Source organism: Rattus rattus, chromosome 8 (assembly GCF_011064425.1).
Source record: "Rattus rattus isolate New Zealand chromosome 8, Rrattus_CSIRO_v1, whole genome shotgun sequence".
NCBI lineage: Eukaryota > Metazoa > Chordata > Mammalia > Rodentia > Muridae > Rattus > Rattus rattus.
The window spans coordinates 56,208,280-56,351,514 of NC_046161.1; the positions used below are offsets into that span (position 1 = coordinate 56,208,280).

The 143,235-nt window shown below is 47.7% G+C and overlaps 3 protein-coding genes across 6 annotated transcripts; all 3 read right to left on the minus strand.

Moving 5' to 3' along the window:
- Positions 1–10,022: 10,022 nt before the first annotated feature.
- Rplp1 (ribosomal protein lateral stalk subunit P1) lies at positions 10,023–11,377 on the minus strand. Its single transcript, XM_032910222.1, has 3 exons — positions 11,181–11,377; positions 10,702–10,776; positions 10,023–10,262 (listed from the first exon to the last, which is right to left on the minus strand). Exons 1-3 carry the CDS (start codon positions 11,250–11,252, stop codon positions 10,065–10,067), a joined length of 345 nt encoding a protein of 114 aa, XP_032766113.1. The 5' UTR covers positions 11,253–11,377; the 3' UTR covers positions 10,023–10,064.
- Positions 11,378–13,933: 2,556 nt separating this feature from the next.
- On the minus strand, positions 13,934–40,615 carry Kif23 (kinesin family member 23). 4 transcript variants are annotated; one of them, XM_032910151.1, is made up of 24 exons: positions 40,353–40,478; positions 39,066–39,135; positions 37,884–38,012; positions 33,799–33,904; positions 33,459–33,595; positions 33,055–33,164; positions 31,907–32,077; positions 29,988–30,029; positions 28,836–28,948; positions 28,559–28,680; positions 26,586–26,688; positions 24,350–24,429; positions 24,144–24,263; positions 23,841–23,967; positions 23,349–23,504; positions 22,278–22,435; positions 21,717–21,890; positions 21,377–21,556; positions 20,662–20,973; positions 17,684–17,911; positions 16,517–16,599; positions 16,250–16,331; positions 15,500–15,570; positions 13,934–14,365 (listed from the first exon to the last, which is right to left on the minus strand). In XM_032910151.1, exons 1-24 carry the CDS (start codon positions 40,361–40,363, stop codon positions 14,350–14,352), a joined length of 2,901 nt encoding a protein of 966 aa, XP_032766042.1. In that variant the 5' UTR covers positions 40,364–40,478; the 3' UTR covers positions 13,934–14,349. The 4 variants fall into 4 exon arrangements, with proteins under 4 accessions (XP_032766042.1, XP_032766041.1, XP_032766040.1 ...); XM_032910150.1 differs by having other exon boundaries at positions 29,988–30,032; XM_032910149.1 differs by lacking the exon at positions 29,988–30,029 and having other exon boundaries at positions 39,066–39,131; positions 40,353–40,615.
- An 8,583-nt stretch (positions 40,616–49,198) lies between these two features.
- Positions 49,199–121,116, minus strand: Paqr5 (progestin and adipoQ receptor family member 5). Its single transcript, XM_032910440.1, has 8 exons — positions 120,962–121,116; positions 80,923–81,070; positions 67,726–67,853; positions 64,487–64,692; positions 60,681–60,807; positions 56,162–56,258; positions 54,058–54,199; positions 49,199–49,445 (listed from the first exon to the last, which is right to left on the minus strand). The coding sequence occupies exons 2-8, from the start codon at positions 80,971–80,973 to the stop codon at positions 49,204–49,206; spliced, it is 993 nt and encodes a 330-aa protein (XP_032766331.1). The 5' UTR covers positions 80,974–81,070; positions 120,962–121,116; the 3' UTR covers positions 49,199–49,203.
- Between the last annotated feature and the right edge of the window lie 22,119 nt (positions 121,117–143,235).

The following is a 143,235-nucleotide window of genomic DNA, read 5'->3' on the forward strand; positions in this document are numbered from 1 at the left end:
GAAGAAGGGGGCCGGGGGGACACAACATCAGAGGAAGAAAGGGACTGTCCCAAGATCCCAGGGCCACTGAGAGTACAGCTGGAACTGAGCCCCACAGCCCAAGGGACTATGGGAATATGCCATGGTCCCCAAATGTTGCAGGATGTGGTCTTGGAAAGAAAAACCCAGGATACTCTCAGAGGTCTTCAGAAAAGTGCTCAGCTACCGAAACCCAAAATCTGAAGGAGACCATTGTGCTACCAGGGTTGTTAGGACCAGACAGAGCCTGGGCCCTGGCAGTGCTAGAGAGCTATGCTTGGCCCCTCCCCTTCAATAGGCCAGTCAAACGGGCACATCTCAGTGAAGAGAAGAAAGGGGGGATTTATTTAACGTGGCTACGTGGGGGCGGGGGTGGATGATGAAGCCCGAAGAACGCCCAAGTCCATCTTCTGGGTCTTGACACAAGATTTAGGCTTAATGAGACGGCAAAAAGCACACACGGCCAAGCGGCCCTGGACAAGCTGCCTCCCTGCCCGTCACTGTCGGGGCTCTGCTCTGGCTGGCACCAGGTCTCAGACTTTTCCTTCTCCCTTCACAGAGCTCTGGGGGAAATTCCAACTTCTTGGGGTGTCCACTGTTCCAATCATGTAGAAACCCAAGCGGGGCCACAAGTGTCTCTTTAGGATGTCCTCATTCCTGCCAGGAGAGTTACAAGTTGGAATCTCTTCCGTGTACAGTATTATTTTTTACCTCAGGGGGGTGATTCTAACAAAAACAGAAAGCATGGCCCTTTCCAGGCAAGTTCCTAGTGCTGTGTCAGGCCTGTGCTCCCAGGCTGCCTCCTGTGTTTGTGTTACCCAGTGAATGTCAACGAAGGCTCAAGAATAAGTCAACACGAGTCTCCCTGTATATGCCAAGGCTTGTTAGCAGAGTAAACGGTGTGCTTAGCCTGTCTTAGAAGAATCTTTGCTGAGTAAACAGAAGGAAGGGTTTGCTTGAGAATAAACAGAGCAAGGAGCTGAGGTGGCTCTGGGGCAGGAAGGTGACTTCACTGCCCAAGCCAGGGAGTGGGAAGCCAAAACTGGAGTCCTTGAAAGTCCTTGGTGCAAAGGCCAGGAGGTTGAGGTCCAGGGTAGTACTGAGCCTGGCCAATGTCACCCCACAGCTCCCTGAAGCAAAAGAAGGCCTCTCTCTTCCACACAATCTCCGCCCTCACCGTTTCCCACTCCAGGAGCCAGCTCTTCTGGTGGGTAGGCAAAAGCCCAGACCTTGACAGGACCCCACAGGAAGGAAGACCAGAACCAAGTTCATTGACTCTGAAGTCTCAGAACACTGATGTCTTGACCTACCAGGAAAATGGATTTCAAGAGGACTACAAGGAAACCAGGCTTGTAATTCAGGTACCTGGCAGGAGTAGGCAAAGAGGAGTGGGCATTTAAGGCAAGCCTTGACTATATACCAAGTTTAAGGCCAGCCTGGGCTTCATGAAGCTCTGTCTCAAGAAGAAAACAAAAAGCTGTAATGGCGGTGGCAGCTGCGGCACAACAGAGGTGGGATGTGGGTGTGGCTTAGTTGGGAGAGAGACTGGGATACAGGACACTTTGGGTTCCATCCCAGATACCGCATAAATTGGGTGTGGGGGTGCAGGCCTGTAGTCCCAGCACTCAGAGGGAGGCCACAGGATGGAAGGTTCAAGGTTACCTCAGCTACAGAGGGAATTTAAGACCTCGGGCTGTGTGAGACTCTGTCTCCAAAAAATAGGGTGGAGGAAGAATGAGGCAGAAGTAGGAGCAGATTTTTAAAGATGTTTATTTATTTGTTTTGTGCTTATGCACACATGTGTGCATGCCGTGGCACACATGTGAAGGCCAGAGGGCAACGTATAACATACTGGAGTCAGTCCTCTCCTAACCATGTGGGTTCTGGGGATGCGACTCAAGTAGGCGGACTTGGCAGCAAGTGCCTTAACCACTGAGCCACCTTGCCTGCCTGGAAAATATTTCTGATCCCAATAAACCACCAACGTTTTGTCTTTGAGTGTTTACACTGATGCAATATTACCGGGGATGGTGTTGTTGGAGGGACTCTGAATAAGGAAACAAGCCTTAACAGCACCGGATCTCATAACACACCTTCCCACTTCCTTCTTGGCCTCATTCACATAAGGTTCTCATTTCCAAGTAAAGAGACACCACCGCCTAAAACCTTTGGCCCTTATAAACCCGTCAGTCTTAAAACCAACTTGGATCCAACCACCGGCTAAGACCGGCTCAAAGAACTTATTGTCACAGCTACACACAGTACCTTCCAGTGTTTTGATTCCTATTTAATTTACGGAGTCCTCCATCCTCTTTCACAAAGGGACTTAAAGGCTTAGATCAAAGTGCAGATACGCAGCCAAGTCAGTGGAAGAGCCAAGTAAATTAACCAAGAAAACCAGCACCGAGGAGAGGAGGAGCAAACAGAGGTGTTGTCTGTGTGGATCGCGTCTGCCAAGAGATAGAGCCATCAATCCTCTGGATGAATTTTCCAGCGCCTGAGAGGCTAAGTCACAAAATGCCTGACATTCTACAAGGGGACAGGGCTGACAAGATGGCTCATTCCTGAACAAGAATACGGACTGAACTTAGATAGCCAGCAGCCACAGAAAGGTAAAAGGAGAAGACAGACTCCTCCGAGCTATTGTGCTCTGACCTCCATATGCATGTCCTTGGACATGCACACGCCCACACCAAGTGATGGTAATTTGAAAATAAAAACAAATCAGACAACTGAAGGGGCTCTGGAGAAATGGCTCAGAAGTTACCAGTGCTTCCTGGTCTTCAAAGGACTATAATTTGGTTTGAGGCCAGCCTGGTCTACAAAGTGAGTTCTAGAACAGCCAGGTCAAAAAACAAACAAGCAAAAAAATATAAACAAACAAACAAACAAATAAATAAATGTCAGACATGGAGGCACAGGCCTTTAATCCCAGCACTTGAGAGGCAGAGGATCTCACTGAGTTCAAGGCCAGCCTGATCTACATAGTGAGCTCCAGGACAGCCAGATCTACATAATAAGACCCTCTCTCAAAAAACCAAAAATACAAAAAGACAAAAAAAAAGTTAAATATAATAATAACATAACAATTAAAGGAAGATGACAATTATAACAATTAATTTTCCAGATGACGCAAACTTTAACACAGGTCTCCATTTCACAAGAGCTTTTCTTATTTACAGAACACAGCAACATTTCTGAAAGGTCATGGCAAAAGCAGAACTGGTCCTCACGTGGCTGTTTCTTCAAGGAGCAGGGAGGGGCACAGGGCATGCCACATCCTTGGCTCAGACAAGAGATGAATTCGAGAGTACGAAGAGGAAAAGCCAAGTGTGCGAGAGTAAATTACAAAGGAGCTTAGACCAAATGCAAGTGCACTTGGCTTCCCCTGGACAAGATCACAGGCTGACACACAATCTTGTCTTTTCTTACCAAGGTGTGGGCTCCCCCACCCCTCACTCCTTGGTCAAATAGCAACACCACCACCATCCTAAGCGTAGGAGCGCTGAGCTGTGAAGTCATTCCCATGACTGGCCACTGTGAGGCAGCACTGAGCCAGCGTCCTTACAAATTCATTTGTAAGCAACCCAATCCAGCATGCACACAATTCTACTTTCGTTAATCCTGAAATCTCTGTATTTGACCTTCCTCATCATTAAATCATACAAACTAAAAAAGCTCCAGCAAATTACTTCTCTAATTTCATCTTTAATAATTTAAAGATCATTTTTACCATTAATTTGGAGGGGGCTGTATGCAGTGTGACATTCAAATGTAGGTCAGAGCAAAAACCGTGGGGTCATTTCTCTCCTTCCTTATGTGGATCCCGGGGATCAAACTCATACCATCCGGTTGGCAGCACCCATTTTTAAAACCTTATTTAGTCAGGTTACATCCCAATATCAGTCTCCTGCTCTTCCCAGTATCCCCTCATGCAGAACCTTTCTCCCATCCCTCCCTCCCCTTCTTTGAGAAGGGGGAGCCTCCCTCTAGGTATCACCTCCCCACTTCTCCCCTCCCCCATCCCTCCACCCCAGCACATCAAGTCACTGCGGGATTAGGCGCATCTTCTCCCACAGACAAGGCAGCCTGTTTACGGGAAAGGGATCCATAGGCAGGCAGGCAACAGAGTCAGGGACAGCCCCCATTCCTGTTTGGGGGGTCCCCACATGAAGACCAAGTTGCTCATCGCTACAAATGTGCAGGGACCTAGGTCCAACAGCCCTCAAGGGTCCAGGTTAGTCTTCCTGTGGAATCCCCGTCCTCTTCTGGTCCCTCAATTCTTCCCCCAACTCTCCCTGAGTTCCATCTAGTGTTTGACTGTGGGTCTCTTCATCCCTTTCCATTGGCTGCTGGGTGGATCCCCTCACAGGACAGTTATGCTAGGCTCCTGTCTGCAAGCATAACTGAGTATATTAATAGTCATGGATTGGTTCTTGCCTATGGGATGGGTCTCAATTTGGAGCAGTCAAATTTGCACATCTTGCAGGCAGGACACATTTTGGTTGGAAGGTTTTGTGGATTGATATCCTTACCCCTCCACTGGGAGTCCTGCTGGGCCACAGAAAGTAGCCACTTCAGGATCCATTTTCCCCACTGCTAGCAGTCTCAGCTAGAATTGTACCCATAGACCCCATCCCAAGGTCTCTGCTGAGTCCTAGAGATTACCTGTCCCCCACCACGACCCCCATGGCCAATTTCCCTTCTCTCCCCTGTTCTCTCCACATCTGATCTCCCCTCCACCTTACTCCCCAACCCATCCCTCTCTCACCCTGCTCCCTCCCTCCATCCACCTCCAGTATCTATTTTATTTACCTTTCTGAGGAAGATTCGAGCATCCTCTCTTGGTCCCTCCATGTTATTTGGCTACTTTGGGTCTGTTGATTATAGCATGGTTATGCTGTAGTTGGGTTAATACCCACTTGTGAGTCCACACCATGGCTCTGGGTTACCTACTCATGACGATATTTTCTAGTTCCATCCATTTGCCAACAACAGGCACGTGTACCCACTGAGCCATCTTGCTTACTTATTTGCTTATTATTTATTTTTGAAACAGGGTCTCACTGTGTAGCCCTGGCTCACCTGGCACTCTCTATGTAGACCAGGCTGGCCTCACACCCACAGCAACCCTCTTGCCTGTTTCCAGACTGCTGGAGTTTAAAGTGTGCCCCAAAACATCCTGCTCAGACTTATTTGTAATTGTATGTGGATGGCGGGTGTGTGCAGTGAATGCAGGCGCCCTTGGAGTCCCGAGGCTTCAGATACCTCCTAGAGCTGGAGTTACAGGTGGTTGTGAGCTACATGGATGACAGGAAGCAAACCTGGGTCCACCAAAATGGCAGTATGGACTCTTAACCACTGAACCATCCCTGCACACACACACACCCCTGTTTTCCACCATGTGGGTCTAGGATTGAATTCAAGGCGTCAGGCTTGGCAGCGAGTGCCTTTACCTGATGGGCCAGCTCAACAGCCCAATGAGACCACAAATTCCTTCATGCACTCTCTCAATGGACACCTGCTCTGCTTGGTCCACTCAGTAGGCACAAGGAAAGCAGGAGCCCCACCGACTCTTTACTCGGGCCTGCAGAACAGCGTAGTGAGTGGAGAAAAGCAGGGTAAAGGGTGGCCTGCAGCTTTCACCATGCGTCCGCCTCCTTCACTTTGGGACAGATGCCTGCTCCGTTCAGCCTTTCACCTAGTGCCTGCTACCTTTCCCCTGTAAGCAGAAGTCACTGAGATAAGAGAAAATGAGGCATAATCAACAGATCATCCACAGCCAGACTTACAACGCCCTGTCCCGGACCCGTAGAGCACCTAAGTCATCTAAACCTTCCAGAAAGAGCAGGAGCCTGCAGGCAGATCATCCACAAGACTGTCCCTTCACTCAGGAGCGCTCACCTGGGATGGAAAACAAATTGCCCCTTCAAGGGACAACTGCAATGACTTCCCAGGAGCTGCTCAGAACCAGTCTTGTGGTAATTATCAGTTATACTGAAGGCTGGTGACAGGCAAGGTCTCTCGCCCACACACACCCTTCCCTGTGTAATCTTGTAGTGCTTGTTAGTCCCAAAACACAGGGCTGAGAGCCTAGATCACCCCATTGCTCCCAATGAGTACCTTGATTAAATTCCTTTCCTGCCTCCCCGGTTTGATTTAGAGGCACTAAGTGGCCAGACAGAGCCTATTTGCTTGGACCCTCCAAATCAGGCCTGACACGGGGTACGTGGGGAACTGGGTTTGCTGTTAGAAACGCTGGTCAAGTGGGAACCCCGCATGAGTGGCCTATGGAGAGGCCTAGGAAGCTGCAGAAGTTTCTTCTTTTTTGCCACTTTGCTTTTAACAGCTTCCCAGAGACCTTAGTGGGATATGAGAACCCAAAGTTCAGCAAAGCACAGTCATGTGGAGCATAGGTGCCACCCCGCCAGGAAGTCTGAGGCAGGAGGGTTTCCGGCAGCTTGGAGTCCACACTAGGCTATGTAGTGAGTTCCAGGCCAGCCTGGGATAGAGAAGAATGCCCTGATTCAAAACTTTAGAAATAAAAAATTTAAAAGCATCTTCTGTTTTCTCTGGGCAAAACAGTCTTCTGCAAAGGAAGGTGTTAAGAGTACAACGGGTGGTTGGGGATTTAGCTCAGCGGTAGGCGCTTGCCTAAGCGCGCAAGGCCCTGTTGGTCCCCAGCTCCGAAAAAAAAAAAAAAAAAAAAAAAAAAAAAAAAAAAAAAAAAGTACAATGGAGAGTACGGACACCGTCCATAAACCCCACCAGTACTGTTACCCACCACCACAGAGCACAAACGGGACCCTCATTTCCAGTTCAGATGTGTGTCCTGTCCCAGTGCTAACGCTTAATGAAAATTGGCACATCTCACTTTACAAAACAGTTCCCTCAATACAAGACAAAACCCTTCAAAATCAAGGCCACACTCATTACTAGCAATGGCCCTACGAGCACCCCCTAGTGGTTCACAGGCCTCAGCGCTTGAGAAGCAGCCATGCTCCGCCTCCTTCTCAAGTGCCATACCCACCACAGCCAGCCAACCTGGCGAGGTCCAGGCTTCAGGATTCGACCTTCTGTGCATCTTCTTCCAAATCCTAGGGATGTGCACAGGTCACCTTAGCCTCTAGTGCCTGTGTCCCTAAGAAGGTGTGCGGGTGCCCAAGTGCCATGCCTCTGTACCCTCATCATCCCCTACAGCCGAGCTCCAGCATCTACTTGAGAATCTACCTAGATGTCTGCTGGGCAGTAGGTAGGTAAGTGCCGCTGAGCTAAGCGTGCCAGGGCCGGGTGCTGCGGCCAGACTTTGTACCAGTCTCTCAAGGCTTACTTTACTGACAGTCCTGTCCCTGGCATGCTTGACTGTGAGCTAGGTGAATGGATGAGGTAGACGGGCTTTGCCCACCTACCTGCTGCTTGTTGCCATAAAATGTATTTGATGCCCTTGGAGCCCCAGTAATAGCTGGTGGATCCCGTTGTGTTCTCTCCAGACTGCAATTTGTAAAGGTAGAACTGAACTCTGATAACTACATATTCAAGACCAACAATGAGTTGCATACTAATGCAATGGTCAGTACAGAGCTTACTAGAGTCAGACAAGCAATGCCTCGTAGGAGCACTTAATGCTATCTCCCTTTGGCAGTGGTGGGACTGGGGATGGAACTTGGTTGGCACAGCACTTACTTAGTATGTCCATCTGCTAACCCAGATCATAATGGCCATTCTCTACTACCTAGTGAGTTCAAGGCTTGCAGCCCATAAAACGGGATTTTAGGGCAGTAATGTTAATCCAGCCTGGAGTGGGCCTCTTGAACTTTTTTAACTGTCAAATTCAACAGTAGGTTCTCATCTGCACTAGTTCACCATGGTAACAGCAACGTTTACCTATATGTAAAGCCTGTCATGAACCCTCAGCTTTGAGCCTGATAACATCACAAATCTTTGAGCTCCCATCTCTGTGGTACCTTATCCCCAGGCCTTTGCAGGAGCCTCTAAGTGTGAGTGGGAAAAAGCTAAGCCATGAGTAATAAGCTGACCATGGAGTCCCACCCAGTTTTCTAGAGGTAAGATGGCCATTTGCATCTATTAGATTTTCCAGATTCAGGCCCTGCTTCCCTAATGCCTAGCCACTTGGACCCCAGAGCCTCAGTGCTGGACAGGCAGCACCTCCCATCAGGAGGTCCTGCCAATAGCAGCACGCTCCTGGGGAAACGCACATCACAGGTGCCCATGTGTGTAGCCGGGCAGGGCACAGGACATTTTGTGGTCAGGAGGCTGCTGTGAAGTCAGCACTCTACCCACCTTAACACGGTTAGGGAATGAACCAGGTCTGCCTAACAAGTACCCTTACTCGGATTCATCTCACCAGCTGTCACAGAACCCAGGTTAGTTAGCCTTGAATTCCTGATCCAGTCCCCACTCACAAATACTGAAATTTCAGTGCAACAATTAACCCAAGTGCATGCTCACCCAGAGTGTGATAAAGAAGGGAATGCTAGCACCAAACCATTGAACTGAGAACGGGGTCCCTGTTGGAGGAGTTAAAGGATTGAAGGAGCTCAAGGGGCTTGCAACCCCATAGTACCAACCAACCAGAACTCCTAGGGACTAAACCACTACCCAAAGACTACACATGGACAGACCCAGGGCTCCAGCTGCCATGTGGGGCACCTATGGGAGAAGCCCTTGGTCCTGCCAAGGCTGGACCCCCAATGTAGAATGTCAGGGCAGGGAGGGAAGATTATGGGCAGGAAACTGGGAAAGGGAATATTTAAAATGTAAATAATATCCAATAAAAATTAACCATAGGCTGGAGAGGTGGCTCAGAGGTTAAGAGCACCGACTGCTCTTCCAGAGGTCTTGAGTTCAATTCCCAGCAACCACATGGTGGCTCACAACCATCTGTAATGAGGTCCGATGCCCTCTTCTGGTGCATCTGAAGACAGCTACAGTGTACTCATATATAGTAAATAAATAAATCCTTAAAAAAAAAAAAAAAAAAAGAATTAAGGGTCCCAGTGCACCTATTCCAAAGGCAGGTGACTCTTTGAGTTCAGCCAGGTCTACCTAAAGTTCCAGGCTAACCAAGGCTATAGTAAAGACCCTTTCTCAAACTCTACACCCCCTAACTCCACAAAAGGTATGTCCCGTATGAGAAATGTCCCGTAAAGAGGGAGGTTAACAAGTCCCAAGAATCAAAGACATTCATTTTAACTGGACAATATAACCCCCTTAGCATTACAAGTCAGAAGTGTAGCTGCAGTGCATCCAAAAGAGCTGACCAGAGGCCCAGAACTATTTGAGTCAAACTAAAATAACAGCCCATGTCCTGCCATGCTGTACAAGATCTTAAGCCCAGGGTCACAATTCTATCATTGGGCCACATCCGTTCTTGATACAACTAAAACCATACATATGAAACTTACCCATTTTGTATTTCAGTCTGACCTTGAACCCACTCCCTGCCTCTTAAATAAGGAAGAAGCAATAGGGTAGCTGGCACCTCACCTGGGAACCGTTAGCCAGCCAGCCTCAGGCTCTGGTCCTAAGGACTGAGCTATCCTTATGAAGTTGTAGCCACACACCAACTCTGGCTGCATGCCTGACCCCTTTAGGCTTCTGCTTTATAAAAGGTGCAACAGTGGAGGGGTAGGTTCTCAGGCCCTTCTAGATGCTGCTGTTCCATCCTACTTATCACAGCTTCCATTGAGAGCCTCAAGAGCCGTGACATTGGGAGACCCTGCGTTATTTAAGCACTTCCAGGGCTTTCATCAAATAGCTGGCACAAAACAGGTTATCTGAACCCAATAGTCACTTGACGGTACCTTTCTGGAGACAGATCCACCCATTCCTCTACCCAAAATGGTCTAGTTCTTAGGTAACTGACCCAGGCCTTATTTCTCAACTAACTGGTGCTGGCTTTGATCTCAAGAACCTCCTTCCCAAACATTCCTGGGGCCTGCTCTATCTCAGCTTTTTGTGGCACACAAGTGAGACAGGCCTACTCACAGGTTCAGCTCTTTATTGGACATGTTAACAAAAGCAGTTTAGTCAAAAAGACCAAAGCCCATGTCATCCTCGGATTCTTCAGATTCTTCCTTCTTTGCTTCTACTTTCTTCTCCTCAGCTGGGGCAGCAGCGGCAGATGGAGCAGGACCACCAGCAGGCGCAGCTCCAGCTGCTGGAGCTGGCCCACCAGCCCCTACATTGCAGATGAGGCTTCCAATGTTGACATTGGCCAGAGCCTACAACATAAAGATATAGAAAAGGCTTTTGGTCTTGTTCTTCAGGATTCAATGATTCAGTTCAGTTTTTTTCACCCTCAGAGACCAGACCAACGTCAAGGACTACAGTAAATCCACGTATGATCAAGATATTTCGTGTGAAGGCTGGCCCTGTATCAGGTACAAAAAAGGAATTTCTTCCCATAGATGGAAAAACTGTTCTAAATAACCCAAAGAATTTATAAAGTTATTTGTAAAAATAGAATGTAACTTTCCCTTTTGCAAGAATCTCACTTTTTCAAATGCCCAAACTTCGGGGGCAACCAAACTTATCTTCACACCATGGAGTGTTAGAAACCAGGGCCCGAAATAAATAACCAGGGCCACACTAAGTACAAACTAAGAAAACTCAAAAATGGCGGTGGAAATCGTACATTAGCAAGTCTAACCCAAAACCTACCTTTGCAAACAAGCCAGGCCAGAAAGGTTCAACATTGACACCAGCTGCTTTAATGAGAGCATTGATCTTATCCTCCTGGAACACAAACGCCATTCCGTCAGAACGATCAAAATGTAGTTAAAACTAAGTCACAGAAGTACCTTACACAGAGTTATGTTCCCTGAGCTAAGAGCAACCGTATAAAAACAACGGCCAGGTTTAGTGGCTCAGAGGCTTGTAGGATTGTCCCGTACGCCTGACAACCTGAGTTCGATGCCTAAAACTCAAAGGTAAAACAACCCACTCTATAAACACTTGGCCTAACAAGTGCGCTGGGGGCCGCCATTCACGTGTCTCAAGTTGGATCCCGTGGGGAGGAGAGAGCGCATGCGCCCCGTAGGCCTCCAAGTCACGAATATCCAAGAATGTGACCAGTCCGAGCGGAGCCCGGTGGCCGCCGCAGAAACACGTGGCCGCCCCGCGGTTATCCACGCACTTACCGTGACCGTCACCTCGTCGTCGTGCAGGATGAGGGCGGAGTAGATGCAGGCGAGCTCGGAGACAGAAGCCATGTTGTGGACTGCCGGCACGGTGCTAGTCGCCGGATGAAGTGAGGGCCTCACCCCAACGCGGCCTTAGCTTCCTCGGAAGGACCGAGCACCTTGGCGGCAGCTGAGGAAAGGATCATATACGCCTGCGCGCAGCTTCTTATGGGGCCGCGCCGACCAATCGGTGCCGGACTCGGGGCGGAAAGGGCAAGGCCAAAACCGACAGGAGGCGGGGTCTGCATAACGTAGTTCCGGATTTGTGCGTTCGATTTCCGGCGCTGCCGGCCTTTGGGGCTTGCTAAGATTATAAGTGTCCAATTTAGGGTTTAGCAGGCTAAAGGGAGAGTTATCCAGGGAAAACGTACCGGTCTGGTCCCTGCTTAAACTGGTAGGAATGGTCCCGCGACTTAGGTACACTGAAAAGTCACTATTCGGCTTTAGTTCTGCCGGTCACGTGGTGGATTCACTCCTTCCTAAACGTCCCCCATCCCCCGCCCCGCTCTTGCGTGCGCGCAGGAATAACACAGTGTCTGTGATGACGTGATAAATACCACCGGGGGTCCGGAGTTGCATATCAAATGCAGTGAATGGAGGTTCATTCATTACACTGAGAAAGCACAGAGGGATGTAAGTTAAGCCATCTTGTAGCACCTAAGTTTGGTTGTGGCACCCCGAAAAATACCTCGAACTTAAGTTCCAGGTGAACTGATCTTGGCAAACATGAGCAGACACATAAAGTAAACACTTTTTTAAAAGTGTCACGCGAGGTATGGTGGGGAAAAAAAGAACCCGAAGAAAGTAGTAGACCACGTGATAAAATTGGGCAACTAATTATATAGACACCCTAGAAAATTAGGATTTTGATGAGCAGACATCTAAAGCAAGTATCAATAGAACAAATGTTTTCCTTTGCCTCTGTTTTAGTGCATGGTGCTTTATCACAGCAATAAAAACCACAAGTGCTCACATACACAATTAAAAAATAAAAAACAGCCCTCAGGTTGGGGTACAGCTCGTGAACAGCTTGTGTAGAGGCAGCCTTGGGTTCCAGTGCTAGAAACTTGCAACTAAAGTGTCATGCATACTAGGTTAAGCGGGTTCTTTAAAATTAATAAAATTCTAATCTCACCACCACAAAGAAGCTATGAAACAATTATCAAGAGGAACCTAAGTAGAACAATATAGTTTTCACAGATAAGACTAAAATGGATAGTTTTCTCCAAATAACATAGTTCCAATCAAAATTCGATTCATGATCTCAGTGGAATTTGATAAGATGGCCTCCAATCTTCACACACACACACCCCTCTGATGGTGTCACATACCCCAGCTGGCCCTGAACTTGCTATGTAGCTGAGGATAACCTGGAATGTAGGATCTTCCCCCTGCTGCCTGGGATTGATTTTAAGTGTGCACCACTACCCAGTTCATGCAGTCTAGGGAGAAACTCCAAGGCCTGGTATACTCTATGTACTCCACCCATTTAGCTACATCACAGGTCCCCCTGTACTGGCTGGTTTTGTGTGTCAACTTGACCTAAGTTGGAGTTATCAGAGAAAGGAGCCTGCCTTGAGAAAATGCCTCCATGAGACCCAGCTATAAGGCATTTTCTCAATTAGTGATGGGGGTTGAGGGGAGGCTTGTGGGTGGTACCACCCCTGGGCTGGTAGTCTTGTGTTCTATAAGAGAGCAAGCTGAGCTAGCCAGAGGAAGCGGAGGTGGGCTCTGTTCTACAGAGAGCCCACAGGCACACCCTCATGCTACTGAGAACTTGACAGTGTCAGAGGTCCAGGGAGAGAATGGGTGCTTTGAAACAAGCTCTACCAAAGAATGGACATAGCTCTGGTGTAGAAGTACTCTGCAGACTGAAGCTCTGGAATCACCCTACCATCACAGATGAAGGTGCCAAAAATAGAAAAGCCATGGGCAAGGAGATCCAAAGTTTCAAGTTGCAAAGAATATGAAAGTCCCACACACCCACAAACTTAGTTTTATTGCAAGGACTCTTGTATTCTGGTAAAACAAATCCATGGTTTACAATCTGGAAATACTCATTAAATCAGTGAGATCCGATACCCTATCAGTTTATACAAGGTGACTGACACCAAGAGAGGATGATGGGGATTGAAGAGCTGCTAGTGAGAACAGTAAGCTGGTCAAAGAACAAATTTGTAAAAACCCACTTAAAGCTGGGTGTACACACAACCTACAAGCAGTACTGTTAGTCATGTCTCCATCCTCAACACTCCGGAGTGTATGCAAAAGAGGTAAAGTACAAGGATATTCTATGCCATTTAAAGAGAACTATATTCTTGAGGGGACAGGAAAAACATAGAACATCCTGCAGTCCCCTTGAAATGTGTCAGTCAATGTGTGCCATCTCAGAACTGAGTGACAGAGCACACTGAAAAAGAAATCCTGCTAACTCCCCAGAGCTCCTTCTAAAGCTTTCATTCTCAGAATGTTGCCAACTAAAACGAGCTATTAGGAGCTAAGAAGTGTCCAGCAAAGACAATGTATAGATAAACACATGGTACTTCTGATATCAGACGTGGCTCTTATAAGCCAACTTTAGGGTCCATGAACAGTATCTTAGCCTGTTTCATAACCCATAAAGACAATAATCATTCACAGTCATATTTCTTTCTCTTCTTCAGTGATCTGTAGCCCACAAATACCAAGTACCAGATAAACAGAACACTGTAAATGCTTGGGAGCACGCCGAGTGAATGGCCACCACACAACTTTGCCTCTGAGTGCTTTTTTATTTAGCTGTTTTGGCATATATAAAGGTCAGAGAGTGAATATATACATACAAAATTCTAAATACCTTCCCTAAAATGGTTTAACCATTGGCCAGTCACCATTTTTACTTTGAAAAATCTTAATTGTTAAATATGTCTAAAGTGCATTTTTTTGCAGCTAATCAATAGCAGCATTTGTTTGTTTTTTATAAAATCTTAGAAAATATTCAGAACAGTTGGAAAAGTCACAATAAAAAAGGCAATGTGATCTAGACACATTCTTCTGCAAGACGACTCAAGACACTGCATCTAGTGCGGCTTTGGGTAAATCACCAACACGAGCAAAAAAACTTCCTTCTGTCACCAGGGTTGTCAGTTCAAGGTTTCTTGCGCCTAAAACACAAAACCAACATTTAGTATTGAATTCCGCACTTCTCAACATAGTCTGGCAAATGACTTTAAAAAAAAAAAAACAAATGTGTTTATTTTATGTATATGAGTATACTGTCACTGTCTTCAGACACACCAGAAGAGGGCATCAGATGCCATTACAGATGGTTGTGAGCCACCATGTGGTTGCTGAGAATTGAACTCAGGACCTCTGGAAGAGCAGTCAGTGCTCTTGACCTCTAAAGCCCCCTAGCAAATGACTCTTTTTTAGAAACATTGTGTGAATTCCTTTTATCAGAAGAAAATGTCTTTGGAGCAATGAGTAGCTTATAGAATATAGCAGGAGGTACCTCTCCTGTTCTGACCCTATTAAGCCATCTTCCAATATCCAAAGGATTAACCTAAGGTTAAAATCTAGAAAAAGAAGTGTAAAGATAGGTTTTATGTAACATGGAAAAAGAACAGAGTAGCTTCCTGGTGTGGGTTTAACAGACGAGCAAATGGTGTGCTTCCGTCAACACGAATTCTGGCATTCAGCTTCACCCATCTTTAGAACACACCCCAGCCAGGCAGCAGTGGCACACACCTTTAATTCCAGCACTCGGGAGGTAGAGGCAGACAAATCTGTAAGATTGAGTCCAGCCTGCTCTACAGAGTGAGTTCCAGAACAGTCAAGGCTACCCAGAAAAACCTTATCTCAAAAACACCAAAACAAAAAGAACATATACCCCTATACAAACTCATGAGCTCCATTAGGTAAGGGTGACACACAGAATGCTGTCATCCCTAGAGTCTAGGGCATTTTACAGAGAGCCAGCCTTGTCTATGATTCCAAAGACAGCTAGCATGCAGCATGTTGTGTATTATATGCCTTGTCATATTAAGGCAGTCCCACCTCACCTCTTTCCAGGTCCTCTCAGCTCAGCCTCAAAAAGATTTAGAAATGCCCCAGTGTGAGCTGCTGACACCTCCTCCAGCAACTCTTAGAGCACTCTGGAGAGCTTGGCATGGCAGAGGCTGGCCACAGACAGTCGGTAGGACCCAGGAAAAACCAGAGAATAAGGAAAAGCCAGTGCCAGAGTGGTGGTCGAAAGCCTGGGAGAGGGAGGACACAGCTGGGCTGGCCATAATGCTCACTTGGGTTGTGCGTGGTGCTGATATCCGGGTCCCAGCTGAGATCCTGCTCTCATTTCAACAGCAACAGAACACTAGAGGAGATTGACAGGAGAGGGAAAGTCAGCTCCCATGATCCAGAAGCATACTTCCATTTAGATGGGCTCTACTGTGATGCATGAAATCCAAAACTGCTCTAGTTCCGCGAGGACACCCAGTTTAAACCACTAGTTACACACTTACGATCCATTTCTGCACTGGCAACAGGAGCAAGAAAGGCCTGGAAGATTGTCCAGGTGTATTATCACTTTACATGAGGAAGGAGAAAGGGTGGACCTGAAGAAGCTGGTGGCCAGGGCCTTGCCCAATTCTCCCCCTAGGAGCCTTTCCTCAGAAGCAGTAGTCACAGGGAGCACTGGCGTTGCTGTGGGTTAGTCCATCTGCTATGATGCTCATTAGTCTGGAGCGATCGATATCCCATTCTTGAACCTTGTCCCCCACCAACCTCCCGACACACACACACACACACACACACACACACACACACACACACACACACACACACACACACACACACACACACACACAGAGCGAGAGAAGACCTTTAGAAAGGGGCAGACGAAAAGATATGCAAGTGCCCTACCAGCATGTTAGCTACAGGCCTCCAGGCTGCGTGGGTACTATATGGTTTTGCCTCAGCATTTTCAAAGAGCATTAAGTGCCACAGCACCACGCAGCTAATTTTAGCAAGCAAGTATTTAATTTTACCCCTACCCTTGTTTCTACATCGGTCCATTCAGACTCTGTACCATCGGGTTGGGCAGGTGCTAGTGTGGACGATCTTCGTTTTCGACTACTGAAAAAGGGGAAACATGATGCAACAATCACTTTTGCATCTAAGAAGAATGAAAAACATTAGAAGGGGGAAAGCCACCTATACCCCTGCAGAGAATTAATGATAAACCGCACAGGATATTCAGTTCCTAAGAACAAAAGGGAAAGAAATAGCCCTTTAGAGATATATTTGTGACCAACACTCACCCAGTTGGCGATTCTTGTTTTAAAGTCTCAATATCAGTAAACTGAACCGACTGTCCACCTCCTCTCGTCTTATAAACATCACCCTAAATCCAAGGGAGGAAAAAAGTCAGTTACACTTTATACATCCAAATGATAGGCAAACCTATCTGAAACTGATCCAAGATTCTTACCCATATACCCAAAAGGCCCTTGAGCTGCTGAATTTACTATCATATTCTTCAGAAACTTTGGTCCATCTCTCACTAACGAGATGGTCACCACAGATAATCAGTAACAATCCTAGCTGTGGGACATATTTTATTGCACCTATAAACTTAAAAACTGAATTGCACAAGAGTCAGTTAACCAAGCCCATGTTTCCAGGCTATTGTCCTTGCACGACTGCAATGGGAGTCCTGCAATGAGTCCCACGTGTCATTGTCTTTTTATCTTATAATCCTGATTTTTTTCCACTGGCTAAATGATCAAAAAAAAAAAAAATCTTCTTCTAAAGAAAGGCTCCTCTTTCTAAGAAGGATTTTTGGGTAGCTTGGTACTAAGTAAGATCCTCATTTGTTTATTTATGAGACTGTTAAACTGAGATCCTCCAAGTTTTGATGCAAACATTTTCTCTTGAAATGACAGCTAAGTAGGAGACAGTTATTCAGGTTTCCTTCCAGCATGACCTCAAAGTGGTGACCCACTTGCCTCCCTTAGCCTCCCAAGTGCAAGGGTTCAAGCAGATTGTCAATATAGTTCTGGGTTTATTTTTGAAAGTTTTAGCTAAAACTTTAGTACTATATTAACTAAAGTATATCACAAGAACCCCAAGATTCAGATGCTGGAAAGATAGCTTAGTGGTTTAGAGTACTGACTGCTCTTCCAGAGGACTCTGGTTTGATTATCAGAATCCTAATTGCAGCTTACAACTGTCTACAACTCACACATGTAACACACAGATATATATACAGGAAAGAACATAAAATAATAAATAAGCTTTAAAAAAAAAAAAAAAAGAAGAAAAACCCAAGAGCCTAAGCCTATTAAAGGATCTGTAACCTAAGCAATTACATTAATTTTCTGCTAAAACAAAAGCTCCACCCAATACCCATCTACGTTCTAGATCTGGTCAAGGAGAGCAGGACAAATGTTTCTCACTGGCATTCTTTTGTGAAGACTGGTCTTTACCTTAATTACTTTAGTCTGAATCTCCCCATCAGAGGCCAGTTCCTGGTGGGTCAGCATGTACTTCTCACACTTAGCTAGTGCCTTTTCATTTGCAACAGACACTGTGATGGCGTGAGGGACATGTGGCTGCATGACTGTCTCAGTTTGCACATTAGAGGCAGGCTTATGATCTACCCATCTGCTCCCTGCAGAGCGGGACCTTCTGTGTCGTACAGGAATTGGTGTGTTCTGATCAGGTTGAAAGAGGAATTGGGAAACAAGCACAACCCAGGATTACTTTGAGGTTCCGTTAGAAGTGCAGCAGTTTACAATGCAAGTTCACAGAAATCAAACCTATCCACACTAAACATGAGAATCATTCAATGTTCTCTTCTTAGCCAAACAACCAACAGGTATCTTTGGAGACAGTCTGTTTGGGAGCATCCATTGCAACAAAGGGCAAAAGGTACAATTATAGTGATTCTAGGTCTTCCTGTTTATGGCTAGAGTTCAGGACAAATAATCCATTTCGCATTCTTGATCAAAACCAATTAGCATGCCTGCTTTGCAAAGTCATTAAATTAACAGCAGGTCTGTTAAAGGTATCAGCAGGATCAATATAACAGGTAATTATGTCCGAGGCATCTAAACAGAAAACATTCCTCATATATAGCCAGACCAAAAAGTGCAAGCTGTTGAAGCTCTGGGGTAGGAAAATCCTGAGAACACAGGTGTACAGGTACTTCTCGTGAGCCATGCCTCAACAGTGTAAGTACTTCTGAGCTCTTGCTGTAAAGATTTTATATTTCAGAACACTTCCACAAAAGCTTCAAGTATACTCAGCAATTTTTCTCTCCAAACATTTCTTAAAAGCTCCAAGAATCAAAGACTATAGTATGAAATCAGCTTGTATCACATAATAAAAGAACTTGTTTTCCAGTCAGATGCCATGTGTGCCAACTTGAACAATACATTCAACTTTAAAAACCGTAAAAGCCGTATTTCATGTGCATGATATAGTAGTATGAGCAAGTACGAGCATCTCCTATTTATAAAACAAAGTAAATGAGAGTGTGCAGGCAGTCCTTGCAGCCTAGCCAAGTGAGGATTCTGGTCCCTTACTCAGCTACAGGAAACCAGCTCAGGACAGCTCTAATGGCACCCTGCAACAGTCACAACTGTCACTAACATTCAGCTCCTGTGCAGGCAGGAAACTTACATTCTGAAAGCAGTCTGATTGACACTGAATAAGAAAACCGAGCTCTTAAGATCTAGCACTTGATGGAAGAGCTTCCTCAAACACATTTACAGCATAATACATTCAAACCAAACTTGAAAAGGGGACAGACTACAAAGAATCTATTAGCAGTCATGACTCAAGTATTTCCTCACCAAAATGTTAAACTTCGTTCCCTGATAACTTCTGACCAATGAAAATGGACACAGAGATACAAATCTTGTGGACACTTTCTGCTGCACTTCTAAAGAGATTTTGAATTTTGAGAAAGAAGTCAAAGTCTATGCCTCTAGTACATCCTCCTGTCTCACAGCCCAAGCCAGGCATTTCTCTACTGCTGGCCAGGTGAATCTGACATTCTCAAAAGAGGAGGATTTACTAGAGTTAATCACAGAGACCATTCACCATGATCTGCTCCCTAAAGGCTCAAAGTAAAATCTGCTAAGAAAGAAGTTGAGACTTTAGTCTGTTGCCTCTAAGAACTCTGGGACTGGCTGGTCACCATCATAAGTAATCCGACTGCAGGTCATTTATTGACATTCTAAATCACCTAAGTCCTTAAGCAAGAATTTACTTGCAAGACTATTTTACTTAGAACAATAATTTTAAAAGATAAGCTAAGATTTTAGTAAACCTAATTCACAGTATTCGTGCAATTCATTCAAGTTCAAAGGAAAAATTATCTACTATTGTAAAAATATAAACTGGCTTCACTTCTTCACCCTTGAATGCGGATGAGCCTTTGTAAGGCTTTAAGACAAAAATTTTCGGATGTGAAAGCTGTCGGGAGTTTCAAGCCAATCCAAGTCACAAAAATGAACAAGGTGGAGGCAGATTTTATAGTAAAGACTTGTGGTTGCCACATGCAGCGCATGCATCTGGATAGCAGTAAGCTAAGGCCACCTTACTGGGCAGGCAGGACAGTGAGAGGCCATCTACTCGGGAGATGCTGACTTCTATCAGGTGGTAAAGCCTGTGGTTACATAGAAAAATGTTTTATTTTGGGTTTTTGGGTTTTTTTTGGTTTTTTTTGAGGAGTGTCACGGCATCTATGACTTACTTTAGAATGCATCAGAAGAGGGAAGACCTGCATAAAATAACAGCGAATCTGCCAATGCTGTAGGCAGGAGAAAATCTAACCCATTAAGGAAAATTTTTAAATGAATTTTTTTTTTTCAAAAACAGCAAGGAAAAAAAATCAATTTGGGAAGGGGAACCAAAATGAATGGATGGATGGATGGATGGATGGATGGAAGGAAGGAAGGAAGGAAGGAAGGAAGGAAGGAAGGAAGGAAGGAAGGAAGGAAGAAAGGGAAAAAGAAAGGAATAATACAGTCCATATTTGATTTGGGGGAAATTATGGCTCATTGACAGAACAATTACTTAGTATGCTGAGGCCCTAAGTTCAATCTCCAGTAACAAGAAAAAGAAAAAGAAAAAGGAAAGAGGAGGAATAAAAATGAGAGGGAGGGAGGAAGTAAGACTCTCCTGTTCTTTGATTCTGTGCAAAGCCCCCTGGTCATGAAAGCAGTCTGCTCTGGGGGGGAGGGGGGGTAGAGACCATGCTGGCTGGCAATCAGAGCACTCAGGCACATGCTTCTGCTTTCTCACATCTTAGCCTGATTTCAGGGAGGCTGTCAGAAAAGTCAGAGCTTCTTCATTTTAGAGCCCACCCATTTTTCCATTGAGTATCTGGAATCAAGTTACAAAGAGCAGAGGAGAAGTCTCCCGCTACAACACTTTAAAGAACACTGGCACTGACCCTGCGGCAGTGATCCTCTTGTACGCCTATCTCACTGCTGAGTGCAGGGACCATCTCCCTGCCTTCAGTCCAGCACATCCCTCGCCTTCTGTCTGACACCATACACGCTTTACTTTGTCCTGGCTCCTGCTGCCTGTGCCTTGCAAGAGAGGTGACATTGACAGGGGTGCTGAATGGAGACAGTTTCTGCTCCCATTCCGAAATACAGGAAGCTACAGAAATGCTGCTGCAAGAGTTAGAGCGTCTGTGAAGCTGTGGCTGGCTCATGAGTTGCTGGCCGTTGGAAATCTGAGCAATATTGTTACTAGAAAGCTAGAAAAATTGGAGAAAAATTAATGAATAAGACTGAAAAACTGAGCAACAATATTACTTTTCTACAATTTTACTACGTGATGATTCAACATTGTAAGAAACTGTTTGCACTCATTAATTTTTCTATGATACACTTTGTTTCTGAGACAGGGTCTCTGTATGCAGCCCTGGTTAGTTTGGAACCCTGTGTAAATCAGGCTAGCCTCAAACTCAGAGGTCTGCATGCCTTGGCCTCCCAAATATTGGAATTAAAGGCATGTGACACCATGACTGTCCCATTTGTGCTAAGTTTTAAAAGTAGAAACTTAAAAAATATAACAACAATAATTCTCCCAGAGAAACAACCCTCTAACTGGAACAAATTTTCTCTAGCGCTGATCTAGACACAGCTGCAAACACTCACAGGCACAGGCGAAGGAGAGACAGATCTCTGAATGATTTTCTCCCGGTCCCGGTCCCGGGAGGGTCTCTCTGGCTTCTCAGGTTTAGGTTCAGTCACAATGGCCTTCAGCTGTTTGAGCTTTTCATCTTTGACCCAGAGTTTGTTCTGCATCTCTAGCTGGGTGGCTGCCACCCGACGCTCCTACAGGGAGCCAATGACAAATTAGTCTACTTTAGTCACACTGTATCACCCACTTCCTCCTTGAACATGACAGTTCTCTACTTTCAGAGATTAGCAGATACCACCAGAGCTCCCAACAAGCACAGAAACACAAAATATTTAATCTAAAAACAACACTCACACATTCCTTCTGCCACTTCATCGTCGTTTCTGTCACCATGCCTTGCAACCTGGCTTCTAATCTGCGCTTGTCAGAAAACTCCCGCTGGAGTTTCTGATGCTGGCTTTCAAGCTCCTGCTGCAGATTACGCTTATCTTCTTCATAGATTGTAGTTGTTTTCTCCAAAATCTCAATCTGCAAAGGAGACCACTGTGCTCAGCATCTGGTATGCAAACATTTCACCTAACTGTAGAATAGTCCTTAAGTTGCTCGCAAAAGCAAACTTGTGGAAATATGCATGCATACGCATGCATACGCATGCATACACATGCATACACATGCATACACACACACACACACACACACACTTGCCCTCTATTTCACCTGAATTCTCAGTTCTACTTCAACACAGAAAGGAGAAGCTATTTAACAAGACCCTCTTCAGGCTAAGCTCCACTCCTAAGATTAAAAGACTAAAGTCTTTTCCTCCCTTGCAGGCCCCTTCCAGCAGTGACAGGTACATGAGCTGTAATGAGAGCATTGCTGAACGGCTAGCACACAGGAGGAACTATGACCACAAACCTTGTACTCCAAAGTTTTGTTTTTCTTCTCCAGTCGTTCTATTTCTGATTTCTGTCCCGAGATCACTTTTTCTTTTTCATTTAGCTTTTCCTGAATGTAGTTTTCTTTATTTGATAGAGAATTGTCAAATTCTTTTAATAAGGCTTTGAAAGCTACACCTGAAACAGAGCATACAGACTCTATTGTTACTGAGGGTACGAATAAAACCCACAAAAGCAGCTTTCATTGGCAGACACCTTAGGAAATCCCTCCATAGCATTCGGACACAAGAGAAGGCTGGGAATGCAACTGCCTGCACCTTTCTGCTTTTTATGTGCATGAGGCCCTGGGTTCAATACCAAAAAATGAAAAAGAAACCAAGTTTGGAAAGAAATTAGGAGTTTGATTCTTGAACCTAAAGAGATGTTCATAGAAGTGTTCTGTAACCTCTCCCTAACACAGTAAAGCTTGATTACAAATGCAACAACAGAAATAATCTGTACTTGAGATCAGCTCAATCTGGCTGAAGACCCTAGTACACCATTCAGAGAGATAGACATTTCCATGACCTGACTGTTCAATTGTTCCACACACTTTCCCTACACCATCTTGAGGCACAATTATAAATGGATAATACACAGAGATAAAAAAATACTATCTTATATCCATCACTATTAAAAACTTAAAAAGGCAGGCTGGAGAGATGGCTCAGGGGTTAAGAGCACTAACGGCTCTTCCAGAGGTCCTGAGCCAGCAATCACATGGTGGCTCACGACCATCTGTAATGAGATCCAATGTCCTCTTCTGGTGTGTCAGTGACAGTGTGCTCATAAACATAAAAAATAAATAAATAAAGTTAAAAATATAAAATAAAATAAGGCAGGGAGGCACCCACATTTTCCTCTTATATTCTTTAAAAGTAAAGTGGAGCTGGTGAGGAATACAAAACTTTACCATTCAAATTAAACAACGCCTGGAGACCACGACAAAGCTAGAAACAAGTCTTCCTTGAGAGGCGTCTCAACAGATGAAGTCACTAAGACCTGTTTCTACCTCCAAAGTCACAGCAGCTGGGAGCAGCTCTGCCCTTACATTGTTTGTTAAGCTCCTCAGTCATCAGTTGTCGTAAGCGATGTCGTTTCTCCAAAGCGTCCATCAGTCTCGGAAGGGTCTCCTCATCATTGACATCCAAAAGCTTGCATGGGGGCAGTGGTGGGAAGCTCTGTAGAATCTCTTCAGTCAAAGGTTCTGTAGTAGACATACAATTATGAAAGAAGTCTGATGCTATGAACAGAGCCCGTGAACCAGTAACCACAGAATTTTTTATTCTTATTATCAACATCATCATTATCATTATATTATCATTATTATTATTACAACTACAACTACTTAATGCTAGAGTTACAGATATGCTTCACTATACCCTGCTTTAGGAATGGAACTTTTCAAAAATTAGATAAAATATACAACAAAAGAAACCTTATATTTTAGTTCAAAGTTTTGTGCATTTGGTCCTTGAGAAGTTTTTTTTTTTAAGCTACAGAAAGACAAGCAAATGAACAATGATATAACAGCAAATCCTACCATCTCCAACTGGGCCCGCCCGAGGCAGGTTTCTGTACCGTCTCCCCGGTGTCAGGCCACATATCGCCTTGTCTACTGGTCTTGCTACTTCCACTTCTTGGGTTACTTCAGCAAATCTCATGACTTGCTGAAAATACAAAACAGAGTCTGTAAAAGCTAATCTACCTATTCTTCTCTAAGTTCGTCTGCATAACCATTGACCCTATATAAATCTACAAAATGTGCAGAATGCCATTCTTCAAATCCAAGTAGCTGTTTACCCTAGAGAAACCCAACTGTATAGCACAAATCCACATAAATTACCAAGCTTTCTTCATAGTCTTCAGCCTTAGGATTCACACACACGATCATCCGAACCTTCCCCTCCCCATCAAAGTAGTTCTTGAATAGATGCGTTAGCTTTGAATCTCGATATGGAACCATCTATAAAAACATCCAAAAGCTAAGCATATTAGACAGTTAAAATGAACAAATTAAACCACAAAGAACTGGGGAAGGCTGCTGTGTACCTTGTTGGTTCCATACATCTGGTTCTCTCTCAGGACTTCCATGCATGTTCTTAGTGTCATCAATGACTGATTAATGTTTCCTGAGAGGAAGTAAGAAACAAAAGACATGTGAACCAGCAAGACAGGAGCTAATGAGTCTGTGTGCCTGTAAAACTTCTACTTCATTTAACTGCTAGATTTTCATGCTCAAGTTCAAGGTGTCCATGCATGATCCCACTTTACCTTCAACAGTATTAATTCTGAATAGCTTCAACATCTTTCAGTGACTTCATTAAAAACTCTCCAAATACATTACTCTTTTTTTATTCTATGTGCATTGGTGTGTTTTGCCTACATGTATGGCAAGTCTGTTTGAGGGTGGTGGATCCCCTGGAACTGGAGTTGTAAGCTACCATATGGGTGCTGGGATTTGAACCAGGTTCTCTAGAAAAGCAATCAGTGCTTTTAACTGCTGATCCATCTCTCTAGCCCCACAATATTACTCTTAAAAAAGAGAGAATCTCATTTTTTAAATTTTAATTCTATTCAGTTTTATTCTTTGTGTTTGAGTGTTTTTGCCTGTATGTAAGTAAATGTACTACATATGTTTGGTGCTCACAAAAGTCAGAGAGGACATCAGATCCACTGGAACTAGAGTTATACATAGTTGTGAGCTGTCCTGTGGGTGCCACAAAGTAAACCCAGGTCATCTGGAAGAGCAACAAGTTCCTTCCCTCTACCTCCCACTCCCCTTTCTTTCTTTCTTTTTTGTTTTTCAAGATAGGGTTTCTGTGTTGAACAGCAGAGTCCTGTCTGTCCTGGAACTTGCTTTGTAGACCAGGCTGACCTATCCACCTGCCTCTGCCTCTCAGATGCTGGGAGATTAAAGGTATGTGCCACCATACCCGATGCAACAAGCGCTCTTAACTGCTGAGCCATCTCTCTAGCTTGGGAATAAAATATGACACTTAACTCCATGGTCATTTAATGAACGTGGCACCCATAGTTTCATATGTCTGCCTGCTTGGTCTCCAGTTGAAAGAACTATTTGGGAAGGTTTAAGAGGTACAGCCTGGTTGGTAGATGTGTTTTACTGAAGGTGGGCTTAAAAAGGGTTTCAAAAGCACAGGCATTCCCAGTCTCTCTCTCTCTCCCTCCATCCCTTCCTGCTTCATGGTTGTGAATCATCTGACCCACGGCTACTCCACAGTAACCTCCCAGCTACTGCTTGCTCCAGTACCATGCCTACTTGCTGCCTTTCTTCTTGGCATGATGGTCACCGACTCACCCTGAAATAGTAAGCAAGCCCCCAACTAAGTGTTTCTTTTATAAGTTGCCTTGATCAAGGTGTCTCTTCAAGGCAATAGAAAAGTAACAGTTTCTTCCAAACCCTAAATTCTGTCATAGACAAAGTCATTTAACTTGGCTTTCTTTCCTTTTCTAGGGGTGGTGGTGCTGGAGACTAAACTCAGGCACCTCATACATGGGAGGCCAACCATATTCCAAGGAACCATTTCAGACTATAGTTGGACAGGGACAGAAGTCCCTCCTACACCCAGAAGGGACATGTTTCTAAAAGTCAAGTGTCTTAGGAACCAGCAAAATCTGTCCCTCTACACCTCAACAGGATTTATTAGTCATCATGCTTTCTTTCTTCTAACCAATCTCATTTGGATTCCTGACCAGACAAGGCTAGTATACAATCACAACTCTTTAAGAATTTTGACCTCAGTTGTACTCCCAATGCTAAAGAACTGTTTATCCTGGAAAGATGAGGCCTCCTAACTACATCATGCCTATCACATAGATCCTGTAACTATATATTACGAAGCACCCCTGAAGTCCCAGTACTCAGAAGGGCTGAGGCAGGAAGACCAACAGCCAGTCTTGACTTCCAATAAAACAAAAAACCACGAGAAAAAAAAACAATGAACAAATCAAGAAACAAACAAGTTAACTTAGGTGGGATGGCAAGGTGGCTAAGCCAATAGAAACACTTGCTGCCAAGACCAAAGACCTGAATCTCAGGACCCACAAAGGCGAGAACTCTTTCACGTTACCTTTTGACCTTTATGCACACCCTGAGGCATGTACACACACACAGATAAAATGTTAATTTTTTAAAAGATAGAGTATTTAAAGACTAAGTTTAATAGTTAATGTCATTGCACTGATTAGGCAGACACCACCCACTGATAAATACAAACTGATGTTCCAAGCCCTTGAAAGTTAGCCGTAAGTACAGCACTCCACTTACCAGCTTCACGTAACCTGTTCCCTTCTGCTTTAGTACGGTTAGTTCTTTCACTTCCAGCAAGATCTACCAGAGACAGCTGGCTTATAGTAATTTGCTCTTTTTCCTAAAAGGGAGAAAATTCAACCATCTAAGCTAAATTATACTGCATTACACCCTTAATCCCAACACTTAGGAGGCAGAGGCAGGCATCTCTGGATCTCTTGTGAGATCCACAACTCTACACAGTGAGTTCCAGGCCAGCTAGGGCCACACAGAGAAACCCTGTCTCAAAAACAAACAAACAAACAAACAAAACGACAACAACAAAAAGATCCAGTTAACATAGCATTAAGTCTTAATGGAGAGTGTATGTGCAGAATACAAATGTGCAGAGGAGCAGGGGAGGTATGATACAGGAAGAGTTTGCTAGGAGCTCATGACTGAGTACTGGTCTGCTACCTGGCTGTCCTCAGAACAGATACTAGATAACTTGAGAGCAAACACTGTGCTATTCTGCTCTAACAAGTCTCATTTATATTCTAGCACTGGGAATTCTAAGCTTTGTCTTTAGCAATACACACATAACAAAAGCAAACATATTATAACATAAGACACATAACAAAAATAAAACAAGACACCCCCCCAAAAAAACCCACAAAAAAACAAAAAACACACTAACTTAACAGTTTCACAGTACTCTAACTTATATAAAGAAATCAGGGGGCTGGAGAGATGGCTCAGCAGTTGGGAGCACCGACTGCTCTTCCAGAGGTCTGGAGTTCAATTCCCAACAACCACATGATGGCTCACAACCATCTATAATGGATCCAATGCCCTCTTCTGGTGTGTCTGACTGCTACAGTGTACTCATATACAGAAAATAAAATATATCTTTAAAAGAAAAGAAACCAAAGTCAGGGCAGACGTGCTCTATGGTTAAGAGCACTGGCTGCTCTTGCAGAGCTCTCAGCACGCACTTGGCAGTTTAGAGCCATCTGTGACTCGAGGCCCAGTGGGTTGCCTTCTACTGGCCTCCATAGGCACAGACACACGCGTGCTACACAGACAAAACATTCATACACTTGATATAAAAATAAAGCTTAAAAAAAGAAAGTTAAGAAGCACCTAAATGGTATTATGCTGTTAGCAAGAATTCACATTCCTAGCACCAAAAAAAAAGTCATTCATAGGAAATCAGATGTGGGGAAGACTTGTTTGTGGCCATTTTCTGATTAACATTTATTGACTGACTAAGCCAAGCAGTGAACAAGAAACTTCACACTGCTTCCCTTAATTCTCATGATCTTATAAGAAGGCTCTCTTACAGTCAGGTCAGACATTTGGGAAATAGGCAGGAATCCAAATTCAAATCCTAGTGAGTGGAACTCAAACTTTCCCACCATCTTGGACATGGCCAGACTAAACAGTCAAAATCATGACCAGTGAAGCAAGACTTCAGTCCTAGCAGGGGAGGCTGAGGCAGTGAATCTCTGAGCTCCAAGCTCCATAGTGAGATTCTGTTGTCAAAAACAAAAGCCAGGCATGATGGCACATGCCTTTAATTCTGGCTGTTACAAAGCTGGGGCCAGCTTTACCTGTATAGTAAGAAATAACCAAAAATAGAAACAAAAGAGGCCATGGATTTGAAAAGCAGCAAGAAAAAGTATAGGAGAGGGCTAGGGGAGAGGAAAGGGAAGGGAGAAATTATATAACTACATTATAATCACAGAAGTAAGAGAAAAACAAAAATGTTCCAGATTGTCTCACAAGGCAAGCAACACCAACACAATACACATTGTCCCAGACCTTTAAAGCTTTGCAGACCCTCTTCACAACACTGAAAACGTGTGCCCTGCATGCTCGACCCTAGGATCAGACCCCAGCTCTACTACTGTCATGAAAATTTCTTTAACTGTATAGCTGCTAGCTCTAGAGCAATATTCATCACATGGCAACCCCTAATTTAGGTCATCTTCTAAAGACTAAAACATTACCTGTAAGACATTGTCTCCATCAGCATCCAGGGGAGCCTGGACAAGTTTAATGCTGAACACGCTATGTGAACGACTGGACTCTCTATTCAAATGGGTGTTAGCAATACGTCTCTTTTTCTGACCTATAATGACAGAGAAACCATTGATTATACCTGAACTCAGCCATTGATTATACCTGCTTTCTAATTCATCCAGAAGTACTTCTGTTAAATCATAGCAACAACTCTGAGGGTTAAAACTAGCAGCTCACATTTTTCAAATTCTAGTTGTTTCTAACCTCTCCAGAAAACCTCGAACGCCTCCTCCGTAGACTTCACTTCTACTTCTGTACATCCTGCAACATACATATTGTGGTTCTTATCTTCTCGGAGCATTTTAGACTGTGGGAGTCTATGGAAAAAAAAGAGGGGTTAGTTTCCTAAATGAGATGCAACTGTCTTCCTTTAAGAGTAAGGTTAAGTGCCAAGCAATACAATAACCCCTTGCTCCTCAGCTCGCTAACAGAGCCTCATACCCATGCTAGCCAAGTGCTGGACCACTGAGCATATCTCTAGTTTTTAAGTTTAGCTCATGGTTCTAAAAGCTGGATAGTCCATGAGTGTGGTACTGACACCCAGTGAGGGCCATCCTGGGTATCAGGGCAGAGGCACCGCATGGTCAGACAGAATAAGCAGACTCTTAAGACATCCATTCTTTAATGGATGTAAATTTACATAAGAAAATGTCGCCACATGGGGGCCTGGGACCCACAGAAACTAGAAGAGAGCATCAAGATCCCCTGGAACTGAAGTTAAAGATGGTTGTAAGTCACCACGTGGTGCTGAGGATTGAACAAAGGCCCCCTGGAAGAGCAGCCAGTGCTCTTAATGTTGGAGCCATCTCTCCAGCCCCATGTTTTAATTAATTTTCTTTGTCGGCACTCAAATGTGTGGAGGTCAGAGGACAACTTACAGATCCGTCCTCTCCTTCTACCATGTGGGTTCCAGGGAAGCAGCTCAGGGTGTCAGGCTTAGCAGCAAGCACCTTTACCTGTCATTCAGGAGCCCCACACTCAGTTTTGTGAATGGTAAGGATGGAGACACTTACCAGCCACCATCACTGATAATCAAGAAAGGAGGGTTTACCATTGAACTGATTGTGGGGGGGAGGGCGGGTAATGGGGGAGGATGGGGAGGGGAACACCCATAAAGAAGGGGAGGGGGAAGGGTTAGGGGAATGTTAGCCCGGAAACTGGGAAAGGGAATAACATTCAAAATGTAAATAAGAAATACTCAAGTTAATAATAAAAAAAAAGAAAAGAAAAGAAAGGAGGGTTTAGAGGGTAGCACCCTGCCTACTGCCAAGGAAAAGCAAACTACTTACAAACATGCCACACATGCCCCCACTAGTGTTAACTACACCCTTTGTCTTAAAAGTCAACATCACATACACAGCCTCTGCGTTCCTCATAGGTGTACTGCAGCCGTTCCACCTACTGAAGGAATAAGGCAGACATTACTGCTCTAGAGTAGCCATCCTACAACGGCATTTCAGTCTAGACTAGTGACAGTGATGGTGAAGCCGATTCAAAACCCTCTATGTGAGATTCCTTCACTGCAGTAACTCCTCAGAAAAGGAGAGTCAGCACCATCCTCACATTAAATCCACAATCAGCACACATATAAGACTCCCAGGAAGGCACCTGTTTCCTTTGCATGACTAAATAAATCAAGGTAGCATCACTTAAGACAACATCACTAGGTCAAGCCAAACTGCAAATGTAAGAGACATAAACATATTCAGTAATGCTGGGCACAGTGGGACACACCCTTAATTCTAACACTCAGGACACAGAGACAAGTGGATGTCTGTGAGTTAAAGGCCAACCTCATCTACAGAGAGTCATTTTTTTTTAAAAGGTTAAAATGGTAGCAATAAATCATATCACAAAAGTTTAGATAAAACAGGAACACACAAAACTGGAGTTGAAACAAAGGACAGTTTAAAAAGCATGAAAATATTTGTTAAAACGGGAAAGGAATTTAATATAAAAAGCACTGCCTCTAGGACTGTACTCTCTTCATTTCTCTCTATAACTTAACCCAGGTATCTCTCTTAATTTCAACATTCCAAAAACAAAGACAGGTAACTCCAAAGTGAAGCCCCTTTGTATAGTTTCCATTTGAAGCTGGGCTTGGTGGTGTACACTGCTATCCCAGCTCTGAGAGGCTCAAGGAGGAAGAGCCATGTACTTGCAGGCCAATCTGTGCAACCCAGCAACACTGCCTCAAAAACAAACAGTTCTCATCTGAAGAATGATTGAGTAAAGCAAAAGCAAAAGACCTTCAGATTTAACTCACCTAGCAACTTTATCCTTATTTTACTAACCATTAGTAACTAAGGGATTCTGAATATCCTTTGAAATGCAACTCAGTAGGAGCCACAGAAATTCTTTTATCAATTATAGCCTCGACCAGAGTCCATGTGATTTTTGTAATAGTGGACATGAGTCTGTTTTCAGCTTAAGGGTTTTCTAAATCCAGCGGTTTCCACAGTAATGTCCATTTACACATATACACAAATGCTATATGTAAGACAAAGGGCTTCATATTATTATGTTCTAACTGGCTGCAGTAAGAATAAAACCACCCACGTGTACTAGTCATTTGACACAAGACTTGTGTGTCAGCTCTGGAACAAAGAGAGGCACACTTCTGTAAAGCTACATGGTAACTGGTCTTCTGATTCTGCAAGGCAAGACCCACAGCCCCTAAGGAGTAGCATTTACCTCTGGCAGAATGATAGTGAAGTATGGCTTTACACTGATTCGCAATGGATGAGCGAAGAATTACTTGTTCAGACAAGTATCCATTCCACAGAGATCACCAAGACACAGACAGCCAAAATGGCTGCAAACTTCCAGCACTGTCAGGGTGCTGAAAGGTGCCCAAAAATTACCTATAAAGGCTAAATTTTCAAAAGCAATTTCCAAGATCTTCAAGTTACTCTGCCTTAACCCACTGGTCTCCTAATACAGCTACAATCTAAGTACTGCCAGGCAGTGAAGCACACGCCTTTAATCCTATCACTCAGAGGGCAAGGCAGGCAGATCGCAGGACTGTACTCTCTTCATTTCTCTCTATAACTTAACCCAGATATTTCTTGAGGCAGAGTTCCAGGACAGCCAGAGATACACAGAGAAACTGTCTCAAAACAAGAAAAAGGAAGAAAAGTATTCATTGAACATGACTATATGATTATAATTTCTGTGCACCCTGAAAATAAATGCAAGCATCATCCCCATCTATACAAGAAGCCATGACTTGCTTGGGGTAGCTTTCTAGGTTAACTGAAGACTCTTGTACTTACTTGGGCTTTATGGGATCAAACTGCACTTCTTCCAATAGATCATATAGGTAATTATTATAGATTTCAATGTAAGAGACAAACACTCCATAGACACTGTCTTCATCAACTTCTTCTGCTTTGCAGAATTCTTGTACATTTATCATATCTGCAAACTCTGGATCTGCTTGTCGCCTACAATGAGAAAACAGATCCCCTAACTTCAAAATGTACCCACTATAAGTTAAGATAAAAAGTAGATAACAGCTGTGTGGGATAGTTCTTTGTCAACTTGACACAAGCTGGAGTCTTTGGGAAAAGGGGCTTTCAACTGGAGAAAATACTTACCTCTATAAAACTGGCCACCAGGCAAGTCTGTCTAGCCTTTTCTTGATTAATGACTGATGTGTGTGGTACCAACCCTTGGCTGGTGCTCCTGGGTTGTATAAGAAAGTAAGCTAAGGGGCTGGAGAGATGGCTCAGCGGTTAAGAGCACCAGGGGTCATGAGTTCAATTCCCAGCAACCACATGGTGGCTTACAACCATCTGTAAAGAGATCTGATGCCCTCTTCTGGTGTATCTGAAGACAGCTACAGTGTACTTATATATAATAAATGAATAAATCTTTAAAAAAAAAAAAAAAAAGAAAGTAAGCTAAGCAAGCCATGGAGTAAACCAGAAAAACAGCACCCCCTCCATGGCATCTGCATCAGCTCCTGCCTTGAGTTCCTGCCCTGACTTCTCTCAGTGATGGACTGTTACTTGGAAATGTAACAGGAAGATAAAATAAATCCTTTCCCCCCCAAGCTGCTTTGTTTAAGGTATTTTATCACAGCAATACAATGATATCACATGTATCAGAGCAAAAGCAAACTCTAATGATGTTCTGTCACGTGGGGCTGAACTCATAAGCAACTTTATTTGGATTTAAGGTGAGTCAAGGACACTCTAAGCCCTCAAGATTCACAACACAAGAACTTACCTTCCCCCTACTTGGGCGTATTCTCTTGAAATGAGATAAAATATCTGAGCAGTCAAGAACATGCCTCAACCCTGACCTCACAAAAGTCAGCTGTAAGACCAACTTTTCTAATTCATACTTACCTTCTCCGGACCTATAGAAACTGTAGGACAAAATTCCACCCACCATAGGTCACAATGAAGTCACTCACTTGCTAGAGGGGGTCTTTGGAATGGGCATGGCTTCTCTTTTCTGCCGTTCTAACAAGGCATCGACTTCACACTGTATTTCCATACTGTTCCTATCATTAGACTTAAACACCTAAGAGAGAGGCAAAATAGACTTGAAAATAACTTTAAGGAACAGAACCATTTGAAAATAGGAAGCATTTGGGGAAAGGGCATGAGACTCTGGGGAAAGGTCATGAGACTCGGGGGCCCTGCAGCTCCTGATCCTCTTGTTTATACCACAGGCATGCAGCCACCACGCCTACATCATGTATGTAAGAGTCAAAGTAGCTCTAATGTCTTTGTCTTTCCTCAGCATCACTGCATCCATAGATGCCTCAGCCCTGTGTCTATAGTAACAGTCACAACCCAAAGGAATTGTACTTACGAAACGTTTTGCTTGAAATGACCCTATGCTGTTAAAGATCATATTCAAACAACGAGGAAGCAGGCCTCCGGACCCTGGAGACCCTGTCATTGTGTAGGTTTTTCCACTTCCCGTCACACCATATGTAAATAAAAGACCTAAAGTGTGGCAAGTAACAATGAGTTATAGTCTTAAAGCCCCACATAACATCTCGTTTATTTAAAACACTAAAATTAACAAGCCCAAAAAAGGGCACTCTGATGAGTTAAATCTGAATTCAATGTCAAACCAAATATATGAATATTAAAAAATTTTATCACAAGATCAAACAGGGAATTCAATTAGACTCCAAGAGTCATACCATTCTTGCCATGAATGAGGTCATCTACCAAGGGATTAGCCACAACATCAAAAAGCTCCTTCTGGGTGGTGTGCGTGCCAAATACCCGCTTAAATGAGTACTGAGTCTGTGGAGAAAAGAAAAACATCACCACATGGAATTCCATTAGATTAGAGCTGTATCTGTTCTACACCTGGAATGTTTCTGTTATGAGCATTTCAAACCCAGACATGTTAAAAGAAATCACCAAGAATGGTCTTTAAGCTTGGAGCCTTTTGTAGTCACAATATACATAAATCACAGCTATCATAAGTTCAGTCCTAGCCACTGAGGAAAGTGAAGAAAAGCCATTGAGCCCTCTGATGATGCATAGATTAAGAATGATCAAAAGTGAGCACAGATAGCCAGTGCTACAGAGGCTGAGACAGGATAGGTACTCAGTACAACGGCCCACTCTATCCCACACAGCAGTACTGTGCACTCTGGTCTAAGAGCAACGGTAGCCTCAGTGTCTATTATGGCAATCTATCTAGCATATGCAAGCACATTTGCTCATGTTCACCAAATGGTGAAACTACCCAGTGACCCAGTGACACCTTCATCTTTAAACAATGCACGACTGTCAATAATCAATATAGTAAGTGTTATAAAGGAGCACACTGAAGGACCAGAAAGTGAGGTGCTGTTTATGCTGGGGTCATCTAAAAACCCTGAGAAAACAAAATTTAAGATGAAATTCAAGGAGGCGGCATCCATGTTACATTACAGGGAGAAGTCCAGGTTAAGCCTGAGTGGCTGGTAAGCACGATTCTGGCTTGCACAGAATCTCCAAAGATAGTTGAGGACTGAAAGATAAGGATGGGAAGATAAGCAAGAGGCTGGTTGAACAGATTTTGCCCATTTACAGACTTTATTCTTGGAGAAGTTCTGCTCAGAGAGAAAAGGATAAGATCTTCTACTTGGCAAGATCGTTCTTGCACCTCTGTGGAAACCATTAGACAAGATCATCTGTAAAAGCAAGCAGACCAGACAGGCTTCAGGAAAGGCTGTGAATGCTACTCAAGGCGCGCTCAGCACACCACGGCCTGATGACTGGTTCTCCGGGAAACTTCCACTGCCACCTTCCATTGCTCTACCTTGGACTCCAGTCAGTGGTCATATCTTAATGCACAGATTACGAAGCAGTTAGGCAGGGAACTCATGCTGGTAAGTTATATTTGGCACAAGCTAACGTAGCTGATGCCCAAATGAAGATAAAAAACTTTTCCCCACCACAACAGTTTGATTACTAACCAGGTCAGAAGCAGCTAGTGGCAGAAGGAACCGACAGGAAAGGATAAAGTCACAATCCACTTTGCAGGACTGACAGGCTGTCTGTAACCCTGATATAAGTGGATGCCAGACGGAAGGAGCTCCCAGGTTTCTGGACTGGGCAACTGACAGCAATGGTACCTTCTTTTGAAAAGGCTAAGAAGAAATCATTTAGAGGGAAGCAGGGACTCAAGAGCTCCTTTCAACATATAAAACTTAAGATGAGCAAGGCAATGGTGGCACAGGCTTTTAATTCTAGCAGTTGGGAAGCAAAAGCAGGCAGATCTCTGAGTTCAAGGTCAGCCTGGTCTACAGCGTGAGTTCCAGGATAACTAAAGCGACAGAGAAACCCTGTTTCAAAAAAAGCTTAGAAAGAAAAGAAGAAAAAAAGATGTGGGATTGCCATAAAGACTCCAGAACATTTAAAACCATGGAATGACAGAGAACAGAGCCCCTGGGTCAGGCATGGTGACTCAGACCTACCTGTATTCATTCCTCAGGAGGCTAAGACAAGTTCTAGTCCAATCAGGCTAATATGTGAGGCCCTGCCTCAAAAACAAAACAGAAACAGAAACAGAAAACAGAAGATGAGAAAAAGAAGGAAAAAGAGAGCCTTGGACACAGCCCACCTTAGTATTCAAAGGCTAGACAGGAGAAGGCAGCAGAGGAGGACAGTGACGAAAGAGCCTAGAGCTGGAAAGGGCAACAAGAGTGGCAGGGCGCTTCAGGAAGGGGCAGGCTGCTGAGATGAGACAAGGCTGGCAGCAGAGAGGACATGGGAAGTCTACAGAACAGCCCGGTGGTGGCGCAGGCCTGGAATCTCAGCATACAGGAAACTGAGGTAGACAATGTGTCACAAGTTTAAAGGAAACCCAGATTATACAGCAAGCTGTAAGGCAGACAGATTAGAGGGTAAAACTCTGTCTAAACAAACAAGAGTGAATGGCAGTTTGAAAGCAGAAAGTCTGAATCAACTGTCTATTTTTCTGCATTTCTATAGTCCCATCCCTTCAGCAAATCTGACTTCCTGCCTTATTATATGAACTACTTGTCTACTTACCGTCAGTTTAGGCTATGAAGTCCATCAATGCAGTTTTACTTTTAAGAAAAAAAAAAAAAAAAAAAAAAAAAACAAAAAAAAAAAAAAAACCCACCTTCCCTACCAGAGAGTGACAAGCCTCCTACAACATTTGGAAAACTAATACAATTCTATAGCTTTATTTCCTTTTTTTTTTTTTTTTTTTTTTTTTTTTTCAGAGCTAGGGACCGAACCCAGGGCCTTGCGTTTGCTAGGCAAGCGCTCTACCACTAAGCTAAATCCCCAACTCCAATATATCTATCTTTATACTCATTGTTATTGTCACTGTATTTGAAGCAGGTCTCCCTCTACAGCACAGGCTGGCCTGGAACTCGGACCCTCTTGCCTCAGTCTCCTAAGCTCTAGTATCACAGTTCTAGCTTGGCCTAGTATTTCACATTTACCCATTTTATTCAGTACTTCATTAGATATAAAAACTCTCTCAATACACCTCAGTAGTATAACATTTGCCAAACGTGCAGGAGGCCTTAAATTCATTCCCCAACACTGTAAATAATAAACAAAAACACCTTCCAGGTAAAAATGGTGATACATGCCTCCCTCTTATACCACACTCAAACTGTAAAGGCCGTGGATCACCAACCAGTTCAAAGCCAGACTGAGCTACAGAGAGATGTTGTCTCAAATTATAAGTGCTGAAGATGAACAAGGTCCTGAGTTCAATCCCTAACACCACAAAAATCAAACAGCAAAACCCACCCAAGGCATCAAGGGATACATACTTCTAATTTCAGTACTAGGGAGACCAAAATAGGAGGACCAGAAGTTTTGAGGCCAGCCGAGGTGTGGTGGTCTGACTCAGAATGCCACCCCCATCCCCATGAAGTTCATACATTTGAACATTTGGTTCCCAGTTGGTAGACTGCTTAGGAAGGAGGAGGGGTGGCCTTGTTGAAGAAGTGTGAGATGGGGGTGGGTTTTGGTGTCGAAAGCCCAGTGTCTCTCTTCCTGCCTCATGGTTGTATATTAGAATAAAAACTCTCAGCTACTGCTGCAGTGCCCTGCATGCTGCCATGCATTCGTGCCTCCATGCTTGCTACAATGATGACCACGGACTAACCCTCTGAAACTGTAAGCTGCCTTGGTTACGGTGTCTCTTTAGAGCAATAGAACAACACCAACACACTGGGCTACAAGGTGATACTGTCAGAGAAACAAAACCTTTTATGATTGACCCAAATACTTTTTAAAAGTAAAATTGACAATGATACTACTGAGATGTAGCTCAAATGGCAGAGCACTTGCTTAGCATGCACAGGTTCAAGCCCCAGGGAAAGGAAAAACACAGGAAATGCCTTATTGAATGTTACTCAAATCTCCTCAAGTGAAGTTTTATATATCCAGTTTTAAGATATCCTCTGAAAGTCAGGTGGTGGTGGCACACGCCTTTAATCCCACCACTCAAGAGGTAAGAAACAGAGGCAAACAGATCTCCATGAGCTCCAAGCCAGCCTAGTCTATATAAAGAGTTTCAGGACAGCCAGGGCTACACAGTAAGACCCTGTCTCAAATAGACAGACAGACAGAAAAGAAAAGCCCCTAAAAGCAGCCTGCTAATTCCAACATACCAAGAGTCTATCTGTATGCCCTAGAAATGAAAGATGAGGTGACTAAAGTATTCCTTCCCACAAATGAGATCACACATGAATTTTTAAATTCAAAAACAGAAAACAACTTGGTTCCACTAAGAACCTACCTCCTTGTAGTCTCCATTTCTGTTGAGTCGATAGCCCTCAGGGGTGTGGAGCTGCACGGTTGTACTATTGACCACTTCCACACAGCACTCTTGGTCAGGAAAGCTCAGTGGGCGCACCCTACAGTACACCTGGGAAGAGAGAGTGTTCAAACCAGGTTGACTCTTCGCCTGTTTTTGTTTTTTTTTTGTTGTTGTTGTTTTGTTTTTCTTTTCTGTTTGTTTCTCCTATTGAGACACAGGTCAGCAGTCTGCCTGCTGGTCTCCAGGATGTCGGGGCTGCAGGCATGCTCCTCTGTGAATGTTTAGCACTCACTCACTTTCCATTTATGTTCTGTTCAGTCACCTACAAATATCTGATCTTCAGCACAAACAAATCCCAGAGTCACCAAAACCAAGATCTAGAGTTCAGAATGGTCAAATGCAAAGATTCATTAAATCAAAATAAACTTAGGTTAAAATATTAAACTGCTCATCTCTTCACTGGTGTGCACAAATAAAACTGTAATAACGTAAAAAATCTCTGAAAATAGCTGAAAAGGCCATTAAATTCTTCACAGCTGGATGCCATGTCAAAGAGCCAGCTCAGGTGTGTGCATGGGAGCACGCGTCTGTAATCACAGCACCTGGAGGGTAGAGGCGCTCATGTGAGGAAAACCTGTCCAGCTGTGCTCACAGCAGATGGTGCAACTGGGAACCAGAGCCACTCTGCCCCAGCAGTGGGGTGGTGGTATCCAGAACTCCCCTTTTCAGGAAGAGGGGTTACCTAAATTGAGTTATTCTACACTAGTCTCTCTGAACCTTGAGTATGGGGTTCTCCTTGAGAATGTGTCAGTTACCACATACAGGTGGGAGAGGGCTTAAGACCTGAGAAGAAAGTCCCCATCCCCACCCTATCCCAAAGAGTAGAACCTGGTGGGAGAGATCATTTAACTTTTCAAATCTAATTAGTGATAGCAGATTTGCAGTCAACAACTAAAGAGTTCCTTTTTCCAGGCCAGTTAATCCTGTAGAGAAAGCAAACTTTCTAGCTAAAATCAGCTTTATACAACTTAGTGCTTGATTTAACTGTGCTCCTTAACCCAACTTTCATATCGTTTTCCTCCCCTTTCAAGCACACATGAGGTAGGATGAACTAAAGAAAGAACAAACACACGAACACACACGAACACACACACACCTTACCCCCACTGGATCTTTAAGGTTTGTCTGAGATCCTTTTTTTATTACAGGTTTCCTGGGCATCTTAGCCTTCCTGGTTAAAAAGAAAAAAAAAACAAAAAAAAAAACAAAACATAAATTTCAATTCACTACTAACATAGAAGACATCATGAATTCTAACAATGGTGAACTTCCTAGGGCTTTAAAAAAAACATTTCCCAGCAGTACCAAAATACTGCACATCAAATAACATGAATATAAACAATAATAATCTGTATGGAGAAATGTGGCATATGTAATCTAACTCATTAAAATTGTGATTGGGAAAATATACTTTCGATACCAGAAGTACCCAGGGGAACTTTTGTTTGATTTCATTTTTTTTTTTTATGTTGGAGAGCAAATTCAGAGATTTGCTCATGCTGGGCAGGAAGAGTAGATTATTCACAATGCTGGAATCCCTTGCTATTTTAAGTAAACAATATAAAAAAACATTTTGATTTACTTTAACATTCTCTATCATTTAACTTTTTTCTTTCTCATTTATAGGCTACAAGAATATGTTACACAAATTAAACCAAAAGATTCGTTCAGACAGTAGATTATTCAAGTATTTTTCTCAATAGAGTCACACGTAAAACAGAAGAACACCAGAGTTGGGCGATATACTGGGGTAGATATCCTTAAATAAATATAAAGACTTTGACGTTTCCTCATTTAAAAAGTTCCGGTTTTCTTGTGTGTGTGCGTGTGAAAGTAACGATTTCTAAAGCCAGTCCTCCTTTGCAGTAAAAGTGTAACCAGGATATGGCTCTCTGAAGTGTCTAGGAATTACAGAGGAATGTGGGCGTGGGCGAGATACAGCAGACCAGTGGGATGGCCTGGGGACAAAGATAGCCCAAGGTAACTGAGCTGCAGAAGGACCCTGACCTCCAGGAACTAGGGAAGGGATGCCGACGGAGATATGGAGACTCAACTCCTCCAACGCGCACCCAGGCTGCGCGCTCCCCGGGGTCCCTAGACTTGCCACCTGCACAGCGGGCCGGGAGGAAGGAAGCTGGGGAAGGATGGTCAGCCCAAAGGATGGCAAGCCGAGGAGGTGGTGGCAGACAGCCCCGAATTTGGAGTCAGCCTTCGGGGGCTGAGGACTGTGCGGGCGCGGGCACACCGGGGTCGGCAGCCACCAGAGCTCTGCGCAGAGGAGCTCCGGCCTACAAGTCCGGACTCAGCTCCCAGGCAGCCCCCAGTCTCCGCGTGAGGAGGGCGGCAACCCCCGCCCAGTCCTCCCACTAGTCCCCTCCTGGTACTCACGCCGACTTCATGACCGCAGTCTCCGTGCTGTCCTGACGCGCGCGCGGGACGTCGGGCTCCGACCGGAGCAGGGCTGGCGGGAACTAAGCCGTAAAGGCAGCGGCCGCGGGGACCCGGACTCAATCTGAGGAGAGCCCGGCGGCGACGCTGCAAGCCCAAGTGTGCGCCCGCCCGGCGCATTTCAAACAGGCCAATCAGCGACCGCCTGCGGCGAAGAGGCGGGGCCTCGGGGAGCCTTGGCACCGCCAGCAGGGGCGCTCGTCTCCTTGGCAACCCAGGAAACTAGCAGGAGGCTGAGGAGGGTAGTGCTCGAGAGAAACCGAGAGGGGAAATCCCGGCCCTTCCGTTCTGACGCAGAAACTGAGGTCTCCCTGCCTTTGTCCAGAGAATCTCTAAGGAAGTCGTGGTCGGGAATGTTCTACTATCAGGCTGGCCGGTTGACTTTCAGGCCACCACATCGTCTTATTCATTTTACTGTATTTTATATTTTATTTTTACACTTAGTTCTACGTTTACATTTTATTCTACATTTACATTTTACCTTACTTTTGATGTTTATTTTGAGACGAGGGTCTCTTGTAGTCCAGGCTGGCCTCAAACTTACAGTGTAGTTCCCCAGGATGATCTTGAAGACTATACCAACTTGGCAGTCAACCTTTTGTAAGTTCCCTTCTCTGGGTCCTCTCTCTCTCTCTCTCTCTCTCTCTCTCTCATGGTGCTGGGGATCAAACCTAGAGCCTCACAATGCTAGGTAAAAGTCACTAAGCTACACATCCTTAACCTTCAAATTCTTGATTTTGATGTTTCCTGGATATACAGAGGTGACCCACTGTCCTTGTGCAACCACCAAAATCTACCTCTTGTCTTCCGCAAATTGATTCTGTCTTTCTTAATCCCTGACCCATGCTGAAGCTCCTCGAGGACGTATCCACCACACCTGCGTTCTGTGACTCAGGCTCCACTTAGAACTTCCTTTAGGGCCAGCACTGATAAGGATAGTTTAATATCCACAGTTTAATGTCCTTATTACTGGACATTAGTCTTTCCAATATTTACTGTCGCAAAGTGCTACAATGAATAAACCTGAAAATGCATCCTTTTACATTTCCAGAAGCAGATAAAAAGCTAACAGTCTTTGCCACCACCACCTTTCAAAACCGCTCCATTTGACAGCACTCTCACCTATAAATCACCGGTCTTGAGACCCTCAGTGAGACGCTAAGGCTAGTCTTCCTTCTCCATTGTGTCACCTATCACCTGTCCCAAACCCAAAGCACGCGCGCCTCACTGCGCTGTTGATTTCAGCAGTTAGCACAGCCGGTTTACTGAGTCCTCTCCCAGCGTATTCCCCCTCAGCCTCGCTAGATGGCACTGTTGCGTGCTCAGCGCTTAACAGTATGGCCATGGCCCCTCATCTTTGAAAGGCTGATGGAGGTTCTCACTGAAGCACATGGGAGAGGTTCTCCCATTGCTCCATCTGCAGTTTTTACTCATGCTGGGTCTTCTCTTCTCTTGCTCCTATCCATCCACAGTAAAGCTCTCTAGCTCATTCGTTTTCTTAAAAGTACAATGAGTACAGCCCCGGACTTCTCTCTAGAATGTTGATGCAAACCAGAGCAAGTACAGAAGACAAAGTGTATCTGGGAGACATTTTTTTTAGAAGAAATATTTTATACAATATATCCTGATTACACTTTTCCCCTCCCACAACTCTTCCCAGATCCCCATGAACTCTCCACCTGCCCACCTCCATGCCCTTTCTTTCCTTTTTAGGAAAAGAAAAAAAAAGGGGGGGGGGAGAAACTCACAGGCATAAACTCACAATTCATAAACACACAAAAATGGAGGCCATTATAGACCCACAAACGCCCAATAAAAATGCCTAAACAAAGCAAAATGAGGCAAAAAAGTCTACAAAAATACCCCAGTGTTTGTTTTGTGTTGGCCAGTACTGCTGGGCATCAGGCTTATCCCTATGATTTATATATGCAATGAGACTCCATTGGAAAAAACTAACATTTCCTTTGCAAGCATGTATCAAGTGCAGATAGCCTCTTGGCTGGGGTGAGAACCGTGTGTACTTCCCTCCCTCAGCACTGGTGCCCAGCTGGCTTGTACCCCACAACCCCAGCACATGCTGCCACAGTCCCTGGGAGTCCATATGTAGACACGCCCTGTTGTGCCTAGAAAACTGTTTCCTTAGAGTCGTCGCACCCTCTGGCTCTTTCGAGCTTCCTCATACTTTTCTCCCTGAGCCGGGAGGGGAGGGGTTGAGGAAGACATCCCACTTAAGACTAAATCTCTCGCTCTTTTTATCCAGGTGGGTCTCTGTGTTGGTTCCCATCTATTGCAAGAGGAAGCTTCTCTGATGAAGGCTGGATGTTCCTTTAGCAGAATAATAGAGAATAGTATTTGGTTTTCCCGTAGGCCCCTATCCTATCCATTCTTAGGTTCTTGGCCACACATGCAGTGTCAGACACTGGGTCCATCTAGTAGAGTGAACCTTAACTAGGAGGGGTTTTTTGGTTTAGTTTTTTGGTTTTTTGTTTGTTTGTTGTCTTTAGTTGGTGGTGGTGGTGGGCTTTTTGTTTTTTTGTTTTTTTGTGTTTGTGTTTTGTTTTTCAAGACAGGGTTTCTTTGTTAGCCCTGGCTGTCTTTCTCTGTAAACCAGGCTAGCCTCAAGCTCATAGAGACTCACCTGCTTCTGCCTCTGCTTCCTGATTGCTGGGATGAAAAGTCATCACCACCTGGCTGCGAGGCTGTTTTGAAAGTCAAATTTGATGGCTTGGCGGTTAAAGGTGATCGCTGCTTTTTCAGTTGACCCAAGTTCTGTTCCCAGCACCTACTTTAGGCTGCTTACAACCACCTGTGAATGACACCCTCCCTGTTCTCTAAGAGCATCTCTATTCCCATGAATATATACTCCCACACAGACACATACTTTATACCAACACATTGTTTATATATAATTAAAACATAAAGATAAATCTTTTAAAAGTTTGTTTTAATTTATGAACGTTTGCCTGCTTGTTTGTACACCATGTGTGTGCAGTACCTGAAGAGGCCAGAGAGTGCATCACATCCCCAAGAACTAGAGAGAGAGATGGTTGTGAGCCGCCATGTGGTGCTGGGTACTGAACCCAGGTCCTCTGTAGGAGCAGTAAGTACTTTTAACTGCTGATCCACCTCTCCAGCTGTCTAAAACATAATCTTTTTTTGGAGCTGGCAATGGAACTAGAGTGCTTGCCTGCCTTGCATATACAAAGCCCTGGGTTTGCGTCCCAGAGACGTGATGGTGCTTGTCTGAGTACTTAGGATGTGGAGGTAAACAGAGCAAAGAAGCTCCTGTTGATTCTTAGCTCTAAAGCCTGTTCAGGGCCAGCCTTGGCTACAGGAGACTGTCTAAAAAGAAAAACAACAACAATAACAAACCAAGTCAGGCTGCTGGGTGTGTTTGTGCATACCTTTAAGCCCAGCACTCAGGAGGCAGAGGCTGGTAGATTTCTGTGAGTTTGAGGCCAGCCTGGTCTAAACAGCAAGTTCTAGAACAGCCAGAACTACATAGAAAGACTGTCAAAAAACAAAACAAAACAAAACAAAGAGAGAGAGAGAGAGAGAGAGAGAGAGAGAGAGAGGAAAAATGTCAAGTTTGAGGTATAATTTCTATCTCACAAATGTATCCCACGCTGCCCCTTCCTCATCAGCCCCCCACCCCCACCCCCACCCCCATCCCTTGGCAACTGCTTGTCTGACTCCCTTCCCTGATGTTTGATTTTTCCAGTCTCCTCTTCCGTCCAACAGGAGGTTCTGACGTGTATCCCTGCATTGCATGTGCCAGCAGTCTGTACCCTGTCATTTCCAAATAGCACTGCATTGAAGATTCATCTAGTCACTAGCTAGGAGGAATTTAACTTGTTCCTCTTGTTGGTAATTATGAAAGAGCTGTAACTTGAAAATAAATGTCTGTATATATGCAACACATACACACACACACACACACACACACACACACACACACACACACGCACACCTTTCTCTTGGGTAGGGCTGTGGGTCTGGTAATTATACCTTTAATTTCTGGACAAGAGGGAATGGCACTACAGATGCTTCAAACTGTATTTTGTTCCAGGTACACAGTGCGATGGTTAACTACACGTAGCTAAAACACCCAGATAAGCAAGTCCAGCTGTGGGAAGCCTGCAAACGCCAGTGAAGAGCAGCTGCGGAAGCTCGGGTGTTTGAGAGGAGATAAAATGGAGAAGGGGCCATTCTGTAACTGGGACCCCATTCCACACACTCAGTCACCCTGACTGGCACAGTTCCTCATGTCTCGGTGACCCCCAGCCATAAAATTATTTGCATTTGATACTTCATAACTGGAATTTTCCTGTTATGAATCATAATGTAAATATCTGTTTCCCAATGGTCTTAGGTGACCCTGTGCAAGGGTTGTTCGACCCTCAAAGGGGTCAAAACTCACAGGTGAAGAATCGATGGCTTAGACTATTAGATTATTCCAGACAGAAGGAAACTGAGACACAGCAAAGTTATAATGACACCTTTCCCACCCTGGCATGGCTTATTAAGGGTGAATCATGCCCCACACTCAAGGACTGAGCAAGTCTGAAAATTCATCCTGCTAACTGGCTATTGGGAGCAAATCTCCCACTACTGCAGAAGGGTTAGGAACTGGAAATGTTTCTAGCATTTCGCAACATTTTTCTGAATCCAAAATTATGTTTTTGGGTTTTTTTTCCTTTAAAAAGTAGGATTGGAGCTAGTGCACTGGATGAGCTGGTCAGGACACTTGACTCCAAGCCTGATGACCTTAAATCCACTTGATAAGTTTGATCCCCAGGACATGTTTCTCTCTCTCTTGGTAGGTCTAGTGCTGAGTTTAAGTTTTGCACTGGGTGAATCTTCTGCATAAAGTCCCAGCAGCAGCAGATGAGGGATCGCCTGAGGACCTTTCTAAATAGCCCAGTATCCAGTGCCTCTCCCTGCTTGTATCTTAAAGGGGGTGCTTTAAGCTTCAATGTGTTCATTTACACGGTCAGCCAACATTTAGACAGGATGAACTAAGGTTATCTTTGAGCTCCTTTTCAGCCACTCTTCGAGGCAGCCAGAGCCAGTTCTAGAAAGCTGACCCTTAGACAAGATAGCGGCCGATAACTGCCTTGCCAGAGGTGCTTCATTACCCAACGCCAGTACTCCACACACTCCCAAAGCAGCTCAGGAAAAGAAAGCCCTGGGGCAGTCTCTCGGAGAAGAGTGGTTTCAGAATTCGTCTTTGTCTTCCAGAGTGCCGGTGGACATTTCTAGAAGGAATAACCTGACTCCTTCCAGTAAGACAGCCCTTTCTGGTCCCAAGGCCCGTAATGTCTGCCCACCACTCGCCAGCCAGCCTGGCTCCAGTGGCCTTTTGAAGCCTCCCAGAACTAAGGGCTTATCAGATTGGCCATGCAGTTCTCTGGGCTACCTTTCTCCCAGCTCCCTAGGTCTGTTTCCTTGGCAGCGCTCATCTTTTTCCGGCAAAGGCAGGCCTCAAAAAGGGTTCCCCCACACCTCTTCCAGAGTGTTAGCCCTGTACCTACTGGTTTTGGAGTTGTTTGCTTTTTAAAGATTTATGTATGTGGGGTGATTTGCCTGTATATCTGTTCACTCAGACCAGAGGCCTGTAAACCTCTGGAACTAGACCAGTGGTTCTCAACCTTCCTCAAGTAAGCGACCCCCAACCACAAGTTACCTTCATTGCTACCTCATAACCGGGATCTTGCTACCGCCATGAATCGCACTGTAATATGCTTTTCCAATGGCCTTGGTGAACACCTGTAAAAGGGTCATTTCACCTGCAATGGGGTCGTGACCCACCAGTTGAGGGCCACTAATCACTGTCAATTACCTAATGAATCTCAGACTGGCCTGGGACTCACGAGGAGCTGAATATGGCCTGGCCCTCCTATCCCATACCCCAATGCTGGGATCACAAGCATGCGCACTAGACACCATGCCCAGTTTATGCAGTGCTTAGCATCAAAGCCAAGGGCTTCATGCATGCCAGGCACAAACGTTCTACCAACCAAGCCACATGCCCAGCCTAGCTTTCTACCTCTCTTCTCCCACTATAAAACTGGGGCTGTGGGAGTGTGCAGTAGATGAGGACACCACTGAGAGTGTCAGACGGTTGCTACAGAACAAAATTTGTTATGCAGTTTGCAGTTAATGTACCAGAAATTTACCAGCCTGTATAAATTGTATCACTCACTCCCCCTTCCCCAGGGAGAGAATAAAATAATGAAACCTTATTTCTTGACCACTCATATCCAAAACATATTGGTCCTTGTCATCAGAGAGTGAAGCTGTGAGGTGCTGGCAAGGTCACTGATGTGGCCAGGCTGCTTAACCCTGGAGGGTGTGTGTTATAGGACAGAGGATATTCCAGACCCAGCATTGTAATGGACAGCCCCCCAAAGTCATTACCAAGTGCAGACCAGAGGCTGGTGGGCCTGTTAAAATTTATTTTGTGTCAGCATTTCTGAACTCCCCCAAAACACTATAAAACACTGAACTTTTAATTACAAATGCAACAAACAAGGAATTGCCATGTTTGATATCACGAACCTAAATAACAGTTTCTCCAAAGACAACAAATTAATCCAGAACAGCACAGTGATGTCTGCACGAATGCTGATAAATGACATGCACATTCAGAGTCCAGGCAAGGGGGCGTGTGCCTAGACACACCCGCCCATGCTGATGCACACGGCCAGAGGCTGATGTCAGAATGTCTGTCTCCACTGCTTCCTCACCTTGCCGAGAGAGGACTGCTGTGTGGAGACCTGGCCAGTGAGCTCCCAGCACCTGCCTGTCTTTGTTCCCAGTGCTGCAGGTACTGGTCCATACAGCCACAGCTAGGTTTCCATGATGCACGTGGGCCGAACTCACCCTGATGCTTGCACATCTTGCCATCCCCAGTCCTATAAGATGATATTTTTAAGGCAAAATGAGGAAGAGGATGTGTTGTACAAGAACATAGTAGTATTTGGTTATAAGCATCAGTAACAAGGCAATGTTGGTCCAAGGATGGACAGGCAGCTATGGTTAGATGTGTAAGGCTGAAGGGACTGTTGCACAAGGCTATGGCACGTGGCAGAGGTGGTTTTGTTGTTCTCGTTTTGTGATTTCTTGTTATTGTCTATTTCTTAAGAAAGGGCTTAGTTAGGCTTACTGTTCAGAAAGGATATCGGCATCCATCATGGTAAGGAAGGCACAAATCCTGAGTGTGAGGCTGGCCTAGCGGTCAGGAGGCTGGCCGACCAGGTTCCATCGGCACATAAGATGCTGGCGTTTTAAAGTCAGCATACACGTCCAAGAGCCCCTCCTTCAAGCCTCTGGCTTTGTTTTTTAGTCTAGGGTTTAACCCATAAGACTTCATTTTCACTTAATGGGTTAAAAAAGGTCATCAGTAGTAGAAGACTCTGGAGAGAAAGCAGGGACACATGTAGATGGCAAGTTGCTGGAACTTTGATCAAGTTGTAAATTAAAGACACCACAAATGTCTTCAACATCTGCCCCTGCCCTCCTGTGTTGAAATCCTGGGGACATGCTCCAGTCCACATTTCAGAAACCTGCACTTCATGTATGAAAGCGGAACCCTAGTTTACCCCCAGGAAATGCATGTCACAAGCTTACCTGTGTTTCTATTTCACAGGTTAGGTTGAAGACAGGGCATTTGACTGTCCCACAGAGGCCAACACCCTCTGCATAAATACCAAGTCTGGCAGCATACTGGCGTGCCAACATGGTGCCAGGCACGCTATCTCCAAAGACAGCTCCTCCATTGCTTGAACGAAGGAGACAGGGAACCCTAACAGTTGGGATGACATCACTTAGCTCCAGAGGCCGTCACATCTTCTGTGTACTGCAGTATACTTTGCAGCAGGTCCTGGGGATCGAACTCCTGTCGTCAGGCTTGGCAGCAAGCTTAACTCATTGAACCATCTCACTCATCTGGGGGGAAAGCTTAGCTATACAACATTCATCAAATGTAGCCTCTTCTGCTTTTAAACATCAATACAAACACTGGAGAGGCAGGGCCGTATGCTTAATATGACTGTTTCAACAGAATTGAGAACTTTTTTTTTTTTTAAGAGACAATCTCATGTGTCCAAGGATGGTCTCAAACTCACTAAGTGTCCAAGGCTGGGTTTACACTCCTGATCCTCTGCTTCTGCTTTACTGGTTCTGAAGTTATAGGCATGAGCCACAGGACCAAGTTCTGCTGTGCTAAGGATCAAAACTAAGGCTTCAGTGTAGTGGCACGCACCTTTAATCCCAGCACTCAGGAGTCAGACGCAGGCAGATCTCTGTGAGTTCAAAGCCAGCCTGGCCCACAGAGTAAATTTCAGGACAGCCTGAGATACAGCCTGTCTCAACTAAACAACAGCCAGAAAGAAAGAAAGAAAGAAAGAGAGAGAGAGAGAGAGAGAGAAAAGGAAGGAAGGAAGGAAGGAAGGAAGGAAGGAAGGAAGGAAGGAAGGAAGGAAAGAAAACAGGGCTCTGTATATTCCAGGCAACTATTTACCAACTGAGCTATACCACCATCCCCTTAACACCTCATTTTAAATAAGTTTAAAACTTAATATTTATCCGTATCCAGGACTTACGCCCACATTCTCCCTCTTACAGAATCCATGCATGTGTAGAGAACTCTGCCCAGTTAAATCCTTTTTTTTTTTTCTATATGAACCCATTAAAACATGTCAAGACATCAGTTGCTACGAATGCTTTTGGCCACTGTAAGCCAGCACCACATCAACGACTGAACACTGAAACTTGGCATGTTCTGAAATCATGTTTCCTTTTCATGTAATTCAGGCTCAGGGATCCGATACAGAGCAGCTGAGAAATAAATAATGTTGCTGAGGCTGAAGATGATGCACAGAAGTATGGCCGCTGCTATCTGAGGCAAAGAGGAGGGTCTGGAGGTGGCCAAGAGCCACTCTCTCCTCAGCGTCTTGTCCAGAAGGATGGCTTCCATCTGCAAGTGTGTGGCCAGGATGACGCACACGTGAAACAGCTGGTGACTGTGGCCTATGACAAACAGAAAAGGCCATCAAGATCGCCAGTCAGAACCGGAGAAACGGCTCAGTGGGTGAAGACTCCGCCGCTAAGCCTGATAATCCGAGAGCCACCCCAGGGACCCTCGGGAGAGTATCCATTCCCGCCATTGTCCTCTCACCTCTGCACGTCATGGCTGGTACACACCCCTATGTACACACACATCTATGTAACTTAAGTGCCAAGGAGTCAGCAGTCAAACAGTGTATGCACACAGGCTGGGACATGCATGCTAGCACGGCACAGCAAGGAGCCAGCCAAGAGATCTTGTGTATGGGTTTGTTTGTTTGTTTGGCCTCGCATTCTGGTATTTTGAGACTGGGTCTCCTGTTACCCAGGCTCAACATGAACTCACTGTGTAGCTAAGGAGAACTCTGAAAGTAATGTCTGATGTCTTTGCTCCACCTCCTGAGTACTGGGCGTACAAGTTACACAACTACACCAGTTTTATAATTTCATTTGTGAGAAGTGCTTAGAAAGGAACTGGCAGATGGCTCAGTGTGTCAAACTGCTTGCTGTGCAAACATGGAGACCTGAGTTCAAATCCCTGGCCCTCATATGAAATGTCAGGTATGGTCACGGATGCCTCTAATTCTAGTGCTGTGGAAGGTAGAGACAGGAGGATTGCTGGGGCTTGCTGTTTGCCAGCTGAGCTCTAGGTTTGGTGAGCTATTAAGGCAAGAAGGCAGAGAGTGATAAAGACCTGGCATCCTCTAGCCTCAGAATGCAAATGTACATGCATACATATAAACACACATGCATACATACACACACCCACACACATGTACACACACATAGATGTACACACACACAACACAGGCATGCACCCCACATGCATGCACACATGTACTTATCTCCCCCAACACACACCATTTTCATGGTCCTCTTGTTCCTCCAACCTTTAAAGCCCTGGGACTACAGGTGTGCCTGTCCCTAGATGTTGAAGTCAGCACTGAACTGTAACTTCACAGTGGGGCTGGTGTACTCTGTCCAGCATGGTGTCCCAGAAGGAGAGCCCCCAGTCATGTCTCTCATTAGCCAGACAATAGTCAGATATGCCTGTGGCACCCAATCTTAATTATGAATTTGTTTGGATTTAGAGTCAGCCTAGGTAGCAGCACCCCTCCCGTGTGTGTGTGTGTGTGTGTGTGTGTGTGTGTGTGTGTGTGTGTGTGTGTTCAGAGAGATTGAGTAGCATCTTCCAAAGAAGAGTGAAAAAGAAACAGAAAAGGTGGTGTCCCCTGCCTCCTTCCTCAGCAAGAGCATCTCCTGCACCTGCCACCATCCTCCCCTGCTTTCAGACTCCAGCTTCTTAAGCCTTGCAGCGTGGACCACCAACTCCTCAGGGTTCCATGCAGCCTCTAGTCCCAGTTTTGAACTATTGGTGCGTCCAGCTTTGTGAACCGAACATCTAGCAGCTTCTGTGCCTCTCCAGCATGCTGCGAGCCATTGTTGGACTACCTACGCCCAATCTAGTAAATATTATGTGTGTGTGCATATATATTGAGTTCATATATATTGTGTGTGTCACTTCTGTTCTAGAGAACCCTGCTATATAACACCCTACTGTATTTTTAGAAATCAATATGAGAAAACTATGAAGACTAAATAAGTAAAATCCTCTTCTAGAGCAATTTATGCAGCAAACCCATTTTCCAAAGGAAACTGTTGGGCACCCTGCTCTCCCAGGGCTAACGCTGATGTCAGCAGCATGGGAAGAGTCAGCCAAGTTTGCTGCCCACCTCTTCCCAAGTGTCTTTGTTTCAACCTCTGGCTAAACAGAGACATGACCAGGGCTCTCCTGGGATGCCATGCTGGACTGGGCTCACCAGCCCCACTGTGGCGGATAAGAGCACAAGCAGTAAGGACAGGAGTAGGCAGGGTCATGAGAAAAGGAGTCCAAGGTGAGGGACACAAAAGGCAGGATGAGAAGATGGTACTTTCCCTGACAGAACTGTGCGGCTCTGAGCCATTTACCTCTGAGCCATTTACATGCCAAAGTCCAACCAGTGGCCATCTTTGGAGGGATAGTTAAATTCCAGTGACATCACTGGGGTGGCCCCTGATCCACTGGCCCTGGACATGATCTACACTGAGGAAGAATCTCATGAGGACTGTGGGAAGGTACTCATCCACAGGCCAAGGAAAGAGGGGGAAGACACCATCCCACTGAGACCTTCATGTCAACTGTTAGCCTCCTGAGTGTGCTTCCCTTGTGTGTGGGAACTGCAGGCCTAGCAAACCAATACAACATGACAGTTAATTAAGGCTTCTCCTCCAGATGTCTATATCCAGGTATAGGGGCACCTACTGTAACTTCAGCACTCCGTAGGCAGAGACAGGAAGGTCACGAGTTCAAGCCCAGTCTAGTCTACATATTGAGTTTAAGATCACCCTCCACTACACATTGAGACCCTATCTGAAAAATAAAAAAGTGTGTGTGTGTGTGTGTGTGTGTGTGTGTGAGAGAGAGAGAGAGAGAGAGAGAGAGAGAGAGAGAGAGAGAGAGAGAAGACTCGGTAGTAAAAAGCGCCTTCCACCAAGCCTGACAACTGAGTTGTTCCTGCAAATTGTTCTTTGACCCCTACATGCCCATATCAGCATATACAAACACATTAATCTAACATGCAATAAAAAATTGTGTTAGTCCTGTATGGTAGCACAAAACCTACTTCAGAAGTATTCAACAAGCTTGCTACAGGGGAGGGGCACCTGGCCACAGCGCCTCCTTTTCAGACAGGAGCTGAGTCAGGGCCTTGGCAAGCATGTCTGCTGTTTTCCTTCAGCCCCAGCCTCTGTCCCAGGAAGAAGGTGAGTACGTGGCACCCAGCCTTACTCAAGTTCAAAGCACAGGCAGTGCCCACCTCCAAACGTGTGTGATGCAGGCACGTGACCTCTGCTGCAGCTGTGACGCTGTGTCAAATGCAGAGCCCTGATCCACTGCATTCACTAAGCCTGCTCCCACGAGAGAGATGCGCAACAGATGGGCCACAGCAGGAAGAGTGGCTTCAACCTCCCCACTTACATCTCAGGGCCCTGTAGGCCTGGGGTAGCCAGGCCTGGCAAGCACCCTCCCCTATTACCAGGAAATTTTTCTGAGAGACAGGACTGAAGTGAATTGGGAAAAAAAATGTGGAGAAGCCAGCGTGACCAGTATTTGCCACACCCCTGCCTGCCCCTGGGTCCCCAAGCTCTGATCCACAGCTCTTGTCTTCCTTAAGGTGGGGCTGGAATGGGTAGGCAGAAGCCTGGGGCCTCCAGTTCCTGCTTCTGACTGTGCTCTGTAGAATAAACAGAGTTTTGCTGGCTGAAGTCCTTTCTGATAGGACAAAGAGAAGGAGGAGGAGACTCTAGATCACACAAAGCCTATCTGACTCCATCGCTGGAGCAGGCGGAGAGCAGGCTCCGGGCAGGGACAAAAGTGGCTTGGTGAGAACCTAGGTGCTTGCTGGGGTGGGGAGAGCAACTGGCCTCCTGAGCCTCACGGTCTCTAGTTAAGGAACTCTTGTACTGAAGGCTTGTCACCCTCCACAGAAGCCACCCAAGGGTGCTGCGGTGGCTAATATTGTCAATTTCACAGTCTCTAGAAACACCCAGGAGACAGACCTCTGTGTATGTCTCTGAGAGAGTTTCTAGATTGGTTTAACTGAAAAAGGGAGAGCCGCCATTCCGTGGGCCTGGACTGAAGAAGGTGAGTCGAGTGCCACCCTTCATCTCTGCTTCCTGACTGCGGCCTCAGTGCCACCCACTGCCAACGCTACCCACTCATGCTGTGCCACCACGCCTTCCCTTTCCTGGTGGGTCGTACCGTGAAAGCATAATCCAAAAGTTAGCGCTTAAGTTTATGGTCACAGCAACAGAAAGGTGGTAAACGCAGGTGCCTTCCTTCCAGCCAGAGGCAGAGGCAGGTGGGAAGACCCCTCCCACATCCTGCCCTGGAGAAACAGGGAGGGAACATTGCAGCATGGAGGAGCTCTGGACTCTGACAGGTCTCCCGAGTCAGTGAGCTTGGGCTCTCTACAGTGTCACACGGGTGGCCACTGTGAGTGCTGGCCTTGCCCCAGCTTTGGAGTTCTGGGTCAGGAGGTCTGAGGTTGGGCCTGGAAGTTGCAGTCTCAGACCTTTCTGCTGCTAGTGTTGATGAGAGACAACTGGAACCATGGCTCCACATGACCGTGGGCCCTCTACTGACAATGTTTAAAATAGACCTTCTTCTCTGCACACCTGTCTGCTGCCTGCTACCTTCAGTGTCACCTGCAAACCCATCTTCTTCCTCCCTGTGTCTGTCCCCCCATGGCCATGCTGTGCTAGGAAGTCAGACTCCAGGTACCAATAGGATGGTTGCTCATTGGAACACCTACCTGTTCCCCTCCTCCCTGTCCCCTGCAGTGCGGTAGCCACACAAAGGGTGGCTTCAATCAAGGTGTAAGGTAGGTCACTGTACGTCACTCGCCAAGGCCTATGCCTAATGACTCCCTCAGGGGTCATTCCTCTCCAGGTCCCCTGCCATGTGGCCATATACACTTCATCAGGATGTTTCCACCCCAGTGGACAGTCACCCCCGCCCCTGTCCCGCCATACTTACCGATGTAGTCAAAGCGTCCAGGAGCCAGTCGCTCTGGCAGGTGAGCAGAGTACAAGAAAGAGGCCAGGAGGGTCATGACCATGTGCTTCTGGTGGTACAGCATGGCTTCATTTCTTGAATTCTCCCCTGGGAACAGGAAGAGCTGCGGGTGTTTGAAAGAACAGATGGTCTTGAGAAAAAAAGCCAGGCGCATACCTCTCAGCACACCAGCACGAACTCCAGAGGGGATGAGGGGAAGCAAGAAGGAAGAGGACAGACAGAAGAGGGGGGAGGGAGGAAGGAGGAGGAAGAGGAGGATGAGGAAGAGGAGGAAGAGGAAGAGGAGGAAGAGGAAGAGGAGGAAGAGGGTGGGAAAGAGAAAACCCTACTAGATGTCACTGCACTTTCTGGGGGATAAAATGCAGACATTGAAGAACAGTCCTATTTGCACCTGGCTCCGGATGTCAGATGCTACAAATGTGATAGGAAAAAACTCTTTATAAAGAAAATGTCGGGCTGGAGAGATGGCTCAACAGTTAAGAGCACTGACAGCTCTTCCTGAGGTCCTGAGTTCAATTCCCAGCAACCACATGGTGGCTCACAACCATCTGTAATGGGATCCGATGCCCTCTTCTGGTGTGTCTGAAGACAGCTACAGTGTACTCCTATGAATAAAATAAGTCTTTGAAAAAGAAAAAGTCTCGGGAGCCTGTCTGCATCATCAAAAAGCATCAGTATTTGGCTCAGCTTGGTGACTCAAGCTTGAATTCACTCCCTAAGGCAAAAATGTCGGAAGCTCAAGGCCCATTTCGGCGATGGAGCTAGTCAAAAGTCAGCTTGAGCAACTCAGTGAGATCCTGTCTCAAAAACCAACCAATCAGTAAATGGTTGGTGATACAGCTCTGTGGTAGAGCCTTGCCTAGCACACAGGAGACCTTAGGCTCAACACCCAGCATCAACCGTCCCTCAGTGTCTGACCATTATGTTGCTTTAAGGTTAAGCAGAGTTATTGTGTTATTTTATAAATAACAAAAGTGGCTTCCCCTACTACTAGGAACCAGGCACCAGGCTGGCCATCTGCATGCCCCGCCCCATCTGAGCTTCACTGGGAACCTAAAGGCAGACTCTATCTCTGTGTTTTGCACACAAGGAAAGCGAGCCTGAGACTGACTTGCAAGCCACCAATAAGCATTGAGGCAAGGGTTGGAATGGAGCCAGTGCAATTCTGCCACCTCCTGCCCTTCTGCCCTGCTGTCCCTCACAGCCACTAGACAGCATCACAGGACAAGAAATCCGCATGCAACCGATAAGGCCATCAGCCATGGTTCCCTGTGTGTCTGCACAAACTCCGAGGACAGAGAGCAGTGAGCTCATGCCCATCCCCAAGTCTCCTGTAGACCTGGTCAAGGGAATTAGAGAAAACACCCACTGCTTCCCAAAGGTAGCAGGCAAACTCCTCACTGCCCTGCGCCCCTAGCCCTTGCCATCTGGGCCTCACGCTGCCTCTGGGAGAAGCTCACTCACAAGGTAATGCTGAACCGGTAAGATGCATTATATCCAGGAATCTCAATTACCACCTATGCGGAAGCAGATGCCAGCCTCATAACGGATGAGGAAAGGCTCAGAAAGATTATGTATACTGCCTAAATCCCACAACAAATAACCATGGAGCCTAGGATTTGAACCCAGGCCCACGTGATCTGTAAGTGAAGGTCTTTTCCCTTCTTGTCGAGTTTGTTATCCCACCTCATCTCCCTTCCCTGGTCCTTCGTCTCCTTCTAATGTCGCCTTTAAGACTGCCACCCCCACCTTTTCCTTCACTGACACACTACATTACTGACACTGTACGGTCGTGCTTGCATTATTGGGCATTCCCTGAAGCTGGCCCTGATGTTCACCAACCCCCAGGCTGCAAGCCTCTCCCAGTTCTCTGTGGTTGCTCCTAAGGCCTTACTCAGTTTGTCTCCAAGGGCCTCTGTGTTCATACTATCTCTGACTGAGCATCCAACTTCTATAAGTCCCGCCAGGGCCCAACTCAGTGTCATGACTTCCTCAGAGCTCAGGAAACAATCCCCTCGGCACTACTGACAGGAAGAGAGGAGATGTAGCTGCTCTGTGTCCTTACCCTGTAGAAGATGGGGAGTGAGTCCCAGGCGTAGGGATAGGCGAAGGCCAGGACCCGAAGCAGCTTGCAGAGCCGGGGCTTCTGGAGTTCAAGAAACCTGCAGTCAGGGAGGAAACGGCAGCTTTTCAGGAACTCACATGTGTGCACACGGGTCATCAACAGAGGACAAGCATTTCTGCACAGTCTCCTGTGGAGCACAGCTTCTCCACGAGCCTTTCTTGTTCCTCCTACACTGGTGGAAATGACAAAACTTCAGCCAAGAAGGAGAAGCTTCCTGTAAGAGCATGAAATGCCATGGTATGCAAACCAAGAAGAGGGAAGACGGGCTTCAGGCAGACGCCCTGCAAAGGGCAGAGGGGACTGAACAGCAGAGACACCACAGAGACAGGAAGTGGCCTCAAGCACAGACCCTGGGTCTCACATTCTACAGAAGCAGAGTTGCACCCAAGCAACTGGAACCACCCAGGTGATGGCCACACAAAGACTGGGTTCAAGGAGGTATTGGGTAACCTAGAGAAGTTTCTAGAACATTTATACAATACACAGGAACACTGGCCTGGGGAAAGCGACTATGCAGAGTCTGTCTTTCTCTCTTCCCTGAGCTGTCCCACTACCCTCCAATACAAAGACAGAACCTATTGTGCTGACTGTTTAGAAGCAAGAGGCAGGAACTTTCTAGATTGGTCATCACTGAGGACCTAGAGAGAGGCAACAGCTTTAGACTTTCAGTAGTACAAAACCCCAGGCTGGCTTCCAGGAGGTCAGGGTGGAGCACGGAGACCCCGCCCAAAACTGCAGCTCTGGGGTATGGAGATGTAGCTCAGCTAGTAAATTACTAGGCTAGCATGCGGGAAGCCTGGTTCCATCCCCAGCGCTCAGAAGCCAGACTTGATGACAAGTCAGGGGGGTGGATCAGAAGTTCGAGGTCATTTGTTTAAGATTTATTTAATTTATATGAATGCAGCCTGCTCTATAGGAGACCCTGTGTCCAAAAAATCAAAACAAGTTCAAGTCCCAGCAACCTCATGGTGGCTCACAACCATCTGTAACGGGATCCGATGCCCTCTTCTGGTGTGTCTGAAGACAGCGACTGTGCACTCACATACATTAAATAAAAAGCAAACAACCAAAACCCAGTGGCCTTCTCCACCACACTCCAACACTGGGGACGAGGCGGCGGTGTTATAGCTTCACAGGGACACACCAGATTCCAGCTCGGGCTAGACACATCAGGACCATGCTGCATTGCAGGTTGCCTCTAAAGCCGTATCTGACCTGTCCCTCCCTCACAGTGCTGTTGTAAGGACTTGAAAAAACAAGGCGTCACTGCCCTTAGAGTCACGCTCAGCCCAGCTACTAAACACTGCTCTGAAAACAAACCCCTCCCTCCCTGCTCATCACAGCCATGTGGCACAGAAGGCCAGAGCAAGAGACGACAGGTTCTGGGTGGAAGGTCTAAGGAGGAGCTGAGAAGAGACACACACAGCTAGGATTTGGCCCAAATGCCCTTGCCTGCTGCTGACAGGCCCAGCCTCTGTCTTTCTTTCCCCAGGGGCCCATAACCCCAGCAGAAGCTGCCCAACTGTAATAGGCCAACCGGTATCTACCGTATCTGGAACGGGCTCACTCCTAAAAGAGTGCTCCTTGTGGCTGGCCACTTACACATAAAGAAAATCTGACTCTGACTTGTCGAGGGCTGTGCCCCCAAAGCATAGGTTTCCTGTGAAAAAGTGCTTCCCCAGGAGGCAAATGAATCAGCCTCTCCAGCAGCAAAGCTGGGTCTACAGGGACCAAAAAAAAAAAAAAAAAAAAAAAAAAAAAAAAGGGGGGGGGGGGAGAGACACTCCCAAGGTGCAATTCCATATCTAACCACAGGATGTCGCCACAGCCAGAGGTTCCTGGGACCGAGAGCTCTGTCCACGAAGCAATTGCAAGAAAATGCTGGATTTGGGAAGAAGCCTCCCTTTAGATTAGGTTGAGTCAATAATCTTGGCAACTCGTTCCCTCTTGGTCCTAAGATAACCTGTCAGAGCCCTGTGTGTCTGACATGACCTGCTTCTCTTGCTCTCTGTTCTGCTCCACAGAGCAGTAGCAGTCCCCTCTCTTCGGGGTGTGTGTGTGTGTGTGTGTGTGTGTGTGTGTGTGTGTGTGTGTGCATGCGCGCGCGCGCGCGCGCACGCCCCTGTGTCCTGCCTCTCCTGTTCCTGGAACCCTCTGAAGGCACAATCTGACTTTTCACAGTGGGTCCCCAGAGCCCAGGAAGCCTTTGAGGAATGTTGGTTAGGGGGGTAGAGACAGTAGCCTAGGTGTGCTCTCTGGATCAGCAGAAAACAAACTATGTCATGGTAAAGGAGAGGAAGCCCCAAACAGGGGCTCACAGGACATTCCTGGGCCAGTGCCAAATGTCCTCACCCAAATCCTGCAGGTGTGCTGAGTACACACATGCACTGCTGGACCTGCATGGTGGGGGGTGGGGGTGGGGTGGGGGCTAGAATAAAGCAATGTGTCCTGGTGGTAACAGGTAGTCAGCTTTAAAAACTCAATTTAAAAGGCTGCAGACATCCTTCCCTCTGTGCTTCTGGGAAAGAAATCTTGGTCCACAAATCATAGGGACTGTATCTTTCAGACCCACACACCATCGATATCGCTATTACCCATACCTTTTGCTCCCTCTGGTCCCAGTTCTGAATACCAGAGCCATGAGGAGCTTAGGGACCAACTACACAGGGGCAATAACTGACCCAAAGACAAGACTCAGGGGTCTACCCCAGGAACCCATGCAACCACAGGAAAGGGCCCCCAGGCACACTGCAACTCTGTGCTGTGAGTATGCCTCTGACCTTGTATCACCCAAGATGGGGACCCGATTCCTCTCCCCACCACCTGTAGAGCCCCCAGATTTCCACTATGGTGCAGGGGCATATACCGCATTGTTTAACGCCTCCTGGAATTAGGACGGAGCAATCCAGGAGTAGAGACTTTATTTCCTGGCTCTACAGGTAGATTCAAGCTCTGCCCAGCTTTCCATGGAATTCTGTGATTTCCAAGAAAATAAGAGAGTCTCTCCCCATCTTCCAAGAAGAGAGCAGTTCCCCAGGGATGAAGCCACAGAAAATTCAGTGGGACACACCAAGCAAGACACTTTGATTCCCAGGGAGAGCAAACCATGCCTGCCCCTTGACTTCTCAAACATTCTGGCAACAGAGGACAGACTGGGGTGAACCTATCTGATGCTGCATAAAAATTTATCCCCCCTCACATTAAAAAAAAAAAAAAAAACAACCAAGAACACAGTTCCCCACAACCTGCGTGTCATCCAGAGAAAACCAGAACTAAAACCATCCCAAAGAGGAAGCCCTTACTCTGCCTGTTTCTCTCTGGGGAGGGGATAGTACAGTAAGAGGTACAGAGGACACACACACGACCCAAGTGCTTCTCCTGACCTGCCACTTCCTGGCACGGTGGCACTATGCAGATGGGGCTGTCACCTCGCTACAATCACCTGGAAGGTTTCCTAAGCGACCAAGGAAGCTTGTTTTCAGGAGGTTCACTCCTGCAAAGAGCAGTGTCAACCAGCACCAGATATTCCCATGACAACGCAGCTCATGCCCCACCCCACAGAATCTTGCACGAAAGGAAAAAGAATAACAAGATTAGACACAGGGAGCTGGGCGAGACTCATGGCCACGTTTGAATGCCCTCATCACCCCTCAGTGCACCTAGAGACGCCATTCTCACCCATCCCTGTGAGAGGAGGACTGCCTGGCTACGAGGAACCTTCCCTGTCCAGGCTTGTGCCAGGCATATGACCTAGAATCTTCTATCCAGAAGGGAGCTGTGTTGACCCCACTGCACAGATGAGAGAACTAAGGTCCAAGGAACACACATAGTGACTTGCCTGAGCAGTAAAGCCATCTGTAGAACGTACAGGGACCACAAAAATAACTCTACTGTAGGGACACTGTTGTTTAATTTATAAAGAATTTCAGAGCATCTGGTCACATTTGGGGCTTTTCCAAACAGCTGAGTGGCTGCCTGAGGGATACCCATGATGTCCAATGTGATAATTGATACTGTCAACGGACAGAATCTAGAGTCACCATGGAGACAAATCTTGGGGTAGACCTATTAGGAGTTTCTAGATTAAATTAATCCAAGTGGAAAGACCCACCCTAACTGTGGTGACCTCATACTATAGGGTGGCCTTGAAGTGAGTAAAAGCATAAAGGTAGCTGGCAGCAAGCACCGTCTATCTGCCTCAAGATCCGGCTGCTGTAACTTCTCTGCCTTGATGGACTGTGCTCACCAACTGAGAGCCAGAGAAAACCTGTCTTCCTTTAAGCCACCTCTGTCGGGTGCTTTGTCCTAGCAACGAGTAAAGTAACCAAACATTGCACGACAGGAGCTCTACCTGGAGCCTTTTCTGTCAGGCTCTCCTGCTGATCCCGACCGCCCATCCCATGAAGATGCCTGCTTGGTCCTCCCATGGTCTCCCGCCTGAGATCAGGATGCCCGGTACCTGGAGTAGCAGGAGAGGCCAGTGCTGAGAATGGTGTTCAGCACGGCCAGGGCTACGTAACACTCATGGAAGGTGCTGCAGACCAGTGCATCAGGGAACGTGTATGCGGAGTAGGCGATGGCTGAGCCTGTGGAAGAAACACCATCCTTGAGACGCAAGCCAGGCCACAGCTCTGCAAGGACCCCTGGGAAAGACTATCTTAGCCTTCATCTTCTCCATAGATCTATGAACTAGCCTGCCTCTGTGTCTTCCCAGAATACCCCTCCCCTTGCCTCTCTGTCCACCTAAATTCCTTAAGGCTGTGCTCCTACAGAGATGTAGGCATGTGTGAGTGAGTGTGTGTATGTGTGTGCGTGTGTATATGTATAAGTGTGTGTGTGTGTAAGTGTTTGTGTATGTATGTGTGTGTGAGCGTGCATGTGTGTGAGTGTGCTTGCGTGTGTGTGAGTGTATGTGAGTGAGAGTGCATGTGTGTGTATGTGTGAGTATGTGTGTGTGTGAGCGTGCATGTGTGTGTATGTGTATATGTGAGTGTGCTTGCGTGTGTGTGAATATGTGTGTGTGTGAGCATGTGTGTATGTGTATGTGTGTGAGTGTGCTTGCGTGTGTGTGAATATGTGTGTGAGTGTGTGTGTGTGTGTGAGCATGTGTGTATGTGTGAGAGTGTGTGCACACATTCTGTCTTTACAATCCTGCCCCATATAAAGCTTACACTTATTTATAAATGACCATATGGAGGCATAGGGATATCTAGTAACTCATCTAGAGTCACAAAGCAGAAAAAACAGAAATAAGCTTCAAACCCAGGCAGTCTGGAAACGAATCCCTGCTTCTAACTACAAGCCGCCCCTAAGGATGATACCAGACTCATCTGCCTGTGGCAGGGTTCTCCCTGAGAAGCTCAGCATCAGAGGGAAGGAGGGCCCCCTAAGGACAGAGATGTCCTATCAGTGGGCTGGGGGTGGCCAGTGACCATGTTCGGTTTTGGACTCTGAAAGAGGCAGCTACATCAAGACCTTTTAGAGAGACTAAAGGAGAAGCCTTCGGTTGGAGGGACAGAACAATTACTGCCTATCTTGGTGTGGCTGGGACCTGCACTCTTACCTATGGGAGGGGCTGGATCTGACCCCAGTTCATCTGTTATTCTAATACAGTGGTTCTCAACCCTGCTAATGCTGTGACCCTTTGATTCCTCATGCTATGCTTACCCCAACCATAAAATTATTTTCATTGCTATTCCATAACTGTAGTTTTACTTCTGTTATGAGTCATAATGTAAACATCTGTGTTTTCTGGTTGTCTGAGGTGAACCCTATGAAAGGGACATTCTACCTCTGATGGGGTTGTAACCTACAGGTTGAGAACCAGTGTCCTAATACATCAAGAGCCTTGGATTCACGGCTACAGGTCATTCAACAGGTGGATCTTCCAGCGAAGCTGAACACAGGGACAAGGGACCACAGCTTGGTGGTATTTACTTGTAACCCCAGTGCCGGGGAGGCAGACACAGGTGGTTAGGTAAGGGCTCCCTAGTCTAAGCCTTTCAGTCCGGTGAGTGATTCTGCCTCAAACAAAAGTGCAAGGCACCTAAAGGCCACCCGAGGTCCCCTCACCTCCACACACACACGACAAGCATGGGCAGAGAAAGCTGAGCATCACCTTCTGTGATGTGAATGTGAGTTCACCCAGGAGCTCTGCTCCAGGGGACCAGGGGACCAGGGGACCAGGGGACCAGGGGACCAGGGGACCAGGGGACCAGGGGACCAGGGGACCAGGGGACCAAGGGACCCTGTGACACAATGCTCAGGGAGTTGTCTGGCCCAAGATGTACCACTGATGCTGCCCCTGAGCTAAGCTGTGTCCCCCAATGCAAGAGTAAAGGGGCCTCAGCCCACCAGAAAATACAGCAGGAAGCAGAGCTGACCTGAGCCTCCAGGGGTCCTGTGGGGCATGGGTGTCTGGGGTGGGCCAGGTAAAGGTGGTAGCTGTCAATCACAGGAATGGCTACCCTGCGAGATGATGGCTACTCAGGCTCAAAATGAATTTGTTCATAAGCCACCTACATTCTGCTCTAGAGAACAAGCCCAGGGGAGGTTAAGAAACTTGTCTAAGACTGAACTTGGGACAGGTGTCACAAAGTAGAATCTGGATCTTTGAGTTAAGTGTGTATCAGAGGGGCCAAAGAGATGGAGTTCGGTTTCCGGCACCCATGTCGGTCAGCTCACAGCCGCCTGTAACTTCAGCTCCAGAGGACTGGCCTCCACAGGCACCCATACATGTGGCACACGCACACGAATGAAAATTAATATTTTTTAAAAAGGGGTGTGTGTGTGTGTGTGTGTGTGTGTGTGTGTGTGTGTGTGTGTGTGTGTCAGAGCCTCAGCATACAGCTGGCAAAGGACTCCAAATGCTCACTTTTACTAGAACCCAGGAAGCAGCTCAGTTGGTAGAGGGTGTGCCTGGCACCCACAGCCCTGAGGGAGGGTCAGAGGTCAAGATCATTCTTGGCTACATAGCCAGTTTGGAGCCCCTGTCTCAAAAAAAAGGAAAGTGGAGGGGGAGGAGGGAGAGGAGAGGAGGAAGAAGGGAGGGAAGGAGAGGGGGAAGGGGAGAGAGAGGGGGAGGAAGGGGAGAGAGGAAGAAGAAGAGGAGGAAGAGGGAGAGGGAGGGAGAGAGGGAAGTAGAGAGAGAGATTGAGAGAGGTGGATCCTTCAGGAAGCCAGTGGGTTGAGGCTTTAGCCCTCATCCCAGGTAATATGAAGCCGGAAAGTCTTCCGGTGGGAGGCAGTGAGCTGGCAGGAAATGAATCAAGAGCCTCCCAGGCAACATGGCGGAGCTGCAGGGCTCTAAGAAGCTTCAGGTCTGAGCTAAGCTGACAGTGAAGGTTCGCTCTGTGTGTGTGTGTGTGCATGTGTGCACATGTATGCATGTTTGTGTGTACATGTGTGCACATGTATGCATGTTTGTGTGTACATGTGTGCACATGTATGCATGTTTGTGTGTATATGTGTGTGTGTGTGTGTGTGTGTGTGTGACACACGCAGGTGGGCACTTGTGAAAGAAAAGAGGAAGAAGGATGAGGGTAGCCTCCTCCTGGACAAATTCTTGCAAAAGCAGATACGATGACTAGCTCTCACAGCTAGAGTGGGGCCAGGAGGGAGGAAAAAGCCAGCACCAGCATCCCAAGGGACAGATGAATGGCCCTGTGGAGGAGAAGAGTGGGAGGAGGGGCTTCTTAGTCAGAAAAAAAGAGTCAGAGAGGATGGGGACAGCAACAGCCAGCTATGCTAGCAGTTCACTCCACTCCTGCAGCGCTGGTGCCTCTAAGCCTCTAGGTCAATTTTGTGACCGGACCCTTCTTTCTCTACCAGGTATACCAGATGCCAGCCCTGATATGCTGGGGTCAGCCCCTGGTGGCCAGTGAGGGCGAAACTGGGAACATTTCAAAGTCCTTCCAAACCTGTGGTTAATTCTGGCCACTACTGAAGCGTAATTAAAGTAAGATCACAGTAACTGGAGTCCTAAGTCCTTAGCACATGGATCTGTGTGATGGAGTTACTATTTCGTGAGGTGCTCCTAGGCCTCTCCTTAGACCTGGACACCAGGGAACAGGAAGGGAAGCAAAGAAGGAGCGTTTACACCATAGGAATTGGCAGACGCTCCAGAGCAGGGAATACCACAGACAGCACATGGATGGACGAGCTTTTTACAGAACCCAAGGCAGGGTTCCTACATCCTCACGACTTCCAAAAGCCCATCGATCTCATGGGAGACAGGAGGGGACAGAAGGGCAGAGCCTCACGTACCCAGGCTGAAGAGATTGACCGCACCATAGTCCAGAAAATAGCAGATATGCCGGGCGTTCTTGGACATAGAGCTGAACGTGTGTGCGCAGCTGGATGCGAGGGGGTACACACAGCTGGTGCACATGTACACGAGCATAGGCCATGAGTAGCTGTCATTCTGGATGTCTGTCATATACAGTGCAGTCATGAACCTCCACATAAAGAACCTAGAACAGAACATGCACCCGCTCAATCCCCTCGTGATTGGTTTCTGTCTTCCACCCCACTGGGAGACCGTCCGTCCCATGACTCTTCACTTCAACTGCGATAACATATCCTGGAGAGGCTGCAGTGAGGGTGTGCCTTCTTGGCTTGAAGCAGTGAATTGGGGACAGACAAGTAGGTAAGAAGTCAGTCCTTGGGTATAGAATCCTCCCAACAGCACCCTTCCCAGGCTACTCTCCAGTCTCAGCTTCTATACCTCTAAGAATAAGGGTCTCATCCCCTCTCGTGGTAGCTCTGAGTGTTGGGAAGGTCCTTCTGGGTCCTATTTGCATGGGCTCTAGCCGTGTGCAGGTCCTCTCCACACAACCCCTTCCTTCCACAAACCACTACTGGAGAGCAAGGCCCCTTTACCCACAATGTCTATCAATCAAGGAAGGGGACACCACAAATCCCGTTAACTGAAGAAGGGTCACATAGCATTTCTGGCTACAAGTGTGATCTTCTCCTACTGTTTAGCATAAGCTGTTTGCTGTTCCTCCCAGGTTTTCCTTTTATTAACAACAGATCATTCCTCGTCCTGCTTGCTTGGGGTGTCCCAGATGCAGATTTTCCTAGGCTGTCCCCAGTGCTCTTCGAGTGGGCCATCTGAGAGCCTGGCTGGGTGTTGGGAGCTATGAGCAATGCAGATGGCTCAGCCAAGCATGGACCTCAAGGCACAGCAGCAATGGCAGGCAGTACACAGTAGTGTAAAATTCAAAGCAGCCGAAACTTAGACATAATGGGAGTAAAGGAAGATCATCCTGAGCTATAGAGAGTTCAAGGCCAGCCTGGGCTACATGAGACCCTGTCTCAAAAAACTAAACCAAGCCAACAAGAGAGCCAGCTGTGGCCCATCCTCCACTAGGAACACCTGTTCAGAATCCTTAGAGTTTCAGGCACAGACGATGTGCTATCTGAGGGAGATGAGCAGCAGGAAGATCACAGGAGAAATGCAGGGCCGGGCACACAGGCCACTCCACTCTCAAGGCTTTCTGAGAAAGCTCTGAGGGTACCCAGGTTCCCCAGCAGCTCCAGGGAGGAGAACCAGGGGCCAGAGAGACAGCCTAACTCTGTTCCCTTCTTCAGGCTTCAGTTTGTCCACAGGTACAGGCTGTCATTGATACTGCTTGGAAATAGGGCCCCAGTGTATAGCCCAGGCTGGACCTCAAAGTCATGATCTTTCTGCCTCAACTTCCCAAGTTCTAGGATTACAGGTATAAACCACCACGCTCAGCATAACGTCTTTAAATGTTATTTTGGGGGGTATCTATTCTTATACATATGGAGTGTGATGTGGTGGCAGTGGTGGTATGTGTGTGTGCACGCATGTGCACTCACACATGCATGTTATATCACGTATGTAGAGGCCAGACAACGACGTTGTGGAATCGTTTTTTTCCTTCTGCCTTTACATAGGTTTGGAGATCAGACTCATGTTGCCGGGCTTGCTTGTCAATTGTCTTTACCCCCCGGCCAGGCTTGCCAGTCTCTTTAACACGGCTAGCGGTTTTCTTGAGCCGCTGCACCTTGTTGACACTGTCCAGACCTTAGGCCCCAGGGCAGTCAGGATTCACTACAGATCATACTGTGACTGTTTTCTCTCTCCCGTCCTGTTAGTGGCTGGATCCCCACTCTGACTTCTGACATCTAGTTGGGCTGGCTGGTCCACACGGACTCAGGTCCACTTGCCACACTCAAGGACCCACCAGTTACCTCAGTTTCTCAACAAGACTCAAAGGATTGGTTCAGCAGAGGTCGGAGGAGGACAGTGACCCCCTGCCTCTAAGGTCCTCCTGGGCCTGACAGATACCCACTCTTCAGATGTCCAGACTCTATCTCCTCAGGTTCAACCAATGCATCCCAGCAATTGGGAGAGGCTGCATCTATCCTGAACATATACGGACATTTTTCTTGTCCTTATTGTGTGAACAATGTAACAACCTTTGACAGAACTTTGCCTCAGGTATCTTAAGGAACGTGGGATGATTTAAAGATCAGAAGGTATGTGGAGTTATGTAAATACTGTGCCACTTGACAGAGGGTGAACTTCCAGGCTCCGGCCTCTTTAGGGGACCCTGGAGCCAATCCCCATAGATGCTCAGGGAGAGTTGCACCATGATGTGGGGATGTGACCTGTCCTACCTCTCCATGACCAAGCAAAAGCACAAGGTGTGTAAAGCGGGTCTTCACTCCATCTTTTTCAGCAAGGAGCCTCCTGGCCTTCCTAGAGCCCCCGTCTGTCACCCTTACTTCCCAGAGCTTAGCACCTAGCTGGCTCCATTAAAGGTGACCAACGGTATCTTGTTGCTCTTCCTAGACAAGTACAAGCACTCACAACCATGCCTGTGTCTTCTATTGTTTTCAGAGAAGGTCTCATGTAGCCCAGGCTAGTCTCAAACTCACTAGGTAGCTCAGGCTAGTCTCAAACTCACTATGTAGTTGAAGATGACCTGGAACTTCTGGTCCTCCAAGCCTCTACCTCCAGAGTGCTGGGATTACAGCATAGGGCTTCCATGCAATGCTAGGGAGAGAACCCAGGATTTCTTACACACGCTCTGCCAACTAAGCTAATGTCCAGCTCTTGTATCTTTGCTTTACCGGCGCCTTCTCTCAGTCTTCACAGCAGCCCCAAGAAATGGGAAAAGGATCGTGCCTGCTCTATAGGCAGAAAACACCAGGGTCAGAGAGAGTAAGTGACTTGCTCAAGTCAGGGACACTTTAATAACGACTTCTTGAAGATCTGCAAAGCCTGTAAGACTGAGGGAGATGAAGGTCAATGCTACTCAGTCAATGGCAGTGTTAGGATCCTACAGCAACCCATAGCCTGAGGCTCAGTCTGGGATGGGCCCAGCTTCTTTCCCCTCTGTCATACATACACCTAAACCCACAGGGGAGCCCTGGCCTAGCTCTAAAGTCTCCCTGGAAGCCGCTGTGCTTTTCAAGTCAGTCCCCAGGGATCCAATAAAAGATGGGCTGTCCAGGGGGCTGGAAGGTACCAGAAGGGTAGCAAATGCGTCCAGATGTTGAGGGTCTCATTGGTCATTTGGAAGAGGCTGAGGATGCAGGCAGTGGCGGAACTCTGTGGGTGTCGGTAGCCAAAGAGGATGCCCTGCTCATGGAACACCTGTGGAGGGAAGACAGGGAAGGGGGAAGGAGGTGAGACAACAGGAAGGGTGTCATGGCTAGTTTCCCGGACGGTTTCCAAGGTTTCCTTGTCCTGGTCCTCTCCCTTTCTTTGTCCACTATCCTTCTAGGAGCTCATAAGATCCCCTGTCCTCCAAGCAGTCCCAAGCCAGCAGTCCCAGGCTGGCCTTGGGAGGGCTGGCTGGCTTTGCTCTCCTAGCTGCCACACTTACCCTTGGCATGAATGTTGTCTAGAGTCCGTGTTTGTATTCTGCCTGAGGCCTATGGCCTGGTCTTTAGACGCCTTCGTGGCCGGCTCGCATGTATGCTGTCTGCCTGAGCCAGCCTGCCCTGGATGTCAGAGGCAGGAAGGGCGGTCTCTGCAGGAGACCCTGCCAGTGGGATGATGTATCCACAAGGCGCTTCATAAAGGCCTTTTGATGATGAGGTCTGTGATGCCGAAGACTGGACTGTGGGAAGAGGAGGCTGGCTACAGCAGGATCACAGAGCCACAGTCCCCAGGGTGGCTTCCTGGGAAGCACTGCTCTCTCTTCCCCCAGCACCTCCAGTGAGAAATGTAGACTGGTCAGGTAGGGCTGGTGGGTTTCGACTTATCTGAAGTATTGTATTATATCCATTTAAAGTGGTAACAGGAGGGCTAGGAGATGGCTCAGTGGGTGAGATATCTGTTGTGCAATCATGAGGTCAGATTTCAAGCGCCAGTGTAAGGTTATCAAACATGGAAAGCCGTGAGGACCTGTATTCCAGTGCTGGAGAGGTGGGGAGAGAAGGATCCCTGGGGTTTACTAGCCAACCATTCTACCCAATCGATGAGTCCTGGGTTTAATAAGAGACCCTGCCTCAAAGAACGCAGTGAGGTTGGGTGTGGTGACAGACACCTTTTATCCCACTACTCGGGAAGCAGAGTCAGGCAGATTTCTGTCAGTTCAAAGCTAGGTCTAGGTAGCAAGTTCCAAGCCAGCCAAGGCTACATAGTGAGACATGTCTCGAAAAACCTAATAGATAAGATGGGGAAGCAATGAGGAAGATAATCAGTGCCAACCTCTGGCACATGCACTCATGCGCACAATGGCTGACAAAACACCCGGGTAAGTGCCCCCTCCCCCACCTCAGAATGTAGTATCAAGTGAAGAAAAGTGGAATGTGTTCCTGTCATATCCTAGCACTCCAGACATGTATATACCCACATCAGGGCAGGTTGTCTCCATGCCAAGTCGTGACAACCCAAACTGTCTCCAAATATTGGAATGGTCTCTGGGAGGCAGCATCTAATTCTGGTTAAGAACCACTGATGTTTGTTTTGTGACAAAGGCTTGCTCTGTTGTCCCAGCTGACCTCAAACCCTTGCCAGGGCTCCTGCTTCAGCCAAAATGCTGAGACTACGTGTGTAAGCCGTTATGCTTGGCTGGAACCATTGGATTTCAATGGTTCAAACTGTCATAACCTTTGGAAGGTAAATTATAGCCAGTGAGATGGGCTTGTGGGTAAAGATGCTTACAGCCAAGCCTGATGACCTGAGTTCAATTCCCAAACCCACATGGTAGAAGGAAGAGAACTGACTCCTGCAAGTTGTCCTCTGAGTTACACACACACACACACACACACACACGAACACACAAAATAATTATACAGGAGTGGGCTAACAGACAAATTATTGTAGGGGTGCTCTGTATTTAGTCCCTATGATGGAAGTCAAGTCACAACACTTTCTCAAACTTCCACTTTGCTTTCTCGTGGGAGGAGGGGAAAACTGCAAGAACCCCACTGGCTTAGCATGTATAAAGCTTGGGTTCCACCCACAGCAAAGCCCTGTACACAATACAGCTGCTCCCACCTCTCACTGTTCTGGTCAAGAATTCCTGAAGAACTGTAAAAGAAAGTCAGCGAAAAGGAATGTTCCAAATCTTAGCTCTTAGGAGAATGAGGCAAGAGGATCTCTATAAGTTCAAGGTCAACCTGGCATACAGAGTAAGACTTCATCTCCAAAACAGAAGAAGCACACTGATGCCCCCTGTGGTACACCATGGGACTTATGAGATGGGACAGTGGTGGCCAGCATGGTAGGTGTTACAGCTACAGGTGATAAAATACTCTGACCACAAGCAACTTGGGAAAGGAAAGGTTTGCTCTTTATAGTCCCAGATCACAGTCCACCATGGAGGGAAGTCAAAGCGGGAGCTCAGGGCAGGCCTGAGCTGTTCCACACATCATTATTTCCAATCAAGAAACTCATTTCACAGCCAGGAAATACAGCAGCAACCGTGGAGAATGCTGCTTGCTAGCTAGCTTGCTCAGAGGCTCAAGCTCAGCTAGCTTTCTTACATAGCCCAGGGTCACCTGCCCAGGGAATGGTGCCGCCCACGGTGGGCAGGGTCCTCCTACATCAATTAACAGTCAAGAGAATCTTCCACAGACATGCCCACAAATCTGGTCTTCCTCAGTTGGGATTCACCTCTCAGATGACTCTAGGCTCTGTCAAGTTGACGGTTAAAACTAACTAGGGCAGCAGATATGTTGCTTTCTGATTTTAGCTACAGCTTTTAGGAAACTGTAAGTTCAATTCTGGGTAAACTGGTTAGGCAGTGGGAATGGAGACAGAGAAGTTGATTTATGGTCTCATAAAGAAATACAATATGGGGCCTGGAGAGATCGTTCATCAGTTAAGAGCACTTGCTGCTCTTGGGCAAGACCTGGGTTCATTTTCCAGTACCCGCACGGTGACTCATAATCACTTGTAACTCTAGTTCCAGGGGATTTGACATTGTCTTTTGGCTTCCTTGGGCGCCAGGCCCAAGTGAGAGGGGTAAGTGGTAGGTGGAGGGATCAAGATAATTGTTTATATGTTCTACACTGTCAAAGAATAACTACATGTTGTAAACTCATATATAAGAAATTAGTAAGTTTTATTTATTTGTTTGCTTGCTTGTTTGGTTGGTTTGATTTTTCTGAGACATGTTTCTTTCTGTATCCCTGGCTGTCCTGGAACTCTCTCAGTGAACCACGCTGGTCTCAAACTCAGAGATCCACCTGCCTCTGCCTCCCAAGTGCTGGGATTAACGGTGTGCACCACCCCTGCTAAGCTATAAGACTATATGTCTTAGGGTTTTACTGCTGTGAACAGACACTGACCAAGGTAATTCTTATAAGGACAGCATTTAATTAGGGCTGGCTTACAGGTTCAGAGGTTCAGCCTATTATCATCAAGGTGGGAGCATGGCAGCATCCAGGTAGGCATGGTGCAGGAGGAGCTGAGAGTTCTACATCTTCATCTGAAGACTGCTAGTGGAAGACGCTTTCCAGGCAGCTAGGATGAGGGTCTTAAAGCCCACACCCACAGTGAGACGCCTACTCCAACAAGGTCACACCCATTCCAACAGAGCCACACCTTCTAAGAGTGCCATTCCCTGGGCTGAGCATATACGAACCATAACACTACATTCCAAGTGTTTGTTTTTCCCAGTCAGGGTTGGGGTGGGGATTGGGAAGATGTATCAGAATTAAGAGCTCTTCGCTCTTGCAGAGAGGACCTAGGTTCAGGTCTTAGTATCCACAAGCCAACTCAAAACTGTTAACTCCAGTTCTCGGTGATCTAGCACCCTCTTCTGGGCTTTTTGGGTATTGCATGAATGTGAGATTAGATAGATAGATAGATAGATAGATAGATAGATAGATAGATAGATAGATAGATAGATCTCCCAACATTTAATTGGGGCTGGCTGGCTTACAGATGTGTGTGTGTGTGTGTGTGTGTGTGTGTGTGTGTATGTGTTGTATATGTATATGTATATATGCAAGTAAAGTAAAATGCTCAAACACATAAACACATAAAGTAAATAAACCTTTTAAAAGTTTTCAAGTGAGCTAAAATATTGGTTGCTTATTAAAACGCAGACTCCAGAAATGAGTGTTTATAACCAATGGTTTGCTCCTTTGTGTGAATTAGCTAGGCAGATCCTTGCTTTAAATTACTGGATAACCCACAGCAGTAAAGACTTTACTCAGGACCACTGTGACATAGGCAAGTGGGAGTCTAGAACCAAGGAGCGGACTGAGGACTGGTGGTTGGAAAATCTCTGAGATCCTGGCTGAACCAACCTGACAAGATTCTTGCTGAATACAAGCTAGAGTGATGGCCTTATCTGGTAGAGAGGCAGGTGAAATCAAGGATTAGGCCTTTGGCTGCCCAGAAAAGGTCACTCACAAACTGCCCAGGCGAGGAGCATGCAAGCAACGAGCATACTCCTCTCTGTGGGTCCCGGCCTTCTGGCCAGCACAGGTGCAGACAGACAGAAGCCTAAAGGGAAGAGCAGGGAGGTTGCTTCTGTCAATCACATTTGAGAATCTGGTCCCAGGGCTGGGGGCGTGGCTCAGTGGGTGGAGAGCTTGCTTAGCAAGCACAAAACACTGGGTTTGCTCCTCAGTCTGGCATAAACCAGGCAGAGTGGTGTGTTCCAATAATCCCAGCACTTGAGGTGGCAGCATGGGGGTCAGGCAGCATGGGGGTCGGGAGTTTAAAAGCCATTCTTGGCTACATATGACTTTCAAGGCCAGCCTGGGCTACATGGCTAAAGGGAGGAAGAGGAGGAGGAAGTAGAGGAGGAGAAAAAGGAAGAAAAGGAGGAGGAAGGGGAGGAAGAAGAGAAAGGAAGAGGAAGAGGAAGAAGAGAAGAAAGAAGAAAGGGAGGAAGAGGAGGAGAAGGAGGAGGACGATCTGGTCCCAGATCTGAGGGTAGGAGAAGAGGTCTTTGCCACAGAAACCAGGGTTGGGTCCCGATTCTACATGTCCTGCTATTTTGACCTTTACATGCATGACAAGCCCAACATCATGCATGTGGTAGGGGCAGGATATCAGGTATATATCCTCCTGAGAGGCCGTGGCAGGTGGGTAGAGGATAGAAGAAGACAACAGCTCTCTGTGGCCCAAGACAGAAACGGCTTTCACTTAAGATAACACAACAACAGATCCATCCCTGCCCTCCCCAGATCCATCCCTGCCCTCCCCAGACTGAATCTGTTTATTGAACAGAATTGCTAGCACTCACTCAGGTGAGCTCCTGCTCCAGCAGCTTTGAGCATAAGAAGGCCTCCCCCTCCCCCATGGCATCCCAGCCTCAGCAAAGCACTCCGCGTGGAGTCGATCTTCACAGAACACGAGTTATATACATCAAAACGGCAAAGAGAACATTTGAAAACAATTTTGTATTCCAAGCTCGGTTTGATCCCCAGTGGCAAATTACAACCATCTCCTCACTACTCCGAAGCCTGGCTTCATTTCCAGCGATGCTCCCCCTTCCCTCCACCCCCAACTCCCTCCGAGTTAGCAGGCTCCTGCTTATTTGCACAGCAGACGCATTTCTTAGTGTTCTACTTTGCATCTACTGTAGCAGAATGGGCAATTTAGAGAGAAATGAACCGGAGTTGCGTGCAGCCTATTAGGAGTGAGAACCTCCAGGCACCTGGGGTGGAAGGGCAAAAGCAGCCAGGCAGGCTCAGGGCCACAGAAGGTTCCCCAAGACCCCAGTGTGCTGGCCAGCTGAAGCCTGAAACTCCACCCTTCGGTTTTTCTGGCTATTAAATTGCAAATCACCCAAGGGGAAATAAATGAGGGTCTCTGGCCTGTGGTAAGGAACAGATTTTGATGGTCAGAAAAGGGAAGAAGGAAGAGTGGAGTAGGAAAGCAAGCGGGGGCAGCTGGCTTCTAGCGTGTACTCTTCACTTCCTGTCCAAATGTCAGAATCTTCACAGCCACCTTGTAAAGAGGAGTCCTTGATTGTCCTCATGACGGAGGCAGTGGCGGCGGCAGCATCTTTCCCTGCTCCCAGCGGCCACAGGAGTCAGGTTGAAATCTACAAGCCTCAGTCCTCCACTTCCCGCCATGATGCACCCTCCCGCACACTGCTAAGCAGGACACTATTGAGAGGTACAACTGGCATCCCTTTCCCTGGGGTACAGGACACTCCTGCCCTACCCTGAGCCTCAGTTTCTTCAAGTGTCATGAAGGACAGAATTATGTCTCCCCTCAAATTTATACATTGAAATACTACCACCCCAACACGCTGTATTTGAAGCCGGCCTCGAACTCCCCATGTACCTAAGGATGACCTTGGACTTCGGATCCTTCTGCCCCCACTTCCTACGTACTGAAATTATAGGAGTGTACTACTATTCTCTGATGGCGATCAAACCTAGGGCTTCATACATTCTAGGCACAAGTTCTTGCTGAGCTACACCCCCAGCCCTGGCAACACGGTCTCCCCATGAGGATAACACTTAAAATTAAGCCATTAGAGCGGGCTGTTATCCAATACGGCTGGTAACTCTCAGAAGAGGAAGCCTGGATTGACGGAGTTCCCACATGTGGACCCCAATGGCTACAAGAGGGAGGCCCCAGAGGAACAGCCTGCCCTCATCTTGATCTTGGTCTTGTGGTACTCAGAGCTAAGAAGAAATAGCCAATGGGATTTAGTTCTCGGGGTTTCCTCCATGGTTTGTCAGTTCACTCTCTAACCTGCTCTTTGTCAGATCACTCAAGGGCGTCACTGCACTTGGGTGGCTTGTATGAGAGTCCGTAATTATTTATGTATTATTATCTGGGACACATGTATGAGCCCAGGCTTAACTTGAGCTCATTACATAGTTGATACTGGTCCCTAACTCCTGATCCTCCTGCTTCTGCCTCTAGAGAACTGGAATTACAAGGCTGCCCCAGTGGGCCAGGAGGAGAGGCTGATGGCTAACAAGCTTTCTGGCAGATGCTGATGCCTCTGTCCTTGCAACCCAGCTGCTACCTCTGTGCCCAGAGTCTGGTTTATCTCAGACGAGAATGTTGCCTTTAAGGAAGAGCGACAAGATGGACGAGGGTAGGGTTTATGGTTTGAGTCGAAAATACCCCCACAAGATCATGTACTAGGGGCATGGCTGCCACTGATGGGCCTTTGGGAAATGACTGGATCCTGAGGGTTCTGACCTAGACATATCCTCATGGATGTGTGCTTTGAGCTTTATGAGAGATGCTGAAAAGCAGGTGGTGTGGCCTGGTTAGAGGAAGTTGATCGGTGAAGGTGTGCTATGGGAACTCTACCTTGTCTTGATCCCTTCCTGTGTCCTTTGTCTCTGCTTCTTGGCTGCTGTGCTGTTAGCTGCTGTACCACAATCCTTCCTTCTTTTAAACTGTTCACATCAGGTGCAGTGAAGACTACCTAAGCTTAGCCTCAGTGGTGCATACTTTTAGTCCCAGCACTTGGGAGCAGAGGCAACTGGACCTCTGAGTTTGAGGCCAGCCTGGTTTACAGAGCTAGTTCCAAAATACCAGGGCTACACAGAGAAACCCTGTCTCAAGACAAAACAAACAAACAAGACTGTTACCTAACACAAACACACAGGGACGTGAAAGGCCAGCATAGGGAAAAGACAGAGACCAGGAGGATGTCTAGGGAGAGGTTTGCAGGTGGAAAGGTCAGAGTGATGCAAGGTTGCTGGATTTCAAGATGGAGAGAGTGGGTCAGGAGCCAAGGAGTGGGAAGAGTAAGTAGGAGGTTTTCTCCCCACGTCATTTTTAACTGGGATTCTGGCCATCAACCCATGCCACACGTTTAGTGCATAGGGCTAGAAGATAATAATTACTGATATGCTACCATTTGTTTTGTTTCTTCAGTGCTAGGTATGGAAACTGGGGTCTTCTGTGTGTGAGCCTAGACCCCTGGGCCTCTTTTACTTAAGCCACCAAATTTGTAAGAACTGGTTAAGGAAGTAGAAGGACGCCAATAAAGGCCAGAATTTGACAAAAATCCCAAGCCAGACAGGGTGCACATGTTTTGAGTTGCTTGCTGCAGTTGTTAGCTTTTTTTTTTCTTCCAGATTTATTTTTATTTCATGTGTGGATGTTTTGCTTGCATGTAATGTCAAGTGCACACAGTGCCTGTGGAGGCCAGAAGAGGGCCTCAGGCCCCTTGGAACTGGTGTTACAGACAGCTGCAAGATAGCATGGACTGGGAATCAAACCTGGGTCCTCTGCAAGAGTATCCATGCGTGCATACACACTCAGCCATATCTCCAGCCCCTGAAAGCTTTTTTTGTTGTTGTTGAAGCAGTTCAGAAGTGTGTCGCTTATTCTCTAAATGATTCCAGGATGAGATAACTTCCTGAAACATGTAGCCAATTAGACCTTAAACTGTGTTCATTTCACCCAATGAGAAGCTAAGAAAAGAGAACATGTGGATTTCATTTAGATAAGATACATATGATTAGAAAGAATCAGTGAAACAAGAGATCTCCAATTTGGTCTGTGGTGGGAAATTATATTAATTATGAGTTTGAGTTCTCTACTGATATTTGTTATAGGCTATTGTTAGCCAAAGCTTTTAAAAATATATCTACATGTATCTATGATTGGCTACACAGCAAGAACCTATTTTACACAGCAAGAACCTATCTCAACTCCCTTTCCAAATTAGGTTGAACTACTTCACTTTATAAAGAATTTTAAAAATAGACATTTTTGGCTAAGGGTGTAGCTCAGTTGGTAGACTGCAATAAAGAGAGTTACTGGAAACCAAGGAAGATTAAAGAAAAATCTCAGCTGGGTATAAAAATAATCTCAGCTGGGTGTGGCAATTCACACCTTTAATCCCAGCACTGAGAAGGAAGAGGCAGATAGATCTCTGTGAGTTTGAGGCTAGTTTGGTCTACATAGTGATTTCCTGGACAGCTGGAGCTATGTGGAGAGATGATCCTGTCTCAAAACAAACAACAAAAACCTCCCAAGAATTCAGAATTCAGAGCCTTCTGATTGTCTGTATATGGGTTTTTGTTCAAAATCTATACTGTCTCTGAGAACCAAGATGTCTCAAACACGAAAAGCTCCAGGCTTGGCAGTTCCCAGGGGCGAGCACAAAGCCTTCCTCAGGGACATCCAGCTCAAGTATGCACACTCAGAAACAGAGCATCTTAAGGGAGGGGCAGCAGCAAGAATAGGGTCGGAAATGGAGTCACAAGGGTTTGTAGAGATGGCTCAGTGGTTCAGTTCCCAACACGGTGACTCACAACCTAGTTCTAGGAGGCTTGATGCCCTCTACTGGTCTCTGTGGGCACTGCTTAGAGCTAAACACCCATATCTCCCAATAAAAAAATGCAAAATCTCAAAAAAGTATATTTTTAAGAGGGCAGGGGGGAATGGAGTCACAGTTAGGTGTGGTGGTGCATGATCGAAATCCCAGCACTTAGGAGGCAGCAGGAGGAGGATCACTGCAAGTCTGAGTTTGAGGCTAATCTGGTTTAAGAAGAAAGTTCTTGGCAAGATACATTTGCACAATTGTTCAAAGTGGCTGTCTTCCGGTGGGAGAAGTCAGGCATGGTAAGAATAGTGAGCAGTCACCAACTCCCCGTGTGTTTCCTATGTCTTAGACTTGTGTGGAGTCCGGTCAGAGTCAGGTGACTATTAACAGGATGCTCTTTTTAGGCCAGGACAGTTCAACGCAGTGTGTTGCCTTGAAATTGCAGTGGACTTTTATTCACATTTTAAAAGTCTGTTTATTTACTCTGTGTGTGTGTCTGTGTGAGTGTGTGTCTGTGTGTGTGTCTGTGTGTGTGTCTGTGTGTGTGTGTGTGTGTGTGTGTGTCTGTGTGTGTGTGTCTGTGTGTGTGTCTGTGTGAGTGTGTGTGTCTGTGTGTGTCTGTGTGTGTGTCTGTGTGAGGTGTGTCTGTGTGTGTGTGTGTGTCTGTGTGTGTGTGTGTCTGTGTGTGTGTGTCTGTGTGTGTGTGTGTGTGTGTGTGTGTGTGTCTGTGTGTGTGTGTCTGTGTGTGTGTCTGTGTGTCTGTGTGTGTGTGTGTGTGTGTGTGTGTGTGTGTGTGTGTGTGTGTGTGTGTGTGTGTGTGTGTGTAGTGATCAGAGGACAACTAGCAGGAGCTCGTGTTTGCCTTCTACCATTTGAGTCCTGGGGACTGAGCTTGGGTTGTCAAGTGATATTTCCACAGGACAGAACTCAGCCAGCTCCAGTCTTTTGGGAAATTGTTTTGGGTCAAAGGGCACAATCTTGCCTTCATGATGGTCCCTTCTTGAGGTCAACCCACCCCCATCCACCAAGAATTCAAGGTCCTGGCCTATCTTTTTACATTCGGGACAGTTCTGGAAGGCGGGGTTCACAGCGAGGCCACGGCAAGACCCACAGCACAGCCCTTGTATGATGATCATGTGATGGCTTTGTGTGGTGGGAAAAGCCTTTGATGATGTGCCCCCCCCTCCTGCCACCCCCCCCTCCTGCCACGGCTCCTCCCACATCGTGCCATCCTCACTTTTCACAGTGCTGTTCCTGAGAATGATCCCCAGTTAACGCATGCCGTTTTCTAACTCAGAGTTTGTTTCTGGGAAATCCAACTGAAGATGCTGTCCTTTCTCTTCCCCTCTGTGGTGACCCTGGAGGCCACCTGTTCCAGATGGTGCAGCTAGGAGTGTCTGCTGTCTAACTTGAAGTGAAAGCAGTCTTTGACACTTTGAGTCACTGAGGTATCTGGGTTAACTTGTTTGAGACAGGGTGTGTCACATAGCCCAGTCTGACCTCAAATTCACTCTGTAGCCAAAGACGATCATGGACTTCTGATCCTCCTGCTTCTAGTTCATGAGTGCTGAGATTACCGGCATGCAGTAACTGGGACTTGAACCTGGGACTTTTATTCTAGATAAATACTCTTATCAATTGAGCTACATTCCCAGCCAATCCTGAGTAACTTTAAACGTCTGCTTGGCTACTCTCTTGTGCCTTGTACAGTTAGCTGTTCATAGTAAAACAGTTGGAGTGAGCTAGGTGGTGGCGGCACATGCCTCAAATCCTAACACTCCAGAGGCAGGCAAATTTCCGAGTTCAAAGCCAGTCTGGTCTACAAAGCAAGTTCCAGGATAGCCAGTGAAACCCTGTCTCGAAAACAAAACAAAGTGAAAACAGTTGAAGTGACCTCTGAGCTAGTAGCTGCAGAGCATGTCTAGAAGCAAAAGAGTGAAAAGAAAGAACGTGACCCTTCGCCCCAAATGACTGGACTGGAAGGCAGAGGGGACAGACACATTCACACAGGACAGCTGAAGCAAACACAAATCCCTCTGTAGCACCCCACTAGACTCATGAGCAGAACAAACAGAGTAGGGGAAAGACACGAGCCACCAAGCTAACGCTCCAACTCCAAGCTGTTTACACAAGGCACAGTTTACACACGACAGGAAGGGTTGACAGGCGAAGGAAGAGAAGACTCAAATGCTAACAAACTCGGCGGGCCTGGAGTGCATCACCAGGAAGTGGCTCAAAACTAGCTTCTCTATGAGGCAGTTAACATTTTATTACACGTATTTGTTTTGTGTGTGTGTGTTTGCACGCGTAAGTGTGGACATGTGTGTGGAAGCCAGAGAATCCTCTCCAGTGTGGTTCTTTCTCAGGTGCCATCCATCTTGACTTTTGAGAGTCTCTCATTGACCCGGGTGGGGCTTGCAGGCAAGGTTAGGGTGACTGGCTAGTGATCCCCACGGATCCATTCCTGTCTCTCCCAAGTGCTGGGTTTACAAGCACTTACCAGCTTTTTTTTTTTTTTTTTTTTTTTTTTTTTCTTTTTTTCAGAGCTGGGGACCGAACCCAGGGCCTTGCGGTTGCTAGGCAAGCGCTCTACCACTGAGCCAAATCCCCAACCCCCTTACCAGCTTCTTATTTGGGTTCTGAGATTTGAACTCAGGTCCTCAGGCTTTTACAGCAAACACCTGAGCACCAGTTATTTCCCCAGCCCCAGTCTCTTTCCTGACCCTTTCCTCCCCTGTGACAGAAGTGACGAATCTTTCCTCTGAGCTGCTTTACAAAGTACTTGTGCATGTTCGAGATTCCTGTGAACCTCAGAGGGACCTAGTAAGGACAGAAATGCCCACGTCCTCTCTGATTCCTGTAGAGAAACACCTTGCACACAGGAAGAAGTCAATAAAAAGGTCATGAGTGAATAAATCCAAGACTCACACTATGTTCCCAGTAGTCACACCCACTGATGTGTGGGCAGAGTGGAGAGTGGACATCCCTGTGAGACCAGAGGCAGGGCCCTGCTCAAAGGCCTATGCATGGTGACTTTCTTTAGAACTTTCTGCGTTCCTCATCTTGCCCCACAACAGCTCTGTACTGCCCAGGATTCTGCCCAGCACCATCTCCCTGGCATCACCTAGCTGGAGAGCTTCAGATCAGAGCCTGGCAGGTCTCTACTCAGTGTCCCATTGGTGATACTGAGCTTGGTTAGGGACCTTAAGACATCACTGTGTGACAATCAGCTGAGCAGAAGGGGCTCTCATCTTTATAGGAAAAATCAAACCAGCACAAACCAGCATGGACACTCAGTCCTGTAGGAAGGAAAGCAGGCCTAGAGACAAGGGCACCATCTTGCATTTGCTCTACAAGGCAAGATAGAAGAACACCAGTTTGGCACCGCATACAACCAAAAGGTTGGGCTTATAGAAGCAGGGTGTGTGAGTGCTGGGTGTGTCAGGATGGCTCCATGGAAAGGAGACAGGAGCCACTAAGCCCTTCTCCATTGCCTAACCCTAGGTCTGGCCTGGCCCTCCTGCAAGAGTGATGGTTAGAGCTGGGAATGGTATAGCCTGTAATACCCACATGTGGGAGGATGAGGCAGGAGGACTGTGCGTTTGAGGCTAGATTGTCTCACATAAAATAGAGGCGTAGGGGGTAAGGGGAAGAGAGAACACGTGTGCAGAGCCTGCTAAGGTGACTGCTCTCTGGCCTATTCTGGAGCACCACAGAGGCCCCAGCCAGCCTTTCCCCACCCTGCAGCTGTTACCACTTCCCCCGGCTAGCCCAACTCTCTGCTCTCTAATGGCTTTGTTTCCTGATGCAGCATGATGTTGCACTGAAGGGCTACACTTTGCCAGCCTGGTGCATGGGTGGGGCAAGCGGTGCTGGGTCCTGCAGGAGGTTCGGAAGGGCACCTTGGAGAGAAGGGGCCTGTGAAAGCCTGAAGTCCCACACTGCAGGGACATATCGACTGCAGACCCGGAAGTCGGCCGGAAGGAAAGCACTCACCTGTGGCACCTGGTCTATGCGGAACAGCCTGGGGAGCTTCAGGCTCAGCATCTCGACACCAGGCGGGGGAGGGCAGCTGAGGTCACTTCGGCCTTGCAGCAGGGCTCACTCAGGCTTCTGACATACCAGGGATATCAAGGTAGCCTCCCTGAAAGAGGACAAACAAGAAGAAATCGGGTTAGACTCCACCTAACTTCAACTGGAGACAGTTCTGGTGGCTCAACTGTTGGACATTTTCAGAATGATAGCAAGAATAAACAAAGATTCCCGAGATCCCCATGGGGAACGCAGCTCAGTAGAGTGCTTGTCTGACATGTGAGGCCTTGGATTCAGTCCATAGCACTGCATCAGACAGGCATGCTGGCACATGCCATTAATCCTGAGGTAGAGGCAAGAGTTCAAGGTCATCCTTAACTCCTGGCCATCCTGGGCTACTTGAGCCCCTGTCTTTTTTTTTTTTTTTTTTTTTTTTTGGAGTGGAGGAGGGGTTTGAGATAAGATTTCTATGTAATATCCCTAGCTGTTCTGGAACCAGCTTTTTTTTTTTAAACATATATAACATATATATATATATATATATTGTTGCTGTCTTCAGACACACCAGAAGAGAGCATCGTTCCATTACAGATGGTTGTAAGCCACCATGTGGTTGCTGGGATTTGAACTCAGGACCTCTGGTAGAGCAGTGAGTACTCTTAACCTCTGAGCCATCTCCAGCTCCAGAGTTGGCTTTTGTAAACTAGTCTGGCCTTGAACCCACAGAGATCTGCCTGCCTCTGCCTCTGCCTCCTGAGTGCTGTGATCCAAGGGGTGTGCAAAGATTTCTTAAAAAGCAGTGATTCAGACTATTTCATCCCTCACTCCGAGAGTGCCAGCTGGCAAACAAATAGACCCTCCCATGGCTGATTACTAAGACGTGAAGTTTCCGGCCTCCAAACCCTGTATGCTAGAATTTAATCCCCAGCATGGTTTGAAGTAAGGCCTTCGGAAGGTAATGGGGTCAAGAGGGCCCCACTCTTATGAATGGGATTGGTACCCTTTCCATAAAAGAGGCCTGAAGGAGCTTTCTTGACCCTGGGGGGGTGGGGTGGGGGCGGGGAGGAGAAGGAGCCATCTGTGGATAGTCTCGGCATGCACTGCTTAGTCTCTAGAACTGGAAGCAATACATTTTCACTGTTTATAAACTACCTGATCTAAGGTATTTATTATAGCAGAACGAACGGAGACTGCAATAGAAAACGGAAGGGCTGTGAAGGACCGGAGGACACCTACTCCCCTCTGAGGGACGAGCTGTAAATGACTTTCCCCAGAGTTGCTGAACTAGCAAGAGCTGAGGCGGAGCACTCTACTGGTCTGAGGGAGGCAGAGACTCTCAGACCTGCGCCACCCTAGGAGACATAAGTAGACAGTAGGGGTGGGGGGTGGGGATGAAGGTTCAGTGACTAAGTTTGCCTCAAGTTCCATTCCCAGGACCCTAATGGGAGGAAAAGGGAGGAGGAGGAGGAGGAGGAGGAGGAGGAGGAGGAGGAGGAGGAGGAGGAGAGGAGGAGGAGGAGGAGGAAGGAAGAAGAAGGAGAAGGAGAAGGAGGAGGAGGAAGAGGAGGAAGAAGAAGAAGAAGAGGAAGAAGAAGAAGAAGAAGAAGAAGAAAGAGAGAAGAGAGAGAGAGAGAGAGAGAGAGAGAGAGAGGTTGTCCTCTGTCCCTAGTCTTCTGCTGCGGTGTCTGTGCACTTACACATACGCTTGCACAAGCACACACAGACACACACACACACACACACACAACACACACACACACACACACACACGAACAATAAATAAGCTAAACACATTTTAATAAAAAACTGAAAGGGGGCAAGGACTTATGCTCTAGTTCGAGGAAGAATTGGCTCTTCCAGGGGGCTGACCACACAGCTCTGTCACCCAAAAACCAGGCCAGCAAAGAGCAAGGAGCTTCTTGGAGGCAGAGCAACTTGGAGTAAACAGTGAATCTGATCAAACACGGGGTTAAGACTGTTCAGCAACTGTGAGCAATGCGAACTGCAGACAGCTAAAGCTCTCGGACAGCCCGAGACACAGACACACGCAAAGCTAGGGCCTGGGCACAGCGTGGGCCTTCTCTCTGCAGTCACCCCTGGACCTGAGCTGCCTCAGATCCTTCCTCATGTCCCCAGCAAGAGGGGAAGCCTCCCTGCCTCTGAGGGCCTGGGGACCTTTCCAAAACCTCCCTGAATCACCAGTCACGTTCCTCCTGAGACCTCTGTGGCTGACTGGACACACACACACACACACACACACACACACACACACACACACACACACACACACGAAAGGAGGGCAATTCGATATGTGACAACCTCTGACCTACACATGCACACACATATAAGAGAATTGGCTATAACCAAAGGGAATACATCCTAGCACAAAGCACCAAGACAGAATTTCTCCTGAGCACTGGGAGATGATGGGCATGATGTGTGTGGTCTAGATGGCAAGTATGGAGCCACTCCTGCCAACTCAGCAAGCTGGAGCCAAATCCTAGATAAGACAGAACTTGACCGACCTGTTTCAAAAGTGCTAGGCTTCTGCTGTTATATTCTTACAGCATCCAAGGTAATGAAGCCTCTCCTAAGACAAGGTCGTTAGCCCACATCTAAATCGTCCGTCTTTATGTTTGTCAACAATTGCAAAAGACCAGTGGCTGATGTCAGGAAGTCGCAGCACACGGCCGATCTTCAGCTTTTCAGACATCACTGAGCCTGAAATGAACTCCCTGATCCTTTTAACTCTACCTGCTGGGAAACAGGCTCTTCATTTCACAGACCCTAGAAAAACCAGACTGCAATTTTCAGGATCACCAACATTGCAGCTTGGGTTGCTGTGTCAAGAGACAAGCTTGCTCAAGGGCTTCCCTTCAACTTTTAATTCTGTTGCTGGGATACAAACACTGTGGTAGGAAGGCAACTTAGGGGCAAAGGGATTATTTTAGCTAAAATTCCCAGGCTATGGCCCATCACTGCAAGGAAGACAGTGGCAGGAGTTTGAGAGAGCTGGTCACATTGTATCCACAGTCAAGAACAGAGAAATGAATGCATGCTCAATTGATTGGGTTTGTTATAAGACCCCATAGTGGCCTTACCTCAGGAGCGCAACCCACAGAGCACAGATTGACAAAGTGACCGCTGCAATAGCATGAGGGTATAAGGTCTTTAATCCACGTATGTGGGGTTGCTCATCCACGCAGGGAGAGGCAACCCCGAACCCAAAAAGCACACAACTTTTATTCCTTACAGAGGGCAGACTTCAGCAACAGGGTTAACTGGCCCATTCTCATTGGTGGTACACAGGACAAAGGATCTGGTCAGGTACTGACTGGCCTGCTCAAGGGGCTGTTCAGTTGGTCACTTTCCTCATCCAGCCCTACACCTGGCCTTGGAGAATCCTTGGGAAAGGGCTAAGTTGGCACGTCCCTTAGAAGGGGGTGGGGGAGGAACTGAGTGGTCAGGCAGGGTCAGGATGACATCTTGTGGTCGTTCTTGGAATCTACCTCAGGGAGGGGTAGGGGGAACAGTTGTTTTTGTTTTGGCTGGTTTCCATTAAGCCTGGTCACTCTGATCACCAAGACCTTGCTCCTGTATTCCCAGAACTTCGTTCTTACAGCTTTGTTTCTCGCATCTGTGAAACTTACTTCTTCAGGCTCAGCTCACTTTCTTCACTCTTAGGCAATTCAGGAACGCCTGCCTAGGGAATGGTGTCACCCACAGTGGCTTGATTTTCCTGCATCAATTAATTTAAGATAATTTTACACGAACGTGCTCGAAGGCCAACCCAATGTATACAATCCCTCATTAGGGCTCTCAAGGTTGTGTCAAGTTGACAATTAAAGTTAACCATCATAATTTCTAAGATAAAATCCAAACACATCAGAAAGACAACAGCTTATTAGTGTTTCCTATAAAACTTCATCTTGCTGGAGTTTTCGTGGTTTTTACAACAGAAGGGCTGGCCATGTTTCTCAGTTGGTAGAGTGCTTTGCTTAGCACGCACAAAGCTCTGGGCTTGATCCTGAGCACAACATAAAACATGTCTACTACTTAGTACACACTTGTAACCCTAGCACTCAGGAGGCAGAGTCAGAAAGATAAATTCAAGATCATGCTTGGCTACACAGAGAGTTTCAGGACAGCCTGGGATGTGAGACACTATCTCAAAAAAGTAAGTAATATATCCACAGGACTTGTGGAGTTGTTCTAAAAATAGCCTGAAAAAAAATTCATGAGAATAAAATCATAACCAGGAGGCTTCACGTTAGGACTCAAATTCAAGGGCATCCAAAACTTAGTAAGAAGTAAAACTGAACTTGGGGACTTCATTCACCTCATGACAGATGTTCTGCTCTTGCAGGTCCCAACCCTAGAAGACAAACTTCAGCTGGAATATCCAATACCTGAAAGGTTGTAGCTGAAGACTTTATACTCTACTATGCTGGCTAGGTTTAGGCCAACTTGACAGAAGCTAGGGTTATTTTGGAAGACAGCAACTAAATTGAGAAAAATGCCCCCACCAGATTGGCCTGCAGGCAAACTTGTTGTGCATTTTTTTTCTAACTGATGATAAGAAGGGCCCAGCTCACTGTGGGAAGTGTCATCCTGGGAGCTATAAGAAAACAGGCTGAGCAAGCCACGGAGAAAAACTCAGTAGGCAGCGCCTTTCCGTGGCCTCTGCATCGGCTTCTGCCTCCAGGTTCCTGCCCTGTGTGGATCCTGTTCTGACAGACTTGGATGAGGGACTTTGAGTTGTAAAATGAAATTAATCTTTTCCTCCCCTGATTGCTTTTGGTCACAGTGCTTCATCACAACAACAACAACAAAACCTAAGAGGCCTACTAAATACTGTCACGTAAGTTGGCCCAAAAGAAGCTGGTGGGTTGTTTTCCCAATGACAGGTTCCAAAGATTTAATAAATTTTAGTAATATGAACGAACCACCAATTAGTCACATTATTAGCACAAACTTACTAACTTTGTCAAGCGCACATATAGAATCTCAACTCACGAGGTAATCCAATCACAGAAAAACACACATGGTATGCACTCATTGATAAGTGGCTATTAGCCCAAATGCTTGAATTACCCTAGATGCACAGAACACAGGAAACTCAAGAAGGATGACCAAAATGTGGATGCTTCACTCCTTCTTTAAAAGGGGAACAAGAATACCCTTGGCAGGGAATAGGGAGGCAAAGATTAAAACAGAGGCAGAAGGAACACCCATTCAGAGCCTGCCCCACATGTGGCCCATGCATATACAGCCATCCAATAAGACAAGATGGATGAAGCAAAGAAGTGCAGGCCAACAGGAACTGGATGTAGATCTCTGAGAGACACAGCCAGAATACAGCAAATACATAGGCGAATGCCAGCAGCAAACCACTGAACTGAGAACGGGACCAGATTGAAGGAATCAGAGAAAGGACTGGAAGAGCTTGAAGGGGCTCAGACCCAAAAACGAACAACAATGCCAAGCAACCAGAGCTTCCAGGGACTAAGCCACTACCCAAAGACTATACATGGATTGACCCTATGCTCCAACCTCATAGGTAGCAATGAGTAGCCTAGTAAGAGCACCAGTGGAAGGGGAAGCCCTTGGTCCTGCCAAGACTGAACCCCCAGTGAACGTGATTGTTGGGGGGAGGGCGGCAATGGGGGGAGGATGGGGAGGGGAACACCCATAAGGAAGGGGAGGGGGGATGTTGACCCGGAAACCGGGAAAGGGAATAACATTCAAAATGTAAATAAATACTCAAGTTAATAAAAAAGCAAAAAACAAAAAACAAACAAACAAAAAAAGAATCTTAACTCACTGTGCTATACAGAGGCTCAGAAAACAGCGTCTCAAAACACAGTTCATCGAGTTGAGCACTTTAAACTGAAGGAGGCTACAAGTGCTCAGAAACAGGGCTCTCAAACCTCCTGCCCTGCTCTGTCACCTCTCTCTCCTAAAGCAACTTGTAAGAAAATTCATGGTGTCGTGAGCCTGACTCCAGGGGCTCTGGCCCACATCCAAAAGAGACTATGTTGCAAAGAGAGACGAAAAGATTTTGAGCAGACAGGCCTGCCTGGGGTCCCCGCTGAGGGTCCGTTTGCGTTAGGCCAATTCTGTGTCCATCAACACCAAACGCTGCCCATTCTTCACAGAATTTGAACATGAACTTTGTTCTCCGTGGGTCTTTAGGCCTGTATTTCTGAAGCCTCTTGTGCCATAGAAAGTGTGTGTGTGTGTGTGTGTGTGTGTGTGTGTGTGTGTGTGTGTGTGTGTGTGTGTGTTCACATGTGTGCATGTGAAGGCCAGACTCAACCTCACATGTCATCCCTCATGAGTCATCTGCCCTTTTTTCAGACAGCATCTCTCCCGGAGCCTGGAGCTCTCCTAACAGGCCAGCCCATCTGCCTGTCTCCATCTCCCAAGCTCTGGGATTACAAACATGTAAACACCACAGCTGGCTTTTTAAAATGTGGGTTCTGAGGACAGAAGTTGTTATCGACAGCTACCTCCTCAGCCTTCAGCATCTTTGATTTCTGAAACAAGGGTCTCCTACAGTCTGGCCTTGAATTTGTTGAATAGTCGAGCATCACTCTGGACCTCTGCCTCCGCCTCGCAAGTGCTGGGATGGCAGGTGCACTTAAAAACAATTCTGCCAGTAACTTGGCTGTGTAAAAGCTCCCATCTGCCCAAGTATCTGGACTTACACTCTCCAGTTTCTGTTTAAGTTGTTTGCTTTTGGTTTTATTCTTGGTGGTGCTCAGGATATCACCCAGGACTTTATGCATGCCGGAAAACATCGACCAACTAAGCCACATCCCCGGCCCTAGCAAACTTAGATCAAATAAGACTTTCCCTCTTACCAACTTAGGGTGAGGAGGGATAATGGTGTGACTCTTATGATGTGTGAGAAACAGGCTCTCACCTTTTCATCCCCACAGTTCAAAGCTGACTTTTAAGTTAAAGATGAGCTCAGTGCTGGCTGCTGAAGACTGCATGCCGTTCGCGGGCTGTATCGTACCGTTTACAGTCTGCTTTCAAATACTTCACGTGGAGGGGCTGGAGAGACGGCTCAGCACGTAAGAGCACTCATTGCTGTTGCAGAGGACCTCAGTTTGGATCCCAGAACACACGCAAGGTGACTCACAACTCCATATAACTACAGCTCTGGGGATCTCACACCCTCTTCTGGTTTCAGATAACCACTTAAATAGCTACACACACACACACACACACACACACACACACACAGTAGCAGTAGTAGCCTTTAAATACTTCATATACAGTAGGTGGAAGTAATGTTCTAACCATAGCCTCATGAGTGATAGCATCTGAGAGACCAATCATCACCTCACTCCAGAGGAGAGCTTGGGTTCAGCTGGGGTCACCGGGCACCTACACCTAAGAGTCCACTCAGGAGTAGCAATTCTTTTTCCCTTCAGAAACGAGTGAGGACTAGAGGCGTGTAAGTTAGTGAGATTCAAGGTCCATGTGCCCTCTGGTGTGCACACACAGGGACAGCTAGAGGATAGCGAGGGAGGCTGCTCCTTCCACAGAGCCCACATGAGCCCACGTGAGAGGAATGGGTAACATGAACTGAACCAGATGTCTTAACTATGCTACTGTTCGAGAATTAACATGGAGGGGGAAATCAATCCACAGTCTTAGAGATGAACAAAGGAAAAAGTTCTTTAACACTAGCGCACGACTGGTTCTGGCTAATGCACAAAGGGAACGGGTGTTACACAGAAAATTTTAACAGCTTACACAAGTCCTGGGCTTACACTTTTTTTTTTTTTTTTTTAAGGTTTATTCAGGGGTTGGGGATTTAGCTCAGTGGTAGAGCGCTTGCCTAGGAAGCACAAGGCCCTGGGTCCGGTCCCCAGCTCCGAAAAAAAGAACCAAAAAAAAAAAAAAGGTTTATTCATTTATTATTTATATGAATACACTGTAACTGTCTTCCGACACACCAGAAGAGGGCATCGGATCTCATTACAGATGGTTGTGAGCCACCATGTGGTTGCTGGGAATTGAACTCAGGACCTCTGGAAGAGCAGTCAGTGCTCTTAACTGCTGAGCCATCTCTCAGCCCAGGCTTACACTTTCATACACAGTGTCATTCTCTAATGTCCTTCAGGTCCTGGCCCCAGGTTACACTTTAAACATTTTTTTTTAAAAACATTTATTTATTTATTTATTTATTATTATGTATACACCATACAGCTTTCTGCCTGCATGTATGCACCCGCAGGCCAGAAGAGGGCACCAGACCTGATTATAGATGGTTGTGAGCCACCATGTGGTTGCTGGGAATTGAACTCAGGACCTCTGGAAGAGCAGACAGTGCTCTTAACCTCTGAGCCATCTCTCCAGCCCCTAAACATTTTTTTTTTTAAAGATTTTATTTTATTTAGGAGTACATTGTTGCTGTCTTCAGACACACCAGAAGAGGACATTGGACCCCAATACAGATGGTCATGAGCCACCATGCAGTTCCTGGGAATTGAACTCAGGACCTCTGGAAGAGCAGTCAGTGCTCTTAACCGCTGAGCCATCCCTCCAGCCCACACTTTAAACAATTTAAACAGAGACAGGAGACTGCCAGTCTGGCTACTTGGACAGGTGAGAGATTTACAAAGCAAAGTATTGGTAGGATTTTTTTTTTTTTTTTTTTTTTTTGGAGCTGGGGACCGAACCCAGGCCTAGCAAGCGCCTACCACTGAGCTAAATCCCAACCCTGCATTTTGGCAGGATTATTTTTAAGCCTAACAATGTTGCTTGTTTAAATAGTTATGATATCGTCGTCTTTCCTACAGTCTCTAACCAGCCTGCTGAGAGCACTACTGACCTTCCGGCTGTATGGGAGGCAGCACTCCTTCAGCTAAACTCTGCTCTGTGTAACATACTATCTCCTAAGCAAGCATATTAGTAAATCTTTTATGGCATTAATTTTATTACTTCAAGTTCCTCCCGTATCACTAATTAGACATCCGTCATCTCAGCCTCAGGTAACTCTCAGGCAAGGTGTGCTTGAGAGTCCCCCAGTGGACAGCTAGCTTGTCCTGAAGTCTTTATGATGCTGTCCTGCTGGTTTGCTGAAACAAACATGGATGTTGGAAACCCAGCACCAGCTTCTCACTGCACTGGCTAACAATGGGCACGGACGGAGGCATGGTCTAATTGTCCCCAAGCATCTAAATACCAACTGAGCCCAGGATGGCACGTCAGTGACCTTCAGACACTGTTAGCTGGAAGACACATTGCCATTTCCATGTACCAAAAAGAGAGAAAATGACGCCAATTACAATCAGGAAATGCTGTTGACTGGAAATGAATTCTAATTTTAGAGCTGCTAAAATGTTAGGCTGGGGTGTGTGTAGGCTTGGGGGAGGCTAGAGAGATGGTTCAGTTATGGGTGTGCCTGTCACACACGCACGTTCAGTTCCCCGGTACTCATGTAAAATGTAATTCCAGCCTTGGGGAGGTGGGAAGAGGAGGACCCCTGGGGCTCTCGGGTCAGTCAGCCTCCTGAATAGCTGTGATGATTAATACTGTCAACTTGACAGGATCTAGGATCACCCAGGAGACAGGCCTCTGGGGGTGCTCTTGAGGGATTGTCTTGATTAGGTGAAGAGGGGTGGGGAGACTCACAGTTCTGGGCTTGAGTCTTAGATGTCTAAAAAGGAGAAAGCAAGCTGTCATCCATCTTTCTCCAGCAAGGTCTGGCCATCAGGATGTCCCCCGCTGTGAAGGGTTGTACGCTCAGTCTGTGAGCCCAAATAAAGCCTTTCTCCTGTAAGGTGCTTTTGTCAGGGTATTTTATCATAGCAACAGGAAAGTAGCTAAGACAATAAATGTTAGAGGGTAGGGTGTGTGCTAGAACCGTTGGATGACAGAGCCTCTATGCTCAGTGACAGTGGTGGCTTTTGGGCTGTTTGTGTCTGTTACAACCTATTATTCAACTCTTTTCATATAATAATTTTTTAAAGGTTTACTTATGTACGTGAGTATGCTGTCTTCATGCACACCAGAAGAGGGCACCAGACCTGATTACAGATGGTTGTGAGCCACCATGTGGTTGCTGGGAATTGAGCTCAGGACCTCTGGAAGAGCAGTCAACTGCTGAGCCATCTCTCCAGCAGGAGGCCAGCAGGAATATCTGAGTCTTACTCCAACTGGAAGACTAGGTACCTCCTCAAGGGATCCCAAGTACCAGCTAACTGGGAAGCAGCACACTATCAAGATGTCTTCCTCAAACAGTTCATTCATCAGCAGAAAGAAACATAGCAACTCCTGAAAATGAAAACTCAAGACACATTTCTTAACTTCTAGAAAATATTACCAAAAAATAAAATGACGGAATTGTGGGACTGGAGAGATGGCTCAGCGGTTAAGAGCACTGACTGCTCTTCCAGAGGTCCTGAGTTCAATTCTCAGCGACCACATGGTGGCTCACAGCCATCTGTAATGGGATCTGATGGCCTCTTCTGGTTTGTATGCATACGGATAGAGCACTCATATACACAAATCTATTATGGTCAGTGGTGCACACCTTTAATCCAAGTACTTGGGAGGCAGAGTTGGGGGCAGCCTGGTCTATAAAGCAAGTTCCAGGACAGCCAGGGCTACAGAGAAACCCTATCTTGAAAAATCTCTCTCTCTCTCACACACACACACACACACACACACACACACACACACACAGAGAGAGAGAGAGAGAGAGAGAGAGAGAGGATAAAAAAATTAAAGCAAACAAATGAAAAAATATTTGAATGTATTTGCTCCAAAGACACCAATAAGTACATGGAAAGATATTTTAGCATTAAGCCCTCAGGGGTATATAATTCAAAACCATCACACATTTCACCTCCATTAGGGTGTCTACTATCAAACATAATTTAATGGAGTGTTTGTTTCCTGGGGAGAGACCTCGGTCAGTAAAGACTGTTACCCTACCATGAAGACCCCAACGCCCACATACAAAAGCCGAGTGCAGCAGTGTATGACTTTAATCTCATCACTGGGGAGGCAGAGACAGGGGGATCCCTGATGCTCACTAGACAGCCTCTCACTAAACCAGTGAGCTCCGGATTCAGTGAGACGCCCTGCCTCAGATAGCAAAGTTAAGGACGCAGCATTAACCTCTGGCCTCTGCACAGATGTGTGTGTGTGTTCACATAAGCACACGGAATAATAAATTTTATGTAATCTACTTTTACCATCTTTTTTGCTTATCTTCCTTTAAGCATGTGTGTTATAGCCTGGTCCAGAACCTAGTTGTAACTGTTTTAATGCAAAAATTTATTCTCTCCAAATCTTCCCAGTGGGGGGGGCATCATGTATTTCCTACTGCTGCTAATCCCTCTCTCTGCAGAGAAGCAGACTTGCTCAACCTAGCATTCTTGCTATTATGTAGATAGACATTCTAGATAAGAAAGGACTTGCCTGAGGTCACTGGACAAAGGCCCAGCAAAGTCAAGATGAAACAAGCTCTCTAAGCAAAGGAACCTGTACAAAGATTCTGTAGAACTGGAAAATCCAGTAGCTCCACCCTGTGGGAGCCCAAATCTGGGGGGAAAGAGCAGGCTCACAGGCCAGGCAAACTGGCTGCATTTGATACCACTCCCTAGATAAAGGACACACTCCTGATCTCCAGCCAGGCCTCAGTCAGAGTCTGAATGCCCACCTTGGCAAACAGATGCAGCCTGTGTGTTCATGAGAGCCACAATACTGGGTCTCTTCACGATGTGTCTGCCATTGACGTGCAGGCTGTATGCTGCCAAGAGGTCACAAAGTCAACTTACTAGCCTGACTAGCCTGAGAAAGACTAGAGTGGGAAATATCAGGACAGGGGTCAGCTGCTGTGACACTTAATGGGATGGGGATTTTGAACTTAGAAACCAGAGAGGGGGGGGCATGTGTACATTTGTGTCACTGGGAACTAGTCATGCTATCAAATATTCAGTGAAATTTGTGAATTGTTGTCTGGTCAACAAGAGTTAAGCCAAACTCTGAGGCGCTCTGGAGTCTAGACAGATGTCAGTAGGGCCGAAGTGGCTATGCAGGCTCCAACAGGGCGGGTGCTCCAGTTGATAGATGAAGGAAGAGGGCCTGATCTGCCTGCGTTGCTGGCTACACAGGAGCCTTCTCTGCAGGCAGCCCCAAGAGAAGCCTTCTGCTAGACTTGTCCTGCACCAGACGTATGTCCACACCCAGAGGCAACAGGCTTACTGTTCACCTGCAGGCCAGATCACCGGCAGGGTTTACTTTTCAACCCAGTTGTCCCTGTGGGCCACCCAGAGGGAGCCCAGGCCTGGATAAAGGTCACTCATAACCTCTTTTCTGCAGTTCCTTGGGGCGGGTGGGGGTGGGGGGCTTGGGGCCTGTCTCCAGGTCCACTTCTCTGGACCTTCAAGGTTGTGTCTGCTTCCTCCAGAAGGAACACCAATGCCCTTAGGTCTGACTTCAACCTCACCGTGCCTGACTGCCTCCAATTTGTCTTTAGGGTCATAGCTGAGGTGCATGCAGTCTTCCTGCTTACCAGCTGGTACCCTTGAACATGTAGTTTCAGTTCTCAGCTTTGGTCCTTATAAGAGGCTGGAAAACTAAATGAATAATGGATAGAGGCTCTCCACCTAAAGCATGCTTGCGGCAAGTCACTCAGCGGATGGGACCCAGACACCATACACGATGCCCATTCTGAGTCTTGAGGGTGTTGTCAGCCTTTAAGCCACTATTTAGATGGCTCAATTGAAGACAGGGCTGAGTCTATTTTTATGACACCATATAAAACCTTCCTGAGTCTTCTCTCTGAGGTTATAGAGGTCAGTTTGCCCTTCGTTCACCCACTTACCCATGGGGTGAGGCTGGTGAATGATCTAGCAATTTAAGTACTCTGCGGATGGGGCGTATAACAATGGCAAGTTCCTCAGAAGACTGGGAACACTAGTGAACAACTGGGCCAGATATTCTGTGGACAGAGGGGCAAAGCTGAGTGGAAGAGACCTGCAGGGCATCCTCGTGGAGGGACTACGAGGGGAGGGTTAGGGTAGATTTGCTGTGGGAGTGGCGTATGTACATACACACTGTGAGAGCTCAGGAGCGGAAGGGACGGGTAGAGCAAAGGCTCAAAGGACACAGTGATCTTGGAGCTCCTCAAATGAAAGAGAAGCTATGCGTTCCATTCCAGTTACATAGAGGCAGAGCTGGGGTGGGGGTGGGGTGCTGGAGCAATGAGAGGAAACCAGAATCTCCTAGCGGGTGTGGGGTGTAGCTTTGCAGGTAAGGTTGTTGCTAATTTTTCTTCTCTACTGTTCTCCCAAGCCTGAGTGGAAAGTTGTGAGGCTAGTCAACAGTCAAGAAAGAGGTGGGTGGAATATGGGGGTCCCACCCACCCCTCTTCATCTCTTTCCCCACTCCTGCCCTGCAGGCCCCTAGCAGTCTACAAACAGGCTTGCCAGCCACACCCTGAGTTTCCCCTTAGCTCTGCTTAGGGTACAGTGCTCAGCCTCAGCCCCACACAGGACACACCCCTGGCTCAGGCCAGCCACACATCCAGGTGTGGTGAAGGGCAAGGCTGTCTTGGTCTGGGAAGGCTGCCAGGAGCAGCTCTCAGGGTTCTCGGCAGAGTGGCCCAGACTGGGACTCCTAAATCTCTCCTGAGGAGCCTCCCAGCAGGAGGAGATCCAGGAAGGAGATGAGCCAAACAGATCCACTTCAGCAAGGAAGCACTGAATATCGGGTGCGGCTGAGCTCTGCCAAGGCGGAGAGTGCAAGGGAAATAGCCTTCTGCTTTCTAAAGCATTTCTTAAAGCCAGAACCATTCTGTAATGATGGCCATGTGACACCAAGCATTTGTCAAACCCACAGAAGAAGCCCTAATAGGAACAAACATTCCAGTTAATAACAATGTATCAGTACTGCTTGGCTCACATTCCTCTGGCTAGGGTGTGGTGGTGCACATCTGTGTCCTAGCAGGAGATGGAGGCTGAAGGAACAGGCGCTCAAGGCCAGCCTTGGCTACCTGAGACTTTGTCTGAAGCAGAAGTATCTATCTCTAGATACATTACACATGCCACGTTAACAACAGGGGATTGGGGATGGATAGAGTGGAGAGGGAGCCTACGGAAGGCTCTGCACCTTTTGTACAATTGTTCTGTAAACTTAGAAAGACGGCTCTAAATAACTAAGGCAACTAAGGAAAAACATACAAGCTGGGGCCTTCCCAGTATGCACAAAGCCCTGGGTTTGATTCCCAGCACTGCATAAACTGCATGATGTAGTGAGACAAGCCAGAAATCTCAGTATCCAGGAAGTGTTGGGGGTGGGGGCAGAAGTTCAAGGTTACCCTCTGCGACATAGCAAGCTGGAGGCTAGCCTGGGATACATCAGACCCTGTCAAAGAACAAAACAAAACAAAACCAAAAAACAAACAACATGACAGTCTCAAAGAATTGCTTAAAATATCATATAAAAACAAAACCTAGGCCTACATTTAAGACATCAGGGGTCCTCACATAGGAACCTTGAACCCCAGTTCTCTTGATAAACATGAAGTCATACAGCTCTGGGTTCACTGATCAGAGTCTAAGCCCTTGGCGACAAAAATCAAGCATCCAGTCACAAGAGAGAAACTTCGTAACTTCAGCTTGGGGAGTCCTAGACCCCCATTTCCTATAGGCCTGGAAGAGGTGGGAGCCCTGTGAGAACCAAGGGCCCCAGGGCAGTTTTTAGACTCACAGGCCTACAGTTTCCAGACCTGCAGCCAGGGGGCTGGTGAGATGGCCCAGTGAGTAAAAGAGCTTGCTGCCAAGCTCTATGTCCTGAGTTCAATCCCTGGGACCGATATAGTCGAAGGGAAAGCTAACTCTATAATCCTCTGACTTCCACATACATCCTGCGCCATACATGTGTTCCCCACGGTCAATCAGTCAATCAATTAATTAATATAAATATTTTAAAAAATCTGTAACCATGTTTCAGAGGGGAAGTTAAAGCTTTAGATAAAATTGAGAGACAAAGAGAGGGAAAGCCCAGAAGCACCTGAGTTTCCTCCAGAGGAGAGGAACACAGAAGAACCTACGGGATAAAGCTGGGCTGGTGGCATTGGTGGGGAAAAACAAAGTTGGGGTAGAGTGAGGACCAGGATTGTCCTGGGCCTTAGCTTTTCTAGCTTATCGTGAGAAAAACTGCAATGTGAGAAAGGAAGCCCTCAGCGCTCACACACTCCACGCTCACACCCTTGGTGCTCACACACTCAACGCTCACACTCTCAGCATTCACACAACCTGTGCTCACACGCTCGGTGCTCACACACTCGACTCTCACCTGATCGGCATTCACATACTCTGTGCTCACACATTCCATGCTCACATACTCCATGCTCACACACTCAGTGCTCACACACTCCGTGCTCACATGCTCGGCACTCACATTCTAGTGCACATCAGACCCAAGGACGGTCCACAGTCCATGTTATGACAGTGCCAAGAAGGGAGCCTCTAAGGAGCATAGAGAAGAAAGGAGGGTCAGACTCCGAGAGAGATGGGAGAGGGGATGAGTCTGGGTGAGATCTTGAGGTGAATTCTCTCCTCCCACACAGTGCATTAGCCTCAGGGATCTGAGAGTCCACTGGGAAAGACCACAGGCAGGCAAAATGGACAGCCTGTCTCTACATCCACAGCTTTAGCGTCTGCAGGGACCCATGATCAACTTCAGTTCGAGAGTACTAGTATTTACTTTTGATCTTTTGAAAGAAAGAAACCCCATTCACACAACTTTTGTTACAGCACACTGCTGTAATTGGTCTCCTTATATGACTGCTGCCAATCCACCAGTGTACCTGATTTCTTTTAAAAATTACATTAATAAATGTATTTGTGTGTGTGTGTGTGTGTGTGTGCGTGTGTGTGTGTGCGTGCAAATGTCAGTGTGATACAAAAGTCAGAGGACAACTTGTAGGAGTGAAGGAGTGAATTTTCTCTTTCTATGGTGTGGGTCCTGGGGGTGGAACCAGGCTTGGAGCCCAGTCACCAGCTGTGCCATGTTGATGCCCCACCCCCTGCCAAACTGTGCTAATTTTCTATATTAATCTTTATCATAAATATATATCTATCAGAAGAGAGGCAGGAGACATTGCATCTAGGGATTCGGTAACACCCATGGTTTCAGGCATCCCTAGAATGTATCCCCAGTGGTAAGGGGACTACTGCGTGCCAGCAGATCTGTCAAACTTAGCTTGGAAGTGGCAGAGGGCCTAAGTGGCCGGTGGCCAGGGTGAGCTGGATGAAGAGGCAGTGAATCCCCATCAGTACCAGGTGAGCGTGGGCTGCTTGGTTGCTGGGACCAGAGGCCTCAGGATGGTAGCAGGGGAAAGAATCGTGACCTCCAGCTGGGTGACGAGGAAGATTCTAGGAACCAAATACAAATTGTCAGTGTCCAGAGTGCTAATCACTACCCATTGGAATCTCACTGGGCCAATGTTCAATGCCCGCTCTCCCATCTATCCCACGTGTTTGGCACTCTTCTACGTGCACTTGGACAATGACCTGATTTCATGTCCTTACCCTTGAACGAGGAGGAGAAGTGGCACTGGCTCTTAAGAAGGTGGAAGTGGTACTTGATGGTGAACAAGCATCCAGCCGAGAGTGACTACTACCCTTGTTACAGCCTCAGCCACCTCAGCTCTGAGGATGGTCTCCGCTGTTCCTTCTGCCCTGTGCTTATAAAGTCTCCGAAGACAGAGAGTGTCCCCTCAGCCCTGTCACTTGCTCCTTCCTACGCTGACACCATCACTTCCCCCACCCACAAACCCCCCAGCGCTGCTGGTTCTGGGCCACAAATGAGGCAAGCAGGGGGTTGCCATGGTGACCTCCCAGCTGGGCATTAGGACTCAGAGGGAGCTAAGCCTTTTTCTCTTTTTGCCAGCTGTGGCAGTTACTCTAAATATTTACCACTAGGCCATTACTGAACATCTGGGAAAGAGTGGGTGCTATTCCTTAGCACACCGTACAGAAAGGCAGTCCCAACACGCCCGTGCAAAACCTGGCCTATAAAAAATGTTACAGACCTGTGCTAACTGACAGGAAACGTGCCACGACAGGTTGTTAAAGGAAAAACAGGTTATGTAATGGCGTAAATCTTGTCATACCATCCGTAGAATGACTCGTTGCATTTAACGGTTTGTATATATGGACAGAAAACGAAAATGCTTGGAAGGTTGCCCCCCCCAAAGTGTTGGCTGGGTTTCTCTCAAGGCAGTGGGAGCAGGACAGCCAACCGAGGGACTTCCTTGCTTTTCTAAGTTTTCTCCAATGCTGGGGTTGCCTCACACTGAACCACACATATGTGCATATGTGGGACCGTCATCAAAGTGACCCTGCTGTCTGAAAGAAACAGAAGAGTGAGTCTTTCAAGCCTTGGCCAGCCTTGGAAGATTAATCTGTGTCTGCCAACTTGGACTTGTACATGTTGAAGTTCCTGAGAAGGTCACTTCTGAGCCTTCCTGTAGGTCCCTATCCCCTCTCCTGGTCCAGGGATGGCATTGGCCTTGGAATTTCTCCATTCAGGGTAGCTGGGGCCTAAAGGCCTACTATTGAATGGCTTAGGAGAAGCCAAGACTCCTAGGGTTAAAGGCCCAAGTTTCTTTCTAAGTTGTCAACACAGGTGAGGGTTGGGAGTGACACGTGGCCCATGCTGGAGGCACTGGAAGTTGTCAGCAAATCATATTGAATATCCACAGCAGCCAGCCACCACGCCATTCCTGTGCATTTCCAGGGATCAAAGATACAGGCTCACTCCGCACCTCAGGTCTAGTGGCTGAGAGCTCCCAGAGGCCTTAGAAACTTCGATAACCCTTTATTGTCCCAGAGTGCCTTTCTCACAGTCCCTACCTTATGTTCCTATAAGAAAATCTGGAGGCTGGGCACAGCGGTACAGAGTTGTAATCTCAGCACAGAACTGGAGGTAGAAGGATGGGGCCCAGGATAGTTTGGGCTACAAAGACAATTACTGAAAAGTAAAACCATGCAGTCCCCTCCAGTAGGTCTTGAATGATCTCAAGTCTTTAGTGTGTCCTTCTGACCTCCACAGTCCACCCTGTTCCAGGCTCGCCTCCTGTTAGCCTGGCCATGCCTGCTCATCTGTTCTCTCGCCTCTGTCCTTAACACCAGGACCTTCCTACGAGTTTTCGTGCTTGTAATTTGCCTAGCATCTTCTCTCTGCCTTACCTTTAGCTCACTGGCTTTCAAGCCATGGGTTGTGACCCTTTGGGAGTCTAAGACCATTGGAAAATACATTTAATTATGATTTATAACAGTAGCAACATTACAGTTATGAAGTAGCAATGAAAACAATTTTATGGTTTATGGCTGGTGGGGGGCGGGGGTCACCAAAACATGAGGAGCTGTATTAAAGGGCTGCAGCATTAGAAAGGTCGAGAACCACTGTTTCAGAGTGTGCATGAGTGTGCATGTCTGTGTGAGGGTGTACGTGTACTTGTGTGTTCATGCAGACGGAGGCCAAGGACAACTTCAGGTGTCATCTCCCCATCCACAAAAAGCTTTTTCTAGGGAAAAACAAAACAAAACAAAACATGCCCAGCAGAGGTGGTGACAGCAGTGGTTGGAGGCACACGACTTTAGTCCTGGCACTCAAGAGGCAGAGGAGGGTGGATCTCTGTGAGTTTGAGGCCAGCCTGGTCTACAGAGTGAGTTCCAGGATAGCCAGGGCTACACAGAAAAACCTTATCTTGAAAAGCCAACCAACCAATCAACCAAGCAAACAAACAAGTAAAATAAAAAGAAAAAAAAAACATACTTATAACAAAATGATCCTAGCAACATTTTTTTTTTTGATTTAAAGATTCTGCCTGCTTCCTGAACATGTCGTGGTTTCAAAGTGTGTACAGCAGAGTACTTGGGTAGTCCTCACAAGGCCCAGACTTACAACATGTACATCTATAAGTAAATAAACAAGTAGCACATAGATCTTAATGTTCTAGAACCTTTTGCTCATTTGCTAACTCAGTCCCAAATGAAAATGTGCTGTTTTGTTTATTTTTCTGTAAATTTTCCTTTCCTTGGGCTCAAAATCATTTCTGTGTTCTAAATGATGGGATATCCAGCTTCACATTTTTAAAATGCCATTTTGCACAATCCAAACACATGAAGGACACAGGAATGGCCTGATCCGGTGGGAAAGAACCCTGCGCGTACTGTCAGAGCCTGCACGGAAACTGCGTGCCCAAACTGTCCAAGGAGTTCTACAATATTACATACAGCTCAAGTTACCTCACGTTCTCAGGGAGTCAGAGGAGGGGACACCAGGGGACTGCAGAGCACAGCAAGAGCCCAAACTACTGGGTTCTGGAACACAGGAAGAGGAGCAGAAGCCATGAACCTGTTGCCTTAAACACAGCACCAGGGTTCTTTGAGACCCTACCTACCTGCTCATTGGCTCTCAGGGTAGGTGCTACAGCGGGCTCCTCCTAAGGCTGGAAAGGATCACAGAAGTAACCACAGGCCCTGACTGCTAGTGCCAGCCTCCTAGCCTGCTCAGAGAGGCTGATCTACCCACCTCCACCTTCTCTCCAGCTGCTAATCTAATCAGACAGCAGCCTGAGATAAAGCAGCCACTGTGTGGGAGTCTAGACAGAGAGGATGTAGAGAGAAGATAAACATTTTCACACCCTGTGAGCACACTGTACAGTCCTACAGGCTCCTCTATGGACTTAGGGTTCCACGCCTCAGACGAACAGCTTGGAGCCCTTGATGGGGAGCTGATCCTCAGGTGAGCTGATGAGAGGAGGCAGAGACGGCCTGGAAACATCCAGCAAGTCACCCCAAACACGGTGAAACCCAGGGATCTGATGGTCCTCCCCAAAGCCAGCCCCTCCTCTCCCATCTACCTCTAGCTTTCTGAATCAGAGGCCCCAGCAGAATGACCATCAAGGCCCATTCACTGGTTCTCTTCAGATCCTATATGTCTTTTGCCCTTTACAAAGTCTCAGGGACAGTTCCCAGGCACAGGCAGATAAGGGACATCACTAAGTGTCTACGCTTCATAGCCTTGGGCATGCTGGGAGACAGCGCTGCACAACCCAAAGCCGGAAGCATCAGGGCAAGGCGGACAGTGGGCTGGGCGCAGTGTGGGGACAGCTACTCTTAAGATTGCTTTACATGGGACTCCACAGACCCTCAGTAGGCACAAACTCAGCATGGTGTCACTGCTTGGCCAGATGTTGGCCATCTTAGCCGTCCTCAGAGAGAGAAGGCCCTGGGAGGGCTGACAGCAAGGGGCAAATAAATGTGAGAGCACCTGGCTTGTGGTCCTCACACCACAGGGGCCATTACCCTACCACAGGGCCCATTTTATCCTTCTGATGTGCCACTCCTGCAGCTTTTAGATGACCGTGCACACACTCCTTACCTGCCTGGAAAATTCCGTTTCTTCCTTCCTCATGCCCCTCTCTCCTCTGACCCCAGATGGCACCTTAGGCTTAAGAATGGTCCAAGAGCCCAGCTGACCCAATCTGGGTGGCAGCTCCCACCCCTCCCTCTGCTGAACCCCCAGCCAAGCCAAGAACGTGGGAAATAGACATAAAGAAATGTCCAAAGCCTGGGGGGAGTCAGCTGGTACCCAGAACAAAGCAAGGAGGGGCTCAGGACAGAAGCAAGGATTGGGGTCCATCCTAAAGCCAAGGTCACTTTGACAGAAGAGAGAGCAATGTCTCTAGGGAGAGGTAAAGCCTAAGGAAAGGAAGCCGGCTGGGAAGAGAGGCCTACTGGCCCTGGGTCTTGAGATGCCGGAGACGGGCACATAGCATGGTGGTGGTGTACGGTGTATGTGTAGTGGTGTGTGTGTGTGTCTGTGTGTGTGTGTGTCTGTGTGTGTGTCTGTGTTTATGTGGTGTACTCCTGGCCACAGGGCTCTAGAGTGAGGGTCCAGGGGAATGGCATTTCTTCATCTTCTGGCTGAGGCCTGCACTCAGGAAAAGCGTCCCTTGGCAATCATTAACCACTAACTTCATCCACTGGACTTGGAGGTGGTGGTTATTAACCAGCAACACCGTGGGTGAGCCGTTCACATTATCATTACCCAGAGGACACACCCCAAGGGTAAGATGGGAAGAGTGGAGCCACACAGCCACAGGAAGTGTGAACTGCCAGGAGGAGGTCACCTGAGGGACTGGCAGGCATTCAGGCTCTGGGGAGGGGCCGACCAGACCCAGCTGGGAAAGGACATAACTAGCAAACAGATGCGAATCCAGGGAGGAGTTAGACGGGGGAAGTCAGGGGATACCCTAGCCTCCAAGGCGCTGACCTTGTAGTGACAAGGCCTGCTCTCCCTGACTCAATTCTACCTGCAGAGCATCTGGAAGCCTTTCTGAGCCTCCTGTGGTCCATTTGACAGGATCTAGAGTCTCCTTGGAGACAGACAAGGGAGTTTCTAGATTAGGTAAATTGAGGAGGGAAGACCAACCTTAACACTCTGGCTCTCAGCTGAATAGAAAAAGAGAAAGCCTGGGGTAGGAAGAGCAGTGGCATTCATCTCTGTCCCCTGACTTCAAATGCACAATGACCAGCTGCCACTACCTCTTCCCTGCCCTGGTGGTCCTATGCCCAACTCCCAAACTCTAGTCCAAATAAACCCTCCCATTCTCAAACTGTATTTGCCAGTTTCTTCCTTCCTTCCTTCCTTCCTTCCTTCCTTCCTTTCTTCCTTTCTTTCTTTCTTTCTTTCTTTCTTTCTTTCTTTCTTTCTTTCTTTCTTTCTTTCTTTCTTTCTTTCGTCTTTCTCAGAGATGTCTCAGTGATTAAGAGCACTTGTTCTGACACAGGACCCAGGTTCAGTCCCCAGCTGCTCACAACTGTCTATGACTCCAGCTTCAAGGGATCCAGGGTCCTCTTCCTACCTCTGTGGGTCCCAAGCATGCACACAGCGCACAGGCAAACACGTAAGCAGAACATTCATACACATGAAAACAAGATCAATCTAAAAACAAACTGAGCAATGAGAAGACCAACTAACGCAGAGGTCATAGGGCTTGACATGTTCACACTATCAGCTTACAGTCCCCAGAAAGCTGCTTCCCTGGTGAGCTTGCACACTGCCGATTGTTGAATGCCAAGTATCCATGCACAGGGAGTGTTCAATACATGTATGTGTGTGATCTGGTTTCAGCCAGGGGCAAGTGCAGCCGAAGCTGTTGGAACCCCTCCCCCTACCACCCTCTCCAGCTGCCCCAGGTTCTAAGAGTTACCTGTTTCCCTTGTGAGCACAGACAGGATGCTTCCTGCTCACCCAACGTCTTGTGTAACACATTTTACTATTCGAATGCAGCCATGGATTAAAAGCCCCAGTGGTGGCAATGTTAGGTTCTTGTTCTAGCATTATTAAACACAAGGTGGTTTTGTTGTTAGTTAAGGGATGAAGTAACCGTACCATTCAAAAGCTCATGAAAAGTGGCTGGGGTGTTTCGTTGAAGCAAGAAGATTGGAGTCTGGCTCTTAAGCAGTCATTTAAAAGCTGGGTAGGTGGGTATGTGGTGGCCTGTAATTTCAATCTAGAAAGGCAGAGATGAGACCCCAGAGCAAGCTGGCTAGAAGACCACAGCAAGCAGGATTTGACTGTGAGACCCTGACTCAAAAGAATAAGGCAGAGCAGCAACTGGAGAAGGCTCCTCTTTGTGAACCAGCATTTGTAATCACATGTAAAAGTGCAGGTGCGCGCGCGCGCGCGCGCGCGCACACACACACACACACACACACACACACACACACGGCAGAGGAGAAAGAGGAGGAGGAGGAGGAGGAAGAGGAGAAGGAGGAGGTGGAGAAGGAAGAGGAGGAGGAGGAGGAGGAGGAGGAGGAAACTCATGAAGATTGGAAACATGTCTCTCTAAATCAGCCCTCTAAAACAGGAGAGGTGCATAACTCACCCTCTTCTTGGGCACCTGTCACCCCGGGTCACTGTGAAGCTCCAAGGCTGGCCTTAGAGGCTCCTGATTAAGTTCACCAGAATCCAGAAGGGCAGAGGTACAAGTGAGGAGCCAGCAAGTAGATGACAAGTTGTGGAGAGGCAAGGCCACTACAGCTGTCCCTGAAGCTTGGCTTGTGCTGGTCACAGTGGCCTCTGAGTCCAGCTGTTACTGCTCACGATGTGAAATCCCTCACTGTGCTTAGGAAGGGTAAGTGGGGCCTCTCTACGGATGGTGACAAGAAGAAATCATAACCATTTCCACAGCAAAGGCACCCTTGTCCTCAGTGTCCTGCAGAGTGCTACAGGATGTCCTTAAGAGGAGTGTGGACTTTGACCTGGGTCCCTGTACTCCTTAGCCTTGCAATGCCACAGTGGGGCTGGCATCTGAGTGAGGAAGTGGATGCCCAGGATCATGCCCTACCAACAGGGACAGGCCTATCCCATGGGCAAGCACCAACCCTGACACTATTAATGACACCCTCTTATGCTTGCCAGCAGGAGCCTAGCATAACTGTCCTCTGAGAGGCTCCACCCAGCAGCTGATTGAAACAGATGCAGAGACCAGCAGCCAAACACTAGACAGAGCTCGGAGAGTCTTGTGGAAGAGCTGGAGAAAGAATTGAGGGCCCCAGAGTTGATAGGGACTCCACAGGAAGACCAACATAGTCAACAAGCCGGGACCCTTGGGGGCTCCCAAATACTGAACCACCAACCAAAGAGCATACACGGGCTGGACCTAGGCCCGCCCCCTGCACACTCGTGGTAGATGTGCAGCTCGGTCTTCATGCTGCACTCCCCTCAAAACTGGAACAGGGCTGTGCCTAACTCTGTTGCCTGCCTGCGAACCCTGTTCCCCTAGCTGGACTGCTTTGTCTGGCTTCAGTGAGACAGGATGTACCTAGTCGTGCAGTGACTTGAGGTACCAGGATGGGTTGATACTCTGGGGAGAGGGCACTTATCCTTCTCAGAGGAGAAAGGGAGGAGGAGTTGGGGAGGGGCTGTATGAGGGGGGACTGGAAGGAGGGGGGCCTGCAGTCCAGATGCAAAGTGAATAAATAGATAAGTTAATGGAAACGAAAGTGTCATGGTCATGGTGTCTTGTCACAGCAATACAACAGTGACTAAGACAGGGTGGAAATGGGGGGTTTCACCAAAATACATACAAATTTACATATATGTATGTATGTGTATACATATACATATACACATACTATATATATATGTATCTATACTAAAGATCTATATACATATATACATATATACATCATATATACATATATACATATATACATATATACATATATACACATGTATACATGTATACATGTATACATATATACATATATACATATATATATATATACATACACACACACACACACACACACACACACACACACACTGTAGTGCCCAGCTCTGGCAAGCTTTTGGCCTGTGACACTTTTGGCCTATGACAGTGAAGGCACAATTGGCCAGGGCTCTGGTTCAGGAAGCCCTTCAGCTTCCCAAGCAGAAGTCATTTAACCCCAGAGACCAGTCAGTCGACTTGAGTTTTCACACAGGAAGGCTGGTTTTAAAACTACAAAGCTAGGAGCCCAGTTCAGAATGAAAGGCTGCCTGTGTTACCACACAGCTCCCATCAGCAGAGGGCTTCCCTTTAAAGGCAAATCTGAGGTCTTGGGTCAATGGAGGACATTCCCAGCCCTGCAGAGCCCAGGTAGAGGCCTTAATGCTTTCCCTGCCCCATGGCCTCTGGCATCTCCGTCTCAGTCCCCTGCTCTGTCTAGCCCTCTGAGGACACCCTGGAAGTCCAGAGAAGAGAAGGAACGAGTGGGTTAGACACCTCAAAGGCAGCAGAAAACCGGCTGGGAATCTGCAGCTGTGGATAGAGGCTTGCCCAAGATCATACAACCAGCTGCTCAGGGAGAAGCCCAGAAGCTCCAGTTTTGTGATGTGACAATCTAGAAATTGGAGCACCAGCGACCATCCAACCAAAGATGAAGAGTAAACTAGGCCTGACTGGAAAGGGGAGGAGGGAGGGAGAGGACCACAGAGTCAAGGACTTCCCTTCTTTGTTTCTCTCCTCCTCTAGTCTCCTGGGAAGCCAGTCCTTCACCCTTTTCTGTTTAATCTCTCCTCTTTCTTTTCACTTAAAAATAAAAGTTCTGGGGTTGGGGATTTAGCTCAGTGGTAGAGTGCTTGCCTAGCAAGCACAAGGCCCTGGGTTTGGTCCCCAGCTCTGAAAAATAAAATAAAATAAAAGTTCCAGAGAAGACACATACCAAAACCATGCAAGAGATGAGCTGCTAAGGCCCAGCCATCGAGCCTGGAAGCCACTTCCCCTCCCAGGAAGCTTCTTCCCATGGGCTGACCTATACCTCCCTCCTACCTCTCACCAAGCAACAGGCAGCACTGAGCTGGCCTCTGCCTGCCCTGGACAGATGCAGGGGAGCTTGGGAATGAATCACAGTCCCTCACAGAAATGCCAGGCCCTGCGCATGTCACGGTCCTGAGAGGAGTGAAGACCTTCTAAGGAGAACGTGGACCACTCCTCTTGGTGATCTATTAAAAAATAGACCCCAAGGAATTAGGATTCCCCCAGGAATCTCATGCTGGGAAATACCAAAACCAAAGCCTGGTGCCAGCCAGAAGAGGGGCTTGTTTCCAGGAGAAAGATCGCACAGTTCTGACAATGCGTCAGACCATCTTGCAGGACAGACTGGAGCCCAGGCAATGACAATGGGCAGGACCACCCCTTGGCCATACCTCTCACCTCCTATGCAAAGGTGAACCTCATGTCAGGACCTTGTGGATGGAATGGAGTGAGTGGGGGAGGCTCTGGACCTTTTCACTTCTCGCCGAATGTAGTCACATGAAGAAATCTCCCTTCTCTCCTCTGACATGTGTAATTGGCCTCTTGTGGATAGGAGGCTGCACCCAACTTCTTAGAGCCTCTAGGGTCTCCAAGTGCCCTAAGTCCTTCTAGCTGGGATCCCCAGGCTCCTCCATTGACAAGGAGGGGCGTCTCTCAGAGTTCCCCAGGGGCAGAAGCTCACAGAGACTCCTCTGAGCCTACTCTGTCCGTTCAGTAGCTCCTTGTCTCCCCATGTTGACCAACCACGATGCTCTGGCATTGATGTAATCTGACACTCAACTTGCCCCACACTGGGGCCATCCGTCCATCTGTCTGTGGACTTCTGTCTCTTCCTTCCCCTTCACTACCCCTCCTATCCACAGTCTGCTGTGTTCTTCCTCTTTCCAGAAACCTCTCTGTCAACCGCAGCTCATCTGGAGCCTCATGTAATATTCGTTACACTAGATTTGGATCTCAGCCAAAGGGCAAAGAAAATCTAACACGCATTTCAAGGCCACCATACAGCAGTTAAATGAGAGCTAGGTGAAGGGTGTGGTGAGCACAATGTTATTTCCCCACCAATTTCACTCCAACAAGTACAGACTTCTTTTGGTAACGAGATAAATCACAAGGTAATGCCAGCAATGACCAGGTCAGGGTGAGCATCCTGCAGAACAGGGACTTTGCTGTCCTCTGAGCCAAGCAACTGCCATCTTGGGGCATTCAGCTGTGCCCTCTTGCAAAATAATCATCTCCACTGTGCTTGTTGGCTGTGTATACCTCCTCCAGCAGGACCGGGAGGGGCACGAGACCCTCTCCCAAGTATCCAACTGCTCCCTACCACCTGTTGCACGCAAACCTGCCTTCTTGGCCTCGGGGTGTGGCTAAGAATATATGTTCTGGGCAAGATTAGGGGGGTGGGTTCTACCCTCATCCATGTGGGGTGAGGCTTTCCAGGTGTGACCTGTTGGGGAAGGAGCACCCATCCTCCTGTTAGAAACCCCTCATTTATGCTCTGAAAGGAAGCCCACTGGTTCTCCCAAGTGAACTTTGCCTCATCTGTCATTGGGACCTTAAGAGTCTGTGTTCTGAGGAGTGTAGCGCCAGACAGGAGCACCACAGCCAATCACCACCATTGTTACTGCTTTCCTCCCTCCTCTCCGTGAATGATGCAGGCGCAAACATTTTTCTTTTACATTTTGGCTAGTCTGTGTGTGTGCGCATGTAAATATGGCACTGTCTATGTGTGGAAGTTATAGGACAAATTGTAACAGTTGGCTCTCTCCTCCCACCATGTATGTCCTAGGAACTGAACTCAAGTCCCCAGGCTTGGCGGCAGTCACCATTATCTGCTAAGCCATCTTGGCAGCCTGTTGCAGGGATCTGAACCATGTTCCACAAGTGCTCTGCCACTGAGCCACTCCCCCAGACCCCATTTCTGGTGTTTTGAAGCCTTTCGGGTGTTTAAGGGTTATTTCTGGGCTGGAGAGATGGCTCAGCAGTTAAGATCTGAGTCTGGTTCTTAGCACCTTTGTCAAGCGACTCACACCACCTGTAACTCCAGCTTCAGGGGATCAGATGCCCTCTTCTGGCCTCTGCAGGCACTGCACTTACATGCATACACACGCACAATGACACACACATATTATAGACATAATTAAAAGTAAAACCAGAGGCTGGACAGATACTCAGTGATTCCGAGCACTACTCCTCTTCTAGAGGTTTAATTCCCAGCGCACACATGGTGGCTCACAACTGTCTGTAATTGTGGCTCCAGGCACCCCAAAGATCTTTCTGGGAGTCTGTGGGTACCAGGTACATATGTACTATACAGAAATCATGTAGTCAAAATACCCACACATAAATTAAAGGTCAGAACCAGAGGACAGGTGGGCTCTGAGCCTCAGAGAGAGAGAGAGAGAGAGAGAGAGAGAGAGAGAGAGAGAGAGAGAGAGACTAGAGGAGGGAGAGAGAGACTAGAGAAGGGAGAAGGCAAGAGGAGGGAGGAGGGAGGCTCACATCAAGTAGGAGGGGAAACATCTGTGCTGTGGAGTCAGGCAGGAAGGAGGGTAGCCTTCCGGGGCCTGAGGCTGAGGGAGCAAAGGCCTGTGGTTGAGTTCATTCAGGGCAAAGCTTTGTTGATGGCACCAGGAAGGATGGGGAAGAGCCTCACTGTATCATCAGGAGCTGGTGTGGCCCCAACACAGCCCAGGGCAGAACCTTTAGCATCCGTGATGGCTCCGCCCTGCCCTGAGCCTGCAACAAGACTTCACACACAGCCAACTCCTGTTGTATGAAACCTGTTTTCACTAAGCATGCCAGGATGCCTCAACTCTCTCACCTTGGCCTGCTCCTACCCCACAATCAAAGAATTCCCTCCCTGGGAGTTATTGATGATGACTGTCCATGCCCAACACACACACACACACACACACACATGCACAGAGACACACTCACACATACACACACAGACACAAGCATACACACTCACATTCACACACACACATGTGCACGCACACAGAGTCACACACAATCACACACACACACACACACACACACACACACACACACACACACACACACACACACACACCTCCCTATGCTTCCCACTTGCTTCTGGCCATTCTTATTCCAACACCCCACTTCATCTTCATTCTTCAGAGCCACCTCCAGCCACCCAGCCACCTCCTCTAGGATGGCTGCCAAGAGAGCTTTTTTAGATCTACTTTTATGTATGTGTACGTCTGTGAGGTATATGCCATGAATGGCTAGGTGCCTCCGGAGGCAGGAAGGGGCATTAAACAAACGCCCTGGAGCTGGAGTTACAGGCAGCTGTGATCACCCCTCCTGGGTGCTGGGAACTGAACTCAGGTCCTCTGGAAGAACAAATGCTCTGAACTCCTAGGCCCTCTCTCCAGTTGGAGTTTGGCTTTCTGAGCACCCACTCACGCAGTGTGCTGTCTCCCCTACTTCTTATATTCCGGGGTTTCCCAAATGCACTTCCAGGACTTAACACATGGAATCAATGTGAGTGACTACATAGAGAGGCGACTCCACCGGAAGCTTCTAGATTACTTACTTACCTTCATCTAGGGAGGGGCTGTGCCATGTAGGGACACGGAACACTATGTTAGTCAGTGGATGGAGCCAGGAGCAGTTAGGGGAGGTCTGGGTCCCTGGGAAAGGCCAGGCGGTGCAGGGGAAATGGCTAAGAACAGGCTGGTTTAACTAGGTAGTTAAGAGCTACCCCACTGTGCGGCACCAGGCCTGGCATTGGAGAGCACAGGGAAATCATGGTCCCCAGGGCAGGCTCAGACCTCAGGGTGACTGACAGAGGCTAAGGACACAAATGGGACCTAAGGAGGTGCAATGGCAACAGAGGCTTCACCCCTCCCCCATCTAGCTCTGACTCAGAGACCGTCTACCTCTCTTTCTTACACAGCAGACCCCGCCAACCCAGACGTCTCACAGACCTGACTTCATCCTTGGGTTAACTCAGCCTTGTTCCTGCGGTGTGTAGCCACCAACCTCTAGGCACACGGCATCTCTCTTTACACTTTGGCCCAGGAGGAGGTCCAATCCTTTCCCTGTTGCTCCAAGACCACCCACAGTCCTGTCCTAGGTCCTTGTCCTAGACCACTGCCTCCACAGGGACCTCCATGGCTGAGCCCCCTGCTGGCCAACTAGGGAATTACCTCTCATCAGCATTCATAAACCTTACAATTTAGAAGCAACAGCAAAATCCAGAAAACAGAGGCTAGAGAGATGGTTCAGTGGTTACAATCATTTGTTCTTGCAGGGAACATGGGTTCGATTCCCAGCACCCACATGGAGGTTCATGATCATCCATAACTCCAGTTCTAGGGCATCCAATGCCCTCTTCTGACCTCCAGGGATACCAGGCATGCATAGGAGCATAGCATTTACATGCATAAAACAAAATAAATTAGTCCTATCCCCGACACACACACACACACACACACACACACACACACACACACACACACACACACACACAACTTCCTTGACCCAACGAAGGAGGATGACTTATAACTTACATTCGAGATAAAAAGGCAGAGTTCCTTGATACATAAAGGTTTCCTCCAAGACTGGTGGTGCAGCTCAATCGGTAGAGCACTTGCCGAGCATGCACAAAGCCCTGGGTTTGACCCCCCAGTACCCCATAAACCAAGCAAGGTGGTGCATGTTTGCAATCCCAGCACTCAGGAAGCAGAGGCAAGAGGATCAGAAGTTCAGGGTCATCTTCAGATGCATAGGGAATTCAAGCCTGGTCTACGTGAGACTTTGTCTCAAAAGGGGAAAAAAACAAGCAAAGATTTCCTTTGATTCAGTAAGATTTCCTCTAATTCAATAAGGAACCAAAAAACCTGAGGAAATTTTTGGGGGAAACATGAACAGACTGTTCACAGAAAGGGAAGTACAAAAGGCTCCTGTCTGTTGTGTTCACCTTGCTCACGGTAAGAAAAATGCAAGTTAAAATGACATAGAAGAACAGGTCTGGCCAGCAAGGCGGCACATCAGATAAAGGTGCTTGCCACCAAACCTGACCATCTGAATTGGAAGAAAGAGGCAGCCCTCATACGCTGTCCTCTAACAGTGCATGTATGTGCACTGGCACATGCATTTGCCCCACACGCAACTAAAAATTTGTTTTTTTCTTATTATTATATTGAACATCGACAATCCTAGCATTTAGGAGTCCAAAGCTAGAGGACTGCAAGTTCCAGGATAGCCTGGGCTATACTGTAAGACCCTATTTCAAACAAACAAGCAAACAAAAGAAGCAAAAGCTGCAAGGGAGATGCTGTCTTTATCTCCAAATCAGTGAGTCAGTTTGATAACACTGTACCACACTGGCTGGCCACTCTGTGCCTGGGACAGTACCTCATGTACAGCCACCTGCACTCACAAAAGTGACTCAGGTACAAGGTGACCCTGTGGAATATGCTGGGTGGAGCCAAAAGACTGAATGTGGCAGCCTGTATTCTAGACCAGAGAGAAACTCTCTGTGCAGACAAGGAAGAGCTCCCAATAGCTAAATGGGAGAATAAAGAACCAGGCAGAAAACACAGGATCAGATAAACACCCTAAGCCCTCCCTAACACTGTCCATTCTGCCTTCTGTACTCCTTCCCCCAACCCGCAGCCCACAAATATTTGGGGAAACCAGCTGCCCTGCCCCCTGCTGCCTCTGAGTGGGTGTCTCCTGTTCTCATCTGACTTTCCCAGCTCTGCAGGTGGTACTGTAGTCTCCTCAGCCCAGTGTGGACACAGCTCCCCACTCCGAAGCCTTTGCCTGCTCTGACCCTGTCCTTCCCGGCAGAGCTGGGAAGTATGCCTCGTGTCTGAGAGTGGAGCAGACCCCACTTGACTTTTCTGTCCTTGGCTCAGCCTTCCGTCCAGGGTTTTCAGTTTGTCCCGTGTCGTCAGTAGTCTGTGTGCTGCTAATTCTCTATGTGGATCTCCAACAAGACCCCTCCCTCTTCTAGCCCGAGTATCTTCAACTGACACACGCCCAGATGTGACTCACTAGCTTCCAGACACTTTTGCTCTACACATCTGGGAGGTTCCCTTACTACTGTGGTGTTAAAAGCCTGTCAGCCATTGAAATATAGCTAAGCCACCTCTGAAATACACCTCAGATCTCCCTCGTTCCCTTTTCCATGACTGCTCATTCAACTAAAGCCTTCATCATCAGATTCCAGCTTCTTTACTGGTCTCCCTTTATGTTCCTTCCCCACCTCAAGACCTTTGAACATCCTATAATTGACACCTTGAATGTCCCTTCTATTGTTATGGCTTGGTAAGTGTCCCCCCCAAAGACCCATGTGTTAAAGGCATGGTTCTTGCACATGGCACTGTTGGGAGGAAGTAGAACCTTTAAGAACCTTTAAGGTGCCTCGTGTGAAGTCTGCCAGACAAAAGCCCCTTGAGTGAAATCTTGGAGCTTTACCCATTCCTTTCTCTCTGCCTCCCAGCCTTTTACCCATCTCGTGCTTACCACAGGTCCAATGCAACAGAGCCAAGCAGTCATAGATGGAGCTCCCCACACTGCAAGCCAGAATAAGCCCTTCCTTGTCTAAGGGGATTATCTCAGATATAAGGTTAATTAGTTCCATCATGGTGATAGACAGAGGGCTAGCACAGAATCTCCACCTCTGCTTAGCCTTGACGAATTCAGATTAGTGTCTTCTCGTTGGCCTTTCTGACCAAAGAAGCTCACCTGGCGGAGGGCAATTTTGCTCCCCAGAGAACAATGTCTGCCGCCATGTGAGTGTATTTACTCACAGCTAGCCAGAAATGCTGCTGGACACTCTACAGTGGCTCCTTTACACCAAGGAGGCCCAAGGAATTTGCTGGACCAAAACTCAGGCCGTGGGTTGGGGGCACTGTGTAAAACAGCCTTGGTAGGTCACCCCTGTAATCCTAGCACACAGGAGATGAAGGCCAGAGGATCCAGAGTACAAGGTAATCTTTAGCTATGTATGACTTCTGGGCTAGTCTGGGCTAAATGGGACCTCAGCACTAAACCAAAACAAAACAAAGGAACCAAAAAAGGCGGATGTCAGGGGTGCTGAGAAGCCCCACCTCACACTGACAAGGCCTGGGACACACTGTCACTGCACGCTCTACTTCTCCTGCATGCCACCTATCAGCATTCAATCTTTAGCAGTGCAAAGTACTGGCCCAGTTCCAGCCTGGGCTTTATGGAATGAATAAACGAATTAAAGTCATAGCTCCTGTTGACCTGTGTCCAGTCCTCGGGGCCTAGGCACAGAGCCTGGAGCTTGGCAATCAAAACGTATGGACTAAGACACTCACAGGGCAGGTCACAACGTGCAAAGGTACCTCATGCCCTGGCCTCCCGCTCTCCTGGGCCCTCTGTGCCACCCAAAGGCAGTCATGTCCCTTGACTGGCTTCTCACTCTTGCCTTCTCGGGATGATCGATGCTGTCTCCCAGTTCATTCCACCTGGGTAGTCTCCTGGGCCCTCAGAGCCACCCAGGCCAAGGATCTGCTCCTACCTTCTCAAACCTATAACCTGTACCCCTATAATCTCAACCAGAGACCGGCCGCATTGTCCACTTAGCTACAAACCTGAAGATGGGCCCCCCCGAGCAGCCACTACCTACCTGAAAACCAGGTGCTCCCTGGTTTTCTACCCATAGGGTTTTCTTGCCTCCAGCCTCTTTCCTTCCCAGCCCACCTGCTTTATACTTCCGGCTCCATCCTCTTAAGATGGCAATCAACCTGCACGGCTTCCTACCTGAAAGCTCTTTCATTGCTTCTCAGTGTCCAAGGAGCAGAACGAAATTTCCTTAGCTCATTTCCCACCACAGCCTCCGAGACCATAAGCCTCCAAACTGGTCACTCCTGCTGCTAGAACTCTCCCTCCGTCTGCCCTCTTAGATGTCCAGAGAGATCATTTAATCTGAAACTAATGTCAAACACCCCTCCTTGAAGCACCCTAAACATAGGTACATGCCTCTAGTCCTAGCACTCAGGAGGGTGAATAAGAGAATTGCAAGAGTCTGGCCAGTCTAAGCTGCACAGGAGAGCCTATCACGAGGGACTTAAATTTTTAAAATTGCATTTATTAATTGTGTGGTGTGCGCGCACACAATAATCACGTGAAAGTCAGAGTACAATTTTCAAAAGTCTGGTTTTTCTTTCCATCATGTGGGTCCCAGGATTGGTGACAAATGCCTTTAGCCACTGAGACGTGTCTCATCCAGCCCAGCCCTATCTCAAAAAGCACACGAAATTCTAAATGTATTCTTCCTCTATGACCAGCAGCCCCACTTCAGGCCATATACTCCAAAAGATCAAAGTCGGAGGTTAAATAGTTACTGGTCCGCTTGGCTCACCCTGTAATCACTGACAGTGGCAGCAACCCAGGTGTCCAGGGAGCAGAAGAACAGACACACAGAATGTGGTCCATAGCTACCACAGAAGGAAATTCTGACTCAGGCTACAACGCGCACCAACCACAAGGACGTTCTGGAAATCGAGAGGTCAGCCACAGAAAGACCGATGCTGGATTATTCTGCTTACTACAAATGGTGCGGTCTTCTGTGCTCCCCATGTGTGCATCTTTGAATGGCAGACCATTCGGAGTCAAGGGTCTATAAGTAGTGGTGTGCCCAGCTAGAACCTCCAAACACATTCTCAGGAAGAGGAGGAGAAGACGTGTATACACGGCTATGCTTCTTGCCTGCTGCCAGGAGATGCTCTATGCTTCTTCCAGACAGAAGGGTCAGCACTAGACACATCACTAACCTTGGACCAGATCTGTGAACCAAATAAACCTTTCATTAAAAACGTAGACCATGGCCGTATTGTGCGATGTGCCATAAAAACAGAGTCATACTGCTTGATACAAGGCACCTTGTGCTGCCAGTCACCGAGACAGGAAGCCAAAGGGCTGGACGGTGGGAAGTTGGTGTACAGTAGGTGCAAAGTTTTAGCTGGTAAATGATGAATTTGTGGGGCTGGATGGTGGTGAGTGCTACAGAATAATATGAATGTGCTTGCTGACAATTAATTGTATCTTTTAATACTCCTAAAAACAGGGCTCGGGAGAGAGCTTAGCCAGTAAGGAACTTGCCTTGTGGGCATAAGGACCTGAGGGTGATACCCAGAACCCATGTGATTAAAAAAGCCAGGTTTGACAGCACATACCTCTAATCCCATGTAAGAGGGCCGAGCCCACACGGTTAGTTCTAAATACAAGTTAGGATGCCTCTCTCAAAAGCCAGGTACTGCCTGAAGAATGACAGCCGAGGGCAGCCTCTGGCTGCCACAGGTGTGCATGGCCCATGTATGCTCACATGTGCACACGGATTCACACACACACACACACACACACACACACACCAGGCACACGCTCATACTTTGTCAAAATGAGAATTCTATATTCTATGTGTCTTACCACAATAGCAAAGACACAAATAATCCACCTCCCACCTCCACCTCTCCCTCTTGGGAGCTTCTGACACTGCCACCTCCCTGAAGGACCTTCCTTCTGTAGAATGCCCTCCAGCACACAGGACCTCAAGGCTGACCACGCCCTTGCGGCTGGCCACACCCTCCTCTTGTACACTTGCACAGGTCAGTGACTGACCTTGGCTTAGGGTCTCTGCAGCCCAGGGAACCTTCCCATTATGAGGCCCACAGCCCAGAGCTGACTTTCTTCTAGAAGACTGTAAGCAATTGTGATTTCCTTCGAGGATTCATCAACAGTCATAGCACCCAACTCCAACCCTAACCCTGTCAAAATAAATCTTCTGTCCTTCCATTAAGCAACAAGGTCAGAGGGGGATTCCGTGGGCAGAGTTAATAAATAGCTAACATGGGAGGAATAACAAAAACACAGCCGGGTGGGTTGGTTGAAGTATGAGCTTGCTGGGCTGATTCACTTCCTGCACCCCTCCCCAGGGCAAGGAGAGAGGGGACTGTGGAGTAGGGCAGAGCATTCATTACCATGCTACCCCGCACCGGAAGGTGGCTGACCTCGGTATGGGATCCAGACCACAGGCCTGCCTTCTACCCTCCTCCCCACTTCTTATGTAACTCAAGTTCTAGAGGCAAAGAGAGCTAGGCCTTGGCTCTCAGCATAAGGTTCAACAGCCTTGCCTTCCCTCTGACCTGACTCACTTACCCCTCATTCATGCCCAGGGCACACTCTGGGTTGGCTGGAAGCGCTTTCGTCCCAAGAGAATCCTAGGGAAGGGGAGTTCTTCAGAGACTGTCTAATACAGTTAGCTGTTCTCAACCTGTGGGCTGCAACCCCTTTGGGGGAGTTGAATGACCCTTTCACAGGGGTCACACATAAAGATCTCCTGCACATTTATATTACAATTCATAGCATTAGCAAAATTACAGGTATGAAGTAGCAAGAAAATAATGTTACAGTTGGGGGTTACTACAACGTGGGGAACTGTATTACAGGGTCACAGCATCAGGAAAGCTGAGAACCACGGATATAACACAACCCTTCTCAATCAGAGGTGATGCTGTCCTGGGGCACATTTGGTGAAGTCCAGAGGAATTCTCAGATTAGCCCAGCATAGTGTTACAAGTCTTTTTTTTTTTTTTTTGGAGCTGGGGACCCGAACCCCAGGGCCTTCAAGCTTTGCTGAGGGCAAAGCGCTCTACCACTGAGCTAAATCCCCAACCCCAGTGTTACAAGTCTTTAATACAAGCAGAGGCAAGCAATTCGCTGTGAGTTTGAAGCCAGCCAAGGACTATATTCACACACCCCGGTGTGTGAATGCTGACCGCTCGCTCTTCCAGAGTCCTGGGTTTGGTTTTCAGCACCTACATGGCAGCTCATGCCATCTATTAACGCCAGTTTCAAGGGACCTAATGCCCTCTTCTGGTCTCTATGGGTACTGCATAAAAGTGGTACAAGACACATGCAGAGAAAACATCCATAGAATATATAACACTCACACGCACATGTGTGCGCGCGCATGCATGTGGGTGTAATTTTTTCAAGGGATTCAGAGTTGATGCAATGTTGTATAGAGGCCAATGGCACAGGGAAACACTCACTATGGCACACGACAGTCTCCTCCTCTCTGCATCCAAATGGTAATAGTGCTAAAGGTGAGATGCCTTGATAGAATCCAAGGTACTCTGACAGATGAGGAAACTGAGGCTCAGAGAGAGACAGGACCAATGTCACACTGCCAGCTCAACAATCTTAGAACCAGAACCCGAGGAAGCTAGGTGCCAGCCTTCAGACGCTGGGAGTGCAGTCAAAGCCAAGGTCACAACTAGTGATAGGCTACTGAGGCTGCTGGATTCCAGGATCTGGGCTCTAGAAGCGATGCGGTTGGGCTCTGTGTCTCTGACAGGCTTCCAATGAACTCTCCAAGTTATAAGGGACACCTTGGCTACAAGCTACTCATTAACCGAAACGAAGGTGGGGGTGATCTCGAGGGGCAAATGCCCTGCCTGAGGCTCAGGTGACTCTTGATCCTCGGGTACGCACAGTCCAGAGCCTGCTCTGGGTGATCCTGGCCCAGTCAAGGTCAGAAGGCAGGAGAATACTACAGACTAAAACCCAGCTTAGCAGACAGTGCAGGGACGGGGATAAAATTGGGCCACCACTTCGGGGAACACCATCCGTTTCCCCAAGTGCAAGAAACTAGTGAAACTCTTATGTGCAATGGCTCCCCTCTGCAAGCCTGCATGAGTTCATAGCAATCTCCTTGTCCCTTTCTCCAACACTGTCTCCAAGTGAGGGCCAGACACTAGGCAGGAGAGTGGACCCTGAGTCAGGAAGCATCGCCACAGGCGTACTTTTCCATCCACTGTGGTGGAAAGTCACTGAACTTGTAGGAGAAAGCCACCACGAAAGGGAACAGAAAACCAGGCCTCAGTCAGGGCCGTACTCTCCCACAGAGGGTGGCCAGAGGCAAGAGCAGCAGAAGGCTACGGAAGACTACAGTGGCCTCAGATCTAGGAGAAGGCCCACCCTGACTCAATCCTTCTGGTGAAGCCTTAGTGACTCCCTGACTGCCCACTCCTCCTCCCCAAGTAGCCCAACAAGCCAGGAAACAACACATTCTTCAGGCTGGGCTTCTGCACGTTCTGTCCCAACGCCAAAGTTCAGCAGGTGCATTCCAGCTCTGACAATGAACAGAGTTGTCTGGGGTCAAAGGCAGGGCTGGGGCAAAAGCCAAAGCTCCCAGGGTCATGCAGAAAAACTGCTTTCTGTATGAGGGTGTGCATCTCTCCCCTGCCTCCAGGCTCTCCTGAATTCCTAGGGAGCCTCTGAGCTCCCCATAGCCTCTGGACACACTTCTCGGACTCATCTTAGCCTCTATCCCTCCTCCGGAAACTGGGCTTGCCCCTCTTAGGATCTTCTCACTGGCCCTTGCAGAGGCCATCAGCTGATGGAGCTATCCCTCTAGGTGACTCGGGGCTACCAGCTTGAAGGCCCTGGCCTGGGTTCTAGGAGCCCTCCCTCCTCTCTCCTCTCCTGGTTCTACAGCACGGTGCTGCTCCCCTTACATGGGAAGAAAGGGAAGGGGGAGTCCAATGAAGGTCTCATGAATTCTGGCAAATTTTCTTCCTGTAGAGATTATTTTCCATCAGTGAATACTCCATACAAAGCTACTATGTGCCTCTGGTGAGGCCTACTCTCTGAGGAACACTAAAATGCAGTTACTGCTCAAGGGAGACAGAAAGCCCACCTGGAGAAGCCCCCATCACTCACACATAGATACCCATGTCTCCTGTTGGATTTGCTCTGCAGCATACCCACTTGCTCATAAAACTTTATTTATCACTAGGGGAAACTAAGGCAAGAAAAGCAAATTCCTTCCCCAATCCCTGGCAACCCTGCAGGGTGGTAAGAATCCAGGAGAGGCTATGGTAATTAATGTTTCCAAATGAGACCTTCTGAGGAGGGAGGAAGCCCACTAGGTGGGCTGACGTCTCAGCCTCCAGGGAGGGACAGCTGTCTACCCAACACTCTGCTTTTCCTTGGCCCCACAAGAAGTAGGATTAATGATTATAGTTTATTTGCTGGATTAAGAAATAAGTTGCTCCAAGTAGGGGCAGAGCGTGAAGGCATCTGGGAGTGTGTTCACAATTTTCTGGTGCTACTTTTCAAACGTCCTTCCTGATCTTCAAGGGCAGAGTCCCGTCTGCTGGAAAAGAACTCACGATGTTCTGGCCATGTTTCGTCCCTGTGCCAAGTACTATGGATACAGAAGGGACGCAGGTCCTGCCTCCTGCTGTCAGGGGAGCTTAACAAGGGGCTGGCGGGAGCTTGGCAGACTTTCCTAAGGGGATTTGAGTTCTATTTGGAGGTGCCCTCGCCTTGCGCACTCCTGAACTTCAAGGGAGCAGCAGGCCCCTGCTGGTCAAGGGCATAACCAGACTGCAGAAAAGGACCAGCAAAATGGCTCAGTGGGGAGTAGTGCCACCAAGCTTGACAACGGAGTTCAATCCTCAGACCCCACATGATTAGAAGGATTAGAACTTGCAGAAGATTATTCCTGCAAGTTGTCTCTGACTTCCACATGTACCCCACCCCAAAACAAAATAATAAACAGATATAGTAATCTCTTAAAACCCAGAAGCCCCCGGTCTAAGAGACCATGGCTGAGGCCCACCACTGCTTTAACCTTGTGGGTCTCCTTTCTTCAGCTACCGCCTGCATGGTTTGTCCTCGCTGGAAAGTGAAATTGGGGTGTCCATGTCAGCCATGATGGCTGCGTTAGGGTTCACCCAGCCTCCCCTCCCTTCTTTCTGGCTCTGGGGGAAGGTGCGGCTTTCTCCTTTCCACCAAGAGTTTTGTGGGCTCCAGTGCTCTGCACCTGCAGGCTGCAGCCCAACCACCTCATGGTGTAGGCACCTCAGTCTGGGGTTTGAGTGCTGGGATGGGCGTCAAAAAGGACCTGGCCTGACCCAACAGAAGGAGACAGGAAAGGAACAGAAAAGAGAGAAGAGAGGAGAAGAGAAGAGAAGAGAAGAGAAGAGAGGAGAGAGAGGAGAGGAGAGGAGAGGAGAGGAGAGGAGAAGAGAAGAGAAGAGAAGAGAAGAGAAGAGAAGAGAAGAGAAGAGAAGAGAAGAGAAGAGAAGAGAAGAGAAGAGAAGAGAAGAGAAGAGAGAAAAAAAAAAGACAAGGCAAGACAGCTTCCTGTTTCTGGGCACCCTCTTTATCAGGGCGCAGACCTACCTCCTTGGGCACAACACTGTACCACTTTGCCTTACCCGCACACTATTTGACTGGTTCATAGCGTGCGTCTGTGAGGGGAGGCGGGAAGTACACATATAAACATCCCTAAGGCTTAAGAATTACCAACTGTCAGTTTACATCCCAGGACTTTTTTTTTTTTTTTTTTAAGGGATGGAGAGCCAGGATGGGGAGGGTGTCTGCTTCGTTTATTGGTTTTGGAAAAAACTGGATATTTAGAAAGGCTGGGGAAGAGGCCCCTCCTTCACGTGGGCTCGGGGTGGGTGCAAATGTCTGCCCTGGCAGTTACCTGATGCACGCCGTCCAAGAGCAAACTTTTAAGATTCATCTCTAAGTAGCACCCGGGCTCCATGGCTCAGCGACGGAGAGTAGGAGCGTGTGGACGGGGACCCGTGGGGGACACTGGCCAGGAGTTCCGCCCTCGGTTACCTGAATTCTGAGGCTCACTGGCGTCCAGTGGATAGAGCGTAGAGACGAGGCAAGAGCAGATCCGAGACAGGCCACCCTCCCAGGCCACCGCGGGCCCCCAAGCGCCTGGGAACTGCACCTGGAGCACCAGGCGCGGCGCACCCTCTCGTCGCGGGTCCCCGCCCAGGCTGTCCGGGCGGAGGCGGGGCAGAGCGACTCGGGGAGGAGCCGAGCGATGGGCTCCCCTCCAAGCTCCCTAGTCTCTCCAGGCCTGGTGCGCTGAACCCTAGACCCCTTCTCCAAAGCCCCCCGCGTCCCTTCAGCCTCAGGTGCCCTGTAGCTGAAATCTGAGGGGCACAAGGTTCTCTTTCGCACCCTGTACTCTCTGGTAGGTACTCTACACTACTATCCTTAGATCTGAGGTCAGGGAGCCCGTAGACCACCTTGTAGCTCGCTCAAGGACAGGAAAGCAGCTGGTGTGATGCCCGACCCCATGGAGTCCCTCTCCCCTGCTAAGAAACCCCAGGCTGATGATCCCTGCCATCAGACCACCTAGGACAGTGGGTCCTTGGCAACCCTCTACTCTTCTCCACAGACTCTGAGTTCCAGATCCCAGGCTTCTAGATTGGAAGGTGCCATGCCCATCTAGTGAACACAGATATAAGAGGTGAAGTGACACAGAAGACAACGAATTCTGGCTCTGGGAATCTGGAAGCTAGCTCCTCTAGGTGCAGAAGAACAGCTCAAAGCCACCTCCTTCCCCTCTGCCTCCTCCCCCTTCTCCTCCTCCCTCCTCTCCCCCCTTCTCCTCTTCCCTTCCCCCTTTGTCCCCCTTCCCTCCCACTCCCTCCTCTGCCTACCCCACAACAGGCAATCAATCTCCAGGATCAATCTAGAAGGCTCCAGCGGGCAGTGGGCAGACACCGTGGTCCTCCCTGAAGTTGCCTCCCTTTTGCTGCCTGCGCTGCCTTGCTGTCAGGTATGCACACTAGGAAGAACAGGCGACTGGGCCTCCAGACACCGGGGCCCCAGACTCCATTCAACTCTGACTGAGCAAAGCTCTGGCCCCTTCTAGGTCTGTTTCTGAATGAAGTCAATGTGATGTGTTGGAGCCAATTGCCCCTTGTATAGATCTGGGATCATGACCTTGCTTTATTAGTGGCTAGGTTTATTTTTCTCAGATTCTCTCTCTTTCCTCCCCCCCCCGTGTGTGTGTGTGTGTGTGTGTGTGTGTGTGTGTGTGTGTGTGTGTGTGTGTGTTCATGTATTTTGATTGGCCAGTGAGGCCCAGGGATCCACATGTCTTTACCTCCCAGTGTTGGGATTACAAGATAAACTACAAACTCCTGACTTTTTCTTTTCCTAGTTTGTGTGTCTCTGGGTATGCCTTGTGCCCATGAAAGAGAAAATAAAAAAAGGTGTTGGGTGCTGGATTCGCTGAGATTACAGGGAGTTGTGAGCCACTGATGCGGGTGCTGGGACCTGAACCCTGATCCTCTGCAGGACCAGTAATAGCATTTGATGCTGAGTCTTCTCTCTGACTTCCCATCACCTTTTAAACAGGGACCGTGGGGGTTGGAACAGGGTTTTCTGGTTTGAAAGGCAAGCGCTTTACCAATGAGCTATTGCTCTAGCACTCCCAGATCTAATTGCTTACGGGGAAAGTGACTTAGCCAAGTAGGTGGGCAGGCATCTTCTGTCACCAATGTGACAAGTGGGTGGAAATGGGCTCTCTGCTGAGTTCTGCCTTGAGTGAATCCACTAGATGGAGATGCAGACCCCTATTTTGTCTTCCCAAGGCAACTGGCAAAGGCCCCTCCCTCCTTCCCTCCCCCACCTCCACGCCCCACCCCTGTCATGGCATGGCGGTAGCAGAAGACCGGCCAGCCCTGCGTGTCTCCTGATCATCTTTTGATTATGGCGTTGGGATGGGCTTTGGAGGCCTCTTTGCACTCCATGCAGAAGCTGCAGAACCCACAGTATGGGCATGCACCCCACTACCAGCAGCCAAGGAAAACAGAGATGCCCAGTGCCCACCCAGAGTCCTGCCCAGTGCAGGCATGTGAGGAGAAGCAGGCTCCTAATTTAAATGCACACGGATCTTGGTGATTATTCATTAGCAGGTCATAATTCATGACAGTCTTGCAGATCGGCACCATAGATACTCATCCCTGCTCTCACGGAGTTCAGAGATTAGTTGAATGATAAAAATACCACGTGGAGGGCTGGGGAGACAGATCTGTGGTTAAGAGCACTTGGTGTTCTTAAAGAGGACCTGGGCTTAGTTCCCAGCATCCACGCCAGGCAGCTCACACTGCCTGTAACTCCAGTTCCACGTGACCCAATGCACATGGTATGTGTCCGGACGCTCAGGCACACACATGTTAGAGCAGTAGTTGGCTAGCTGGCTAGCTAGAGCTTTAAACATGTGGAACAGAGACACAGGGACGGTGCACACACAGGAAGATCAGAGCAGTGGAAAGAGACCTGAGTTGGGGCTGGCATCGACAGTACAGAAAAGAATTCCGACTGAACTGGGTTCAGCTCACACTGTCATGTTGAGGAGGTGGAGACCCTAAGCCCAGGTCACATTGTCACAGTTCGTAAGTAGCAGAGTTGAAATGTAGACCCAGGTCCTCAGGACCAGGTGTTACTTTAGACTTTCTGTGCAACCCAAGGAAATGCCCAGCCTGGGAAATATGGGGTGGAGACAAGCCAGGGATCGGCAGTGGGGGAAGCCTCAGCACTAAAATTAGTGGGGCAAGCTGCCAGGACAGTGGCAGGATCTGCAGGGAGGGAGTGGCTCGGAGCAGGAAAGCCAGGCTGACAACTGCAGATGTAGATGCATTTTAAGCCCTACCTACTTCTGGAAGGCCTCTTTGTACTCCCTGCAGAAACTGCAGAGCTCATAGAATGGGCATACACCCCACTAGTATTCAAGGAAAACAGAGACACCCAGTGCCCGCCTAGAGTCCTTCCCAGTGCAAGAGAAACACTGTGAGAAGCAGGCTCCTAATTTCAATGCACATGGTTCTTTGGGGAACAGGAGCACCAGATGTCCTTGCGGAGAAGTGACCACCCCCCCCCCAAATGCCCAACAAGACTGCAGGTTACCTGCCGAGAAGGCGACAGGTAATATGACAGGCAGGGTGAGTTCCATCAATCAGACAGACTGAAGCAGCAGATAACCTCTTCCTTCCTGGGGTTATGGTGTGGCTGCAGATCACATCTGGAAGCGTTGTTTGAACACAGAGCACAGAGTAGATCTAAAGTGTGCAGGGGCATTGGCTTTTCCCTGCCAGCCTCCATGTTGGTTTGTGGAGGTGGCTTGTCGGCCTGGGTGAGCAGAACTCACATTGCAGGGATCTGCACTGTCAGGGGTGGTCCAGAGACGGTGGGGAGGATAGGGTCTGTCTCCCTCTGACATTCTACAAACTAACTCAAAGGAACCAGCCCACTCCACACGACCTGGGATTGAGCATCTTGCCTTTCCTCAGGTATTTGACCTCCTGGAGTGCCGGCACATGAGACCTACCTTTGGGGGATTTGCTAGCTTCTCTAGACTGGGCCCAGACAGTGACTTCTCTTTTGTGTCTGTTCAAAATGCCTTGAATGGGCTATTGAGAGGGCTCAATGATCGCTTCTTGGCCTTTGGACTAAGATCAAGTGAGAGGGCTCAGTGAGTAAGGGAGCTTGTGGGGCAAGCAAGCCTGCCATTTGTTCTCCCCCTGTGGAAGGAGAGAACCACCCCGAGAGCTGTCGGATCTTTGCATGCCTGTGCGCTTGCACAGCGTGCACACATACAAATAAAAACACGAGAATCAAGGGAAAGGCTTTGTCCAAGTCTGGGTGGTGACACATACCTGTAATCCCAATGCTCAAGGGACCAAGCAGTGAGACCCTGTCTCAGAAAGTGTGGGAGGGAGGGAGAGAGGGAAGAAAGGGTGAAAAGGAGGGGCAGGCCAGGGAAGGAGAGAGACAGTCCTCCTCTCCTAGCTTCGTCTTCCAGATGTTTCTGGGTTTGCAGCCAGCCTCTCTGCTCTCTGTCCTCATCTTCACGCAGCTGTCCCAGTGTCTCCATGCCTCTCCTCTCTGCCTTAGGACAGAGAAGACAACTGTTTGGGTCAGAACAGTCTGAACTTTGTGACACCTGCAAACCTTTCTTCCACCTTAGTCATTATCACTGCAGTAGGAACGAGGACACACAAAGGTAGCCAAGCATGGTCCAGAGCAGTGTGCGTTTCCTCCCACTGCAGCACAGGGTGGTGTAGTACCCACAGGCTGCCTTTCCATCGGGGCCTCACAGCCACTCACAGACGCTGCTCCCTCTGAGTGGTGTCAAGAAGGAGGAGAAGACTACAGCTGTTTGGAAACCTTGCTAGGGTGGGACTGGGGTTCACTAGCCTGTGAGTTCCTTCTCTGCCTCCCTTATGTCTGTGGTGTAACAGTTTCCTCGAGATTGAAATATCCTATTTTGTAAAAACCACTCGAATTAGCTCCAGGAAGTCCCAGAAACTGGCCAGATTCACCAGGCCCCTCCCTACCAAAGTAAACACTAGAAATAAAAGCTGAGAGTCCCTCTCAGAGGAAGGAAGCTGGGCTGCAAAGACAACTATGAGACCAGATCAGCTGCCTGGAAGAAGCAGAAACTAGCTGAGCTAGTTTAGACCAGAGACACTTGGAAAGGAACACTGTCCAGCCCTTTGAACTTCCTGGAGGCTATGCAGGGGGTCAGGTTCCTGGCTTTTGTGAGCTGTCCATTCATGTTGGGGAAGGCCTTGGTGATGAAGCTCTTTGAGTCATTCCTGTAACCCCTCGCTCATACTCCTATAAAACTTAGGGTTCACCAAGACCACTTGGATGGTCCGCTGTGACATCCCTGTCTGGGGTGAGTAGACATGTATGTTGTGTCTCCCTGCGAGATGATCCGTCACACACAACACAGTCTGACCATAGCTATCTGAACAGCACCAGTTGTACCCCCTTCTGATAATCTTTCTTTAAGGGCTCCCTCGGAAAACCCTTTGTCCAAGAGAAGGGGCTTGGAGAAAGTCGTGCTTCTCTCTGCTAGCCTGCCCTACGCCACAGCCATTTTCTGCAGTACAGGACCTGGAAGCCTTGCATTTCATGTTGTGTTTTGAGAGCACAGAGCTTCAGGTAGACCCCTTGGGGTAGGGGTACAGTGTCTAGAAGGCCCTCTTCATGTATAGATCATGTCCTAACTGCAGCCCTTAGAGAGGTGGAGCACGAAAGACTGGCCCTTGATGAGTGTGTGTGGTTGACAGAAGGTTCTGTAAGGGGAAGAGTGGACCTCCACTTGGCCAGGGCTCAGGCCTCTGCCTCACCAAGAAGAAACTTCAAGAGTCCATCTTCTCAGGTATTCAAAGGAAGCCCCAGATCTGTTCTGTGCTTGGAAGGTTCGTAGGCCCAGTGTCTATCGGAACTAGAATTCGGGGGCTGGGAAGATGACTCAGTGGTACAGTGCAAGCTTGCCACATCATGGGGAAAGCTGGATATCACGTAAAAGCTGGCTGGGTAAGCCCTCCCTCCTTCAATCCCAGAACTTGGGAGGTAGAAGCTGGGAATGGTGCTTTGAATGAAACTGACTCCCATAGGCTTATAGGGAGTGGCATTATTTGAAAGGATTAGGACATGTGGCCTTGTTGGAGTAGGTGTGGCTTCATTGAGGAAGTGAGACACTGTGGGGTGGGCTTTGGGGTTTCAGAAGCTCAAGCCAGGCCCAGTGGCCCACTCTCCTTCCTGCTGCCCACTGCTCCAGATATAGAGCTCTCAGCTAACTCTCCAGCACCTTGTCTGCCTGCCATGACAATAATGGACTAAACTTCTGAAACACAGGCCAGCCGATGAAACGCTTTCCTTTATATAAGTTGCCGTGGTCATGGTATCTCTTCATAGCCATAGAGCACTGCCTAAGACACTGCACTAGGTAGTGGGTAAGGTGTAATTCGAGTGAGAGACCCTGCCTCAGTAAATGAAGAGTAGAGTGATCACAGAAGACCCCCTACATTAACTTTGGTGTTAGCATGCACAGATCTACCCATGCGCCCACTGTCACACATGAGCTCATGTACATATAAACATAGGTACACACATACTTGTAAAATACACACACACAGACACACACACACACACACACCCCTGAACATGGAACACAGCCAGAGTGCCCTGCAGGGCCTCTAGGCCTATCTGACCTGAAGAACAAGATGGTCCAAGAGCAACAGAAACATGCTGGAGAGTCCAGTAGCCTTGTGATGTCCAGACCTGCCTGTCTCACACCCCAGCCTCACTCCCAGGCACTGGCTTTACATCAGGTAAGATCTTACTTGACTCTCTTGGGCAGCCCCCTGTTTACAAGGGGAGTGCCAGGGGCCAGGCTATCCTTAGCATGGAGAGATACTGCTTTATAGAGGTGGGGGTTTTAGGCTGGAGAGATGGCTCAGCGGTTAAGAGCACTGACTGCCCTTCCAGAGGTCCTGAATTCAATTTCCAGCAACCACATGGTGGCTCACAACCATCTGTAATGGGATCCAATGTCCTCTTCTGGTGTGTCTGAAGGTAGCTACAGTGTACTCATATATAATATGAGTATAATAAAATACAATAAATAAGTCTTTTAAAAATTTAGAGGTGGGAGTTCCTTTGACAAGACTTGGTGGGGAGGAAGTTTAGATATTTGATTGAAGCTTTAGCTCTCCCTCTCCTTGCAAGCACCCTGCTACCTTTCATAAATTTCTTTCTCTTATTAGCATAAAAGTGTCCCTGTCCTTGCATCCCCAAATCCCTTGCACCAGCTAATTTTTTAGTATCACAAAACACTCAGGGCTGGGTAGTTTATATAGAAAAGAGGTTAAATTAGCTAATAGTTTAGGAGGTTGAAAGTTCAAGATTAGGCAGTTCCATTGATTTGACATCGGGTTAAGTCTCATGGCGAATGATGTCAGAGTAACGGGTACGAGACCAAGGATCCCATGGTGAGGTGGAAAAGCAGGAGAGCACGCAAGGATCAGGCTCATTCTTTTTTTTTTTTTTTGCTCACTTATTTTGTTTTATTTATTTATTTATTTATTTTATTAACTTGAATATTTCTTATATACATTTCGAGTGTTATTCCCTTTCCCGGTTCCCGGGCAAACATCCCCCTCCCCCCTCCCCTTCCTTATGGGTGTTCCCCTCCCCACCCTCCCCCTATTGCCGCCCTCCCCCAACTGTCTAGTTCACTGGGGGTTCAGTCTTAGCAGGACCCAGGGCTTCCCCTTCCACTGGTGCTCTTACTAGGATATTCATTGCTACCTATGAGGTCAGAGTCCAGGGTCAGTCCATGTATAGTCTTTAGGTATAGTCCCTGGAAGCTCTGGTTGCGTGGCATTGTTGTACATATGGGGTCTTGAGCCCCTTCAATCTCTTCCAGTTCTTTCTCTGATTCCTTCAACGGGGGTCCTATTCTCAGTTCAGTGGTTTGCTGCTGGCATTCACCTCTGTATTTGCTGTATTCTGGCTGTGTCTCTCAGGAGCTATCTACACTTCTGCACTTCTTTGCTTCATCCATCTTGTCTAATTGGGTGGCTGTATATATATGGGCCACATGTGGGGCAGGCTCTGAATGGGTGTCCCTTCAGTCTCTGTTTTAATCTTTGCCTCTCTCTTCCCTGCCAAGGGTATTCTTGTTCCCCTTTTAAAGAAGGAGGAAGCATTCACATTTTGATCATCCGTCTTGAGTTTCATTTGTTCTAGGCATCTAGGGTAATTCAAGCATTTGGGCTAATAGCCACTTATCAATGAGTGCATACCATGTATGTCTTTCTGTGATTGGGTTAGCTCACTCAGGATGATATTTTCAGTTCCAACCATTTGGATCAGGCTCATTCTTACAACCACTCTCTCAGCAACTAACTAGGGTCCCAACATTAGTCTGTTTTGAGGGAGGCACTGCCAGTGACCTCATGACCTTGCAGGAGGCTCCAGCTCTTAAAGGCCCCATAACTTCCCAACACTGCCGCATAGATTTAGCAGGCCCAGCAACTGAGTCTCTCACATGCAAACCGCATCCAAACTGTAGTGTGCCACACCAGTCCAGCCACACCACTTCAGCCTGTTTAAAACCCCCTCTTACCGTTTTTTTTGCTGTTGTTTTTCAGTCTTGAGACCAGGAGGCTGGAAGTGTAGCCTCCTGGAATCCTGGGTTCCCTTCCTAGCACTACAGAAACAGGGTATGGTGCTGCACACCCAGAAGGCCAGCCTCGGAGACTAGGGAAGTGGAGATAGAGGAAGAGGTGGAGGCAGGAGGATCAGAAAACAAGGTTATCCTAGGCCATAGAAATAGTTCTCCCTTGTCTCTCAAAAAAAGGTAGGGAGTGGAAGAGGAAGCCACCTCTGGCTTCCACACATGTACACGTGTGCATGTACCTATACACATGTACGTGCACACACATAACCACATGTTTGTGTAATCACCACATATACACGAAAAAAAATCTTGAGACCTTCCTAGGTAACCCAGGCTAGCTTTGAATTCACCATCCTCCTGCCTCAGCTTCCCAAGTTCTGGGTTTTTGGGTGTGTGTCAGCTGACTCATAAGCGCCTCTGGGGACCCTCATGCACAAGAGGGTGGGGCCCTCAGTCAATCTACCTCAGCCTGCTTGAGTGTGGAAACATCAGGACAGAGACCATGTCTCCTCCCTTATCGTCTCTTGCAATGTTCCAGGTTAGGTTTAGCCCACTGTGGTTATACACAGAACCCATGGTGTTTCCTCAGACAGCTCCAGGGCACAGGGATGGTGGGTGGTTTTTCTTAGCAGCAATTTTAACAATTGCACTTACTGTGTGAATTAGAGGCAATGGCTTGCAGCTCCTCTGGGTGCCTCCCTCCCCCCCCCCACCTCGTCCCCCCTACTTGGATTGTGTAAACCCCCACAGGCACTGAGGCTCTACGGGAGTCAGGAAGGTAGAAGCAGCTCATCTCTGCGCAGCCTCTCCAACCCACTCTTACTAGGCCAGGGTTCCACCTCGAGGATAAAGGCCTTTCAAGACTGCCCTAGGCAAATTCCAGCTCACTTAGAGATTCTGGAGACCTTCTCTGACCCTTGGTTCCCTCAAGTGCCAGCTCTCTGCGAGCCCCAGGCGAAACTCCACACTCAGCTCTTTGAAGAGAGGCCTGCCCCCTCTTCCCTCGCAGCCCCACACCTGAGAGGGCGGCCTAACAGCCTGAGAAATGGAAAAGCAGCTTGGATGATGGAAGAGTTCAGCAAGCAGCCTCTGTGGCCCAGCTCCCCAGCAGTTGTAGCACAGCATCCAGCATCCGGGCGTAAAAGGTTTAAAAGCTGCTGGGGAAAGTCAAGCTGGGCACAGGAAAGCACTGGGGATGCCGTGCCCAGAGCGTGGCATTGCTTCACGATAGAAGCCTGGCACTGGGAAGATGATTTTTGTGGGTAGATAAGAGCCGGAAGAGAAGCCAAAAATAAAAACTAAATAAAAAGAAAACCAAGCGGTCTATTCTCCAGGTTTGGGGAATTGTGGGTGATTTTTTTTTTTTTTGATTCCTGCTATTGATGTAATATTGTTTGTATTATAAATATTTGACATGGGCTTAGAACAATAGTATCGTTGGCCCTTCGTTCAGGAAGGCCTTGGAATTCAGTTGTGTATGTGAACACAGGGGCTAACAAGCCAGCTGCTCTGGAATACCGGCCTGTGAAGGACAAAGATTCAGATTTGCAGGGATTCCAGGACAGGGTGATGGGGTTACTCCACAGGCAGCGGAGCCCCCCGAAACTGTAGGTGAGTCTCCTCTACACAGCCCCTCATTGAAGGGACTCATATAAGCTCGCCACAGGAGCTGTTTATTCTGCATAGTGATAGAAAGGACGGCTGCTCGTGGAGGACCTGCAGGCAGACAACTCATGCCCTGAGTGTTCGCTCTCCAGATAGCTTTTTGTTATTGTTCACAGTAAGAATGGAGGGCTGGGCACGGTAGTGCTCCGTTTTAATTCCAGCACTCAGGAGGCGGAGACACATGGATGTCTGTGAGTTCCAGGACAGTCAGGGCTCTTACAGGGGGGTCAGAAGGGAGCTTTGTCTTATGTTCCCTGTTTTCTTTCTTTCTTTCTTTCTTTCTTTCTTTCTTTCTTTCTTTCTTTCTTCCTTCCTTCCTTCCTTCCTTCCTTCTTTCCTTTCTTTCTTTCTTTCTTTCATGTAACACAAGCTAGCATCATCTGAGAGGGGGAAACTCGATTGAGAAAAATGCTGCTGTCAGACTGGTCTATAGGTGAACCTTTGGGATTTTTCCCCCCTCGATAATTGATTTAGAAGGGCCCAGTTGACTGTGAGTGGAGCCACCCCGGGGCTTGTGGTTCTAGGTTGCAGAAGAAAGCAAACTGGGCAAACATGGGGAGCAAGCCAGTAGACCTCGCTCCTCCATGGCTTCTGCCTTAGTTCCTGCCTCCAGCTTCCTACCCTGACTTCCTTCAGTGATGGAGTGTGACCTGAGAATTGTAAGCTGAAACAAAGTTTCCTCACCAAGTTGCTTTTGGTCCTGGTGTTTTATTTCAGCATTAAAAGGCAAACGGACACCCTCCAATGCCGGAAAGACACTGAGAATCCCCTTGCTAGTAGAAGGCAGGGCTGAGCTTGGAGTCCAGGTAGTCCCAGGCTTCCCAGGCTTGGCTGAGGGGTTGTTTGTTTGTTCTTTTCTTTTTTTTAAATTTTATTTATTTTATGTATGTGAGTATAGTATAGCTATCTTCAGACACACCAGAAGAGGGCATCAGATCCCATTACAGAGGGTTGTGAGGCACCATGTGGGTGCTGGGAATTGAACTCAGGACCTCTGGAAGAACTGTATGTGTTCTTAACCACTAAGTCATCTCTCCAGCCCTATTCGTTTGCTCTTTAAACCTGCTATTTCTGCATCGTCCCCTAGTGTGGGGAGAAGAGAGGACCCCGGTATTTTCTGAGGCTCCTCAGCAGCAGGCTAGCTGGGCAGGGAGACTTCTATAATTAGGACCAGAATGGATAACCACCCCCTGGAAGAGGAGCTGGTGCTGGGCCGTGGTTCTTACAGCTGGGGTATGGGCATCTCAGAGTTGTGCCCTCAGGAAAGATGGGACGGAGTTTAAATGTGTTTTGTCAGCCCCAGACACAGGAGCCATCAGAGATAGGCACCGGAAGTCTCTGCAGCTCTCGCTTCGCTGCCATGGGGCATCTCAGGGTCTGTGACCAATTTGCCGCTCACACAGAACACTCAGGGCGCTAGGGAAAGCCTCACTCTAAGAGCTCCGAAGGTGAAAACAGCGAGAGTCTGCCAAGCTCCCAGTCTAGGCCGGCGGTGGCGTTCTCTGCAGGCTCTAGACTGCTGCCCACATCTGCCCTCATCACGCCTCCCACCTCAGAAAGCTGGAGCTTCGCTTGTGCCCAAAGTGTACTCTCCAGTCGGGACAGGTCCTAACTTGATGCTCCTCATTTTCTGCCTGGATTGTTTCTCATAGGGGAAGGGGCGTATGTGGATTCAAAAATTAAATATGTGTGTTTATATATTTCTGTTTCTATCTATACCCAGTCTAATCTGAAACAAGTCTATTCTGAGATTCTTGGCTAATGTTCAAAGTAGGACTCCTGCTCCCCTATGAGCCCGGGGTTTGTGTGGGACCCATCCTACCCTGAGGTGAAGTTGTGATTATTTGGTCCATGTGCTGACCACTTTCAGGTCAAGTTGACACAAGTTATTTTGGAACACAGAACAGCAAATTGAGAAAATGCCACCACCAGATGGGCCTGTGAGAAAGTCTGGGGTGCATTTTCTTGATCCGTGATTCATGTGGGAGGACCCAGGTCAATTCGTGCAATACCACCTGAGGGCTGGTGGTTCTGGGTTCTATAAGAAAGCAGCTGAGCAAACAGCGAGGAGCAAGCCAGTCAGCAGCACTCTTCCACGGTCTCTGCGTCAGCTCCTGCCTCCAGGTCCCTGCCTTGAGCTCCTGCCCTGACTTCCCTTAATGGTGGAGTGTGATCAGGATGTGTAAGCCGACATAAACCTCCAAGTTGCTTTTGGTCATGGTGTTCCATCACAGCAATAGAGACCCTAATTAAGGCGGTCCACCATACTGTTGTTGCTGTGTGCAGGGGTGTGCACATGTGTGTGCACTCACATGTGTATCTGGTGTGAGAACCTATCTGTGTGTGCACTCGTGGAGGTCAGAGTCAATGTTGGATGTCTTCTACTGCTTTCCATCTTTTGGGGGAGGGTCTCTTACTGAATTCAGAGCTCATTCATTGGCTAGACTGGCTGGGCAGTGAACCTGCGGGAGCCTCCTGTCTGCCTTCCAGCCATAATTACAGTCATGTGCCACCATGCCCAACTATTTTTATGGGTTCTGATGATCCAAAATCAGGTCTTCATACTCATGTGACAAACATTCTACCCACTAAGCCATCTCTCCAGCCACTCACCTCAAATTCCTGCTCCTCCTGCCTCAGCCCTCCTGAAAGTGGGATTCCAGGTTTGTATCTCCATATTTGGCTGATCCACTTTCCCTCTGGCACTGACTAATTCTGAGTACTTCTGAATACTTATAACCTGCTTCCGAGTACTCCTGGTCCACTTCTGGATACAGCTTCTAAGTATTCCTGGTCCACTTCTGGGTACTGCTGCTGAGTACTCCTGGCCCACTTCTGGGTACTGCTACTGAGTACTCCTGGTCTACTTCTGGGTACCACTGCTGAGCACTCCTGCTCCACTTCTGGGTACTGCTTCTAAGTACTACTGGTCTACTTCTGGGTTCCACTGCTGAGTACTCCTGGTTTACTTCTGGGTACTGCTGCTGAGTACTCCTGGTCCAATTCCTACACTGGAATCCACTAAACCAGATGGGGTATGGAGACCTAGTAACATTCTAGGATCCTATAAGAGTGAGTGACTGGTCTGAGGCTACCCCATGAATTACAGACTCTGCTGGCTACATTGGCTACCTCCCGTCTTAAGAGAATTTCCCTCCTCAAAATGACTCACAGTGTGGGGCCAGGTAGATGGTTCAGTAGGTAGTACTGAAAATCAATATTGCACATTGATTTCGATCCCCAGAACCCAAGTAAGAACATGTGTGTATATATGCATGTATGTGCATGTGTGTTTGTGTATGCATGTGATGTAGTGTATGTGTGTGTATGCATGTGATGTGATGTGTGTGTGTGCGCACGTGTGTGTGTGTGTGTGTGTGTGTGTGTGTGTGTGTACGTGTGTATTTGAGGCAGGGTCTTATAATGGCCAGGATGGCCTTGAATGAGTGCCCTATATAGCCCTATACAGATGACCTTGAACTTATGATTCTCCTGCTTCTTTCTCCCATATTTAGGGATTTAGGACGCAGCATCAAGACCCATTTGTGTAGTGCTGATGGAACCTAAAGCTTTGTGGATGCTAGGCAGCCATTCTGCCAACTGAGCTACATCCTCAGCCCAAGGACCTTACTTTAAGGCTGTTGGAAAAGTTATATTGGATTCCCAGGGTGAGGCCAACAGAATCAGAAGTGACCAAGCAGGATTAGAGTCAGAGCAATCGATCTAACAACAAGCAGGGGGTTAGATAGATGTAGCCAGGCTCTAAGGGATCTGAACCCCCTCTCAGAGCTGAAGAGGCCAGTAAATGGTGTCTCTCCAGGGCTTTGGAAGGACTCAATTCTGCAAGCATCCGAGTTGAGCATAGTGAAGCTGATTCTGAGCCCCAGGATGAGAAAAGAACGAATTCGTGTTGTTTGAGGTCACTACATTTGTGGCAATTTGTGACACCCACTGACACCAAGATAAGCAGGCCTTTACCTGAAAAGGCTCTTTGGAGACCCTGGGAGAGTCCCCTTGGGCGAAGTGAGACCCAGTTGCTGGCCTCTTCAGTACAGAGGTTTTTACTCAGTAGGTGTGTGTTGGCAGAGAAGCTGGCCCCTGAGACGCTGAGGCCCGGCAGCCACCACAACCAATCGTGTTGGAAGAGCAGTGCAGGCTTCCAGCTTTCCCACACCCACGGGCGTTTCAGGGTCCTGTTCACACGGACTCTGGAGTAAACTTGTTAAATTGTTGGTTCACAAGTTCACTGCCTAACTCCTCTCAGAGGAGGGCGCGTCCCTGGAAGCAGGACCTTGGCTTTGGTAGGGTCCCCAGGTCCCACCACATTAGCCAGTGAGCACCACAGCCACACTGAGTCTTAGGTGCGGCTCCTGATGCTACAGACATTAATAAGCTGTCATGGGGGTGGAAGGAGATTGAGAAGAAGAGGGAATGAAATGAAAAGAAGGGCCACAAAAGTGGAGGAGGAGAACTCAGAGACACCCAGGCTAGGAGGTCGGGGGGCTGCCAGAGCGCTGAAGGCAGCGGTGACCCCTGGAAAGCTGCTCGGAGGAAAACCCTGGATGGGGCTCTGGAATGGCCATTCTGTGTGGCAGACTGAATGATATCAGGTTGTAAAGACTCAGCTATGTAATTTCCCCTCTCTCGGGATACTTCAATAATTTACAAAATGAATATTGGGTGTGTTTGAAAATATTTATGTCAAATCTGAAAAAGTGTAAAGAAACCGAAATTCCAGCTGGACATGGTGGTTCATGCCTTTAATTCCAGCATTAGGGAGGCAGAGGCAGGAGGATTGTAGTGAAGCCAAACTGGTCTCCATAGTGATTTCCAGGCTAGCCAGGTCTTTAGATATAATAAATCTTGGAGAGATTGTTCTGGCTTGTTCTGAGTCACGGAATGAGGTGTCTGCAGTAAGACACTGGAAAGAACTTCCCTCTGCTCTGCCAGAGGAAGGAACAAGAAAAAACAGGTTAGTTGGTGAGGAAAGGAAGGAAGCACCGTCCTTACTGTGCTCCCCAGCATCTTCTGCCGGTCCGTTCTCCCTCTTAGCTCCGCTGAGCCTCCACTGCCCTGCAGGTGGCGCCCTGGTGACGGCTCACACCTCCGCTCAGCTATTGCGTTCCGAACACTCCTTCAGCTCCAGGCTGTGGGACTCCACATCACGTCAGACTCAGAAACCACTGGCCTGGTTTGAAGGGGTCCTCCAGCTCTGTGAGTTAAGACCCTGCTGCTAGGGTGAGACTTGGATGTGACAGATCAACTACAGAGCTGACCCGCAGAGCAGAAGTCATCTTGCCCTGCAAGCCCTTGATCTTTCCCTCCCACCCTAAAACAATTCAAAAGCCAGCAGTCTCTCTTCTTCAGACTGTGAGAACAAGAGACAGATAAATGCTAATGGTTACTGCTACAGTGAAGACACATGTGTCCAGGAATTAGGGAAAGTGACAGGGCATCTCACCGCCAAGACTACTTGACTGGCATTGAAGGATACTACTGCAGTTATTTCATTTTTATAAAATATTTGCTAAATTTTAACCAGTTTCAAAAAATTAAATTGGGAATCTCGGATTTAAATAATTTTTATTTCAAATTTTGACATTTACTACAGATAATTAGAATTTTTGCCATTTCCATCATAGTTTTTATTAACTAGTTAATTGATTGATCAATTGATTGATTGATTGATTGATTGATTGATTTGAGACATAGCCCGGTGACCTGGATCTTGCTTTGTAAACCAGGCTGTCTTTTGAACTCAGAGATCTGCCTGCCTTTGCCTCCTGAATGCTGTGATCAAAGGCATGGGCCACCACATCTGGCTAAGATATGCTTTAATAATTTAGGAAAAATCATTTCCACATACCTTTTCAAAAGAATTCTTACAGTTGATCTAATTTCTCTGATGAAAGCACATTTAGATGTCTTATTCTGAATATAACAAATTTTATTTTTCAAAATATGTATATACATCTGGTGTGCATGTGTGTGCGTGTGTGTGCATGTGCATGCATGTGTGTGTACATGCATGCATGCATGTGTGTGGGTGTAGGTATGTGTGTGCATGTGTGTGTAGGTGTGTGTGTGCATGTGTGTGGGTGTAGGTATGTGTGTGCATGTGTGTGTGTGTGTGTGTGTGTAGTGTGTGTGTGCCTGTGTGTGTGTGCATGTGTGTGTGTGCGTGTGTGTGTGTGGTGTGTATGTGCGTGTGTATGTGTGTATGTGTGTGTATGGGTGTGTGTGTGTGTGTGTGTGTGTGTGTGTGTATGTGTGTGTGTGTGTGTGTGTGTGTGTGTGTGTGTGTGTGGGTGTGTGTGTGTGCGTGTGTGTGTGTGTGTGTGTGTGTGTGTGTGTGTATGTGTGTGTGAGTGTGTGTGTATGTGTGTGTGTGCATGTGTGTGTGTGTGTGCATGCATGCATGGGTGTGGGTGTAGGTATGTGTGTGCATGTGTGTGTGTGTGTAGGTGTGTGTGTGCATGTGTGCATGCATGTGTGTGGGTGTAGGTATGTGTGTGCATGTGTGTGTGTGTAGGTGTGTGTGTGCATGTGTGCATGCATGTGTGTGGGTGTAGGTATGTGTGTGCATGTGTGTGTGCATGTGGAGGTGTGCCTATGGAGGTGGGAGAACAACTCTTAGGAATTAGCCATCTTCTTCCACTGTGTGGAGGCAGGCTCTCTTATTTCCACTGTAGAGTAACCCAGACCATGTAGCCAGCTTCCTGTTTCCACCCCACCTCACTGTGGGTGCTGGGATTACAAATGCACACCCCCACATCTGGCTTTTTTTAATCCCTTATTTTGTGTATATGAGCTTTTCAGCTGTACATATGATCTAAACACCACTCGTGTGCATGGTGCCCAAGGAGGTCAGAAGAGGGCATCGAATGCCCTGGATCTGGGGCTACAGGTGGTTGTGGGCACCAAACATGGGTCCCCTGGGAGAGCAGCTAATGTTCTTAATCACGGACTCATCTCTTCAGCCCTGTACCTTGTTGGCGTGTTTGTTTTTAGTTATTTTATCGGGTTCTTATACATCTACCTCTGTTCCAACATTTATTCCTCCCAGGCAGTCTTCCTTCCAATCTCTAACAGGAGGGAGAGAAGGAAGGTTAGAGGGGAGAGGGGATGTCGCCCTCTTTTGACTACTTCCTGCTGATTAGGGGCAAGTTCAGTTTTCCTCATCAGGATATCTCCAACATCTGCTCATTGTGCTACAAGAGCAACTGGGAGCAGCAGCATCAGCCCCAAGCCTTCTCGGGGGGCTCTCCCATTTACACCCTCTCCACACCCCCTTCAACCTTCTCCTCCCTCCCCCTCCTCCATTAAACTCTCTGCAGCTGGCAAAAATCACGCTCCTGCTGGTGCAGGAGGCAAATCATAAAAATTGCTGTGAAGCAGCCTCTTATCCCACACCTGGGATTGAAACAAAAACATTCACAAAACATAACTTGATTTTTAAAGAAACCAAAAATTATCACTGCAACACCTACCTTTCATTTTTTAATGGGTTCTAGGGATGAAATGTAGGCTGTCAGGTTTGCTTGCCACACACTTTTCCCAGCTGAACTACCTCGCTGGCCTCACAAATAAGCATTTTCTGACTCTGTGGATCATTGAAAATGAGTACAAGTAGAGATCATGAGGGAAGGGCAGTTATGAAAGTTCAGGGACTGATGCAGAGGCCATGGAGAACTGTCATTTACTGCTTGCTCCTCTGGCTGTCTCTCTTACCAGCCCAAGACCAGTGACCTAGGAATGGAACCGCCCACAGTGGGCATTTCCTTAGGTGAGAGTCCTCCTCCCCAGATGACTCTAGGTTTATGGAATTCACTGCTGAGGCTAAGCATGACGAACATACACGCTAGCCTCCCTGGGCTGAGCTAACACACACATCACCCAACATGGAACACTTTACAACCACTCTCAGAACGTTTCAGGAATCCAACTAACTAGAGTCACTACATTGCTTACTTCTACTGAAATTGAATGTCGTTAAAATAATTATTTACATGTGTGTGTGTGTGTGTGTGTGTGTGTGTGTGTGTGTGTGTGTGTGTGTGTGTACACGTAGAGGTCAGAAGACAACTTGTGTAATTCAATTTTCTTCTTACACCATGTAAGTCTCAAGGGTCCAGCTCAGGTCCTTGGTCTTGGCCAGCGGCACCTCTTTCTGCTGAGCCATCTCACCAGCCCAAATGTGTATCTTATGGTCAACATCAACCCAACTACCTAACCCCTGGCAGCCACCATGCTAATCACAACATCTACATCCAAAAGCAACTTTCTTAGATCCCACAGGTGAGGGAGCTCAGGGGGCAGCCACTTTTGGCGCTCTGACTTCTTTCATGTGACATAGTGACCACCTGGACCACGTAAGTTTCAACACTGTTGCCACGGGGCAAACAGCAGAGTTCTATCCTGTTTTTTATTTTAAATGTTTAGATAAAATTATGTATGTGGATTGTGTCTTTAATTAATTAATTAATTAATTAATTTTCGAGACAGGCATTTCAAGGAGCCCAACATGGCCTTGGACTTCTGGGCCTTCTGTGCATTTCCTAAAGCCTAGGATTATAGCCCACTTCCATGCTGGTCTATGCTGAGCTGGGGCTGAAGCAGGGCTTTGTGCACACTGGGCAAGCTCCCTGCCAGCAGAGTCGCATTCCCAGCATACTCTACCGTTTGTTTTTTCACCGGTGGACACGTAGGTTGATGCTGAGTCTTGGCTGTAAACAACGCTGCAGTAAATATGAAAGTACAGGTTTCCTCCTCTACACAGTAATTCCTCTCTGTGAGGTACAGGTCGTGTTGAAGAACACTGGATCAAAATCTCTAACTACACAATAGGCTTCCACTTGGATGCCTCCTGCCATGGTGCATGAGGGGAGTTTGGAGGGGAGCCCAAGCCCTTGGATAAGCTCAGCACCGTCTCCACCACGATAACCCAGCCCTCCCTACTGTGCTCTTACTCCAGACCCCAGAAGTGCTAAGAGCCATCCTGACAGTTTCTGCCAACTGGGGAGAGTGTGCCACAGATTTCCCCACTCTCCTTTTTCTCAGAGGGTCTGAAACTCAAGGGAGACTCACCTGGTTCAAAAGAAGAGGACTTCCTTATTAGCCTAATCCCCTTCCATCATCTGCAAACCCAAAGTGGCCCTTCCTGTCTGGGACTGTTTAAAAGAGCTTTCTAAGAGAGAACCACCATGCAGATGCGCTGTTCCTCCCAGGCCTCTAGACACGAGGTTCTCTTGGCCTTCCCTACTTTCCAAGAACTGCTGGTCCAGCTTGATCTGGTGGCAGGCAGGTGCATGTTGTCATATGTCACATCACAAGACTGAGACCATATATCCCCGTTTGTTTTCTGATGCTGTGTCAAACACTACGACTGAAACCAACACGGGAAAGGAAGGATTGACTTCAGTTTACACTTCCAAGTAGCAGTTCATGGCCGAGGGCAGGCTCCTGGGCAGGCTCACTGTCAGTTGTCTTTCATAGTCCTCCACCCCACCCCCGCCCAGGACCACTGCCTGGGGATGAGGACCGCACTGCTCACAGCGGCCTGGGCCCTTCCACACCAATCATTAGTCAAGAAAATGCCTCATAGACTTAGCTACAGGGCATTTCCTCAGTTGAGGTTCCCTCCTCCCAGGTGACACTAGCTAGTATCAAGGCGTTAACTAACCAGCACACCCCAAGAGTGTCTAAAGGACTCCAAACAATGAGATCAGCTAGAACAGAAGGCAGCATTCCCATGTTCTCACTTGATGGGCCTCTCCCTCCTCAGGACACTCCAAGGACTCAGGAAGAACTCAGCTCAGAGTCTTCTGCTGCCCTCTCCTGTGCATCCCCTTGCTGTACCTCAAGAGTCTAAGTCACATCCTCCTCACACTTTAGTCTCAGGAAACGCTATAGACGCTTACTGACTTTTTTTTTTTTTAACCTCCGAGACAGGCTTTTGTCTGTGTAGCCCTGGCTGTCCTGGAACTCACTCTGTAGACCAGGCTGGCCTCAAACTCAAAGGTCCCCTCCTTTTTTGCCTCCCAAATGCTGCGATTACAGATGTATGCCACCACTGCCCAGCAAGCTACAGACTCTTGAAGTCTTTTAACAAGTTTATGGGAAAGCAAATGTCTGCACTAGGTAGGCTGACTCTGCCAGATCGCATGAAAGAATCAAATGTCCCTGACGGACCTGAGATAAAAATTTGACCCCAGAAGATGAACAGGGTAGAAATACAGGCAACAAAACAAAACAAAGTCAACAAAACCCGCCACAGTGGAAACCGCTATCAGCGAGGATTCGCTATCGACAAACATTGACCCACAAGACGAATCTCTTCTCTAACATGTAAGGGAAAAGAACTAGTTTCTGACGAAAATAGTTTCGGTCAACTGGAAATGAAGAAAGGAAAACATTGGAAAGAGTCTAACTGGGGTTTATAGGAAATTGATCAACGAATTAAATTGACTTAATAGAGTCCGTTCCGGAAAGCACTTTCCCAGAGACCACTCATCAACATCAGAGGACATCCAGTCCTGTGCTTATGTCCCAAAAGGCTCCTCTATGGATTTTTACAGAAAAACCAGATCTGCTTTGGACTGAAGTTGTACCCAGGACAAGACAAGAGGGAGGGAAAAAGAGGGTAGACAGGGTCTTTGTGCCCCATCCTTCACAGACAATAAAAGTATTATCAGGTGACAGTCTGTGTGCATCAGCCATCACCATTGTCACCACCACCACCACCACCATCACACTGTCACCACCACTACCACCACCACCACCACCACCACCACCACCTCCACCACCACCACACTGTCACCATCACCATCCACATCACCACCATCACCAACACCACCACCATCACCGTCACCACCACCACCACCACCACCACCATCACTGTCACCACCACCACACCACCACCACCACCACCACTGTCACCACCCCACCACCACCACCACCACCACTGTCACCACCACCACCACCATCACCACTACCACCACCATCACCACCACCATCACCACCACCATCACCCACCACCACCACCACCACCACCACCACCACCACCACTACCACCACCACCACCACCACCACCACCACCACCACCACCACCACCACCACCACCACCACCACCACCACCACCACCCCCACCACCACCACCACCACCACCACCACCACCACCACCCACCACCACCACCACCACCACCACCACCACCACACACCACCACCACCACCACTACCACCACCACCGCTGTCACCATCACCATCATCAAGACAAGGTTCTCTTATGTCTTCCAGACTGGCCCCCTGCATCCCAAGTACCTGGCTCCATCATCACACTTGGTTTTCATGATTTTCAATCTGTTATTATCCTTCCTTCCTTCCTTCCTTCCTTGTGGAAAGTGGATAAACTCCTGAGTGAATTTGCATTGCTCACATGAACAAGATCATGCCAAAGGCATGGGTGCTTCAGGTCCATGGAATGGCAAGGCCTCCCCTTCCTGAGTGCAGACGTTGACAGTGTGGACAGGTAGTACCAACCATCCTGATGACAGCAGCCTGGTACTGCTCCCCCACAGAGACTCCCCTGCTGAGATGAGCTTCTTCCTGCCTCCCCATTCAGTAGTCTGTCATAAATGCTGATCTCTCTCTCTCTCTCTCTCTCTCTCTCTCTCTCTCAGATTTATTTACCTATTACAGACCAGACGGTTGTGAGCCACCACATGGTTGCTGGGAATTGAACTCAGGACCTCTGGAAGAACAGCCAGAGCTCTCAACCTCTAAACCACCCCAACCTTTGTCATCTCTTTGCTCCCCATCACCCCAGTGGGTCAATCCCAACACCATGAAGATTGTGACACATTTCCATGGTGCCGAGGGAACCCAGCCTTGTGAATGAGTGCTAGGCTAGCAGCACTCCACATCTGAACCACACCCTAATTCACATCACTGTATTCATTTTAAAGAAAACATTTCCCAGGCTCATAAAAGGTACTATGGGTTCTAGTCACTGTGGGTGAATTGGACTCATAGGGTTCGAGGTAAAGGGAAACGGGAATGTCTGGATGGACCTGGGGTTGGGGTGGGATGGTACAAGAGACAGAAATGCATCTGTCTTTTTTTTTTTTCCCCAGAGCTGGGGACTGAACCCAGGGCCTTGCGCTTGCTAGGCAAGTGCTCTACCACTGAGCTAAATCCCCAACCCCGCATCTGCACTGTCTTACGGAAGGTGCTGAAGTGTCTCACCCTCACGGTGGATCCCCTGTTCTTCTCAGAGACTGGCTTTCCAGAAGTTCTGTTATGTTCTTGCAATCGTAAGAGCCCGTCTAAACCAAACACCTAGTCCTACTGTCCCTTGGAAGCCTTCTTAGAGCAAAGCAGCATCCTTGTTGGTGAACCCAGCTGCAGTGGGAGCCATGAAGGAGAGCACATGCATCGGTGTCCTCGT

Coding starts and splice junctions, on each gene's coding strand:
- Rplp1 (XM_032910222.1), bottom strand. CDS start 11,252: ATGGCTTCTGTCTCCGAGCTCGCCTGCATCTACTCCGCCCTCATCCTG. Junction 10,777..11,180: donor ACGACGAGGTGACGGTCACG/GTAAGTGCGTGG, acceptor TTTGTGTTCCAG/GAGGATAAGATCAATGCTCT. Junction 10,263..10,701: donor GGCCTGGCTTGTTTGCAAAG/GTAGGTTTTGGG, acceptor TTTATGTTGTAG/GCTCTGGCCAATGTCAACAT.
- Kif23 (XM_032910149.1), bottom strand. CDS start 40,532: ATGCGCCGGGCGGGCGCACACTTGGGCTTGCAGCGTCGCCGCCGGGCT. Junction 24,430..26,585: donor GAACAGGTTACGTGAAGCTG/GTAAGTGGAGTG, acceptor ACTTCCTCTCAG/GAAACATTAATCAGTCATTG. Junction 22,436..23,348: donor TGAGGAGCTTAACAAACAAT/GTAAGGGCAGAG, acceptor GCTCTGTTTCAG/GTGTAGCTTTCAAAGCCTTA.
- Paqr5 (XM_032910440.1), bottom strand. CDS start 80,973: ATGCTGAGCCTGAAGCTCCCCAGGCTGTTCCGCATAGACCAGGTGCCA. Junction 60,808..64,486: donor GGTCAATCTCTTCAGCCTGG/GTACGTGAGGCT, acceptor TTTCTTCCACAG/GCTCAGCCATCGCCTACTCC. Junction 54,200..56,161: donor CACTCCCCATCTTCTACAGG/GTAAGGACACAG, acceptor AAACACCCGCAG/CTCTTCCTGTTCCCAGGGGA.